General features: G+C 44.1%; 1 protein-coding gene across 1 annotated transcript; it reads right to left on the bottom strand.

Annotated features, from left to right (window-relative positions):
• Nucleotides 1–37,442: 37,442 nt before the first annotated feature.
• On the bottom strand, nt 37,443–115,756 carry atrx (ATRX chromatin remodeler). Its single transcript, XM_039012013.1, has 34 exons — nt 115,600–115,756; nt 109,896–110,041; nt 109,520–109,667; nt 108,578–108,670; nt 107,821–107,930; nt 101,895–101,962; nt 101,101–101,601; nt 100,284–100,992; nt 98,753–99,707; nt 96,028–96,091; nt 93,832–93,959; nt 93,520–93,699; nt 92,986–93,242; nt 92,607–92,792; nt 89,108–89,249; nt 82,837–82,946; nt 81,875–82,021; nt 81,530–81,707; nt 80,354–80,491; nt 77,347–77,522; nt 75,749–75,866; nt 71,608–71,738; nt 67,415–67,509; nt 65,829–65,965; nt 62,217–62,364; nt 59,710–59,810; nt 54,958–55,066; nt 53,927–54,104; nt 50,746–50,937; nt 47,442–47,591; nt 44,637–44,756; nt 41,420–41,515; nt 40,774–40,902; nt 37,443–40,586 (listed from the first exon to the last, which is right to left on the bottom strand). The coding sequence occupies exons 1-34, from the start codon at nt 115,613–115,615 to the stop codon at nt 40,356–40,358; spliced, it is 6,387 nt and encodes a 2,128-aa protein (XP_038867941.1). The 5' UTR covers nt 115,616–115,756; the 3' UTR covers nt 37,443–40,355.
• Nucleotides 115,757–140,234: the final 24,478 nt, after the last annotated feature.

The raw sequence follows: 140,234 nt of genomic DNA, 5'->3' as shown, positions 1-140,234 counted from the left end.
ATTGTAGACTAGTCTAGGGAGGATCATGTATTGTTGTAGACTAGTCTAGGGAGGATCATTGTGTTGTAGACTAGTCTAGGGAAGGATCATTGTGTTGTAGACTAGTCTAGGGAGGATCATTGTATTGTAGACTAGTCTAGGGAGGATCATTGTATTGTTGTAGACTAGTCTAGGGAGGATCATTGTGTTGTAGACTAGTCTAGGGAGGATCATTGTGTTGTACACTAGTCTAGGAGATCATTGTATTGTAGACTAGTCTAGAGAGGATCATTGTGTTGTAGACTAGTCTAGGAGGATCATTGTGTTGTAGACTAGTCTAGGGAGGATCATTGTATTGTTGTAGACTAGTCTAGGGAGGATCATTGTATTGTTGTAGACTAGTCTAGGGAGGATCATTGTGTTGTAGACTAGTCTAGGGAGGATCATTGTGTTGTAGACTAGTCTAGAGAGGATCATTGTGTTGTAGACTAGTCTAGGGAGGATCATTGTATTGTAGACTAGTCTAGAGAGGATCATTGTATTGTTGTAGACTAGTCTAGGGAGGATCATTGTGTTGTAGACTAGTCTAGGGAGGATCATTGTATTGTTGTAGACTAGTCTAGGGAGGATCATTGTATTGTAGACTAGTCTAGGGAGGATCATTGTGTTGTAGACTAGTCTAGAGAGGATCATTGTGTTGTAGACTAGTCTAGAGAATATCATTGTGTTGTAGACTAGTCTAGAGAGGATCATTGTATTGTAGACTAGTCTAGAGAGGATCATTGTGTTGTAGACTAGTCTAGAGAGGATCATTGTGGTGTAGACTAGTCTAGAGAGGATCATTGTGTTGTAGACTAGTCTAGGGAGGATCATTGTGGTGTAGACTAGTCTAGAGAGGATCATTGTGTTGTAGACTAGTCTAGAGAGGATCATTGTGGTGTAGACTAGTCTAGAGAGGATCATTGTGTTGTAGACTAGTCTAGAGAGGATCATTGTGTTGTAGACTAGTCTAGAGAGGATCATTGTGTTGTAGACTAGTCTAGAGAGGATCATTGTGTTGTAGACTAGTCTAGAGAATATCATTGTATTGTAGACTAGTCTAGAGAATATCATTGTATTGTAGACTAGTCTAGAGAGGATCATTGTGTTGTAGACTAGTCTAGAGAGGATCATTGTATTGTAGACTAGTCTAGAGAGGATCATTGTGTTGTAGACTAGTCTAGAGATGATCATTGTGGTGTAGACTAGTCTAGGGAGGATCATTGTGTTGTAGACTAGTCTAGGGAGGATCATTGTGTTGTAGACTAGTCTAGGGAGGATCATTGTGTTGTAGACTAGTCTAGAGAGGATCATTGTGTTGTAGACTAGTCTAGGGAGGATCATTGTATTGTTGTAGACTAGTCTAGGGAGGATCATTGTGTTGTAGACTAGTCTAGGGAGGATCATTGTGTTGTAGACTAGTCTAGGGAGGATCATTGTATTGTTGTAGACTAGTCTAGAGAGGATCATTGTGTTGTAGACTAGTCTAGGGAGGATCATTGTATTGTAGACTAGTCTAGAGAGGATCATTGTGTTGTAGACTAGTCTAGGGAGGATCATTGTGTTGTAGACTAGTCTAGGGAGGATCATTGTATTGTTGTAGACTAGTCTAGGGAGGATCATTGTGTTGTTGTAGACTAGTCTAGGGAGGATCATTGTATTGTTGTAGACTAGTCTAGGGAGGATCATTGTGTTGTAGACTAGTCTAGAGAGGATCATTGTGTTGTAGACTAGTCTAGAGAGGATCATTGTGTTGTAGACTAGTCTAGAGAGGATCATTGTAGTGTAGACTAGTCTAGGGAGGATCATTGTGTTGTAGACTAGTCTAGAGAGGATCATTGTGTTGTAGACTAGTCTAGGGAGGATCATTGTGTTGTAGACTAGTCATGGGAGGATTATTGTGTTGTAGACTAGTCTAGAGAGGATCATTGTATTGTAGACTAGTCTAGAGAGGATCATTGTGTTGTAGACTAGTCTAGAGAGGATCATTGTATTGTAGACTAGTCTAGAGAGGATCATTGTGTTGTAGACTAGTCTAGAGAGGATCATTGTGTTGTTGACTAGTCTAGAGAGGATCATGTATTGTTGTAGACTAGTCTAGAGAGGATCATGTATTGTTGTAGACTAGTCTAGGGAGGATCATGTATTGTAGACTAGTCTAGAGATGATCATTGTGTTGTAGACTAGTCTAGGGAGGATCATTGTATTGTAGACTAGTCTAGGGAGGATTATTGTGTTGTAGACTAGTCTAGGGAGGATCATTGTGTTGTAGACTAGTCTAGGGAGGATCATTGTGTTGTAGACTAGTCTAGGGAGGATCATTGTGTTGTAGACTAGTCTAGGGAGGATCATTGTATTGTTGTAGACTAGTCTAGGGAGGATCATTGTGTTGTAGACTAGTCTAGAGAGGATCATTGTGTTGTAGACTAGTCTAGAGAGGATCATTGTGTTGTAGACTAGTCTAGGGAGGATCATTGTGTTGTAGACTAGTCTAGGGAGGATCATTGTGTTGTTGTAGACTAGTCTAGAGAGGATCATTGTGTTGTAGACTAGTCTAGAGAGGATCATTGTATTGTTGTAGACTAGTCTAGAGAGGATCATTGTGTTGTAGACTAGTCTAGGGAGGATCATTGTATTGTAGACTAGTCTAGGGAGGATCATTGTGTTGTAGACTAGTCTAGGGAGGATCATTGTGTTGTAGACTAGTCTAGAGAGGATCATTGTATTGTAGACTAGTCTAGAGAGGATCATTGTATTGTTGTAGACTAGTCTAGGGAGGATCATTGTGTTGTAGACTAGTCTAGAGAGGATCATTGTATTGTTGTAGACTAGTCTAGAGAGGATCATTGTGTTGTAGACTAGTCTAGAGAGGATCATTGTGTTATAGACTAGTCTAGGGAGGATCATTGTGTTGTAGACTAGTCTAGAGAGGATCATTGTATTGTAGACTAGTCTAGAGAGGATCATTGTATTGTTGTAGACTAGTCTAGAGAGGATCATTGTGTTGTAGACTAGTCTAGGGAGGATCATTGTGTTGTAGACTAGTCTAGAGAGGATCATTGTGTTGTAGACTAGTCTAGGGAGGATCATTGTGTTGTAGACTAGTCTAGAGAGGATCATTGTGTTGTAGACTAGTCTAGGGAGGATCATTGTGGTGTAGACTAGTCTAGGGAGGATCATTGTGTTGTAGACTAGTCTAGAGAGGATCATTGTGTTGTAGACTAGTCTAGAGAGGATCATTGTGTTGTAGACTAGTCTAGAGAGGATCATTGTGTTGTATACTAGTCTAGGGAGGATCATTGTGTTGTAGACTAGTCTAGGGAGGATCATTGTATTGTAGACTAGTCTAGGGAGGATCATTGTATTGTTGTAGACTAGTCTAGAGAGGATCATTGTGTTGTAGACTAGTCTAGGGAGGATCATTGTGTTGTAGACTAGTCTAGGGAGGATCATTGTATTGTTGTAGACTAGTCTAGGGAGGATCATTGTGTTGTAGACTAGTCTAGGGAGGATCATTGTGTTGTAGACTAGTCTAGGGAGGATCATTGTGTTGTAGACTAGTCTAGAGAGGATCATTGTGTTGTAGACTAGTCTAGAGAGGATCATTGTGTTGTAGACTAGTCTAGAGAGGATCATTGTGTTGTAGACTAGTCTAGGGAGGATCATTGTATTGTAGACTAGTCTAGGGAGGATCATTGTGTTGTAGACTAGTCTAGGGAGGATCATTGTATTGTTGTAGACTAGTCTAGAGAGGATCATTGTATTGTTGTAGACTAGTCTAGGGAGGATCATTGTGTTGTAGACTAGTCTAGGGAGGATCATTGTGTTGTAGACTAGTCTAGGGAGGATCATTGTGTTGTAGACTAGTCTAGGGAGGATCATTGTGTTGTAGACTAGTCTAGAGAGGATCATTGTGTTGTAGACTAGTCTAGAGAGGATAATTGTGTTGTAGACTAGTCTAGAGAGGATCATTGTGTTGTAGACTAGTCTAGAGAGGATCATTGTGTTGTAGACTAGTCTAGAGAGGATCATTGTGTTGTTGTAGACTAGTCTAGGGAGGATCATTGTGTTGTAGACTAGTCTAGAGAGGATCATTGTGTTGTAGACTAGTCTAGAGAGGATCATTGTATTGTTGTAGACTAGTCTAGGGAGGATCATTGTGTTGTTGTAGACTAGTCTAGGGAGGATCATTGTGTTGTAGACTAGTCTAGGGAGGATCATTGTATTGTAGACTAGTCTAGGGAGGATCATTGTATTGTTGTAGACTAGTCTAGGGAGGATCATTGTGTTGTAGACTAGTCTAGGGAGGATCATTGTATTGTTGTAGACTAGTCTAGGGAGGATCATTGTGTTGTAGACTAGTCTAGGGAGGATCATTGTGTTGTAGACTAGTCTAGAGAGGATCATTGTGTTGTAGACTAGTCTAGGGAGGATCATTGTGTTGTAGACTAGTCTAGAGAGGATCATTGTGTTGTAGACTAGTCTAGGGAGGATCATTGTGTTGTAGACTAGTCTAGAGAGGATCATTGTATTGTTGTAGACTAGTCTAGGGAGGATCATTGTGTTGTAGACTAGTCTAGGGAGGATCATTGTGTTGTAGACTAGTCTAGAGAGGATCATTGTATTGTTGTAGACTAGTCTAGGGAGGATCATTGTATTGTTGTAGACTAGTCTAGGGAGGATCATTGTGTTGTAGACTAGTCTAGAGAGGATCATTGTGTTGTAGACTAGTCTAGAGAGGATCATTGTGTTGTAGACTAGTCTAGGGAGGATCATTGTATTGTAGACTAGTCTAGAGAGGATCATTGTGTTGTAGACTAGTCTAGGGAGGATCATTGTGTTGTTGTAGACTAGTCTAGAGAGGATCATTGTGTTGTAGACTAGTCTAGAGAGGATCATTGTGTTGTAGACTAGTCTAGAGAGGATCATTGTATTGTTGTAGACTAGTCTAGAGAGGATCATTGTGTTGTAGACTAGTCTAGAGAGGATCATTGTGTTGTAGACTAGTCTAGGGAGGATCATTGTATTGTTATATACTAGTCTAGGGAGGATAATTGTGTTATAGACTCGTCTAGAGAGGATCATTGTGTTGTAGACTAGTCTAGGGAGGATCATTGTATTGTTGTAGACTAGTCTAGGGAGGATCATTGTGTTGTAGACTAGTCTAGGGAGGATCATTGTGTTGTAGACTAGTCTAGAGAGGATCATTGTGTTGTAGACTAGTCTAGGGAGGATCATTGTGTTGTAGACTAGTCTAGGGAGGATCATTGTGTTGTAGACTAGTCTAGAGAGGATCATTGTGTTGTAGACTAGTCTAGGGAGGATCATTGTGTTGTAGACTAGTCTAGGGAGGATCATTGTGTTGTAGACTAGTCTAGAGAGGATCATTGTGTTGTAGACTAGTCTAGGGAGGATCATTGTATTGTTGTAGACTAGTCTAGAGAGGATCATTGTGTTGTAGACTAGTCTAGGGAGGATCATTGTGTTGTAGACTAGTCTAGGGAGGATCATTGTGTTGTAGACTAGTCTAGGGAGGATCATTGTATTGTAGACTAGTCTAGGGAGGATCATTGTGTTGTAGACTAGTCTAGAGAGGATCATTGTATTGTAGACTAGTCTAGGGAGGATCATTGTATTGTTGTAGACTAGTCTAGAGAGGATCATTGTGTTGTAGACTAGTCTAGGGAGGATCATTGTGTTGTAGACTAGTCTAGGGAGGATCATTGTGTTGTAGACTAGTCTAGGGAGGATCATTGTGTTGTAGACTAGTCTAGAGAGGATCATTGTGTTGTAGACTAGTCTAGGGAGGATCATTGTATTGTTGTAGACTAGTCTAGAGAGGATCATTGTATTGTAGACTAGTCTAGGGAGGATCATTGTATTGTTGTAGACTAGTCTAGAGAGGATCATTGTATTGTAGACTAGTCTAGAGAGGATCATTGTGTTGTAGACTAGTCTAGGGAGGATCATTGTATTGTTGTAGACTAGTCTAGAGAGGATCATTGTGTTGTTGTAGACTAGTCTAGAGAGGATCATTGTATTGTAGACTAGTCTAGGGAGGATCATTGTGTTGTAGACTAGTCTAGGGAGGATCATTGTATTGTTGTAGACTAGTCTAGAGAGGATCATTGTGTTGTAGACTAGTCTAGAGAGGATCATTGTATTGTAGACTAGTCTAGAGAGGATCATTGTGTTGTTGTAGACTAGTCTAGGGAGGATCATTGTGTTGTAGACTAGTCTAGGGAGGATCATTGTGTTGTAGACTAGTCTAGAGAGGATCATTGTGTTGTTGTAGACTAGTCTAGAGAGGATCATTGTGTTGTAGACTAGTCTAGAGAGGATCATTGTATTGTTGTAGACTAGTCTAGGGAGGATCATTGTATTGTTGTAGACTAGTCTAGAGAGGATCATTGTGTTGTAGACTAGTCTAGGGAGGATCATTGTGTTGTAGACTAGTCTAGAGAGGATAATTGTGTTGTAGACTAGTCTAGGGAGGATCATTGTGTTGTAGACTAGTCTAGGGAGGATCATTGTGTTGTAGACTAGTCTAGGGAGGATCATTGTGTTGTAGACTAGTCTAGGGAGGATCATTGTGTTGTAGACTAGTCTAGGGAGGATCATTGTATTGTTGTAGACTAGTCTAGAGAGGATCATTGTATTGTTGTAGACTAGTCTAGAGAGGATAATTGTGTTGTAGACTAGTCTAGAGAGGATCATTGTGTTGTAGACTAGTCTAGGGAGGATCATTGTGTTGTAGACTAGTCTAGGGAGGATCATTGTATTGTAGACTAGTCTAGGGAGGATCATTGTGTTGTAGACTAGTCTAGAGAGGATCATTGTGTTGTAGACTAGTCTAGGGAGGATCATTGTATTGTAGACTAGTCTAGGGAGGATCATTGTATTGTAGACTAGTCTAGAGAGGATCATTGTATTGTTGTAGACTAGTCTAGGGAGGATCATTGTATTGTTGTAGACTAGTCTAGAGAGGATCATTGTGTTGTAGACTAGTCTAGAGAGGATAATTGTGTTGTAGACTAGTCTAGGGAGGATCATTGTGTTGTAGACTAGTCTAGAGAGGATCATTGTATTGTAGACTAGTCTAGGGAGGATCATTGTGTTGTAGACTAGTCTAGGGAGGATCATTGTGTTGTAGACTAGTCTAGGGAGGATCATTGTATTGTTGTAGACTAGTCTAGAGAGGATCATTGTATTGTAGACTAGTCTAGGGAGGATCATTGTGTTGTAGACTAGTCTAGAGAGGATCATTGTGTTGTAGACTAGTCTAGGGAGGATCATTGTGTTGTAGACTAGTCTAGAGAGGATCATTGTATTGTTGTAGACTAGTCTAGAGAGGATCATTGTGTTGTAGACTAGTCTAGGGAGGATCATTGTATTGTTGTAGACTAGTCTAGGGAGGATCATTGTGTTGTAGACTAGTCTAGGGAGGATCATTGTATTGTTGTAGACTAGTCTAGAGAGGATCATTGTGTTGTAGACTAGTCTAGGGAGGATCATTGTGTTGTAGACTAGTCTAGGGAGGATCATTGTGGTGTAGACTAGTCTAGGGAGGATCATTGTGTTGTAGACTAGTCTAGAGAGGATCATTGTATTGTTGTAGACTAGTCTAGAGAGGATCATTGTGTTGTAGACTAGTCTAGGGAGGATCATTGTGTTGTAGACTAGTCTAGAGAGGATCATTGTATTGTTGTAGACTAGTCTAGAGAGGATCATTGTGTTGTAGACTAGTCTAGAGAGGATCATTGTATTGTTGTAGACTAGTCTAGGGAGGATCATTGTGTTGTAGACTAGTCTAGGGAGGATCATTGTGGTGTAGACTAGTCTAGGGAGGATCATTGTGTTGTAGACTAGTCTAGGGAGGATCATTGTGTTGTAGACTAGTCTAGGGAGGATCATTGTGTTGTAGACTAGTCTAGGGAGGATCATTGTGTTGTAGACTAGTCTAGGGAGGATCATTGTATTGTAGACTAGTCTAGAGAGGATCATTGTGTTGTAGACTAGTCTAGAGAGGATCATTGTGTTGTAGACTAGTCTAGGGAGGATCATTGTGTTGTAGACTAGTCTAGAGAGGATCATTGTATTGTAGACTAGTCTAGAGATGATCATTGTGTTGTTGTAGACTAGTCTAGGGAGGATCATTGTATTGTAGACTAGTCTAGAGATGATCATTGTGTTGTTATAGACTAGTCTAGGGAGGATCATTGTGTTGTAGACTAGTCTAGAGAGGATCATTGTGTTGTAGACTAGTCTAGAGAGGATCATTGTATAATAACAACACACTACCCTCCCCTGTGACCAATAACACTACCCTTCCCTGTGACCAATAACACTACCCTCCCCTGTGACCAATAACAACACACTACCCTCCCCTGTGACCAATAACAACACACTACCCTCCCCTGTGACCAATAACAACACACTACCCTCCCCTGTGACCAATAACACTACCCTCCCCTGTGACCAATAACAACACACTACCCTCCCCTGTGACCAATAACAACACACTACCCTCCCCTGTGACCAATAACAACACACTACCCTCCCCTGTGACCAATAACACACTACCCTCCCCTGTGACCAATAACAACACACTACCCTCCCCTGTGACCAATAACACTACCCTCCCCTGTGACCAATAACACTACCCTCCCCTGTGACCAATAACAACACACTACCCTCCCCTGTGACCAATAACAACACACTACCCTCCCCTGTGACCAATAACACTACCCTCCCCTGTGACCAATAACAACACACTACCCTCCCCTGTGACCAATAACACTACCCTCCCCTGTGACCAATAACACTACCCTCCCCTGTGACCAATAACAACACACTACCCTCCCCTGTGACCAATAGAAACACACTACCCTCCCCAAAGCAAAGAAAAAGGGATGCAGCCTGATCTGTCATAAGCAGCACCTGCCTCACAGAGCCTGGAACACTTTCCATTGGTTCAGTTCAGCTGATGGTAGACCTAGGAACCGTACCGCAAGACTACAGGCTCTCTCCCTTAGTCCCACCTTTCTTACCTTCTCTCTCCCCCTCAGCAGGCTTTCTCTCCCTTAATCCCCCCGTCTTACCTTCTCTCTCCCTTAGTCCCCCCGTCTTACCTTCTCTCTCCCTTAGTCCCCCCGTCTTACCTTCTCTCTCCCTTAGTCCCCCCGTCTTACCTTCTCTCTCCCTTAGTCCCCCCGTCTTACCTTCTCTCTCCCTTAATCCCCCCGTCTTACCTTCTCTCTCCCTTAGTCCCCCCTTCTTACCTTCTCTCTCCCTTAGTCCCCCCGTCTTACCTTCTCTCTCCCTTAGTCCCCCCGTCTTACCTTCTCTCTCCCTTAGTCCCCCCGTCTTACCTTCTCTCTCCCTTAGTCCCCCCGTCTTACCTTCTCTCTCCCTTAGTCCCCCCTTCTTACCTTCTCTCTCCCTTAGTCCCCCCGTCTTACCTTCTCTCTCCCTTAGTCCCCCCGTCTTACCTTCTCTCTCCCTTAGTCCCCCCGTCTTACCTTCTCTCTCCCTTAGTCCCCCCTTCTTACCTTCTCTCTCCCTTAGTCCCCCGTCTTACCTTCTCTCTCCCTTAATCCCCCCGTCTTACCTTCTCTCTCCCTTAGTCCCCCCGTCTTACCTTCTCTCTCCCTTAATCCCCCCGTCTTACCTTCTCTCTCCCTTAGTCCCCCCGTCTTACCTTCTCTCTCCCTTAGTCCCCCCTTCTTACGTTCTCTCTCCCTTAATCCCCCCTTCTTACCTTCTCTCTCCCTTAATCCCCCCGTCTTACCTTCTCTCTCCCTTAGTCCCCCCGTCTTACCTTCTCTCTCCCTTAGTCCCCCCGTCTTACCTTCTCTCTCCCTTAGTCCCCCCGTCTTACCTTCTCTCTCCCTTAGTCCCCCCGTCTTACCTTCTCTCTCCCTTAGTCCCCCCGTCTTACCTTCTCTCTCCCTTAGTCCCCCCGTCTTACCTTCTCTCTCCCTTAGTCCCCCCGTCTTACCTTCTCTCTCCCTTAGTCCCCCCGTCTTACCTTCTCTCTCCCTTAATCCCCCCGTCTTACCTTCTCTCTCCCTTAATCCCCCCTTCTTACCTTCTCTCTCCCTTAATCCCCCCGTCTTACCTTCTCTCTCCCTTAGTCCCCCCGTCTTACCTTCTCTCTCCCTTAATCCCCCCTTCTTACCTTCTCTCTCCCTTAGTACCCCCGTCTTACCTTCTTTGTTGTTGATTATTGTGTTGTAAATTTGTTGCTGTGAAGTTTGCTCCTCAAACTGTTGGCAAAATGTGAATTAAATATAAATGAACTAATCCATGAATTATATCCTAATTAAGCTGCTGTATGGACACCACACTCAACCATCTCTCCCTCTCTTCCGCAGAAGAAGTTAACAGCAGAGTGTGTGTTCAGAGAGCAGTTTGAGGAGAATTGGTACAACACATACGCCTCTACGCTCTACAAACACACCGACACCGGGCGCTTCTACTACGTAGCGCTCAACAAGGACGGCTCGCCACGGGAGGGGGGGAGGACTAAGAAACACCAGAAACTAACGCACTTCCTGCCTCGGCCTGTGGAGATAGAGAAGATCCCCCAGGCTTACAGAGATCTGTTCCAATACAGGTGACCAGGGTTGAGCCTGGGAGAGAGGGATGAGGAGGAGGAAAGGGAGGAGAGAGGGATGAGGAGGAGGAAAGGGAGGTGAGAGGGATGAGGAGGAGGAAAGGGATGAGGATGTGGATGTTTGGCACTAAGGACAGGACTCAGTACTCCCACTGACCTCGCTCCCCTGAGGAGGTGGATGTTTGGCACTAAGGACAGGACTCAGTACTCCCACTGACCTCGCTCCCCTGAGGAGGTGGATGTTTGGCACTAAGGACAGGACTCAGTACTCCCACTGACCTCGCTCCCCTGAGGAGGTGGATGTTTGGCACTAAGGACAGTACTCCCACTGACCTCGCTCCCCTGAGGAGGTGGATGTTTGGCACTAAGGACAGGACTCAGTACTCCCACTGACCTCGCTCCCCTGAGGAGGTGGATGTTTGGCACTAAGGACAGGACTCAGTACTCCCACTGACCTCGCTCCCCTGAGGAGGTGGATGTTTGGCACTAAGGACAGTACTCCCACTGACCTCGCTCCCCTGTCTCCAGCCCCGACCCCCTACAAAGGTGTTTATGTATTGTCCTTCCAGCCCCCCCCAAAAAAACTCCCGTTCCTCCGAGGACCAACGACCAGAGAGATAAACATAGCTTGTGTTGCTGGACATTAACTCTCTGAAAGGGCTGTTTGACCTCAGAGGGGTCAGAGCAGTGGAGATGCTCTTCTCTCTAGCCACTGAGGAGAGAGGGGGGGGGGGGTCCTACTACAGGGAGGTGTCATTGGGCCCATAAGACCTCACTCTGGAGGAGAGCACAGAGTCGAGCGGAGGAGATAATCTCTTCACTAAACGGATAGGAGAGAGAGATGAAGGGAGAAAGACTGGACTGGCGTCAGGCCTGTATGACTGCCTAACCCACCCTGGGATAACCGCAGGTTAAAACCACCTGAACCACTAACCACCTGAAGAAGACAAAGACTTTTCCTGATGAGAACCACTTTTATACATAATAAGATACTTAACCAGCATTCACTGCAAATATAAAAAGGGTTTGGGGTTAGTCCTCATCAGTTGGAGTAGGGGGTCTGAGGACTAGTCATGAACAAGTAATGGAAAGTTGATCAGACTAACTGAGATGACCAGTGGACACTACTCTAGCCAAGCCATTCACCACAGCAACCAGAGAACTCCAGGGAGCGAGGGAGGGATTGACCAATGGAAGTTGAGAGAATGTCAGAGTGTTCTAAAGCAACGTGTAGAGAGAACTCATCTTCTGACTAGTCATTGTGATGTCAGAGTGTTCTAAAGCAATGTGTAGAGAACTCATCTTCTGACTAGTCATTGTGATGTCAGAGTGTTCTAAATCAACGTGTAGAGAACTCATCTTCTGACTAGTCATTGTGATGTCAGAGTGTTCTAAATCAACGTGTAGAGAACTCATCTTCTGACTAGTCATTGTGATGTCAGAGTGTTCTAAATCAACGTGTAGAGAACTCATCTTCTGACTAGTCATTGTGATGTCAGAGTGTTCTAAATCAACGTGTAGAGAACTCATCTTCTGACTAGTCATTGTGATGTCAGGGCTGAGCTGGAGAGAGAGAGAGAGTACACTACTACCTAGTATGTATATGTGATGGAGACAGATTGGCCATGAGGGAGTATCCAGGTGAAACAGGGTTGGCAGAACTTGGCACATAAGTTATATGATCAATGTAAAGAGATGTGACAAGCTGAGATACATGTAAAACTTATTGCCTATGTGATAAATGTAAAACATTAATACAATAGGACAGTCAAGGACATGGATGGTGCAGCTAGACTGCATTTCAATGAAATACCTATGACAATGAATGAGAAATCATGAAAAGAATAGGCTTGTATTGAGACAAACTAAAGATAGTTCCTAACTTTTAGGAACAGGCAAAGAGAAAAAATCTGACAATGTAAGACATAGGAAGATGAAAGAGCACTTACTATTTGCCTCTACAGGGTCAAATTGACTGCCCCCCTAGCAGGCCAACCAAACAGCCTTCTCCTCTCTGATACAGATTACCCTCACACTCATAATAGTAGCAGAAGTTGGGGCATCTAGAAAGACTAGAAGATGCTGTATGTAGACTACAGTGAGGTTACACTACTAGACTACAGTGAGATTACACTACCAGACTACAGTGAGATTACACTACCAGACTACAGTGAGGTTACACTACCAGACTACAGTGAGGTTACACTACCAGACTACAGTGAGGTTACACTACCAGACGACAGTGAGGTTACACTACCAGACGACAGTGAGGTTACACTACCAGACGACAGTGAGGTTACACTACCAGACGACAGTGAGGTTACACTACCAGACGACAGTGAGGTTACACTACCAGACGACAGTGAGGTTACACTACCAGACGACAGTGAGGTTACACTACCAGACTACAGTGAGGTTACACTACCAGACTACAGTGAGGTTACACTACCAGACTACAGTGAGGTTACACTACCAGACTACAGTGAGGTTACACTACCAGATTACAGTGAGGTTACACTACCAGATTACAGTGAGGTTACACTACCAGACCACAGTGAGGTTACACTACCAGACCACAGTGAGGTTACACTACCAGACCACAGTGAGGTTACACTACCAGACCACAGTGAGGTTACACTACCAGACCACAGTGAGGTTACTCTACCAGACCACAGTGAGGTTACACTACCAGACCACAGTGAGGTTACACTACCAGACCACAGTGAGGTTACACTACCAGACCACAGTGAGGTTACACTACCAGACTACAGTGAGGTTACACTACCAGACTACAGTGAGGTTACACTACCAGACTACAGTGAGGTTACACTACCAGACTACAGTGAGGTTACACTACTAGACTACAGTGAGGTTACACTACCAGACTACAGTGAGGTTACACTACCAGACTACAGTGAGGTTACACTACCAGACTACAGTGAGGTTACACTACCAGACTACAGTGAGGTTACACTACCAGACTACAGTGAGGTTACACTACCAGACTACAGTGAGGTTACACTACCAGACTACAGTGAGGTTACACTACCAGACTACAGTGAGGTTACACTACCAGACTACAGTGAGGTTACACTACCAGACTACAGTGAGGTTACACTACCAGACTACAGTGAGGTTACACTACCAGACTACAGTGAGGTTACACTACCAGACTACAGTGAGGTTACACTACCAGACTACAGTGAGGTTACACTACCAGACTACAGTGAGGTTACACTACCAGACTACAGTGAGGTTACACTACCAGACTACAGTGAGGTTACACTACCAGACGACAGTGAGGTTACACTACCAGACGACAGTGAGGTTACACTACCAGACGACAGTGAGGTTACACTACCAGACGACAGTGAGGTTACACTACCAGACGACAGTGAGGTTACACTACCAGACGACAGTGAGGTTACACTACCAGACGACAGTGAGGTTACACTACCAGACGACAGTGAGGTTACACTACCAGACGACAGTGAGGTTACACTACCAGACGACAGTGAGGTTACACTACCAGACTACAGTGAGGTTACACTACCAGACTACAGTGAGGTTACACTACCAGACTACAGTGAGGTTACACTACCAGACTACAGTGAGGTTACACTACCAGACTACAGTGAGGTTACACTACCAGACTACAGTGAGGTTACACTACCAGACTACAGTGAGGTTACACTACCAGACTACAGTGAGGTTACACTACTAGACTACAGTGAGGTTACACTACCAGACTACAGTGAGGTTACACTACCAGACTACAGTGAGGTTACACTACCAGACTACAGTGAGGTTACACTACCAGACTACAGTGAGGTTACACTACCAGACTACAGTGAGGTTACACTACCAGACTAGTGAGGTTACACTACCAGACTACAGTGAGGTTACACTACTAGACTACAGTGAGGTTACACTACCAGACTACAGTGAGGTTACACTACTAGACTACAGTGAGGTTACACTACCAGACTACAGTGAGGTTACACTACCAGACTACAGTGAGGTTACACTACTAGACTACAGTGAGGTTACACTACTAGACTACAGTGAGGTTACACTACCAGACTACAGTGAGGTTACACTACCAGACTACAGTGAGGTTACACTACCAGACGACAGTGAGGTTACACTACCAGACGACAGTGAGGTTACACTACCAGACGACAGTGAGGTTACACTACCAGACTACAGTGAGGTTACACTACAGTGAGGTTACACTACCAGACTACAGTGAGGTTACACTACCAGACTACAGTGAGGTTACACTACCAGACTACAGTGAGGTTACACTACCAGACTACAGTGAGGTTACACTACTAACCTCACAGCTTTAGAATAGAGGGAGAGCTTTAGAACAGAGGGAGAGCTGTAGAACAGAGGGAGAGCTTTAGAACAGAGTGAGAGCTTTAGAACAGAGGGAGAGGTTTAGAATATAGGGAGAGCTCTAGAACAGAGGGAGAGCTGTAGAACAGAGGGAGAGCTGTAGAACAGAGGGAGAGCTTTAGAACAGAGGGAGAGCTTTAGAATAGAGGGAGAGCTTTAGAACAGAGGGAGAGCTTTAGAATAGAGGGAGAGCTTTAGAATAGAGGGAGAGCTTTAGAACAGAGGGAGAGCTTTAGAACAGAGTGAGAGCTTTAGAACAGAGGGAGAGCTTTAGAATAGAGGGAGAGCTTTAGAACAGAGGGAGAGCTTTAGAACAGAGGGAGAGCTTTAGAACAGAGGGAGAGCTTTAGAACAGAGGGAGAGCTTTAGAACAGAGTGAGAGCTTTAGAATAGAGGGAGAGCTGTAGAACAGAGAATAGAACAGAGGGAGAGCTTTGGAACGGAGGGAGAGCTTTAGAACAGAGGGAGAGCTTTGGAACGGAGGGAGAGCTTTAGAACAGAGGGAGAGCTGTAGAACGGAGGGAGAGCTTTGGAACGGACAGACGGGGAGAGACAGAGTGACTTGTAATGTTCAGCCTGTACTAAGGAACATTATTAAAATACAACCAGCTGAGATGGACATATGAATGATCCTATTTATGAGATGTACTATATATTTATTTTATTACATATAAAGTATAAATATAAATCTATATTCTATTTATTTATTGCAAAGACTCTATTTTGTAATGAACTTGAAGTTATCACAACTGTAGATTCTACTGAAAACTGTTATTAAATGAATTTGGCAATAAAATTGTCCTGCTGTTGAGTGTTCACTGTGAGAGCTTGGATACAGATGTTCTGTCCTGATTTAAATCAGATATTTCCAATCCATGAGAGTCTATCGATGAGTTCTTAAATAACTTCCTCCATTGTTATGCATATCTTATTTTTTCATATCACACCAAGAGAGACACAGCACTACATAGAGAGAGACCTAAGACAACATAGCAAAGCAGCAACACATGACAACACAGCATGGTAGCAACACAACATGTCAACAACATGGTAGCAAAACAACATGTCAACAACATGGTAGCAACGCAACATGTCAACAACATGGTAGCAACACAACATGGTAGCAGCACAAAACATGGTACAAACATTATTGGGTACAGAAAACAGCACAAAGGGCAAGAAAGTAGAGACAACAATACATCACACAAAGCAGCCACAACTGTCAGTAAGAGTGTCCATGGTTGAGTCTTTGAATGAAGAGATGGAGATGCTTGTTGCAGCTCGTTCCAGTCGCTAGCTGCAGCGAACTGAAAAGAGGAGCGACCCAGGGATGTGTGTGCTTTGGGGACCTTTAACAGAATGTAACTGGCAGAACGGGTGTTGTATGTGGAGGATGAGGGCTGCGGTAGATATCTCAGATAGAGGGGAGTGAGGCCTAAGAGGGTTTTATAAATAAGCATCAACCAGTGGGTCTTGCGACAGGTTTACAGAGATGACCAGTTTACAGAGGAGTATAGAGTACAGTGATGTGTCCAAAAATGAGAATTGTTGGCAAATCTGATGGCCGGATGGTAAAGAACATCTAGCCGCTCGAGAGCACCCTTACCTGCCGAACTATAAATTATGTCTCCGTAATCTAGCATGGGTAGGATGGTCATCTGAATCAGGGTTAGTTTGGCAGCTGGGGTGAAAGAGGAGTGATTACGATAGAGGAAACCAAGTCTAGATTTAACTTTAGCCTGCAGCTTTGATATGTGCTGAGAGAAGGACAGTGCACCGTCTAGCCATACTCCCAAGTACTTGTATGAGGTGACTACCTCAAACTCTAAACCCTCAGAGGTAGTAATCACACCTGTTGGGAGAGGGGCGTTCTTCTTACCAAACCACATGACCTTTGTTTTGGAGGTGTTCAGAACAAGGTTAAGGGCAGAGAAAAGCTTATTGGACACTAAGAAAGCTTTGTTGTAGAGCATTTAACACAAAATCCTGGGAAGGGGCAGCTGAGTATAAGACTATCATCTGCATATAAATGGATGAGAGTGCTTCCTACTGCCTGAGCTATGTTGTTGATGTAAATTGAGATGAGCGTGGGGCCTAGGATTGAGCCTTGTGGTACTCCCTTGGTGACAGGCAGTGGCTGAAACAGCAGATTTTCTGACTTTATACACTGACCTCTGTGAGAGAGGTAGTTAGCAAACCAGGCCAAAGACCCCTCAGAGACATCAATACTCCTTAACCGGCCCACAAGAATGGAATGGTCTAGCGTATCAAAAGCTTTGGCCAAGTCAATAAAAATAGCAGCACAACATTGCTTAGAATCAAGGTCAATGGTGACATCATTGAGGACCTTTAAGGTTGCAGTGACACGTCCATAACCTGAGCAGAAACCAGATTGCATACCAGAGAGAATACTACAGACATCAAGAAAGCCAGTCAGTTGATTATTGACAAGTTTTTCCAACACTTTTGATGACAGGATAAACAGAAATTGGGGCTAGCAAGAGTAGATGGGCCAGGGTGTGCATGCACATTTCCAGATATCATCAGCAGTAATACAACCAAGGCACGGCAGAGGACAGGGAGAGCTCTGCAGTGCTGATTAATGACATCGGAATGTGCACCAGATGGCAACAGATCATATTGTACAGCAATTTCATCAGGTAACATGAAAACAAAGCCAGCGAGAGGTGGTTAGAATAGGATGGGAGGCCAAAAGTCCGTGTAACCAATAGAGAGTCAGAGTCCCGAGTGTGGGAACAAACATAGTCTGTAAAGAAAGTTTGTAGTCAACAAAGTATATAGGAGTCATGAAGCAAATAGCAAAATGCACAATCATTAAAAAATATATATAACGACTTGGGGCTAGCCATTGTAAGTTCAGAGTCACTCACCCCAACAGTGTCTGAGTGCTGGAGGGGAGCGAATGCTCGGGAGAGAGGGGTGAGTGTGGTGGGTGTACCTGTACCAGACAGGGGGAGACCGGCCAGGACAGACAGTGAACAGAGAGGGGCGAGTGTGGTGGGGGTACCTGTACCAGACAGGGGGAGACGGGCCAGGGCAGACGGTGAACAGAGAGGGGGGAGTGTGGTGGGGGTACCTGTACCAGACAGGGGGAGACGGGCCAGGGCAGACGGAGAACAGAGAGGGGGGAGTGTGGTGGGGGTACCTGTACCAGACAGGGGGAGACGGGCCAGGGCAGACGGAGAACAGATCGCCAGGTGGAATGCAAGCAGCAGTGCAGCAGGCAACAAGAGGAGGTGTCACACACACACATGGAAGAAGCTTTTATTTCTGGAGTCAGATTTCTTGTAGAAAATGCCGGTGATGGTCTTTGAACAGCAGGAGGGGGCTTCAGAGGACGCTTCAAAGACTCCTTTGTACTTTATGGGATGTTAACCAGGTCCTGTATGTCTCAGAGCCCTGGAGTGCTGGTCTAGGATCAGGTTGTCCATAATGGTCTGAGGTGTGTCTCTCCACTCCTGTGAGGTGTGTCTCTCCACTCCTGTGAGGTGTGTCTCTCCACTCCTGTGAGGTGTGTCTCTCCACTCCTGTGAGGTGTGTCTCTCCACTCCTGTGAGGTGTGTCTCTCCACTCCTGTGAGGTGTGTCTCTCCACTCCTGTGAGGTGTGTCTCTCCACTCCTGTGAGGTGTGTCTCTCCACTCCTGTGAGGTGTGTCTCTCCACTCCTGTGAGGTGTGTCTCTCTACTCCTGTGAGGTGTGTCTCTCTACTCCTGTGAGGTGTGTCTCTCTACTCCTGTGAGGTGTGTCTCTCTACTCCTGTGAGGTGTGTCTCTCTACTCCTGTGAGGTGTGTCTCTCTACTCCTGTGAGGTGTGTCTCTCTACTCCTGTGAGGTGTGTCTCTCTACTCCTGTGAGGTGTGTCTCTCTACTCCTGTGAGGTGTCTCTCTACTCCTGTGAGGTGTCTCTCTACTCCTGTGAGGTGTCTCTCCACTCCTGTGAGGTGTCTCTCTACTCCTGTGAGGTGTGTCTCTCCACTCCTGTGAGGTGTGTCTCTCTACTCCTGTGAGGTGTCTCTCTACTCCTGTGAGGTGTCTCTCTACTCCTGTGAGGTGTCTCTCTACTCCTGTGAGGTGTCTCTCCACTCCTGTGAGGTGTCTCTCCACTCCTGTGAGGTGTCTCTCCACTCCTGTGAGGTGTGTCTCTCTACTCCTGTGAGGTGTCTCTCTACTCCTGTGAGGTGTGTCTCTCTACTCCTGTGAGGTGTGTCTCTCTACTCCTGTGAGGTGTGTCTCTCTACTCCTGTGAGGTGTGTCTCTACTCCTGTGAGGTGTGTCTCTCTACTCCTGTGAGGTGTGTCTCTCTACTCCTGTGAGGTGTGTCTCTCTACTCCTGTGAGGTGTGTCTCTCTACTCCTGTGAGGTGTGTCTCTCTACTCCTGTGAGGTGTGTCTCTCTACTCCTGTGAGGTGTGTCTCTCTACTCCTGTGAGGTGTGTCTCTCTACTCCTGTGAGGTGTGTCTCTCTACTCCTGTGAGGTGTGTCTCTCTACTCCTGTGAGGTGTGTCTCTCTACTCCTGTGAGGTGTGTCTCTCTACTCCTGTGAGGTGTGTCTCTCTACTCCTGTGAGGTGTGTCTCTCTACTCCTGTGAGGTGTCTCTCCACTCCTGTGAGGTGTCTCTCCACTCCTGTGAGGTGTCTCTCTACTCCTGTGAGGTGTCTCTCTACTCCTGTGAGGTGTCTCTCTACTCCTGTGAGGTGTCTCTCTACTCCTGTGAGGTGTCTCTCTACTCCTGTGAGGTGTCTCTCTACTCCTGTGAGGTGTGTCTCTCCACTCCTGTGAGGTGTGTCTCTCCACTCCTGTGAGGTGTGTCTCTCCACTCCTGTGAGGTGTGTCTCTCCACTCCTGTGAGGTGTGTCTCTCCACTCCTGTGAGGTGTGTCTCTCTACTCCTGTGAGGTGTGTCTCTCTACTCCTGTGAGGTGTGTCTCTCTACTCCTGTGAGGTGTGTCTCTCTACTCCTGTGAGGTGTGTCTCTCTACTCCTGTGAGGTGTCTCTCCACTCCTGTGAGGTGTCTCTCCACTCCTGTGAGGTGCAAAACGGCAAACCCCACCCATCTGACATTCCAGGAAGGCTTTTTAAAAATGTATTTTTTACTTTTATTTATTCAGGGGAGGCCAATGGAGATCAGGGTCTCACATAAAAGAAAAAAGAACTACAAGATACAAGATGGAATAACAAGATGGAATGACAAGTACATTCCATAGAACATCACAGCCTTCATCAATCTGTCCAGTGTCTGTGTTCTTTTGCCCATCTTAATCTTTTATTTTTATTTTCAAGTCTGAGATATGGCTTTTTCTTTTCAACTCTGCCTAGAAGGCCAGCATCCCGGAGTCGCCTCTTCACTGTTGACGTTGAGAGTAGTGTTTTGAGGGTACTATTTAATGAAGCTGCCAGTTGAGAACTTGTGAGGCGTCTGTTTCTCAAACTAGACACTCTAGTGTACTTGTCCTCTTGCTCGGTTGTGCACCGGGGCCTCCCACTCCTTTTTCTATTCTGGTTAGAGCTGTTCTGTGAAGGGAGTAGTACATAGCGTTGTACGAGATCTTCAGTTTCTTGGCAATTTCTCGCATGGAATAGCCATCATTTCTCAGAACAAGAACAGACTGACGAGTTTAAGAAGAAAGTTCTTTGTTTCTGGCCATTTTGAGCCTGTAATCGAACCCACAAATGATGATGTTCCAGATACTCAACTAGTCTAAAGGAGGCCAGTTTTATTGCTTCTTTCATCAAAACAACAGTTTTCAGCTATGCTAACAGCCCTCAGTCCCGCTCCAAATGCCTTGGATAGCTCTTTTGTCCCACCCCACACAGATGCAGAGAACTCACCTGGCTTAACTCGTGCCTCCAGAGACGAAACCTCTCTCATTGTCACTCTATGTTTTACCTCCACTGTACTCACATCCTACCATACCATTGTCTGTACATTATTCACTGAACCTATTAAACCACGCCCAGAAATCTGCTGCTTTTATTCTCTGTCCCCAACGCACTAGACAACCAGTTCTTTTAGCCTTTAGCCGTACCCTACTCCTCCTCTGTTCCTTTGGTGATGTAGAGGTTAACCCAGGCCCTGTAGCCCCCAGTTCCACTCCTATTCCCCAGGCGCCATCATTTGTTGACTTCTGTAACAGTAAAAGCCGTGGTTTCATGCATGTTAACATCAGAAGCCTCCTCCCTAAGTTTGTTCTATTCACTGCCTTAGCACACTCCGCCAACGCTGATGTCCTAGCCATGTCTGAATCCTGGCTTAGGAAGGCCACCAAAAATTCTGAAATTTCCACCCCTAACTATAACATTTTCCGCCAAGATAGAACTGCCAACGGGGGTGGAGTTGCAATCTACTGCAGAGATAGCCTGCAGAGTTCTGTCTTGCTATCCAGGTCTGTGCCCAAACAGTTCAAGCTTCTACTTTTAAAAATCCACCTTTCCAGAAATAAGTCTCTCACTGTTACCGCTTGTTATAGACCCCCCCTCAGCCCCCAGCTGTGCCCTGGACACCATAAGTGAATTAATTGCCCACCATTTATCTTCAGAGTTCGTACTGTTAGGTGACCTAAACTGGGATATGCTTAACACCCCAGCCGCCCTACAATCGAAGCCAGATGCCCTCAATCTCACACAAATTATCAAGGAACCTACCAGGTACAACCCTAAATCCGTAAACACGGACACCCTCATCCTGACCAACCTGCCCTCTAAATTCACCTCTGCTGTCTTCAACCAGGATCTCAGCGATCACTGCCTCATTGCCTGCGTCCGTAATGAGTCCGCGGTCAAACGACCACCCCTCATCACAGTCAAACGCTCCCTAAAACACTTCAGCGAGCAGGCCTTTCTAATCGACCTGGCCCGGGTATCCTGGAAGGATATTGATCTCATTCCGTCAGTAGAGGATGCCAGGTTATTCTTTAAAAGTGCTTTCCTCACCATCTTAAATAAGCATGCCCCATTCAAAAAAATTGAACTAAGAACAGATATAGCCCTTGGTTCACTCCAGACTTGACTGCCGTTGACCAGCACAAAAACATCCTGTGGCCTAATGCATTAGCATCGAATAGTCCCCGCGATATGCAACTTTTCAGGGATGTTAGGAACCAATATAAACAGGCAGTTAGGAAAGCAAAGGCTAGCTTTTTCAGACAGAAATTTGCATCCTGTAGCACAAACTCCAAAAAGTTCTGGGACACTGTAAAGTCCATGGAGAATAAGAGCACCTCTTCCCAGCTGCCCACTGCACTGAGGCTAGGTAACACTGTCACCACCGATAAATCTACGATAATCGAGAATTTCAAAAAGCTTTTTCTACAGCTGGCCATGCTTTCCACCTGGCTACCCCTACCCCGGTCAACAGCTCTGCACCTCCCCACAGCAACTTGCCCAAGCCTCCCCCACTTCTCCTTCACCCAAATCCAGATAGCTGATGTTCTGAAAGAGCTGCAAAATCTGGACCCCTACAAATCAGCTGGGCTAGACAATCTGGACCCTCTCTTTCTAAAAATTATCCACCGAAATTGTTGCAATCCCTATTACTAGCCTGTTCAATCTCTCTTTCTTATTGTCTGAGATCCCTAAAGATTGGAAAGCTGCCGCGGTCATCTCCCTCTTCAAAAGGGGGATGAGGGAGAAGGTACGAATCCCATCGTACCTTCTCCTCTATGCAATCTGGTTTCCGAGCTGGTCATGGGTGCACCTCAGCCACGCTCAAGGTCCTAAACAATATCATAACCGCCATCGATAAAAGACAATACTGTGCAGCCGTCTTCATCGACCTGGCCAAGGCTTTCGACTCTGTCAATCACCGCATTCTTATTGGCAGACTCAACAGCCTTGGTTTCTCAAATGACTGCCTCGCCTGGTTCACCAACTACTTCTCAGATAGAGCTCAGTGTGTCAAACCGGAGGGCCTGTTGTCCGGACCTCTGGCAGTCTCTATGGGGGTGCCACAGGGTTCAATTCTCTGGCCGACTCTTTTCTCTGTATTCATCATTGATGTCACACTTGCTGCTGGTGATTCTCTGATCCACCTCTACGCAGAAAACACCATTCTGTGTACTTCTGGCCCTTCTTTGGACACTGTGTTAACAAACCCCCAGACGAGCTTCAATGCCATACAACACTCTTTCCGTGGCCCCCCACTGCTCTTGAATGCAAGTAAAACAAAAAGCATGCTCTTTAACCGATCGCTGCCCGCACCCGTCCGCCCGTCTAGAATCACTACTCTGGACGGTTCTGACTTAGAATATGTGGACAACTACAAATACCTAGTTGTCCAATCCAAAATGAAATCTAGAATCGGCTTCCTATTTTATAACAAAGCATCCTTCACTCATACTGTCAAACATACCCTCGTAAAACTGACCCTCCTACCGATCCTTGACATCGGCGATGTCATTTACAAAATAGCCTCCAACACTCTACTCAACAAATTGAATGTAGTCTATCCCAGTCCCATCCGTTTTGTCACCAAATACTACCCACCACTGCGACCTGTATGCTCTCGTTGGCTGGGCCTCGCTTCAAATTCGTCGCTAAACCCACTGGCTCCAGGTCATCTATAAGTCTTTGCTAGGTAAAGCCCCACCTTATCTCAGCTCATTGGTCACCATAGCAGCACCCACCCGTAGCACTCGCTTCAGCAGCTATATTTCAATGGTTATCCCCAAAGCCAACTCCTCCTTTGGCCGCCTTTCTGTCCAGTTCTCTGCTGCCAATGACTGGAACGAATTGCAAAAATCACTGAAGCTGGAGTCTTATATCTCCCTCGCTAACATTAAGCATCAGCTGTCAGAGCAGCTTACCGATCATTGCACCTGTTCACAGCCCATCTGTAAATAGCCCACCCAACTACCTCACTACCTCTAAGTGACCCCAATATAGTCTAGTGAGTGTGTATATATAGTCTAGTGAGTGAATATATAGTGTGTGTATAGTCTAGTGAGTGTATATATAGTGTGTGTATAGTCTAGTGAGTGTATATATAGTCTAGTGAGTGTATATATAGTCTAGTCAGTGTGTATATAGTGTGTGTATAGTCTAGTGAGTGTATATATAGTCTAGTGAGTGTGTATATAGTCTGTGTAAAGTCTAATGAGTGTGTATATATAGTCTAGTGAGTGAATATATAGTCTAGTGAGTGTGTATATAGTGTGTATATAGTCTAGTGAGTGTATATATAGTCTAGTCAGTGTGTATATAGTGTGTGTATAGACTAGTGAGTGTATATATAGTCTAGTGAGTGTGTATATAGTGTGTAAATAGTCTAGTGAGTGTCTATATAGTCCAGTGAGTGTGTATAAAGTCTAGTGAGTGTGTATATAGTGCGTATATATAGTCTAGTGAGTGTGTATATAGTCTAGTGAGTGTTTATATAGTCTAGTGAGTGTATATATAGTTTTGTGAGTGTGTATATAGTGTGTATATACAGTCTAGTGAGTGTATATATAGTGTGTTTATAGTCTAGTGGGTATATATAGTATGTATATAGTCTTGTGAGTGTGTATATAGTGTGTGTATAGTCTAATGAGTGTATATATAGTCTAGTGAGTGAATATATAGTCTAGTGAGTGAATATATAGTCTAGTGAGTGAATATATAGTCTAGTGAGTGAATATATAGTCTAGTGAGTGTATATATAGTCTAGTGAGTGAATATATAGTCTAGTGAGTGAATATATAGTCTAGTGAGTGTATATATAGTCTAGTGAGTGTATATATAGTCTAGAGAGTGTATATATAGTGTGTGTAGAGTCTAGTGAGTGAATATATAGTCTAGTGAGTGTATATTTAGTCTAGTGAGTGAATATATAGTCTAGAGAGTGTGTATATAGTCTAGTGAGTGAATATATAGTCTAGTGAGTGAATATATAGTCTAGTGAGTGAATATATAGTCTAGTGAGTGAATATATAGTCTAGTGAGTGCATATATAGTCTAGTGAGTGTATATATAGTCTAGAGAGTGTATATATAGTGTGTGTAGAGTCTAGTGAGTGAATATATAATCTAGTGAGTGTATATTTAGTCTAGTGAGTGTATATATAGTCTAGTGAGTGAATATATAGTCTAGTGAGTGAATATAGTCTAGTGAGTGAATATATAGTCTAGTGAGTGAATATATAGTCTAGTGAGTGTATATATAGTCTAGTGAGTGTATATAGTGTGTATATAGTCTAGAGAGTGTGTATATAGTCTAGTGAGTGAATATATAGTCTAGTGAGTGAATATATAGTCTAGTGAGTGCATATATAGTCTAGTGAGTGTATATATAGTCTAGAGAGTGTATATATAGTGTGTGTAGAGTCTAGTGAGTGAATATATAGTCTAGTGAGTGTATATTTAGTCTAGTGAGTGTATATATAGTCTAGTGAGTGTATATATAGTCTAGTGAGTGAATATATAGTCTAGTGAGTGAATATATAGTCTAGTGAGTGTATATATAGTCTAGTGAGTGTATATATAGTCTAGAGAGTGTATATATAGTGTGTGTAGAGTCTAGTGAGTGAATATATAGTCTAGTGAGTGTATATTTAGTCTAGTGAGTGTATATATAGTCTAGTGAGTGTATATATAGTGTGTGTATAGTCTAGTGAGTGAATATGTAGTGTGTGTATAGTCTAGTGAGTGTATATATAGTCTAGTGAGTGTATATATAGTCTAGTGAGTGTATATATAGTCTAATGAGTGTATATATAGTCTAATGAGTGTATATATAGTCTAGTGAGTGTATATATAGTCTATTGAGTGTATATATAGTGTGTGTATAGTCTAGTGAGTGTATATATAGTCTAGTGAGTGTATATTTAGTCTAGTGAGTGTATATTTAGTCTAGTGAGTGTATATAGTCTAGTGAGTGTATATAGTATGTATATAGTCTTGTGAGTGTGTATATAGTGTGTAAATAGTCTAGTGAGTGTATATATAGTGTGTATATAGTCTAGTAAGTGTATATATAGTCTAGTGAGTGTGTATATAGTGTATATATAGTCTAGTGAGTGTATATATAGTGTGTATATAGTCTAGTAAGTGTATATATAGTCTAGTGAATATATATAGTATGTATATAGTCTTGTGAGTGTGTATATAGTGTGTAAATAGTCTAGTGAGTGTATATATAGTGTGTATATAGTCTAGTAAGTGTATATATAGTCTCGTGAGTGTATGTATAGTGTGTATATAGTCTAGTGAGTGTGTATGTAGTGTGTAAATAGTCTAGTGAGTGTATATATAGTGTGTATATAGTCTAGTAAGTGTATATATAGTCTAGTGAGTATATATAGTATGTATATAGTCTTGTGAGTGTGTAAATAGTCTAGTGAGTGTATATATAGTGTGTATATAGTCTAGTAAGTGTATATATAGTCTAGTGAGTGTATGTATAGTGTGTATATAGTCTAGTGAGTGTGTGTATATAGTCTAGTGAGTGTATATATAGTCTAGTGAGTGTGTATATAGTGTGTATATATACATTTACATTTAAGTCATTTAGCAGACGCTCTTATCCAGAGCGACTTACAAGTACATACATTCATACTTTTTTGTACTGGCCCCCCGTGGGAATCGAACCCACAACCCTGGCGTTGCAAGCGCCGTGCTCTACCAACTGAGCCACACTCTAGTGAGTGTATATATAGTCTAGTGAGTGTGTATATAGTCTAGCGAGTGTGTATATAGTCTAGTGAGTGAATATATAGTCTAGTGAGTGAGTATATAGTCTAGTGAGTGAGTATATAGTCTAGTGAGTGTATATATGGTCTAGTGAGTGTACATATAGTGTATATATAGTCTAGTGAGTGTGTATATAGTCTATTGAGTGTATATATAGTGTGTATATATAGTCTAGTGAGTGAATATATAGTCTAGTGAGTGTATATATAGTCTAGTGAGTGAATATATAGTCTAGTGAGTGAATATATAGTCTAGTGAGTGAATATATAGTCTAGTGAGTGAATATATAGTCTAGTGAGTGTATATATAGTCTAGTGAGTGTATATATAGTCTAGTGAGTGTATATAGTGTGTATATAGTCTAGAGAGTGTGTATATAGTCTAGTGAGTGAATATATAGTCTAGTGAGTGAATATATAGTCTAGTGAGTGAATATATAGTCTAGTGAGTGCATATATAGTCTAGTGAGTGTATATATAGTCTAGAGAGTGTATATATAGTGTGTGTAGAGTCTAGTGAGTGAATATATAGTCTAGTGAGTGTATATTTAGTCTAGTGAGTGTATATTTAGTCTAGTGAGTGTATATATAGTCTAGTGAGTGAATATATAGTCTAGTGAGTGAATATATAGTCTAGTGAGTGTATATATAGTGTGTGTAGAGTCTAGTGAGTGAATATATAATCTAGTGAGTGTATATTTAGTCTAGTGAGTGTATATATAGTCTAGTCAGTGTGTATATAGTGTGTGTATAGTCTAGTGAGTGTATATATAGTCTAGTCAGTGTGTATATAGTGTGTGTATAGTCTAGTGAGTGTATATATAGTCTAGTGAGTGTGTATATAGTGTGTGTATATAGTCTAGTGAGTGTATATATAGTCTAGTGAGTGTATATATAGTCTAGTGAGTGTATATATAGTCTAGTGAGTGAATATATAGTCTAGTGAGTGAATATATAGTCTAGTGAGTGTATATATAGTCTAGTGAGTGTGTATATAGTGTGTATATAGTCTAGTGAGTGTATATATAGTCTAGTGAGTGTATATATAGTCTAGTGAGGGTATATATAGTCTAGTGAGTGAATATATAGTCTAGTGAGTGAATATATAGTCTAGTGAGTGTATATATAGTCTAGTGAGTGTATATATAGTCTAGTGAGTGTATATATAGTCTAGTGAGTGTATATATAGTCTAGTGAGTGTATATATAGTCTAGTGAGTGTATATATAGTCTAGTGAGTGAATATATAGTCTAGTGAGTGTATATATAGTCTAGTGAGTGTATATATAGTCTAGTGAGTGTTTATATAGTCTAGTGAATATATATAGTATGTATATAGTCTTGTGAGTGTGTATATAGTGTGTAAATAGTCTAGTGAGTGTCTATATAGTCCAGTGAGTGTGTATAAAGTCTAGTGAGTGTGTATATAGTGCGTATATATAGTCTAGTGAGTGTGTATATAGTCTAGTGAGTGTTTATATAGTCTAGTGAGTGTATATATAGTTTTGTGAGTGTGTATATAGTGTGTATATACAGTCTAGTGAGTGTATATATAGTGTGTTTATAGTCTAATGGGTATATATAGTATGTATATAGTCTTGTGAGTGTGTATATAGTGTGTGTATAGTCTAATGAGTGTATATATAGTCTAGTGAGTGAATATATAGTCTAGTGAGTGAATATATAGTCTAGTGAGTGAATATATAGTCTAGTGAGTGAATATATAGTCTAGTGAGTGTATATATAGTCTAGTGAGTGAATATATAGTCTAGTGAGTGAATATATAGTCTAGTGAGTGTATATATAGTCTAGTGAGTGTATATATAGTCTAGAGAGTGTATATATAGTGTGTGTAGAGTCTAGTGAGTGAATATATAGTCTAGTGAGTGTATATTTAGTCTAGTGAGTGAATATATAGTCTAGAGAGTGTGTATATAGTCTAGTGAGTGAATATATAGTCTAGTGAGTGAATATATAGTCTAGTGAGTGAATATATAGTCTAGTGAGTGAATATATAGTCTAGTGAGTGCATATATAGTCTAGTGAGTGTATATATAGTCTAGAGAGTGTATATATAGTGTGTGTAGAGTCTAGTGAGTGAATATATAATCTAGTGAGTGTATATTTAGTCTAGTGAGTGTATATATAGTCTAGTGAGTGAATATATAGTCTAGTGAGTGAATATAGTCTAGTGAGTGAATATATAGTCTAGTGAGTGAATATATAGTCTAGTGAGTGTATATATAGTCTAGTGAGTGTATATAGTGTGTATATAGTCTAGAGAGTGTGTATATAGTCTAGTGAGTGAATATATAGTCTAGTGAGTGAATATATAGTCTAGTGAGTGCATATATAGTCTAGTGAGTGTATATATAGTCTAGAGAGTGTATATATAGTGTGTGTAGAGTCTAGTGAGTGAATATATAGTCTAGTGAGTGTATATTTAGTCTAGTGAGTGTATATATAGTCTAGTGAGTGTATATATAGTCTAGTGAGTGAATATATAGTCTAGTGAGTGAATATATAGTCTAGTGAGTGTATATATAGTCTAGTGAGTGTATATATAGTCTAGAGAGTGTATATATAGTGTGTGTAGAGTCTAGTGAGTGAATATATAGTCTAGTGAGTGTATATTTAGTCTAGTGAGTGTATATATAGTCTAGTGAGTGTATATATAGTGTGTGTATAGTCTAGTGAGTGAATATGTAGTGTGTGTATAGTCTAGTGAGTGTATATATAGTCTAGTGAGTGTATATATAGTCTAGTGAGTGTATATATAGTCTAATGAGTGTATATATAGTCTAATGAGTGTATATATAGTCTAGTGAGTGTATATATAGTCTATTGAGTGTATATATAGTGTGTGTATAGTCTAGTGAGTGTATATATAGTCTAGTGAGTGTATATTTAGTCTAGTGAGTGTATATTTAGTCTAGTGAGTGTATATAGTCTAGTGAGTGTATATAGTATGTATATAGTCTTGTGAGTGTGTATATAGTGTGTAAATAGTCTAGTGAGTGTATATATAGTGTGTATATAGTCTAGTAAGTGTATATATAGTCTAGTGAGTGTGTATATAGTGTATATATAGTCTAGTGAGTGTATATATAGTGTGTATATAGTCTAGTAAGTGTATATATAGTCTAGTGAATATATATAGTATGTATATAGTCTTGTGAGTGTGTATATAGTGTGTAAATAGTCTAGTGAGTGTATATATAGTGTGTATATAGTCTAGTAAGTGTATATATAGTCTCGTGAGTGTATGTATAGTGTGTATATAGTCTAGTGAGTGTGTATGTAGTGTGTAAATAGTCTAGTGAGTGTATATATAGTGTGTATATAGTCTAGTAAGTGTATATATAGTCTAGTGAGTATATATAGTATGTATATAGTCTTGTGAGTGTGTAAATAGTCTAGTGAGTGTATATATAGTGTGTATATAGTCTAGTAAGTGTATATATAGTCTAGTGAGTGTATGTATAGTGTGTATATAGTCTAGTGAGTGTGTGTATATAGTCTAGTGAGTGTATATATAGTCTAGTGAGTGTGTATATAGTGTGTATATATACATTTACATTTAAGTCATTTAGCAGACGCTCTTATCCAGAGCGACTTACAAGTACATACATTCATACTTTTTTGTACTGGCCCCCCGTGGGAATCGAACCCACAACCCTGGCGTTGCAAGCGCCGTGCTCTACCAACTGAGCCACACTCTAGTGAGTGTATATATAGTCTAGTGAGTGTGTATATAGTCTAGCGAGTGTGTATATAGTCTAGTGAGTGAATATATAGTCTAGTGAGTGAGTATATAGTCTAGTGAGTGAGTATATAGTCTAGTGAGTGTATATATAGTCTAGTGAGTGTGTATATAGTCTAGTGAGTGAATATATAGTCTAGTGAGTGTGTATATAGTCTAGCGAGTGTGTATATAGTCTAGCGAGTGTATATATAGTCTAGCGAGTGTATATATAGTCTAGTGAGTGTGTATATAGTCTATTGAGTGTATATATAGTGTGTATATATAGTCTAGTGAGTGAATATATAGTCTAGTGAGTGAATATATAGTCTAGTGAGTGTGTATATAGTCTAGTGAGTGAATATATAGTCTAATGGGTGAATATATAGTCTAGTGAGTGTGTATATAGTCTAGTGAGTGAATATATAGTCTAGTGAGTGTGTATATATAGTGTGTATATATAGTCTAGTGAGTGTGTATATATAGTGTGTATATATAGTCTAGTGAGAGTATATATAGTCTAGTGAGTGAATATATAGTCTAGTGAGTGAATATATAGTCTAGTGAGTTTGTATATATAGTGTGTATATATAGTCTAGTGAGTGAATATATAGTCTAGTGAGTGTATATATAGTCTAGTGAGTGTGTATATAGTCTATTGAGTGTATATATAGTGTGTATATATAGTCTAGTGAGTGAATATATAGTCTAGTGAGTGTGTATATATAGTGTGTATATATAGTCTAGCGAGTGTATATATGGTCTAGTGAGTGAGTATATAGTCTAGTGAGTGAATATAGGGTCTAGTGAGTGTATATATGGTCTAGTGAGTGAGTATATAGTCTAGTGAGTGAATATATGGTCTAGTGAGTGTATATCTGGTCTAGTGAGTGTATATATAGTGTGTATAAATTCTAGTGAGTGTGTATATAGTGTGTATATATAGTCTAGTGAGAGTATATATAGTCTAGTGAGTGAGTATATAGTCTAGTGAGTGAGTATATAGTCTAGTGAGTGTATATATGGTCTAGTGAGTGTATATATAGTGTGTATATAGTCTAGTGAGTGTGTATATATAGTGTGTATATATAGTCTAGTGAGTGTATATATAGTCTAGTGAGTGTGTATATAGTGTGTATATAGTCTAGTGAGTGAATATATAGTCTAGTGAGTGAATATATAGTCTAGTGAGTGAATATATAGTCTAGTGAGTGAATATATAGTCTAGTGAGTGAATATATAGTCTAGTGAGTGAATATATAGTCTAGTGAGTGTATATATAGTCTAGTGAGTGTATATATAGTTTAGTGAGTGAATATATAGTCTAGTGAGTGTGTATATATAGTGTGTATATATAGTCTAGTGAGAGTATATATATATAGTCTAGTGAGTGAGTATATAGTCTAGTGAGTGAATATATAGTCTAGTGAGTGAATATATAGTCTAGTGAGTGAATATATAGTCTAGTGAGTGTATATATAGTCTAGTGAGTGAATATATAGTCTAGTGAGTGTGTATATATAGTGTGTATATATAGTCTAGTGAGAGTATATATATAGTCTAGTGAGTGAGTATATAGTCTAGTGAGTGAATATATGGTCTAGTGAGTGTATATATGGTCTAGTGAGTGTATATATAGTGTGTATATAGTCTAGTGAGTGTATATATGGTCTAGTGAGAGTATATATAGTCTAGTGAGTGATTATATAGTCTAGTGAGTGAATATATAGTCTAGTGAGTGTATATATAGTCTAGTGAGTGTATATATAGTCTAGTGAGTGTATATATAGTCTAGTGAGTGAATATATGGTCTAGTGAGTGAATATATGGTCTAGTGAGTGAATATATAGTCTAGTGAGTGAATATATAGTCTAGTGAGTGAATATATGGTCTAGTGAGTGTATATATGGTCTAGTGAGTGTATATATAGTGTGTATATAGTCTAGTGAGTGTATATATGTTCTAGTGAGAGTATATATAGTCTAGTGAGTGAATATAGTCTAGTGAGTGATTATATAGTCTAGTGAGTGAATATATAGTCTAGTGAGTGAATATATAGTCTAGTGAGTGTATATATAGTCTAGTGAGTGAATATATAGTCTAGTGAGTGTGTATATATAGTGTGTATATAGTCTAGTGAGTGTATATATAGTCTAGTGAGTGTATATATGGTCTAGTGAGTGTATATATAGTCTAGTGAGTGTATATATAGTCTAGTGAGTGAATATATAGTCTAGTGAGTGTATATATAGTCTAGTGAGCGTATATATAGTCTAGTGAGAGTATATTTAGTCTAGTGAGTGTGTATATAGTCTAGCGAGTGTATATATAGTGTATATATAGTCTAATGAATGTATATATAGTCTAGTGAGTGTATATATAGTCTAGTGAGTGAATATATAGTCTAGTGAGTGAATATATAGTCTAGTGAGTGAATATATAGTCTAGTGAGTGTATATATAGTCTAGTGAGTGTATATATAGTCTAGTGAGTGAATATATAGTCTAGTGAGTGTGTATATATATAGTGTGTATATATAGTCTAGTGAGAGTATATATATAGCCTAGTGAGTGAGTATATAGTCTAGTGAGTGAATATATGGTCTAGTGAGTGTATATATGGTCTAGTGAGTGTATATATGTGTGTATATAGTCTAGTGAGTGTATATATAGTCTAGTGAGTGAATATATAGTCTAGTGAGTGTATATATAGTCTAGTGAGTGAATATATAGTCTAGTGAGTGAATATATAGTCTAGTGAGTGAATATAGTCTAGTGAGTGAATATATAGTCTAGTGAGTGTATATATAGTGTGTATATAGTCTAGTGAGTGTATATATGGTCTAGTGAGAGTATATATAGTCTAGTGAGTGAATATAGTCTAGTGAGTGATTATATAGTCTAGTGAGTGAATATATAGTCTAGTGAGTGAATATATAGTCTAGTGAGTGTATATATAGTCTAGTGAGTGAATATATGGTCTAGTGAGTGTATATATGGTCTAGTGAGTGTATATATAGTGTGTATATAGTCTAGTGAGTGTATATATGTTCTAGTGAGAGTATATATAGTCTAGTGAGTGAATATAGTCTAGTGAGTGATTATATAGTCTAGTGAGTGAATATATAGTCTAGTGAGTGAATATATAGTCTAGTGAGTGTATATATAGTCTAGTGAGTGAATATATAGTCTAGTGAGTGTGTATATATAGTGTGTATATATAGTCTAGTGAGTGAGTATATAGTCTAGTGAGTGTATATATGGTCTAGTGTGTGTATATATAGTGTATATATAGTCTAGTGAGTGTATATATAGTCTAGTGAGTGAATATATAGTCTAGTGAGTGTATATATAGTCTAGTGAGCGTATATATAGTCTAGTGAGAGTATATTTAGTCTAGTGAGTGTGTATATAGTCTAGCGAGTGTATATATAGTCTAATGAGTGTATATATAGTCTAGTGAGTGTATATATAGTCTAGTGAGTGAATATATAGTCTAGTGAGTGAATATATAGTCTAGTGAGTGAATATATAGTCTAGTGAGTGTATATATAGTCTAGTGAGTGTATATATAGTCTAGTGAGTGAATATATAGTCTAGTGAGTGTGTATATATAGTGTGTATATATAGTCTAGTGAGAGTATATATATAGTCTAGTGAGTGAGTATATAGTCTAGTGAGTGAATATATGGTCTAGTGAGTGTATATATGGTCTAGTGAGTGTATATATAGTGTGTATATAGTCTAGTGAGTGTATATATGGTCTAGTGAGAGTATATATAGTCTAGTGAGTGAATATATGGTCTAGTGAGTGTATATATGGTCTAGTGAGTGTATATATGGTCTAGTGAGTGTATATATAGTGTGTATATAGTCTAGTGAGTGTATATATAGTCCAGTGAGTGAATATATAGTCTAGTGAGTGTGTATATAGTCTAGTGAGTGAATATATAGTCTAGTGAGTGAATATATAGTCTAGTGAGTGAATATATAGTCTAGTGAGTGAATATATAGTCTAGTGAGTGAATATATAGTCTAGTGAGTGTATATATAGTCTAGTGAGTGTATATTTAGTCTAGTGAGTGTATATTTAGTCTAGTGAGTGTATATATAGTCTAGTGAGTGAATATATAGTCTAGTGAGTGAATATATAGTCTAGTGAGTTAATATAGTCTAGTGAGTGAATATATAGTCTAGTGAGTGAATATATAGTCTAGTGAGTGTATATATAGTCTAGTGAGTGTATATTTAGTCTAGTGAGTGTATATATAGTCTAGTGAGTGAATATATAGTCTAGTGAGTGAATATATAGTCTAGTGAGTGAATATATAGTCTAGTGAGTTAATATAGTCTAGTGAGTGTATATATAGTGTGTATATAGTCTAGTGAGTGTATATATGGTCTAGTGAGAGTATATATAGTCTAGTGAGTGAATATAGTCTAGTGAGTGATTATATAGTCTAGTGAGTGAATATATAGTCTAGTGAGTGAATATATAGTCTAGTGAGTGTATATATAGTCTAGTGAGTGAATATATAGTCTAGTGAGTGTGTATATATAGTGTGTATATATAGTCTAGTGAGTGAGTATATAGTCTAGTGAGTGTATATATGGTCTAGTGAGTGTATATATAGTCTAGTGAGTGTATATATAGTCTAGTGAGTGAATATATAGTCTAGTGAGTGTATATATAGTCTAGTGAGTGAATATATAGTCTAGTGAGTGAATATATAGTCTAGTGAGTGAATATATAGTCTAGTGAGTGAATATAGTCTAGTGAGTGAATATATAGTCTAGTGAGTGTATATATAGTGTATATATAGTCTAGTGAGTGTGTATATAGTCTAGTGAGTGTGTGTATATATAGTCTAGTGAGTGTGTAAATAGTCTAGTGAGTGTATATATAGTGTATATATAGTCTAGTGAGCGTATATATAGTCTAGTGAGAGTATATTTAGTCTAGTGAGTGTGTATATAGTCTAGTGAGTGTATATATAGTGTATATAGTCTAATGAGTGTATATATAGTCTAGTGAGTGTATATATAGTCTAGTGAGTGAATGTATAGTCTAGTGAGTGAATATATAGTCTAGTGAGTGTATATATAGTCTAGTGAGTGTATATATAGTCTAGTGAGTGTACATATAGTCTAGTGAGTGAATATATAGTCTAGTGAGTGTGTATATATAGTGTGAATATATAGTCTAGTGAGTGTATATATAGTCTAGTGAGTGTGTATATATAGTGTGAATATATAGTCTAGTGAGTGTGTATATAGTCTAGTGAGTGAATATATAGTCTAGTGAGTGAATATATAGTCTAGTGAGTGTATATATAGTCTGGTGAGTGAATATATAGTCTAGTGAGTGAATATATAGTCTAGTGAGTGTATATATAGTGGGTACAGCAGCGGAGCGGTCACCTGGGTACAGCAGCGGAGCGGTCACCTGGGTACAGCAGTGGAGCGGTCACCTGGGTACAGCAGCGGAGCGGTCATCTGGGTATAGTAGCGGAGCGGTCACCTGGGTACTGTAGCGGTCATCTGGGTGTAGTAGCGGAGCGGTCACCTGGGTATAGTAGCGGAGCGGTCACCTGGGTATAGCAGCGGAGCGGTCACCTGGGTACAGCAGCGGAGCGGTCACCTGGGTATATCAGCGGAGCGGTCACCTGGGTATATCAGCGGAGCGGTCACCTGGGTATAGTAGCGGAGCGGTCACCTGGGTATAGTAGCGGAGCGGTCACCTGGGTATAGTAGCGGAGCGGTCACCTGGGTATATCAGCGGAGCGGTCACCTGGGTATAGTAGCGGAGCGGTCACCTGGGTATAGTAGCGGAGCGGTCACCTGGGTATAGTAGCGGAGCGGTCACCTGGGTATAGTAGCGGAGCGGTCACCTGGGTATATCAGCGGAGCGGTCACCTGGGTACAGTAGCGGAGCGGTCACCTGGGTACAGCAGCGGAGCGGTCACCTGGGTACAGCAGCGGAGCGGTCACCTGGGTACAGCAGCGGAGCGGTCAGCTGGGTATAGTAGCGGAGCGGTCACCTGGGTACAGCAGCGGAGCGGTCACCTGGGTACAGCGGTGTAGTCAGTACTCCCTGCGGTGTAGTCAGTACTCCCTGCGGTGTAGTCAGTACTCCCTGTGGTGTAGTCAGTATTCCCTGCGGTGTAGTCAGTACTCCCTGCGGTGTAGTCAGTATTCCCTGCGGTGTAGTCAGTATTCCCTGCGGTGTAGTCAGTATTCCCTGCGGTGTAGTCAGTACTCCCTGCGGTGTAGTCAGTACTCCCTGCGGTGTAGTCAGTACTCCCTGCGGTGTAGTCAGTATTCCCTGCGGTGTAGTCAGTACTCCCTGCGGTGTAGTCAGTATTCCCTGCAGTGTAGTCAGTACTCCCTGCGGTGTAGTCAGTATTCCCTGCAGTGTAGTCAGTACTCCCTGCGGTGTAGTCAGTATTCCCTGCAGTGTAGTCAGTACTCCCTGCGGTGTAGTCAGTATTCCCTGCGGTGTAGTCAGTACTCCCTGCGGTGTAGTCAGTATTCCCTGCGGTGTAGTCAGTATTCCCTGCAGTGTAGTCAGTATTCCCTGCAGTGTAGTCAGTATTCCCTGCAGTGTAGTCAGTACTCCCTGCGGTGTAGTCAGTATTCCCTGCAGTGTAGTCAGTACTCCCTGCAGTGTAGTCAGTATTCCCTGCAGTGTAGTCAGTACTCCCTGCGGTGTAGTCAGTATTCCCTGCAGTGCAGTCAGTATTCCCTGCGGTGTAGTCAGTATTCCCTGCGGTGTAGTCAGTACTCCCTGTGGTGTAGTCAGTATTCCCTGCAGTGTAGTCAGTATTCCCTGCAGTGTAGTCAGTACTCCCTGCGGTGTAGTCAGTATTCCCTGCAGTGTAGTCAGTACTCCCTGCGGTGTAGTCAGTACTCCCTGCGGTGTAGTCAGTATTCCCTGCGGTGTAGTCAATGAAAGAAAAACCACAGAAACAAAAGAGGTGGTCACCCTTTTGGTCACTTTATTAAATGTTATTTTAAATACTTTTCAAGATAGTAGCTGATTAATCAATGAATGGCAACAAAAACAAGTTGGGGGTATTTGCTAAACATGAGAAGAACATTCTTGGTAGAGTAGAGTGGGAGGGCGACAGGCTACATTTCAGAAATACACCTTATTGTGCAAACGGGGGAACTCCGTCTCCGGTAGATCAGGTCAGACAGTCATCACTTCCTCCTCGTAACATCGACAACACTGACTTTTATTAGTGAGAGTAACAGGTAGCCTGGGTGTCGACTATAGTAGAGAACAGGTAGCCTGGGTGTCTACTATAGTAGAGGACAGGTAGCCTGGGTGTCTACTATAGTAGAGAACAGGTAGCCTGGGTGTCTACTATAGTAGAGGACAGGTAGCCTGGGTGTCTACTATAGTAGAGGACAGGTAGCCTGGGTGTCTACTATAGTAGAGAACAGGTAGCCTGGGTGTCTACTATAGTAGAGAACAGGTAGCCTGGGTGTCTACTATAGTAGAGGACAGGTAGCCTGGGTGTCTACTATAGTAGAGGACAGGTAGCCTGGGTGTCTACTATAGTAGAGAACAGGTAGCCTGGGTGTTGACTATAGTAGAGAACAGGTAGCCTGGGTGTCTACTATAGTAGAGAACAGGTAGCCTGGGTGTCTACTATAGTAGAGAACAGGTAGCCTGGGTGTCTACTATAGTAGAGGACAGGTAGCCTGGGTGTCTACTATAGTAGAGAACAGGTAGCCTGGGTGTCTACTATAGTAGAGAACAGGTAGCCTGTGTGTAAATCCCAGCCAGCTAACCCAGGTCTGGTGCCGCTAGCCCAGCTAACCCAGGTCTGGTGCCGCTAGCCCAGCTAACCCAGGTCTGGTGCCGCTAGCCAGCTAACCCAGGTCTGGTGCCGCTAGCCAGCTAACCCAGGTCTGGTGCCGCTAGCCAGCTAACCCAGGTCTGGAGCCGCTAGCCAGCTAACCCAGGTCTGGTGCCGCTAGCCAGCTAACCCAGGTCTGGAGCTGCTAGCCAAGCTAACCCAGGTCTGGTGCTGCTAGCCAGCTAACCCAGGTCTGGTGCTGCTAGCCAGCTAACCCAGGTCTGGTGCTGCTAGCCAAGCTAACCCAGGTCTGGTGCTGCTAGCCAAGCTAACCCAAGTCTGGTGCCGCTAGCCAGCTAACCCAGGTCTGGATAAGGAATGGCTCACTGGAATCTCAATTAGAAGGTCCAAAACATTTTGAAAGGTTCGGGTGCTGATTTAAAAGCTACACGTGTCAAACGTCAGTCCTTTGTGGCTCAGTTGATCCTGGCACTTGCAACGTCAAGATGGCGAGTTTGATTCCCGCTGGGCCCACCCATAATGAAAAAAAAAGAGCTGGACATGACCTTGCTTGGTGAACCACGCCAACCTTCCTCTACCCAGTCCTTCACCAGGGATGGATTAAGATGCGACAAGCGGAACAGAAAGAAAACGATGAAGAGCACCCTGGGATATGGAGCTACGCGAGGCAACAACGTGACAACAAGAGCATGAGCTTTACAAAGAGAGAGAGAGTCCCGGGGAAGTGAGTGAGGGGCGAGCGAGAGAGGGGAGACAGTTTGTTTTAAACGACACAAGAGCATTCCATATTACTATTATAATAACCGTGATCAGAGATAAACAGTGGAAATATTAAGAGCTACAAGCAGATAGAAAATCATTCTCAAATCTCATTTACACAAAACTTTAGGAAATGGAAGGCTAGCTGCCTGCTAGCCTGCGTGTCTGCTAGCTTGCTAGCCTGCGTGTCTGCTAGCCCGCGGGTCTGCTAGCCTGCGTGTCTGCTAGCTTGCTAGCCTGCGTGTCTGCTAGCTTGCTAGCCTGCGTGTCTGCTAGCTTGCTAGCCTGCGTGTCTGCTAGCCCGCGTGTCTGCTAGCCCGCGTGTCTGCTAGCCCGCGTGTCTGCTAGCCTGCGTGTCTGCTAGCTTGCTAGCCTGCGTGTCTGCTAGCTTGCTAGCCCGCGTGTCTGCTAGCCCGCGGGTCTGCTAGCCTGCGTGTCTGCTAGCTTGCTAGCCCGCGTGTCTGCTAGCCCGTGGGTCTGCTAGCCCGCGGGTCTGCTAGCCCGCGTGTCTGCTAGCCCGCGTGTCTGCTAGCCTGCGTGTCTGCTAGCTTGCTAGCCCGCGTGTCTGCTAGCCCGCGGGTCTCGGTGGAGGGAGGGTTCTATAGGGGGATCCAATCTTGTAGCTGTTTAATATCCTAAAATAGTCCTGTCACCCGTTAGTCAGCACTATGGTCACCCTCTGGGGGTTATTTAGATAGGCATTCATTAAAACTGTATAAAAAACACAACTTACAGAATAATCAATTACTTAAACAAACCCTCCTTTTAAGTGGAAAGAATAACGCAATGTTTTACGTTTTTCCTTTAAATACACGTGAACTATAGAAGAAACATGGAATAACATTAAGGCGGTATATACAGAATTTAAATTGCTAAAACCCCTTCATATACAAGTCATTTCATTCCCTGCTCTCCTCCTTCAGGAGACAGGAAAGAGTGGTGAGGGGCTCCGAGACCCTTCTCTCTGGTGTCGTCTCTCCCCAGTGAAGAAGGGTTGTAAAGTAGGCAGCGGCTACGTTCCCAGATCACACCCTTATATCCCCTACGTAGTGCACTACTTCTAACCAAAAACCCTAGGGCTCCGGGCTCCATCTAGTGCACTACGTAGGAGACGGAGCAGCATTAGGGAGCAGCCTACTGAGACGTCGAGGGGGCAGTCTGGGTCACAAATGGAACCATATTCGCTACATTGGTCTAACGTTGCGCACTCAGCCAATATGGATAGTGGATAGTGCACTATGTAGGGGAAAGTGCACTATGTAGGGGATAGTGCACTATTTAGGGCACGCCCTGGGTCCACCTCCCCTTACAGGTTGCCCTTGGAGGGGCCGGGGTTCTTGCCGCCCATGGAGGGGTGGGTGGGATGACCCTGTAGCGCCCCCAGCTGTTGGTACAACCCCAAGAGTTCCATCTGGCTCATCCCTCCAGCTCCCAGCATGCCGTTCATCTGGCTCATCAGCTGGGCCTGGTTGGCCATGGCGATCTGCTGCTCTCTCACCTTCCTGTTGGTGATCACCTTCTGAACGTACATCATCAGCTGTGGAGGGGATGAGAGAGAGAGGGGTTAGGACTTCTGAAGTTCCATCAGAGAGACAGATGAAGGGAGGGTAGAGCGGCTTAGGTGGTGATCAGCCTGAACACTAGAAAAAGAAGCAGGAGAGATTAAGATGGCAGGTGGAAAGAAAAGGTTTAAAGTTGTGTCGCGTCAGAAGTTGTGATCTTACAGTCTGTTGCTTATTGAGGACGTCTCTGTAGACAGCTTCTCTATGTTTGAGCTCCATCTCTACACTGGCCTGTCTCCCCAGAGCCATGGCGTGGACCTGGGACTCCGTTAGGGCTGGGTTCTCCCTCCACTGGAGAAGAGAGGAGACTGGTCACAGCACGGACAACACACAGTCCTAACAAACCATTAAACATCTTCAACACAGGAAGTCTTCAACACAGGTTCTTAGGGGGAGAATAGACAGCTGAAGTGATAGTGAGTAGGACTCCAGCAGTGATACAAAATATGACATTCCCTCCCTCCCTCCCTCCCTCTCTCTCTCTCCATCCCTCTCCCTCCCTCCCTCCATCCCTCCCTCCCTCCCTCCCTCCCTCTCTCTCCATCCATCCATCCCTCCCTCTCCCTCATCCCTCCCTCCCTCCCTCCCTCTCCCTCCCTCTCTCTCCATCCCTCTCCCTCCCTCTCTCTCTCCATCCATCCCTCCCTCTCCCCTCTCCCTCCCTCCCTCCCTCCATCCATCCCTCCATCCATCCATCCCTCCATCCATCCCTCCATCCATCCCTCCATCCATCCCTCCCTCCCTCTCCCTCCCTCTCCCTCCCTCCCTCCCTCCCTCCCTCTCCCTCCCTCTCCCTCCCTCCACTCACCACTCTCCCGATGGTGTCCTCTAGAGATTCTCTGGGGAGGAACTTGAGAGCGTTGGTGGCCTCCATCACCTTTTGACGGCCCTGGTTGATCAACTCCTACAGACATAGGAAAGGGTGGACACGTAACATTTCTACCCCAGCCTATCTCAAGGGATGCTGGGAAATCCCAATTAAAACCAGATCCAATGTAAACATCAAAACACACATTCCAGTGGTCCGGCCCTATTTAACCCTCTAAATACATAGAACCCCTACTTAGAGGACTGGGTTAACTACATAGAACCACTACTTAGAGGACTGGGTTAACTACATAGAACCACTACTTAGAGGACTGGGTTAACTATATAGAACCACTACTTAGAGGACTGGGTTAACTACATAGAACCCCTACTTAGAGGACTGGGTTAACTACATAGAACCACTACTTAGAGGACTGGGTTAACTACATAGAACCACTACTTAGAGGACTGGGTTAACTACATAGAACCACTACTTAGAGGACTGGGTTAACTATATAGAACCCCTACTTAGAGGACTGTGTTAACTACATAGAACCACTACTTAGAGGACTGGGTTAACTACATAGAACCACTACTTAGAGGACTGGGTTAACTATATAGAACCACTACTTAGAGGACTGGGTTAACTACATAGAACCCCTACTTAGAGGACTGGGTTAACTACATAGAACCACTACTTAGAGGACTGGGTTAACTACATAGAACCACTACTTAGAGGACTGGGTTAACTATATAGATGGGTTAACTACATAGAACCACTACTTAGAGGACTGGGTTAAATATATAGATGGGTTAACTATATAGAACCACTACATAGAACCACTACTTAGAGGACTGTGTTAACTACATAGAACCACTACTTAGAGGACTGTGTTAACTACATAGAACCCCTACTTAGAGGACTGGGTTAACTACATAGATGGGTTAACTACATAGAACCCCTACTTAGAGGACTGGGTTAACTACATAGAACCACTACTTAGAGGACTGGTTTAACTACATAGAACCACTACTTAGAGGACTGTGTTAACTACATAGAACCCCTACTTAGAGGACTGGGTTAACTACATAGAACCACTACTTAGAGGACTGGGTTAACTATATAGAACCACTACTTAGAGGACTGGGTTAACTACATAGAACCCCTACTTAGAGGACTGGGTTAACTACATAGAACCACTACTTAGAGGACTGGGTTAACTACATAGAACCACTACTTAGAGGACTGGGTTAACTACTTAGAGGACTGGGTTAACTACATAGAACCACTACTTAGAGGACTGGGTTAACTATATAGATGGGTTAACTACATAGAACCACTACTTAGAGGACTGGGTTAACTATATAGATGGGTTAACTATATAGAACCACTACTTAGAGGACTGTGTTAACTACATAGAACCACTACTTAGAGGACTGGGTTAACTACATAGAACCACTACTTAGAGGACTGTGTTAACTACATAGAACCCCTACTTAGAGGACTGGGTTAACTACATAGATGGGTTAACTACATAGAATCCCTACTTAGAGGACTGGGTTAACTACATAGAACCACTACTTAGAGGACTGGGTTAACTATATAGAACCACTACTTAGAGGACTGGGTTAACAATATATAAATGGGTTAACTATATAGAACCACTACTTAAAAGACTGGGTTAACTACATAGAACCACTACTTAGAGGACTGGGTTAACTACTTAGAGGACTGGGTTAACTACATAGAACCACTACTTAGAGGACTGGGTTAACTATATAGATGGGTTAACTACATAGAACCACTACTTAGAGTACTGGGTTAAATCCAGAACCACTACTTAGAGTACTGGGTTAAATCCAGAACCACTACTTAGAGTACTGGGTTAAATCTAGAACCACTACTTAGAGTACTGGGTTAAATATATAGATGGGTTAACTACATAGAACCACTACTTAGAGGACTGGGTTAACTATATAGATGGGTTAACTATATAGAACCACTACTTAGAGGACTGTGTTAACTACATAGAACCACTACTTAGAGGACTGTGTTAACTACATAGAACCACTACTTAGAGGACTGGGTTAACTACATAGATGGGTTAACTACATAGAATCCCTACTTAGAGGACTGGGTTAACTACATAGAACCACTACTTAGAGGACTGTGTTAACTACATAGAACCACTACTTAGAGGACTGTGTTAACTACATAGAACCCCTACTTAGAGGACTGGGTTAACTACATAGATGGGTTAACTACATAGAATCCCTACTTAGAGGACTGGGTTAACTACATAGAACCACTACTTAGAGGACTGGGTTAACTATATAGATGGGTTAACTATATAGAACCCCTACTTAGAGGACTGGGTTAACTACATAGAACCACTACTTAGAGGACTGTGTTAACTACATAGAACCCCTACTTAGAGGACTGGGTTAACTATATAGAACCACTACTTAGAGGACTGGGTTAACTACTTAGAGGACTGGGTTAACTACATAGAACCACTACTTAGAGGACTGGGTTAACTATATAGATGGGTTAACTACATAGAACCACTACTTAGAGGACTGGGTTAACTATATAGAACCACTACTTAGAGGACTGGGTTAACTATATAGAACCCCTACTTAGAGGACTGGGTTAACTACTTAGAGGACTGGGTTAACTATATAGAACCCCTACTTAGAGGACTGGGTTAACTATATAGATGGGTTAACTACATAGAACCACTACTTAGAGGACTGGGTTAACTACATAGAACCCCTACTTAGAGGACTGGGTTAACTATATAGAACCCCTACTTAGAGGACTGGGTTAACTACATAGAACCCCTACTTAGAGGACTGGGTTAACTACATAGAACCCCTACTTAGAGGACTGGGTTAACTACATAGAACCCCTACTTAGAGGACTGGGTTAACTACATAGAACCCCTACTTAGAGGACTGGGTTAACTACATAGAACCCCTACTTAGAGGACTGGGTTAACTATATAGAACCCCTACTTAGAGGACTGGGTTAACTATATAGAACCCCTACTTAGAGGACTGGGTTAACTATATAGAACCCCTACTTAGAGGACTGGGTTAACTACATAGAACCCCTACTTAGAGGACTGGGTTAACTATATAGAACCCCTACTTAGAGGACTGGGTTAACTATATCGTGTGTGACAGGGCAGTGTGTGTGTATGTGTGACAGGTACCTCCAGCTGGGGGTTGGACATAGAGGCCAGTGCGGCAACGTTGAAGGGGAAGAAGCTGTTAGCTCCTCCCATGTCCATCTGTCCTCCGTACGCTCCATGGTTCACACGCATAGACAGACCCTGGGACAGAGACAGAGAGAGTTATAGATACACGCAGAGACAGACCCTGGGACAGAGACAGACCCTGGGACAGAGACAGACCCTGGGACAGAGACAGACCCTGGGACAGAGACAGACCCTGGGACAGAGACAGACCCTGGGACAGAGGCCGACCCTGGGACAGAGGCCGACCCTGGGACAGAGGCCGACCCTGGGACAGAGGCCGACCCTGGGACAGAGGCCGACCCTGGGACAGAGGCCGACCCTGGGACAGAGGCCGACCCTGGGACAGAGGCCGACCCTGGGACAGAGACCGACCCTGGGACAGAGGCCGACCCTGGGACAGAGGCCGACCCTGGGACAGAGGCCGACCCTGGGACAGAGGCCGACCCTGGGACAGAGACCGACCCTGGGACAGAGACCGACCCTGGGACAGAGACCGACCCTGGGACAGAGACCGACCCTGGGACAGAGACCGACCCTGGGACAGAGACCGACCCTGGGACAGAGACCGACCCTGGGACAGAGACCGACCCTGGGACAGAGACCGACAGAGACAGACCCTGGGACAGAGACCGACAGAGACCGACCCTGGGACAGAGACCGACCCTGGGACAGAGACCGACCCTGGGACAGAGACCGACCCTGGGACAGAGACCGACCCTGGGACAGAGACCGACCCTGGGACAGAGACCGACCCTGGGACAGAGACCGACCCTGGGACAGAGACCGACCCTGGGACAGAGACCGACCCTGGGACAGAGACCGACCCTGGGACAGAGACAGACCCTGGGACAGAGACAGACCCTGGGACAGAGACAGACCCTGGGACAGAGACAGACCCTGGGACAGAGACAGACCCTGGGACAGAGACAGTTGCAGAGTGACCGTGTTAAATCAGGAAGTGTATAAGGGATGTTGTTTCCACTGCGACTATTAAAACCCAAACCAGAAACTGTGGAAAGATGGCAGAATTCGCACAAAACTGAAAGGGTGAACCACGGCGTTTAACCCTGGCAAGGTGACTGGTTGTAGAACACAGTGTAGTTGTTCCCTCCGTAATCAAACAGGAGAAACATCAGTACAGAGACAAAACGGAGACGCAATTCAACAGCTCAGACACGAGACGTATTGTGGCAGGGACTTCAGACAATCACGGATTACAAAGGGGAAACCGGCCACGTCGCGGACACCGACATCTTGCTACCGGGCACGCTGGACACCTTCTTCGCCCGCTTTGAGGATAACAAGGTGCCACCGACGTGGCCAGCTCCCGAGGACTGTGGGCTCTCGTCCTCCGTGGCCGACGTGAGTAAGACATTTAAACGTGTTTACCCTCGCAAGGCTGCAGGCCCAGACGGCATTCCCAGCCGTGTCCTCAGAGTATGCGCAGACCAGCTGGCTGGTGTGTTTACGGACATATTCAATCTCTCCCTATCCCAGTCTGCTGTCCCCACATGCTTCAAGATGTCCACCACTGTTCCTGTTCCCAAGAAAGCAAACGTAACTGAATTAAATGACTACCGCCCCGTAGCACTCACTTCTGTCATCATGAAGTGCTTTGAGAGACTAGTCCAGGACCATATCACCTACCTGACACCCTAGACCCACTCCAATTTGCATACCGCCCCAACAGGTCCACAGACGATGCAATCACCACCACACTGCCCTAACCCATCTGGACAAGAGGAATACCTATGTGAGAATGCTGTTCATCGACTACAGCTCAGCATTCAACACCATAGTACCCTCCAAACTCGTCATCAAGCTGGAGGCCCTGGGTCTCAACCCCGCCCTGTGCAACTGGGTCCTGGACTTCCTGACGGGCCGCCCCCCCCAGGTGGTGAAGGTAGGAAACAACACCTCCACTTCACTGATCCTGCGTGCTCAGCCCTCTCCTGTACTCCCTGTTCACCCATGATTGCGTGGCCACTCACCCCTCCAAATCAATCATCAAGTTTGCAGACGACACAACAGTAGTAGGCCTGATTACCAACAATGACGAGAGTCTACAGGGAGGAGGTGAGGAACTTGGCGTGGTGTCAGGAAAATAACCTCCTCCTTCAAAGTCAACAACACAAAAGGAGCTGATCATGGACTCAGGAGACAGCAGAGGGAGCACGCCCCTATCCACATCGACGGGACCGCAGTGGGAGCACGCCCCTATCCACATCGACGGGACCGCAGTGGGAGCACGCCCCTATCCACATCGACGGGACCGCAGAGGGAGCACGCCCCTATCCACATCGACGGGACCGCAGAGGGAGCACGCCCCTATCCACATCGACGGGACCGCAGAGGGAGCACGCCCCTATCCACATCGACGGGACCGCAGAGGGAGCACGCCCCTGTCCACATCGACGGGACCGCAGTGGGAGCACGCCCCTATCCACATCGACGGGACCGCAGTGGGAGCACGCCCCTATCCACATCGACGGGACCGCAGTGGGAGCACGCCCCTATCCACATCGACGGGACCGCAGTGGGAGCACGCCCCTATCCACATCGACGGGACCGCAGAGGGAGCACGCCCCTATCCACATCGACGGGACCGCAGTGGGAGCACGCCCCTATCCACATCGACGGGACCGCAGAGGGAGCACGCCCCTATCCACATCGACGGGACCGCAGTGGGAGCACGCCCCTATCCACATCGACGGGACCGCAGTGGGGGTCAAAAGCTTCAAGGTCTGACTGACTGTGTACCTTTTTCTCCGCCTCGTACTCGGCCCAGGCTGCTTTGCGGTCCTCTTCGCTGAGAGCCTCCTCTTCCTTGTGATCCAGCAGGGAGTCGTGTTCATGATAGCCCACAATCTGCTCCTTATTGCTGTGGAGCAGCTCAGCTAGGAAGGGGTCCTACAGGAGAGAAGTTACAGCACGGTTAGGTTAAGGTCAGGAGGTTAAGGTTAGGGAGTCATGTTCATGATAGCCCACAATCTGAACACACACACACACACACACACACACACACACACACCACAGCCCCAGCCCCAGCTCTTTTTTTTTTACACCAATCAAAACCCTAAAAGTGGGAAAAATAAAATCTGTTAATATAATCAGAGATGACAAATAAAATCCAACAGCTGGTCTGAGTGTTCTCCCGAGTGGAACAGCAGACAGCTGGAGGAGGGGAGGGGCGGCGGGGGGGGGGGTCAGAAGTGGACATGTTCAGGGGCGTTCATGAGACTCTTCGGTTTCCGTGGCAACACTGTTATTGAAAACGACAAGCTCCAGTCTGTAAAAACGACAAGCTCCAGTCACACAGACATGGTTTAAGTCCCCCCCCAGTCACACAGACATGGTTTAAATCTCCCCCCAGTCAGACAAGCTCCAGTCAGACAGACATGGTTTAAATCTCCCCCCAGTCAGACAAGCTCCAGTCAGACAGACATGGTTTAAATCTCCCCCCCAGTCAGACAAGCTCCAGTCAGACAGACATGGTTTAAATCCCCCCCCAGTCAGACAAGCTCCAGTCAGACAGACATGGTTTAAATCTCCCCCCAGTCAGACAAGCTCCAGTCAGACAGACATGGTTTAAATCTCCCCCCAGTCAGACAAGCTCCAGTCAGACAGACATGGTTTAAATCTCCCCCCCAGTCAGACAAGCTCCAGTCAGACAGACATGGTTTAAATCCCCCCCCAGTCAGACAAGCTCCAGTCAGACAGACATGGTTTAAATTCTGATTCATCCATCTCTCCTTCCAACTGATTCATCCATCTCTCCTTCCAACTGATTCATCCATCTCTCCTTCCAACTGATTCATCCATCTCTCTTTCCAACTGATTCATCCATCTATCCTCTCCAACTGATTCATCCATCTCTCCTCTCTCCTTCCAACTGATTCATCCATCTCTCCTCTCCTTCCAACTGATTCATCCATCTCTCCTCTCCAACTGATTCATCCATCTCTCCTCTCCAACTGATTCATCCATCTCTCCTCTCCAACTGATTCATCCATCTCTCCTCTCCAACTGATTCATCCATCTCTCCTTCCAACTGATTCATCCATCTCTCCTTCCAACTGATTCATCCATCTCTCCTTCCAACTGATTCATCCATCTCTCCTTCCAACTGATTCATCCATCTCTCCTTCCAACTGATTCATCCATCTCTCCTTCCAACTGATTCATCCATCTCTCCTCTCCAACTGATTCATCCATCTCTCCTCTCCAACTGATTCATCCATCTCTCCTCTCCAACTGATTCATCCATCTCTCCTCTCCAACTGATTCATCCATCTCTCCTCTCCAACTGATTCATCCATCTCTCCTCTCCAACTGATTCATCCATCTCTCCTCTCCAACTGATTCATCCATCTCTCCTCTCCAACTGATTCATCCATCTTCTCCTTCCAACTGATTCATCCATCTTCTCCTTCCAACTGATTCATCCATCTCTCCTCTCCAACTGATTCATCCATCTCTCCTTCCAACTGATTCATCCATCTCTCCTTCCAACTGATTCATCCATCTCTCCTTCCAACTGATTCATCTATCCTCTCTTTCCAACTGATTCATCCATCTCTCTTTCCAACTGATTCATCCATCTCTCCTTCCAACTGATTCATCCATCTCTCCTTCCAACTGATTCATCCATCTCTCCTTCCAACTGATTCATCCATCTCTCCTTCCAACTGATTCATCCATCTCTCCTTCCAACTGATTCATCCATCTCTCCTTCCAACTGATTCATCTATCCTCTCTTTCCAACTGATTCATCCATCTCTCCTCTCCACTGATTCATCCATCTCTCCTTCCAACTGATTCATCCATCTCTCCTTCCAACTGATTCATCCATCTCTCCTTCCAACTGATTCATCCATCTCTCCTTCCAACTGATTCATCCATCTCTCCTTCCAACTGATTCATCTATCCTCTCTTTCCAACTGATTCATCCATCTCTCCTCTCCACTGATTCATCCATCTCTCCTTCCAACTGATTCATCCATCTCTCCTTCCAACTGATTCATCCATCTCTCCTTCCAACTGATTCATCCATCTCTCCTTCCAACTGATTCATCCATCTCTCCTTCCAACTGATTCATCCATCTCTCCTTCCAACTGATTCATCCATCTCTCCTTCCAACTGATTCATCCATCTCTCCTTCCAACTGATTCATCTATCCTCTCTTTCCAACTGATTCATCCATCTCTCCTCTCCAAATGATTCATCCATCTACTTGGTAAAAGGCAGTAAACAGAGTAATGACGGTGCAGCTGTGTTGTTAGATAGCCCCTCTAAAGGCTGTGCTGAGATCATTAAACGGCATGGGGGGGGGGGGCCTCAGGGGCCAAACCAGCCTGTCACACAGCACCTGCACCCATGGGAGGAAACAATGGAACGAGAGAGAGAGGGAGCTGGAGGGTGGACGCAGGCCGGACAGACCGAGGGAGGGGTAAACAACAGGGTTTATGACAGCTCTAAAGTTCAAAGGCAGCAAACTAACCTGTTATATATACACACACACACACACACACACACACACACACACACACACACACACACACACACACACACACACACACACTAATGTATTCCAGCGTTCATATGCACGGAGGGAGCAGGTTAACAGAGAGCATCTTGGCATTTAAAGGTTATTTGGTTCATCGTTGTTCCAGTGAAGGATATTGCAGTGTGTCTATAATGAGAGGGTTTAAACACAGTAACGAGGGTTGGACCTGTTCCTCCGCAGGGGCTCAGTGAGCAGGGGGCCAGCATGGGGGCCAGCATGGGGGCCAGCATGGGGCCCAGCAGGGGGCCAGCATGGGGGCCAGCAGGGCCGCATGTTCCCTCCACTATACGGTTTCTGAGAGCGTGCACACACAAAATCATGATTTGTCCAAATAACCAGTGACAATTGTTCCTCGTTATTAGTCACATCCCATCGTTATTAGTCACATCCCATAGTCCTGGGACAGAAGTTACATACATCTATGTTACCGACGCCTGTCCAAGAGAGATTATACCCCCCCAGCCATCCCATCCAGCCATCCCATCCAGCCTCGGTACCTTTGGCAGCATAGGAGTGGTCCTCTTGCTCTTCTTGCCAGTGGGATCATCCAGAAGGTCAGGTTCAAAGGCGTAGAGCTCTGTCAGCTCATTCATGGTGAAATGTCTCTCGATCTGCTGTTGATCCACCACTCGGAAGGACAGAGACTGTTTAGCCACCTGGCGGTCATAGATCTTCTCTTCCATAGTACCCTGAGAGGAGAAGAGGACAGGTTTATATCTATAGTACCCTGAGAGGAGAAGAGGACAGAGGACAGGTTTATATCTATAGTACCCTGAGAGGGGAAGAGGTCAGGTTTATATCTATAGTACCCTGAGAGGAGAAGAGGTCAGGTTTATATCTATAGTACCCTGAGAGGAGAAGAGGACAGGTTTATATCTATAGTACCCTGAGAGGAGAAGAGGACAGGTTTATATCTATAGTACCCTGAGAGGAGAAGAGGACAGGTTTATATCTACAGTACCCTGAGAGGAGAAGAGGTCAGGTTTATATCTATAGTACCCTGAGAGGACAGAGGACAGGTTTATATCTATAGTACCCTGAGAGGGGAAGAGGACAGGTTTATATCTACAGTACCCTGAGAGGAGAAGAGGACAGGTTTATATCTATAGTACCCTGAGAGGGGAAGAGGACAGGTTTATATCTATAGTACCCTGAGAGGAGAAGAGGACAGGTTTATATCTATAGTACCCTGAGAGGGGAAGAGGACAGGTTTATATCTACAGTACCCTGAGAGGAGAAGAGGACAGGTTTATATCTATAGTACCCTGAGAGGGGAAGAGGACAGGTTTATATCTATAGTACCCTGAGAGGGGAAGAGGACAGGTTTATATCTATAGTACCCTGAGAGGGGAAGAGGACAGGTCAGAGGACAGGTTTATATCTATAGTACCCTGAGAGGGGAAGAGGACAGGTTTATATCTATAGTACCCTGAGAGGAGAAGAGGACAGGTTTATATCTATAGTACCCTGAGAGGGGAAGAGGACAGGTTTATATCTATAGTACCCTGAGAGGAGAAGAGGTCAGGTTTATATCTATAGTACCCTGAGAGGGGAAGAGGACAGGTTTATATCTATAGTACCCTGAGAGGGGAAGAGGACAGGTCAGAGGACAGGTTTATATCTATAGTACCCTGAGAGGGGAAGAGGACAGGTTTATATCTATAGTACCCTGAGAGGAGAAGAGGACAGGTTTATATCTATAGTACCCTGAGAGGAGAAGAGGACAGAGGACAGGTTTATATCTATAGTACCCTGAGAGGAGAAGAGGACAGGTTTATATCTATAGTACCCTGAGAGGAGAAGAGGTCAGGTTTATATCTATAGTACCCTGAGAGGAGAAGAGGACAGGTTTATATCTATAGTACCCTGAGAGGGGAAGAGGACAGGTTTATATCTATAGTACCCTGAGAGGGAAAGAGGACAGGTCAGAGGACAGGTTTATATCTATAGTACCCTGAGAGGAGAAGAGGACAGGTTTATATCTATAGTACCCTGAGAGGAGAAGAGGACAGGTTTATATCTATAGTACCCTGAGAGGAGAAGAGGACAGGTTTATATCTATAGTACCCTGAGAGGGGAAGAGGACAGGTTTATATCTATAGTACCCTGAGAGGGGAAGAGGACAGGTTTATATCTACAGTACCCTGAGAGGAGAAGAGGACAGGTTTATATCTATAGTACCCTGAGAGGAGAAGAGGACAGGTTTATATCTATAGTACCCTGAGAGGAGAAGAGGACAGAGGACAGGTTTATATCTATAGTACCCTGAGAGGAGAAGAGGTCAGGTTTATATCTATAGTACCCTGAGAGGGGAAGAAGACAGGTTTATATCTACAGTACCCTGAGAGGAGAAGAGGTCAGGTTTATATCTATAGTACCCTGAGAGGACAGAGGACAGGTTTATATCTATAGTACCCTGAGAGGAGAAGAGGACAGGTTTATATCTATAGTACCCTGAGAGGAGAAGAGGACAGGTTTATATCTATAGTACCCTGAGAGGAGAAGAGGACAGAGGACAGGTTTATATCTATAGTACCCTGAGAGGAGAAGAGGACAGGTTTATATCTATAGTACCCTGAGAGGAGAAGAGGTCAGGTTTATATCTATAGTACCCTGAGAGGAGAAGAGGACAGGTTTATATCTATAGTACCCTGAGAGGGGAAGAGGACAGGTTTATATCTATAGTACCCTGAGAGGGGAAGAGGACAGGTCAGAGGACAGGTTTATATCTATAGTACCCTGAGAGGAGAAGAGGACAGGTTTATATCTATAGTACCCTGAGAGGAGAAGAGGACAGGTTTATATCTATAGTACCCTGAGAGGAGAAGAGGACAGGTTTATATCTATAGTACCCTGAGAGGGGAAGAGGACAGGTTTATATCTATAGTACCCTGAGAGGGGAAGAGGACAGGTTTATATCTACAGTACCCTGAGAGGAGAAGAGGTCAGGTTTATATCTATAGTACCCTGAGAGGGGAAGAAGACAGGTTTATATCTACAGTACCCTGAGAGGAGAAGAGGTCAGGTTTATATCTATAGTACCCTGAGAGGACAGAGGACAGGTTTATATCTATAGTACCCTGAGAGGAGAAGAGGACAGGTTTATATCTATAGTACCCTGAGAGGAGAAGAGGACAGGTTTATATCTATAGTACCCTGAGAGGGGAAGAGGTCAGGTTTATATCTATAGTACCCTGAGAGGGGAAGAGGACAGGTTTATATCTATAGTACCCTGAGAGGGGAAGAGGACAGGTCAGAGGACAGGTTTATATCTATAGTACCCTGAGAGGGGAAGAGGACAGGTCAGAGGACAGGTTTATATCTATAGTATATCTACTACGCCACTAACTGTCCAGCTAAACACGCCACTACGTCACTAACTGTCCAGCTAAACACGCCACTACGTCACTAACTGTCCAGCTAAACACGCCACTACGTCACTAACTGTCCAGCTACACACGCCACTACGTCACTAACTGTCCAGCTACACACGCCACTACGTCACTACCTGTCCAGCTACAATACACATTTTCATACTATGGAGTTCCTACTTTGTTGTCCTGGATATTGTCTGAACTCTGCTGGGTATTACGTGACTGGCTGACTGGCTGGCTGGCTGACTGGCTGGCTGACTGGCTGGCTGGCTGGCTGACTGAATTGATCACCTGGGCTGGTTACCTGAGCCAGGAATCGGTAGACGTAGCAGGTCTTGAGCTGTCCGAAGCGGTAGAGTCTGAAGATACTCTGGATGTCGTACGACGGGTTCCAGGACGCGTCAAAGATGATGACCCGGTTAGCTCCTATCAGGTTGATGCCCAGAGAACCAGCCCTGGTCGAGATCAGGAACAACCGACCTCTACAAAGGGAGAGTTAGAGGGAGAGTTAGAGTGGCGATGGAACATGTCACAATATCAAGGTACAGGACTACCAAAGTGACGTGATATCAGGGTCTGGGGGGGGGGGGGGGGGGGGGGGGTTTCAATTAAAAACTACTTTGACTGTAAAAGTTTAGTGGAGAGCGGGGCGTAGCAGAGGTGCGGAGAGCGGGGCGTAGCAGAGGTGCGGAGAGCGGGGCGTAGCAGAGGTGCGGAGAGCGGGGCGTAGCAGAGGTGCGGAGAGCGGGGCGTAGCAGAGGTGCGGAGAGCGGGGCGTAGCAGAGGTGTGGAGAGCGGGGCGTAGCAGAGGTGTGGAGAGCGGGGCGTAGCAGAGGTGTGGAGAGCGGGGCGTAGCAGAGGTGTGGAGAGCGGGGCGTAGCAGAGGTGTGGAGAGCGGGGCGTAGCAGAGGTGTGGAGAGCGGGGCGTAGCAGAGGTGTGGAGAGCGGGGCGTAGCAGAGGTGTGGAGAGCGGGGCGTAGCAGAGGTGTGGAGAGCGGGGCGTAGCAGAGGTGTGGAGAGCGGGGCGTAGCAGAGGTGTGGAGAGCGGGGCGTAGCAGAGGTGTGGAGAGCGGGGCGTAGCAGAGGTGTGGAGAGCGGGGCGTAGCAGAAGTGTGGAGAGCGGGGCGTAGCAGAGGTGTGGAGAGCGGGGCGTAGCAGAGGTGTGGAGAGCGGGGCGTAGCAGAGGTGTGGAGAGCGGGGCGTAGCAGAGGTGTGGAGAGCGGGGCGTAGCAGAGGTGTGGAGAGCGGGGCATAGTAGAGGTGTGGAGAGCGGGGCGTAGTAGAGGTGTGGAGAGCGGGGCGTAGCAGAGGTGTGGAGAGCGGGGCGTAGTTTACCGGACGTTGCTGTAGTCATTGAACTCCTCGGCCCACTTCTTCCGGTTCAGGGCGTTGGTGGAGCCGTCCAAACGGTAGTAGTCTATGTTCCGGAACCACTTCCCTTCACCTGCACAGGTAAACACATCGTGTAGTTAGACGACAGTCTTCAAAAAGTAGTCGTCATACATTTTGGCTTTCTTAAATCTTACGAGGCAAGTCAGTTAAGAACAAACTCTTATTTAAAAAGACGACCTACACCGGCCAAACCCTAAGCCGGACGACGCTGAGCCAATTGTGCACCGCCCTATGGGACTCCCAATCACGGCCGGTTGATACAGCCTGGATTGGAACCAGGGTGTCTGTAGTGACGCCTCTAATACCACTGCACCACTCGGGAGACCTTATTCTCCTGTCAGCTTCAGTTTAGGTAGCCAATAGGCAGGCCCAGTTCCAAACCAATCCCTAGACAGGCCCAGTTCCAAACCAATCCCTAGACAGGGCCAGGTCCAAACCAATCCCTAGACAGGCCTAGGTCCAAACCAATCCCTAGACAGGCCCAAACCAATCCCTAGACAGGCCCAGGTCCAAACCAATCCCTAGACAGGCCCAGGTCCAAACCAATCCCTAGACAGGCCCAGGTCCAAACCAATCCCTAGACAGGCCCAGGTCCAAACCAATCCCTAGACAGGCCCAGGTCCAAACCAATCCCTAGACAGGCCCAGGTCCAAACCAATCCCTAGACAGGCCCAGGTCCAAACCAATCCCTAGACAGGCCCAGGTCCAAACCAATCCCTAGACAGGCCCAGGTCCAAACCAATCCCTAGACAGGCCTAGGTCCAAACCAATCCCTAGACAGGCCTAGGTCCAAACCAATCCCTAGACAGGCCTAGGTCCAAACCAATCCCTAGACAGGCCTAGGTCCAAACCAATCCCTAGACAGGCCTAGGTCCAAAACAATCCCTAGACAGGCCTAGGTCCAAAACGAATCACTCAAAATGGCCAGGGGAGAATGACTGCCCCCTCACTGAAGCCACGAAGTTCAAAGGACAACCACGGTACTGCAGGCATTATTTGTAGTAAACAGGATCCCCGTTATAGCGGAAGGGAAACTGGTGATCTTCCTGTAAATAAGACACTTCTATTACACCAGATGTGCTGATGATGTCATGAGCGCCATTTAGTGGCTAATGGGATGCCACCTTTCCAACAAGTCAGGGGTCAAATGTCTTCCCTGCTAGAGCTGCCCCGGTCAACTGTAAGGGCTGGTTACTGTGACGTGAAAACGTCTAGGATCAACAATGGCTCAGACGCAGAGTGGTAGGTCACACAAGCTCACAGAACGGGACCGCCGAGTGCTAAAGCGCGTAAAAATCATCTGTACTCGGTTGCAACACTCACTACTGAGTTCCAAACTTGCCTTTGGAAGCAACGTCAGCACAATAACTGCTCGTCGTGAGCTTCATTAAATGGGTTTCCATGGCAGAGCAGCCACACACAAGCCTAAGATCACCATGTGCAATGCCAAGCGTCAGCTGGAGTTGTGTAAAGCTCGCCGCAATTGGACTCTTGAGCAGTGGAAACGCGTTCTCTCGAGTGATGAATCACGCTTCATTATCTGGCTGTCCGACGGACGAACCTGGGTTTGGCAGATGCCAGGAGAACGCTACCTGCCCCAACTGCCAACTGTAAAGTTTGGTGGAGGAATAATGGTCTGGGGCTGTTTTTCATGGTTCGGGCCCCTTAGTTCCAGTGAAGGGAAATCTTAATGCTACAGCAGACAATGACATTCTAGACAACTCTGTGCTTCCAAGGCTCTTTCCTATTTCAACATGATAATGCCCCCATGCACAAAGCGAGGTCCATACAGAAATGGACAGAGCCTTGACCTCAACCCCATCGTACACTTTTGGGATGAATGGGAACGCCGACTGCGAGCCAGGCCTCACTAACATCAGTGCCCGACCTCACTAATTCTCTCGTGGCTGAATGGAACCAAGTCCCCTGCAGAAATGTTCCAACAACTAGTGGAAAGCCTTCCCAGAAGAGTGGAGGCTGTTATAGCAGCAAAGGTGTAGGAGATGTTGGACGAGCAGTCCACATACTTTTGGTCATGTAGTGTACTCAATGAGAGAAGGCGGCACTGAGAAAATCACTAACATCACTTCCTGGAGTAGATCAAACTGAGCATGACACCATATGGAGATGTCAGTGCTGAGAGAGAAGAGGGAAGAGAGGAGAACGGAGGGGAGAAATGTAAGTTAAAAGTACTGAGAGAGAGAAGACTGTGAGCATAGCGTTGCTATTGAGAAAGGCCGACATAGCCTGTCTTCTCTTGAGAGCCATGTCTGCCTATGTGCACACTGCCCACAAAATGAGGTGGAAACTGAGCTGCACTTCCTAACTTCCTGCCAAATGTATGACCATATTAGAGACACACATTTCCCTCAGATTACACAGATCCACAAAGAATTAGAAAACCAATTAAATGTTGATCAACTCACAGAAGCAAGATTTGACCAATGAAGAACAAACACCATTGTAAATTCCCTTTTGTACTTTAACTATTTGCACATCGTTACAACACGGTATATAGACATAATGACATTTGAAATGTCTTTATTCTTTTGAAACTTTTGTGAGTGTAATGTTTACTGTTCATTTTTCTTGTTTATTTCACTTTTGTTTATTATCTACTTCACTTGCTTTGGCAAATGTTAACATATGTTTTCCCATGCCAATAAAGCCCCTTGAATTGAAATTGATTTGAGAGATGTAAACTAAAGTACTGAGAGAACAGCGGTAGTGGAGGCCAGGCCAAACAAGGCCTCTCAGGCCACAAGTGTTCAGCCTTTTAATATAGCCTGCTAAACACACGCACATAACTCCTGCTTCACAACTAACATTCAGTATGGTTCCAATTACTTCACTGATCTTTTCATTACAAATTGCTAACCCTTAAGCAAACATTTTTTTGTGTAATATATCTTTTTTTTTTTTTTTAAAGAGTCAAGGTCTAATCATTTTCAAAACGTAAGCAAAACCAGATGCCAAGGCTTAATTAAGAAGATGACCTAACGCCAGAGGCTGTGTGTTTGTTGAGAGAGAAATACGGTGTGCATGTACCAGTACACATGTTGCATGTCTTCAGAGTGTGTTGTTTTCTCTCATTACGACCCCACCCCGGTCTCCTCCGGTACCAACACACCCCGGTCTCCTCCGGTACCAACGCACACCCCGGTCTCCTCCTCCACACCGGGGTGTGTGTTGGTACCGGAGGAGACCGGGGCGTGCTGGTACCGGAGGAGACCGGGGTGTGCTGGTACCGGGGCGTGCTGGTACCGGAGGAGACCGGGGCGTGCTGGTACCGGAGGAGACCGGGGCGTGCTGGTACCGGAGGAGACCGGGGTGTGTGTTGGTACGGGAGGAGACCGGGGCGTGCTGGTACCGGAGGAGACCGGGTGTGCTGGTACCGGGGCGTGCTGTACCGGAGGACCGGGGCGTGCTGGTACCGGAGGAGACCGGGGCGTGCTGGTACCGGAGGAGACCGGGGCGTGCTGGTACCGGAGGAGACCGGGGCGTGCTGGTACCGGAGGAGACCGGGGCGTGCTGGTACCGGAGGAGACCGGGGTGTGCTGGTACCGGAGGAGACCGGGGCGTGCTGGTACCGGGGCGTGCTGGTACCGGAGGAGACCGGGGTGTGCTGGTACCGGAGGAGACCGGGGCGTGCTGGTACCGGAGGAGACCGGGGTGTGCTGGTACCGGGGTGTGCTGGTACCGGAGGAGACCGGGGTGTGCTGGTACCGGAGGAGACCGGGGTGTGCTGGTACCGGGGCGTGCTGGTACCGGAGGAGACCGGGGCGTGCTGGTACCGGAGGAGACCGGGGCGTGCTGGTACCGGAGGAGACCGGGGCGTGCTGGTACCGGAGGAGACCGGGGCGTGCTGGTACCGGAGGAGACCGGGGCGTGCTGGTACCGGAGGAGACCGGGGCGTGCTGGTACCGGAGGAGACATCGTCCGCATGTTGATGTTGTCCACCCACACCAGAGGGGATCAGGACATGCCGGTTGAAATATCAAAACGAACTCTGAACCAAACATAATCATTTGGGGACAGGTCGAAAAGCATTAAACATTTATGGAAATGTAGCTAGCTAGCTTGCTGTTGCTAGCTAATTTGTCCAGGGATATAAACATTGGGTTGTTATTTTACCTGAAATGCACAAGGTCCTCTACTCTGACAATGAATCCTCACATAAAAGGGTAAACCAAGTTCATTTCTAGTCATCTCTCCTCCATCAGGCTTCTTCTTTGAACTTTATATGGTGGTTGGCAACCAACTTTAAGGTGCTTTACCACTACCAGCTGGACTCGAGTGTGGACCTCAGTTCATCTTTCAATGCTCCCAAAAACCAAATGAGGAGATGGGAGAGGCGGGATTTGCAGTGCATCAAGCATCACTAAATAGAACCATGTCCTATTTTAGAGACTGGCTACGCAGACAGTCATTGATGTGGGAGATCAGTGTGACGGAATAACATGTATGTGTACATTTATTTTACAACACCCGACACGAGCAGTGTGGTCAGCATGTTATTGTGTATTGGTCCAATGAGCAGGTGGTGTACATAACGGACAAGGTTGGGTAACACTAGGCTAGGGGTTGTTAGTGGACAGTGTGTCCAGGGACTACCTCTGTAATGAGAGGGTTGTCCCTCTCTGCTAGGGGGTAGGGGTTATGTTAGAGGGGTTAGGGTGTAGGGCAGTACAGTACCTTTGTAAGGAGAGGGTTTCTCCTCCTCTTTGGCTCGGCCAGCCAGCTCCAGGAAGTCTTCGATCAGGTCCAGAGAGATCAGAGACTGACTGAACACCAGACTGATGAGGGGATAGAAGACACGTCAACATCACATCATCACTGGACAGTCTGTCATGTTAACAGAACATTTGAAAACATGTTTCATTCAAGCACTTAGCATTGATCCAATTCAGCACTTCTTGTCTCAAAGTGTAGCATGTTCTCAGAGCTTGGCTCCTTACAATTTGTCCTCCACCTCCTCCTTTGTGGTGGGCTCTCTCATGAATTGATATGACGTATTTAGGTGAGCGGACACCTGGAGCGGATGACTTGAGAGTTGTCCTTCGTGTCATTCAGTATTTCTTTGTGACTAAAAACCCCATTCCTGATTGGCAGATTAGAAGCAAATCAAATCTTATTTGTCACATTCAATGCATATAGTCCGGGTGGCAATTTGATTCATTGTTCAGGAGTCTTATGGCTTGGGGGTAGAAGCTGTTAAGAAGCCTTTTGGACCTAGACTTGGTGCTCCGGTACCGCTTGCCGTGCAGTTTCAGAGAGAACAGTCTATGACTGGGGTGACTGGAGTCTTAGACAACTTTTAGGGCCTTCCTCTGACACCGCCTGGTATAGAGGTCCTGGATGGCAGGAAGCTTGGCCTCAGTGATGTACTGGGCCAGTCACACTACCCTCTGTAGTGCCTTGCGGTTGGAGGCTGAGCAGTTGCCATACCAGGCGGTGATGCAACCGGTCAGGATGCTCTTCATGGTGCAGCTGTCGAGCTTTTTGAAGATGTGGGGACCCATGCCAAATCTTTTCAGTCTCCTGAGGGGGAATAGGTTTTGTCGTGCCCTCTTCACGACTGTCTTGGTGTGCTTGGACTATGTTAGTTTGTTGGTGATGTGGACGCCAAGGAACTTTAACATTTTGACCCACTCCACAAAAGCCCTGTCGATGTGAATGGAGGCGTGTTCAGTCCTCCTTTTCCTGTAGTCCACAATCATCTCCTTTGTCTTGATCACATTGAGGGAGAGGTTGTTGTCCTGGCACCACACGGCCAGGTATCTGACCTCCTCCCTATTGGCTGTCTCATCGTTGTTCGTGATCAGGCCTAACCTCGGTGTCGTCAGCAAACTTAATGGTGTTGGAGTCGTGCCTAGCCACACAGTCGTGAGTGAACAGGGAGTACAGGAGGGGACTGAGTACAAACCCCTGGGGGGCCCCAGTGTTGAGGATCAGCATGACAGACGTGATGTTGCCTACCCTCACCACCTGGGGGCGGCCCGTCAGGAAGTCCAGGATCCAGTTGCAGAGGGAGGTGTTTAGTCCCAGGGTCCTTAGCTTAGTGATGAGCTTTGAGGGTACTATGGTGTTGAACGCTGAGCTGTAGTCAATGAACACCATTCTCACATAGGTGTTCCTTTTGTCCAGGTGGGAAAGGGCAGTGTGGAGTGCAATAGAGATTGCGTCATCTGTGGATCTGTCGGGGCGGTATGCAAATAGGAGTGGGTCTCGTGTTTCTGGGATAATGATGTTGATGTGAGCCATGACCAGCCTTTCAAAGCACTTCATGGTTACCAACGTGAGTGCTACGGGCAGTAGTCATTTAGGCAGGTTACCTTCGCATTCTTGGGAACAGGGACAATGGTGGTCTATGAAACTTAAGTATTACAGACTCAGTCAGGAAGAGGCTGAAAATGTCAGTGAAGACACTTTCCAGTTGGTCCGCACATGCTCTGAGTACACGTCCTGGTATTTCGTCTGGCCCCGCGGCTTTGTGAATGTTGACCTGTTTAAACGTCTGGCTCACATCGGCTACGGAGAGCGTGATCACACAGGCGTCCGGAGCAGCTGGTGCTCTCATGCATGCTTCTGTATTGCTTTGCTCAAAGCGAGCAAAAAAGGGCATCTGGTAGGCTCGCGTCACTGGGCAGCTCACGGCAAGTTTCCCTTTGAAGTCCGTAATAGTTTGCAAGCCCTGCCACATCCGATGAGCGTCAGAGCAGGTGTAGTAGGATTCGATCTTAATCCTGTATTGATGCTTTTCCCGTTTGATGGTTCGTCTGAGGGCATAGCGGGATTTCTTACAAGCGTCCAGATTAGTGTCCTGCTCCTTGAAAACGGCAGCTCTAGCCTTTAGCTCGGTGAGGATGTTGCCTGTTAACCATAGCTTCTGGTTGGGATATGTACGTACAGTCACTGTGGAGATGACGTCATCGATAAACTTATTGATGAAGCTGGTGACAGACTAGCACCTGGTGCTCATAGGTTGTTATTTACAAACATTGTTTTGAATTTAAATAAAATTGTACCTACACACTGAAGGCTGTAAAGCCGAAAAATCTGTGTACGTATCCCTGATGCAGTGAAAATAATACAAAACAATGTAATAATGAAGTTTAATGCAACATTTCATCTCTTTGTTTGTCTGAATTGGTGGGTTTCTGGTTCTTCCTCCACCTCAAATGTAGATTATAGTTACTTACACTTTGTCCTCCACCTCCTCGGCCATGCGGAGGATCTCAAACAGCAGCACCATTTTCCCAGAATGCTCCAGGATCTCAGAGTCGGCCTCCGTAACAAACTCTTTGTGCCAGTCAGGACTCCTGGTGCCAGGGCTGGAGGCTGGACGCACTAGGGAGGGCAGAGGGTAAGGGTTAGAGGTCAGGGCTGGACGCTGGACGCACTGGGGAGGGCAGAGGGTAAGAATTTATATTTTTTTATTTGGATCCCCATTAGTGACAGCTAGTCTTACTAGGGTCCGACACATAACGAATTTGACAAAATACTTAATTTACATACATTTTAAATCATTAACATGTAGTGTGTGTGTATCTATCAGTTCCACATACATGTCAGTACAGAAACACAACCAGTAGATCACATGGGGGAGTTGTGTTGTGGGGTGTTGCTTCATCTGCTTTTTTGAAACCAGGTTTGCTGTTCACTATATAAGATGGAAGGGAGTCCCATGCAATCACGGCTCTGTATAATACTGTGCAAAGACCCCTGGTGGCATGTCTGGTGGGGTAACTGTGTGTGTCAGTGCTGTGTGTAAGTTGATTACGCAAACAATTTGGAATTTCCAACCATGTTTATTATAACAAGTAGTGACACAGTCAGTCTTTCTTCAACTCTCAGCCAAGACCCTGACATGCATAGTATTTATATTAACTTTCTAGTTACAATGAAGAGCAAGACGTGCCGCTCTGTTCTGGGCCAGCTGCAGCTTAACTAGGTCTTTCCTTGCAGCACTGGACCACACCACTGGACAATAATCAAGATTAGACAAAACTAGAGCCTGCAGAACTTGCTTTGAAGAGTGTGGCGTCAAGAAAGCAGAGCATCTCTTTATTACAGACAGACCTCTCCCCATCTTTACAAACCATTGAATCTACATGTTTTGACCATGACAGTTTACAATCTAAGGTAACGCCAAGTAATTTAGTCTCAACTTGTTCAACGGCCACACCATTCATTACCAGATTCAGCTGAGGTCTAGAACTTAAGGAATGATTTGTACCAAATACAACGCTCTTAGTTTTAGAGATGTTCAGGACCAGTTTATTACTGGCCACCCACTCCAAAACAGACCTCAACTCTTTGTTAAGGGTTTCAGTGACTTCATTAGCTGTGGTTGCTGATGTGTATATGGTTGAATCATCAGCATACATGGACACACATTGTGTTTAATGCCAGTGGCAGGTCATTTGTTAAAATAGAAAAGAGTAGAGGGCCTAGAGAGCTGCCCTGTGGTACACCACACTTAACGTTTGACATTAGAGAAGCTTCCGTTAAAGAAAACCCACAGTTCTATTAGATAGATCGCTCTGAATCCACAATATGGCAGAGGTTGAATGGCCATAACACATACGTTTATTTTCAACAACAGGTTCTGGTTAATAATATCAAAGGCTGCACTGAAATCTAACAGTACCGCTCCCACAATCTTCTTATTATCAATTCCTTTCAACCAATCATCAGTCATTTGTGCCAGTGCAGGACATGTAGAGTGCCCTTCTCTATAAGCACACTGAAAGTCTGTTAAATTGTTTAGAGAAATAGCATTATATTTGGTCAAAAAAAATGTCCAACAGTTTGCTACGAGTTGGCAGCAAGCCAGGTCGGGTAGAAGAATTACCTTGGCTTCCCTCCAGGACAAAGATTTTGCTCTAGGCTCAGATTAAAGATATGGCAGATAGATGGAAAGCTACTGAGGATGGTAGCTGACTCTATAGCCACTCCTAAATTGACAATGCCAGGAGGTTTGTCATTATTGATCGGTAACAATAGTTTTCCACCTCTCCCACACTAACTTTACAAAATTCTAACTTGTAATGGTTTTCTTTCATTATTAGTTTTTTTAAATGAATGAATACGATGCCTCACTGTTCGTTGTTGGCATTTCCCTGCCTAATGAAGTAATCATTAAAATAACTGGCAACATCAAATGGTTGTGTGATGAATAAGCCATCTGATTGGATGAAAGATGAAGTGTAATTTGTCTTTCTGCCCATAATTTCATTTAAAGTACTCCAAAGTTTTTCATTGATCTTGGCTTCATAACACAGTTTCTTCTTCTTTTTGTTGAGTTTAGTTACATAATTAATCCATATGCAGTAAGTCAGCCAGTCAGATGTGCAGCCAGACTTATTAGCCACTCATTTTGCCCCCATCTCTTTCAACCATACAGTTTTTCAATTCCTCATCAATCCATGGAGCCTCAACAGTTCTATCAGTCAGTTAACAGTTCTACCAGTCAGTTAACAGTTCTACCAGTCAGTTAACAGTTCTACCAGTCAGTTAACAGTTCTACCAGTCAGTTAACAGTTCTATCAGTCAGTTAACAGTTCTATCAGTCAGTTAACAGTTCTATCAGTCAGTTAACAGTTCTATCAGTCAGTTAACAGTTCTATCAGTCAGTTAACAGTTCTATCAGTCAGTTAACAGTTCTATCAGTCAGTTAACAGTTCTATCAGTCAGTTAACAGTTCTAACTGTCAGTTTCTTAACAGGTGAATGTGTATTACTAATTGGATGCAAATTCATGAATTCATCAAGTGCAGCGTCTGGATGTTCCTTATCGCATCAGACCAACAAATATATGTTTAATATCATGCAGCAAAATCTGTTGTATGATCTCTCATACACTATTTTAGTTCCAGCTGTTGGAACTTTGTCTTTCTTGGATATAGCCACTATATTGTGATCACAGCGTCCAATGGGGACGGATACAGCCTCAGAACAAAGTTCTACAGTATTAGTAAAGATGTGATCGATATATTCAGAAAGTATTCAGACCATCACGTTTAAGGTTACAGCCTTTTTCTAAAATGCATTAAATCGTTTTTCTTCCTCATCAATACACAAACAATATCCCATAATGACAAAGACAAAAACAAGTTTATGCATTTTTGCAAATTTATAAAAAAATAAAAAACCTGAAATATCACATTTACCTAAGTATTCAAGCGTGGTGGCTGCATCATGGTATGGGTATGCTTGTAAGTGGCAAACACTGGGGAGTTTTTTTTAGGACAAAAAGGAAACGGGATGGAGCTAAGCACAGGCAAAAACCTAGAGGAAAACCTGCTTCAGTCTGCTTCCACCAGACACATGGGAGATGAATTCACCTTTCAGCATGACAGGCCAATTCTACACGGGAGTTGCTTACCAAGAAGACAGTGACTGTTCCTGAGTGGCATTTTTTACTTACATCTAGTTGAAAATCTATGGCAAGACCTGAAAATGGTTGCCTAGCAATGATCAACAACTAATTTGACAGAGCTTGAAGAATTTTGAAAAGACTAAAAATGGGCAAATACAAAATATTGTACAATCCAGGTGTGCAAAGCTCTTATGAGACTTACCCAAGAAGACTCCCAGCTGAAATCGCTATCAAAGGTGTTTCTAACATGTATTGACTCAGAGAGCTGAATACTTATTTAAATTACTATTTTAGTTATTTAATATGTATTAACCTTTAAAAAATAAAATATATCTATAAAATAAATATATATATATATAACACCGTAACATTATAAATGTACATTTCTAGTCCGGTAACAATCTACAGGCTCTATAATTGTATTTCTATACCTTCCTCCTCTGGCTCCGCCCGGTTACGGCTGGAAGGGTCTCCTCCTCGGGAGCTGGTATTCCATTCCTTTATTACCTCCAGAGCATCACTGTCTGAGTCGCTGTCCTTCTTCCTGGCTTTCCCCCGCTTCTTCTTCCTACAGGGGGGGGGCAGAGCAGTGACAGGTTGTATATTGCAGTATGATAAGACAGTCAACAGTGAAAGGCCGTATACTACATTATGATCGATACCGTAACGTTAAATCAGAGATGCGAAACTGGTGAGGGACCTAAAAAAGGTGACAAATGTCGGACAGAAACGAAAAAAAAAAAAAAAACTAAACTGCTACAAAATGTGCCTATTTTCCAACCAACAAAGTGATGTCAGACCAAGTATCACGATACAGAGTAATATGGTGATACCACGGAGTTGGCCCCGCCCCCACAAGATGCCTGTCCCCATTTCCTGTTGGTTCTGCCCGTGCGCTGCACCCTGATCTTCACACCTCTACTCAATACGACACACTCAACTTCACACTTTACAGTAAAAGACAAAAAGGCTACTGCAGAAAACTGATGCTTTGCTCATATCCAAATGCCTACCTGTGATTGGGCAGGATGAATGTAGTAAGGAATATACACAGTGGACAAAACATTAAGAATACCTTCCTAATATTGAGTTGCACGCCATTTTGCCCTCAGAACAGACTCAATTCGTCGGGGCATGGCGTCTACAGGGTGTTGAAAGCGTTCCACAAGGATGCTGGCTCATGTTGACTCCAATGCTTCCCACAGTTGTGTCAAGTTGGCTGGATGTCCTTTGGGTGGTGGACCGTTCTTGATACACACTGAAAACTGTTGAGCGTGAAAAACCCAGCAGCGTTGCAGTTGTTGACACAAACCGGTGCGCCTGGCACCTGCTACCATACCCCGTTCAAAGGCACTTAAATATTTTGTTGCCCATTCACCCTCCGAATGACACACATACAAAAACCATGTCTCAATTGTCTCCAAGCTTAAAAATCCTTCTTTAACAGTCTGTAACGGATAGAGCAGGCGTTCTTAATGTTTTGTACGCTCAGTAAATGCATAGTGATCTGTATTTTCATTGTGGCAGTACGAGGAAAACAAACCAGGCCTATATGAGACCATTTTAGCCTCTTCACACAACTTTACACACACTCAACTTCCACCGGCTCGTCCGCCCGCCCCGCTCTCCGGGGGCCTCTGTTATAGCTCAATGGGTGATACACTCCGGGCCTCTGTTATAGCTCAATGGGTGATACACTCTGGGCCTCTGTTATAGCTCAATGGGTGATACACTCCGGGCCTCTGTTATAGCTCAATGGGTGATACACTCCGGGCCTCTGTTATAGCTCTATGGGTGATACACTCCGGGCCTCTGTTATAGCTCTATGGGTGATACACTCCGGCCCTCTGTTATAGCTCAATGGGTGATACACTCTGAGCCTCTGTTATAGCTCTATGGGTGATACACTCCGAGCCTCTGTTATAGCTCAATGGGTGATACACTCCGTTATTTTTTATGGATGAACATGATGGCGAAAAGTGACGAGTTTGTGTCACTGTAAATAATGTGGGGTTACTTTTTCTGTTTCTCGTCTTCAGAGGTCATGCTTAAAGAAGATTCCTCGGTCTCCGAAGCGATGAACTCATCCATGCTGTCCTCATCAAAGTACCCCTAAAAACACAAGACACGCAGTCAGAACCCCTAAAACACAGTCAGCCCCCCCCCCCCCCAGACACAGTCACCCCCCCCCCCAGACACAGTCAGCCCCCCCCCCCCCCAAGACACAGTCAGCCCCCCCCCCCCCCAAGACACAGCCCCCCCCCCCCCCCAAGACACAGCCCCCCCCCCCCCCAAGACACAGCCCCCCCCCCCCCAAGACACAGTCACCCCCCCCCCCACACAGTCACCCCCCCCCCCACACAGTCACCCCCCCCCCCACAGTCACCCCCCCCCAGACACAGTCACCCCCCCCCCCCCCAGACACAGTCACCCCCCCCCCCCCAGACACAGTCAGCCCCCCCCCCCCAAGACACAGTCAGCCCCCCCCCCCCAAGACACAGTCAGCCCCCCCCCCCAAGACACAGTCAGCCCCCCCCCCCAAGACACAGTCAGCCCCCCAAGACACAGTCACCCCCCCCCAGACACAGTCACCCCCCCCCCCAGACACAGTCAGCCCCCCCCCCCCCTAAGACACAGTCAGCCCCCCCCCCCCCTAAGACACAGTCAGCCCCCCCCCTAAGACACAGTCAGCCCCCCCCTAAGACACAGTCAGCCCCCCCCCCTAAGACACAGTCAGCCCCCCCCCCCTAAGACACAGTCAGCCCCCCCCCCCTAAGACACAGTCAGACCCCCCCCCCCTAAGACACAGTCAGCCCCCCCCCCCTAAGACACAGTCAGCCCCCCCCCCCTAAGACAGTCAGCCCCCCCCCCTAAGACACAGTCAGCCCCCCCCCCCAAGACACAGTCAGCCCCCCCCCCTAAGACACAGTCAGCCCCCCCCCCCTAAGACAGTCAGCCCCCCCCCCCTAAGACACAGTCAGCCCCCCCCCCCCCTAAGACACAGTCAGCCCCCCCCCCCCTAAGACACAGTCAGCCCCCCCCCCCTAAGACACAGTCAGCCCCCCCCCCTAAGACACAGTCAGCCCCCCCCCCCTAAGACAGTCAGCCCCCCCCCCCCCCCCCCTAAGACACAGTCAGCCCCCCCCCCCCCCTAAGACACAGTCAGCCCCCCCTAAGACAACATGGGTTAATAAAGAGTTAATTTCAGATTATTTTCCAGGACAAAGACAAAGCTACAAGCAACCAATAGGAACTCCTGGGGTTTAGTGAGGCGTGTGTTAGCATGTTCTCCTGGGGTTTAGTGAAGCGTGTGTTAGCATGTTCTCCTGGGGTTCAGTGAAGCGTGTGTTAGCATGTTCTCCTGGGGTTCAGTGAAGCGTGTGTTAGCATGTTCTCCTGGGGTTTAGTGAAGCGTGTGCTAGCATGTTCTCCTGGGGTTTAGTGAAGCGTGTGTTAGCATGTTCTCCTGGGGTTCAGTGAAGCGTGTGTTAGCATGTTCTCCTGGGGTTCAGTGAAGCGTGTGTTAGCATGTTCTCCTGGGGTTTAGTGAAGCGTGTGCTAGCATGTTCTCCTGGGGTTTAGTGAAGCGTGTGTTAGCATGTTCTCCTGGGGTTTAGTGAAGCGTGTGTTAGCATGTTCTCCTGGGGTTTAGTGAGGCGTGTGCTAGCATGTTCTCCTGGGGTTTAGAGTGAAGCGTGTGTTAGCATGTTCTCCTGGGGTTCAGTGAAGCGTGTGTTAGCATGTTCTCCTGGGGTTTAGTGAAGCGTGTGCTAGCATGTTCTCCTGGGGTTTAGTGAAGCGTGTGTTAGCATGTTCTCCTGGGGTTTAGTGAAGCGTGTGTTAGCATGTTCTCCTGGGGTTTAGTGAGGCGTGTGTTAGCATGTTCTCCTGGGGTTTAGTGAAGCGTGTGCTAGCATGTTCTCCTGGGGTTTAGTGAAGCGTGTGTTAGCATGTTCTCCTGGGGTTTAGTGAAGCGTGTGTTAGCATGTTCTCCTGGGGTTTAGTGAGGCGTGTGTTAGCATGTTCTCCTGGGGTTTAGAGTGAAGCGTGTGCTAGCATGTTCTCCTGGGGTTTAGTGAAGCGTGTGTTAGCATGTTCTCCTGGGGTTTAGTGAGGCGTGTGCTAGCATGTTCTCCTGGGGTTTAGAGTGAAGCGTGTGTTAGCATGTTCTCCTGGGGTTCAGTGAAGCGTGTGTTAGCATGTTCTCCTGGGGTTTAGTGAAGCGTGTGCTAGCATGTTCTCCTGGGGTTTAGTGAAGCGTGTGTTAGCATGTTCTGCTGGGGTTTAGTGAAGCGTGTGTTAGCATGTTCTCCTGGGGTTTAGTGAAGCGTGTGTTAGCATGTTCTCCTGGGGTTTCGAGTGAAGCGTGTGTTAGCATGTTCTGCTGGGGTTTAGTGAAGCGTGTGTTAGCATGTTCTCCTGGGGTTTAGTGAAGCGTGTGTTAGCATGTTCTCCTGGGGTTTAGTGAAGCGTGTGTTAGCATGTTCTCCTGGGTTTTAGAGTGAAGCGTGTGTTAGCATGTTCTCCTGGGGTTTAGTGAAGCGTGTGTTAGCATGTTCTCCTGGGGTTTAGTGAAGCGTGTGTTAGCATGTTCTCCTGGGGTTTAGAGTGAAGCGTGTGTTAGCATGTTCTCCTGGGGTTCAGTGAAGCGTGTGTTAGCATGTTCTCCTGGGGTTTAGAGTGAAGCGTGTGTTAGCATGTTCTCCTGGGGTTCAGTGAAGCGTGTGTTAGCATGTTCTCCTGGGGTTCAGTGAAGCGTGTGTTAGCATGTTCTCCTGGGGTTCAGTGAAGCGTGTGTTAGCATGTTCTCCTGGGGTTTAGTGAAGCGTGTGTTAGCATGTTCTCCTGGGGTTTAGAGTGAAGCGTGTGTTAGCATGTTCTCCTGGGGTTCAGTGAAGCGTGTGTTAGCATGTTCTCCTGGGGTTTAGAGTGAAGCGTGTGTTAGCATGATCTCCTGGGGTTCAGTGAAGCGTGTGCTAGCATGTTCTCCTGGGGTTCAGTGAAGCGTGTTAGCATGTTCTCCTGGGGTTTAGTGAAGCGTGTGTTAGCATGTTCTTCTGGGGTTCAGCGAAGCGTGTTAGCATGTTCTTCTGGGGTTCAGTGAAGCGTGTGTTAGCATGTTCTCCTGGGGTTTAGTGAAGCGTGTGTTAGCATGTTCTCCTGGGGTTTAGTGAAGCGTGTGTTAGCATGTTCTCCTGGGGTTTAGAGTGAAGCGTGTGTTAGCATGTTCTCCTGGGGTTTAGTGAAGCGTGTGTTAGCATGTTCTCCTGGGGTTTAGTGAAGCGTGTGTTAGCATGTTCTCCTGGGGTTTAGTGAAGCGTGTGTTAGCATGTTCTCCTGGGGTTTAGTGAAGCGTGTGTTAGCATGTTCTCCTGGGGTTCAGTGAAGCGTGTGTTAGCATGTTCTCCTGGGGTTCAGTGAAGCGTGTGTTAGCATGTTCTCCTGGGGTTCAGTGAAGCGTGTGTTAGCATGTTCTCCTGGGGTTTAGTGAAGCGTGTGTTAGCATGTTCTCCTGGGGTTTAGAGTGAAGCGTGTGTTAGCATGTTCTCCTGGGGTTCAGTGAAGCGTGTGTTAGCATGTTCTCCTGGGGTTCAGTGAAGCGTGTGTTAGCATGTTCTCCTGGGGTTTAGTGAAGCGTGTGTTAGCATGTTCTCCTGGGGTTTAGTGAAGCGTGTGTTAGCATGTTCTCCTGGGGTTCAGTGAAGCGTGTGTTAGCATGTTCTCCTGGGGTTTAGTGAAGCGTGTGTTAGCATGTTCTCCTGGGGTTCAGTGAAGCGTGTGTTAGCATGTTCTCCTGGGGTTTAGTGAAGCGTGTGTTAGCATGTTCTCCTGGGGTTTAGTGAAGCGTGTGTTAGCATGTTCTCCTGGGGTTCAGTGAAGCGTGTGTTAGCATGTTCTCCTGGGGTTTAGTGAAGCGTGTGTTAGCATGTTCTCCTGGGGTTTAGTGAAGCGTGTGTTAGCATGTTCTCCTGGGGTTCAGCGAAGCGTGTGTTAGCATGTTCTCCTGGGGTTCAGTGAAGCGTGTGCTAGCATGTTCTCCTGGGGTTCAGTGAAGCGTGTGTTAGCATGTTCTCCTGGGGTTCAGCGAAGCGTGTGTTAGCATGTTCTCCTGGGGTTTAGTGAAGCGTGTGTGTTGGTGGGGGGGGTGCAGCTGATGCAGACCCGTCTCGTTCCCCTCAGCCTGATGAGTGTGAGTCCGTCTGTGTGTACCTTGTTTTCTTTGCTGATGTAGTCCAGCTGCAGGCACCAGGGATGGGTCCAGATTCTGCTGAGCATCTGGAAGTCCTGGAAGAGTTTGGTCCCGGCTCGACCCCGACCCCCTTCCACCACGTTCCCCGCACCTGCCCCACACACACAGAGAGAGAGAGAGGAGAGAGAGAGAGGAGAGAGAGAGAGAGGAGAAAGAGAGAGGAGAAAGAGAGAGGAGAAAGAGAGAGGAGAAAGAGAGAGGAGAAAGAGGAGAGAAAGAGAGGAGAAAGAGAGGAGAAAGAGAGGAGAAAGAGAGGAGAAAGAGAGGAGAAAGAGAGGAGAAAGAGAGGAGAAAGTGTGTCAAACCCACCACAGCTGAATAAGGTACCACTCCCTCACATCAACACCAGAACAACGTAAGAGACGTAACACCTCAACAACTAAAATATACCGTGCATTCAGAAACCTGGACTTGTAACACATTTTGTTAAACGTTCGTCTTAATCTAAAATGGATGAAATGAAATGTTTTCCTCAATCTACACTAATGACAAAAACAGGTTTAAAATGTTATGCAAATTTCAAATAACAAACAGAAATACCTATCAGGCCTTTATGGTAGAGTGGCCAGACGGAAGCCACGTCTCAGTAAAAGGCACATGACAGCCCTCTTGGAGTTTGCCAAAAGGCACCGAAAGGACTCTCAGAACATGAAAAAGAGGATTCTCTGGTCTGTTGAAACCAAGATCGAGCTCTTTGGCCTGAATGCCAAGCATCACGTCAGGACGAAACCTGGCACCATATCCCTACGGTGAAGCATGGTGGTGGCAGCATCATGCTTTGGGAACATATTGAACTGTTTAGACTAGAGACCAGACCTCTGGGTCATATTGAACTGTTTAGACTAGAGACCAGACATCTGGGTCATATTGAACTGTTTAGACTAGAGACCAGACCTCTGGGTAATATGAGTCATATTGAACCGTTTAGACTAGAGACCAGACCTCTGGTAATATGAGTCATAATGAACCGTTTAGACTAGAGACCAGACCTCTGGTAATATGGGTCATATTGAACCGTTTAGACTAGAGACCAGACCTCTGGTAATATGGGTCATATTGAACCGTTTAGACTAGAGACCAGACCTCTGGGTAATATGGGTCATATTGAACCGTTTAGACTAGAGACCAGACCTCTGGTAATATGGGTCATATTGAACCGTTTAGACTAGAGACCAGACCTCTGGGTAATATGGGTCATATTGAACCGTTTAGACTAGAGCCCAGACCTCTGGGTAATATGGGTCATATTGAACCGTTTAGACTAGAGACCAGACCTCTGGGTAATATGGGTCATATTGAACCGTTTAGACTAGAGACCAGACCTCTGGTAATATGAGTCATATTGAACCGTTTAGACTAGAGACCAGACCTCTGGGTAATATTGAACTGTTTAGACTAGAGACCAGACCTCTGGGTAATATTGAACTGTTTAGACTAGAGACCAGACCTCTGGGTCATATTGAACCGTTTAGACTAGAGACCAGACCTCTGGTAATATGGGTCATATTGAACCGTTTAGACTAGAGACCAGACCTCTGGGTCATATTGAACCGTTTAGACTAGAGACCAGACCTCTGGGTAATATGGGTCATATTGAACCGTTTAGACTAGAGACCAGACCTCTGGGTAATATTGAACTGTTTAGACTAGAGACCAGACCTCTGGGTAATATTGAACTGTTTAGACTAGAGACCAGACCTCTGGGTCATATTGAACCGTTTAGACTAGAGACCAGACCTCTGGTAATATGGGTCATATTGAACCGTTTAGACTAGAGACCAGACCTCTGGTAATATGGGTCATATTGAACCGTTTAGACTAGAGACCTCTGGGTAATATGGGTCATATTGAACCGTTTAGACTAGAGACCAGACCTCTGGGTCATATTGAACTGTTTAGACTAGAGACCAGACCTCTGGTAATATGGGTCATATTGAACCGTTTAGACTAGAGACCAGACCTCTGGTAATATGGGTCATATTGAACCGTTTAGACTAGAGACCAGACCTCTGGGTAATATGGGTCATATTGAACCGTTTAGACTAGAGACCAGACCTCTGGTAATATGAGTCATATTGAACCGTTTAGACTAGAGACCAGACCTCTGGGTAATATTGAACTGTTTAGACTAGAGACCAGACCTCTGGGTAATATTGAACTGTTTAGACTAGAGACCAGACCTCTGGGTCATATTGAACCGTTTAGACTAGAGACCAGACCTCTGGTAATATGGGTCATATTGAACCGTTTAGACTAGAGACCAGACCTCTGGGTCATATTGAACCGTTTAGACTAGAGACCAGACCTCTGGGTAATATGGGTCATATTGAACCGTTTAGACTAGAGACCAGACCTCTGGTAATATGGGTCATATTGAACCGTTTAGACTAGAGACCTCTGGGTAATATGGGTCATATTGAACCGTTTAGACTAGAGACCAGACCTCTGGGTCATATTGAACTGTTTAGACTAGAGACCAGACCTCTGGTAATATGGGTCATATTGAACCGTTTAGACTAGAGACCAGACCTCTGGTAATATGGGTCATATTGAACCGTTTAGACTAGAGACCAGACCTCTGGTAATATGGGTCATATTGAACCGTTTAGACTAGAGACCAGACCTCTGGGTAATATGGGTCATATTGAACCGTTTAGACTAGAGACCTCTGGGTAATATGGGTCATATTGAACCGTTTAGACTAGAGACCTCTGGGTAATATTGGTCATATTGAACTGTTTAGACTAGAGACCAGACCTCTGGGTAATATGAGTCATATTAAACTGTTTAGACTAGAGGCCAGACCTCTGGGTAATATGGGTCATATTGAACCGTTTAGACTAGAGACCAGACCTCTGGTAATATGGGTCATATTGAACCGTTTAGACTAGAGACCAGACCTCTGGGTAATATGGGTCATATTGAACCGTTTAGACTAGAGACCTCTGGGTAATATGGGTCATATTGAACCGTTTAGACTAGAGACCTCTGGGTAATATTGGTCATATTGAACTGTTTAGACTAGAGACCAGACCTCTGGGTAATATGAGTCATATTAAACTGTTTAGACTAGAGACCAGACCTCTGGGTAATATTGAACTGTTTAGACTAGAGACCAGACCTCTGGTAATATGGGCCATATTGAACCGTTTAGACTAGAGACCAGACCTCTGGTAATATGGGTCATATTGAACCGTTTAGACTAGAGACCAGACCTCTGGTAATATGGGTCATATTGAACCGTTTAGACTAGAGGCCAGACCTCTGGGTAATATGGGTCATATTGAACCGTTTAGACTAGAGACCAGACCTCTGGTAATATGGGTCATATTGAACCGTTTAGACTAGAGACCAGACCTCTGGGTAATATGGGTCATATTGAACCGTTTAGACTAGAGACCAGACCTCTGGGTAATATTGAACTGTTTAGACTAGAGACCAGACCTCTGGTAATATGGGTCATATTGAACCGTTTAGACTAGAGACCAGACCTCTGGTAATATGGGTCATATTGAACCGTTTAGACTAGAGACCAGACCTCTGGTAATATGGGTCATATTGAACCGTTTAGACTAGAGACCAGACCTCTGGTAATATGGGTCATATTGAACCGTTTAGACTAGAGACCAGACCTCTGGTAATATGGGTCATATTGAACCGTTTAGACTAGAGACCAGACCTCTGGTAATATGGGTCATATTGAACCGTTTAGACTAGAGACCAGACCTCTGGTAATATGGGTCATATTGAACCGTTTAGACTAGAGACCAGACCTCTGGGTAATATGAGTCATATTAAACTGTTTAGACTAGAGACCAGACCTCTGGGTAATATTGAACTGTTTAGACTAGAGACCAGACCTCTGGTAATATGGGTCATATTGAACCGTTTAGACTAGAGACCAGACCTCTGGTAATATGGGTCATATTGAACCGTTTAGACTAGAGACCAGACCTCTGGTAATATGGGTCATATTGAACCGTTTAGACTAGAGGCCAGACCTCTGGTAACCTCCTCCTCTCTCTCTTGAAACACACAGAAGTACAATGCTCCAGATAGGATCTGTAGTGTACACTAGATAAGGTAGGGGTTAGTGTGTACCTGTTAAGTGCTCCAGGTAGTGTCGGTATAGAGTACACTGGATGGGCGTGACTCTGACAGACACAACGTACTCATGTTTAGGAGGCAGGAACTTGGTCAGGGCAGAGTAGTCTCTTCTCTGGAGAGAGAGCAGAGAGAGAGAGAGAGAGAGAGAGCAGAGCAGAGAGAGAGAGAGAGAGAGAGCAGAGCAGAGAAAGAGCGAGAGCAGAGAGAGAGAGCAGAGAGAGAGCAGAGCAGAGAGAGAGAGAGAGAGAGCAGAGCAGAGAAAGAGCGAGAGCAGAGAGAGAGCAGAGAAAGAGAGGTTAACACAATTGTCGCTTCTCTGTGGAGAGGGACAGTTTAACAGCCAATTTCCTGTAATTCTATCAATTTTGTCACGTAAATACGATATCAGCGTGAGAGCGACTAACAAAATCAAAAATGGGGAGCCCCCTGGGGGTCAGGACCCGCCTAGAAAAGGGAGGCTGTGGGCCGCCAGCTACACATCCATCTCGTAGAGGACGTGAGCCCTCTCCTTCATGAGGCGTACACCACAGTGTTACCTGTACACATCCATCTCGTAGAGGACGTGAGCCCTCTCCTTCATGAGGCGTACACCACAGTGTTACCTGTACACATCCATCTCGTAGAGGACGTGAGCCCTCTCCTTCATGAGGCGTACACCACAGTGTTACCTGTACACATCCATCTCGTAGAGGACGTGAGCCCTCTCCTTCATGAGGCGTACACCACAGTGTTACCTGTACACATCCATCTCGTAGAGGACGTGAGCCCTCTCCTTCATGAGGCGTACACCACAGTGTTACCTGTACACATCCATCTCGTAGAGGATGTGAGCCCTCTTCTTCATGAGGCGTACACCACAGTGTTACCTGTACACATCCATCTCGTAGAGGATGTGAGCCCTCTCCTTCATGAGGCGTACACCACAGTGTTACCTGTACACATCCATCTCGTAGAGGACGTGAGCCCTCTCCTTCATGAGGCGTACACCACAGTGTTACCTGTACACATCCATCTCGTAGAGGACGTGAGCCCTCTCCTTCATGAGGCGTACACCACAGTGTTACCTGTACACATCCATCTCGTAGAGGATGTGAGCCCTCTTCTTCATGAGGCGTACACCACAGTGTTACCTGTACACATCCATCTCGTAGAGGACGTGAGCCCTCTCCTTCATGAGGCGTACACCACAGTGTTACCTGTACACATCCATCTCGTAGAGGACGTGAGCCCTCTCCTTCATGAGGCGTACACCACAGTGTTACCTGTACACATCCATCTCGTAGAGGATGTGAGCCCTCTCCTTCATGAGGCGTACACCACAGTGTTACCTGTACACATCCATCTCGTAGAGGACGTGAGCCCTCTCCTTCATGAGGCGTACACCACAGTGTTACCTGTACACATCCATCTCGTAGAGGACGTGAGCCCTCTCCTTCATGAGGCGTACACCACAGTGTTACCTGTACACATCCATCTCGTAGAGGACGTGAGCCCTCTCCTTCATGAGGCGTACACCACAGTGTTACCTGTACACATCCATCTCGTAGAGGACGTGAGCCCTCTCCTTCATGAGGCGTACACCACAGTGTTACCTGTACACATCCATTGAGCATCTCGTAGAGGATGTGAGCCCTCTTCTTCATGATCCGTACGTCCTGGTCCGTGGAGTCTGCTGCCTGCCCGTTCTGGATGGGGTTGACGAAGCGGTTCCTGAACTCCTTCACTGACCCCAGCAGGTTCTCCTTGATGAAGTTCACCATGCAGTGGTCTGGACAGGGAAAACACACAACATTAGTATTCACACCCCCCACCCAGATTTCTTCACATTTTGTTGTGTTATGAAGTGGGGATTAAAGTTGATTCCACTGTCATTTTTTGTCAACAAATCTTGGTAATGCCAAAGTAGAATTATATCCCTATCATAAAAATAAAAAATGAGAAATGAAACCGTAATATATCTTGATTATATAAGTTTTCACCCGAGTCAATACATGTTAGAATCATATTTGGCAGCGATTCCAGCTGGGAGTCGTCTTGGTTAACTCTCATAAGAGCTTTGCACACCTGGATTGTAAAATACTGTGTTTTCCCATTCGTCTTTTCAAAATTCTCTGCACAAAAAGTCATTGCGCAGAGAATCACTGTACCATCTAAACTGTTGTCAAATATAACCAAATACAACCATAATCAAAATATTGTATTTTTCAGCGGTTTGAAGCTGGTGTAAAAAAAATGTAAGTAAACAGGTAGAAAAAAATCAAACTTAACGAAGGCGTAGAATTATCTCACATAGAACAGATCTGCTTAGACTTGCTTTCAGTGACATATCTAGAACTCAAGATTCTATGTGAATTATAGATGTACAGTCGGAAGTTTACATACGCTGAGGTTGAAGTCATTAAAACTCATTTTTCAACCACTCCACAAATCTCTTGTTAACAAACTATAGTTTTGGCAAGTCGGTTAGGACATCTACTTTGTGCATGACAGAAGTAATTTATCCAACAATTGTTTACAGACGGATTATTTCACTTATAATTCACTGTATCATAATTTCAGCTGGTCAGAAGTTTACATACACTAAGTTAACTGTGCCTTTAAACAGCTTGGAAAATTCCAGAAAATTAAGTAATGGCTTTAGAAGCTTCTGATAGGCTAATTGACATCATTTGAGTCAATTGGAGGTGTACCTGTGGATATATTTCAAGGCCTTCCTTCAAACTCAGTGCCACTTTGCATTACATCATGGGAAAATCAAAATAAATCAGCCAAGACCTCAGAAAAATAATTGTAGACCTCCACAAGTCTGGTTCATCCTTGGGAGCAATTTCCAAACGCCTGAAGGTACCACGTTCATCTGTATAAACAATAGTACGCAAGTATAAACACCACGGGACCACGCAGCCGTCATACCACTCAGGAAGGAGACACGTTCTGTCTCCTAGAGATGAACATACTTCGGTGCGAGAAGTGCAAATCAAACCCAGAACAAGAGCAAAAGGACCTTGTGAAGATGCTGGAGGAAACAGGTACAAAGATATCTATATCCAGAGTAAACAAGTCCTAAATCAACACAACCTGAAAGGCCGCTCAGCAATGAAGAAGCCACTGCTCCAAAACAGCCATAAAAAAGCCAGACTACGGTTTGCAACTGCACATGGGGACAAAGATCGTACTTTTTGGAGAAATGTCCTCTGGTCTGATGAAACACAAATAGAACTGTTTGGCCATAATGATCATTGTTATGTTTGGAGGAAAAAGGGGGAGGCTTGCAAGCCAAAGAACACCATCCCAACCGTGAAGCACGGGGTTGGAAGCATCATGTTGTGGGGGTGCTTTGCTGCAGGAGGGACTGGTGCACTTCACAAAATAGATGGCATCATGAGGACGGAAAATTATTTGGATATATTGACGCAACATCTCAAGACATCAGTCAGGAAGTTCAAGCTTGGTCGCAAATGGGTCTTCCAAATGGACAATGACCCAAAGCATACTTCCAAAGTCGTGGCAAAATGGCTTAAGGACAACAAAGTCAAGGTATTGGAGTGGCCATCACAAAGCCCTGACCTCAATCCTCTAGAAAATTTATGGGGGCAGAACTGAAAAGGCGTGTGTGAGCAAGGAGGCCTACAAACCTGACTCAGTTACACCAGCTCTGTCAGGAGGAATGGGCCAAAATTCACCCAACTTATTGTGGGAAGCTTGTGGAAGGCTACCCGAAACGTTTGACCCAAGTTAAACAATTTAAAGGTAATGCTACCAAATACTAATTGAGTGTATGTAAACTTCTGACCCACTGGGAATGTGATGAAAGAAATAAAAGCTGAAATAAATCATTCTCTTATTATTCTGACATTTCACATTCTTAAAATAAAGTGGTGATCCTAACTGGCCTAAGACAGGAAACTTTTTTACTAGGATTCAATATCAGGAATTGTGAAAAAATGAGTTTAAATGTATTTGGCTAAGGTGTATGTAAACTTCCAGCTTCAACTGTATGTATGGGGGACAGAGGAAGGGGTAGTCATGGAAAAAATTATGTCAACCCCTACTATTTAACACAAGAGTCCATATAACTTACTATATTGAACAAAAACAACATGCAACATTTGACTGAGATACAGTTCATAGAAAGAACATCAATTTAAATAAATTAATAGGGCGCTAATCCATGGATTTCTCTTGGCTGGGCAGGGGCACAGTCATGGGTGGACCTGGGAGGGCTTGGGCCCTCCACCAACCAGAGGATCTGCAGAGAAGAATGGGAGAAACTCCCCAAATACAGGTGTGCCAAGCTTGAAGCGTCATACACAAGACTCGAGGCTGTAATCACTGCCAAAGGTGTTTCAACAAAGTACTGAGTAAAGGGTCTGAATACTAAATGTAAAATTTCAGTTTTGTATTTTTTATGAATTAGCAAAAATGTCTAAACCTGTTTTGGCATTGTCATTATGGGTATTATGTGTAGATTGATGAGGGGGGAATCCATTTGAGTAAGGCTGTAACGTAACAAAATGTGTTAAGAGTGCAGGGGTCAGAATACTTTCCCAATGCCCTGTAGGCTAGCGGTCTGGATATAACAGGAAGTAACGGACATACACTCTATGAGGTTGTTCTGCAGTGGTGTGCCGGTGAGCACCACTCTCCGTCGGGTCTTGATGGAGTTCATGGCTTTAGAGATGGCCGACGCTTCGTTCTTCAAGATGTGGCCCTCATCACAGATCACAAAGTCTGGGCCTGGGGAGGGAGTGAACACAGAGCAGAGAGAGTTAAAACCTCTTAACGCTGGGGGTCAGATTTTTTATTTTTATTGTTTTTTTTAAATAACGTTCCCAAGGTAAACGGACTATTTCTCAGGTCCAGATCGTAGAATATGCATATAATTTACAGATTAGGATAGAAAACACTCCAAAGTTTCCAAAACTGTCAAAATATTGTCTGTGAGTATAACAAAACTGATTCTGCAGGCGGAAACCTGTGTTTCCTGGACCGTCTTTCTCCCATTTAAAGGGGTATCAACCAGATTCCTTTTCCAATGGCTTCCTCAGGCTGTGACCAGGCTTTAGACATAGTTTCAGGCTTTTATTTTGAAAAATGAGCGAGATTTTTCAAAACTAGTCAAGTGTCCTCCGAATAGTTCCTGCACGCGAGAGAGGTAGCTCTCCATTTTCTTTTTCTCTCTTATTGAATAGGTTACGGTCCGGTTGAAATATTATCGATTATGTTTGTTAAAAACAACCTGAGGATTGATTATAAAAAACATTTCACATGTTTCTACGACCATTACGGATACTTTTTGGAATTTGTTCGAGCGGAACGAGGCTTTGGTTTTCTGAACATAATGCGCAACCCAAATGGCGTTTTTTTGTTATAAAAGTAATATTTATCGAACAAAAATAACATTTGTTGTGTAACTGGGAGTCTCGTGAGTGCAAACATCCGAAGATTATCAAAGGTAAGCGATTAATTTTATTGCTTTTCTGACCAAGCTAATATAAGGCTAACTGTTCTAGCATTGATTGATACACTCACAAAAGCTTGGATTGCTTTCGCTGCAAAGCATCTTTTCAAAATCTGACACGATAGGTGGATTAACAACAAGCTAAGCTGTGTTTTGGTATATTTCACTTGTGATTGCATGATTATAAATATTTTTAGTAATATTTTTGAATTTGGCGCCCTGCAATTCAGCGGTTTAGGAAAGTGATCCAGCTAACATAGAGAAGTTAAAAGAAACTGGATACAAGACCGTGTGTGTGTGTGTCCTCTACCTACCTGGGTCAACCAGGGTCTTCTGGAAGGTCTCTTTGAGTTTCTTGCTCTTGATGTTTCTACCCTGTGTGAGGTTACGGTACATCTCATAGCCAATGATCATGATCCCTCCATCCTCCTGCCACTGCTGCAGAGCAGCCGCTCTCTCCTGAGGTCGCTTCACCGTGGCCAGCTCCGTCACCTAGTGACAGACAGCGTAAAGACACACAGACAGCGTAAAGACACACAGACAGCGTAAAGACACACAGACAGCGTAAAGACACACAGACAGCGTAAAGACACACAGACAGCGTAAAGACACACAGACAGCGTAAAGACACAGACAGGTATATAAGAGTAAGTGTGTACCTCTAAACTCTCCTCATCCTTGAAGCCGTACTGCCACTTCTCAAACTCATTGAGCCAGTTGAGAACCGTGTTGAGAGGACAGACGATCAGAGCCGTGGAAAAGTCTAACTTTTCACACAGCAGTAGTGTGTGGAGTAGGGTTACCACCTAGTGATAGAAACAGGGTTAGATACAATATAGATATATACACATAGAGAGAGAAGTCTAACTTGTCACATAGCAGTAGTGTGGAGTAGGGTTACCACCTTGTGGTCAAAGTATGTAATGAGAGGGTCAGATGAGATAAATGGTTAGGAGTGGAGGTAGACATTATGCTCCTCCCACAACCCAGAAACATCCCGTTCTATAGGAAGACAACCGGCCAGAGACCCCGGCAGTCCACCGGCCAGAGACCGCGGCAGTCCAGAGACCGCGGCAGTCCAGAGACCGCGGCAGTCCAGAGACCGCGGCAGTCCAGAGACCGCGGCAGTCCACCGGCCAGAGACCGCGGCAGTCCAGAGACCGCGGCAGTCCAGAGACCGCGGCAGTCCAGAGACCGCGGCAGTCCAGAGACCGCGGCAGTCCAGAGACCGCGGCAGTCCAGAGACCGCGGCAGTCCAGAGACCGCGGCAGTCCACCGGCCAGAGACCGCGGCAGTCCACCGGCCAGAGACCGCGGCAGTCCACCGGCCAGAGACCGCGGCAGTCCACCGGCCAGAGACCCCGGCAGTCCACCGGCCAGAGACCCCGGCAGTCCACCGGCCAGAGACCCCAGCAGTCCACCGGCCAGAGACCCCAGCAGTCCACCGGCCAGAGACCCCAGCAGTCCACCGGCCAGAGACCCCAGCAGTCCACCGGCCAGAGACCCCAGCAGTCCACCGGCCAGAGACCCCAGCAGTCCACCGGCCAGAAACCCCAGCAGTCTACCGGCCAGAGACCAGTCTACCAGCCAGAGAAATAGGTAAAGGAATGAGTGGTACAGACCTGCAGTGTTTTTCCCAGGCCCATACAGTGAGCCAGGATACATCCAGAACCAGAGTTCTTGCTGGTTTTCTTCACCGACTCACAACAGCAGTCCCACATGAACTGGACCCCTAGAGAGACAGACATCTCACTCATCACCCAAAGCTCAGACCACAGAAATCCTGCCATTGTTGGCAGCACTGAACCCATGAAGCATCATTGACTTGATAAGTGAGTAAAAGACGGACACCCTCGTTTTCACCATAAACAATCAACATGATTAAAGACAAACATTGATACTGCTACTACTAGTAGTACTGTTACTACTACTACTACCACAACTACTACTAGTAGTAGTACTGTTACTACTACCACTACTACTACTACTAGTAGTAGTACTGTTACTACTACTACTGTTACTACTGCTGCTACTACTCCTGCTACTCCTATTACTGCTACTATTGCTGCTACTACTACTACTGTTACTACTATTACTACTACTACTGCTAATGTTACTACTACTGTTGCTGTTACTACTACTGATGCTGCTGCTCCTACTACTAGTGTTACTACTGCTGCTACTACTGTTACTACTACTACTACTGCTACTAATACTGCTACTACCACTACTACTACTGCTGCTACTACTACTGCTGCTGCTACTAATATTACTACTGCTACTACTGTTACTTCTACTACTACTAAGAGTGCTACTACTGTTACTACTACTGATGCTACTGTTGCTACTACTACTACTACTACTGTTGCTACTACTACTACTACTACTACTACTACTGCTACTACTAAGAGTGCTACTACTGTTACTACTACTGATGCTACTGTTGCTACTACTACTACTACTGTTGCTACTACTACTACTGTTGCTACTACTACTACTACTACTACTACTGCCACTACTGTTACTACTACTACTACTACTGCTACTAATACTGCTGCTACTACTGCTGCTACTACTACCGCTACTACTACTGCTGCTGCTACTAATATTACTACTGCTACTACTGTTACTTCTACTACTACTGTTGCTACTACTACTACTACTGTTGCTACTACTACTGCTACTACTACTACTGCTACTACTGCTGCTGCTGCTACTACTACTGTTACTACTACAACTACTACTACTGCTGCTACTACTACTGCTGCTGCTAATACTGCTGCTACTAATACTACTACCGTTACTACTACTACTAGTACCGTTACTACTACTACTACTACTACTGTTGCTGTTACTGCTACTGCTGCTACTACTACTGCTGCTGCTACTACTACTGCTGCTGCTAATACTGCTGCTACTAATACTACTACCGTTACTACTACTACTAGTACCGTTACTACTACTACTACTGCTGCTGCTACTACTACTACTGCTGCTGCTACTACTACTGCTGCTGCTACTACTACTGATGCTGCTACTACTGATGCTGCTACTACTACTACTGTTGCTACTACTACTACTACTGTTGCTACAACTACTACTACTGTTGCTACAACTACTACTGTTGCTGCTACTACTGTTGCTACTACTACTACTGCTGCTACTACTACTACTACTGTTGCTACAACTACTACTACTGTTGCTACAACTACTACTGTTGCTACTACTACTGCCGCTACTGTTACTACTACTGCTGCTGCTGATACTAATACTACTGTTACTACTACTACTGTTACTGTTACTACCACTACTACTGTTACTACTACTACTGCTGCTGATACTAATACTACTGTTACTACTACTACTGTTACTAACACTACTACTACTACCGTTACTACTAGTACTACTACTACCGGTACTACTACTACTGTTACTACAACTACTACTACTGTTACTACTACTACTGTTGCTGTTACTACTACTGCTGCTACTGCTCCTACTACTGTTACTACTACTAAGAGTGCTACTACTGTTACTACTACTGATGCTACTGTTGCTACTACTACTACTACTACTGTTGCTACTACTACTACTACTACTACTACTACTGCTACTACTAAGAGTGCTACTACTGTTACTACTACTGATGCTACTGTTGCTACTACTACTACTACTGTTGCTACTACTACTACTGTTGCTACTACTACTACTACTACTACTACTGCCACTACTGTTACTACTACTACTACTACTGCTACTAATACTGCTGCTACTACTGCTGCTACTACTACCGCTACTACTACTGCTGCTGCTACTAATATTACTACTGCTACTACTGTTACTTCTACTACTACTGTTGCTACTACTACTACTACTGTTGCTACTACTACTACTACTACTACTACTGCTACTACTGCTGCTGCTGCTACTACTACTGTTACTACTACAACTACTACTACTGCTGCTACTACTACTGCTGCTGCTAATACTGCTGCTACTAATACTACTACCGTTACTACTACTACTAGTACCGTTACTACTACTACTACTACTACTGTTGCTGTTACTGCTACTGCTGCTACTACTACTGCTGCTGCTACTACTACTGCTGCTGCTAATACTGCTGCTACTAATACTACTACCGTTACTACTACTACTAGTACCGTTACTACTACTACTACTACTACTGCTGCTGCTGCTACTACTACTACTGCTGCTGCTACTACTACTGCTGCTGCTACTACTACTGATGCTGCTACTACTGATGCTGCTACTACTACTACTGTTGCTACTACTACTACTACTGTTGCTACAACTACTACTACTGTTGCTACAACTACTACTGTTGCTGCTACTACTGTTGCTACTACTACTACTGCTGCTACTACTACTACTACTGTTGCTACAACTACTACTACTGTTGCTACAACTACTACTGTTGCTACTACTACTGCCGCTACTGTTACTACTACTGCTGCTGCTGATACTAATACTACTGTTACTACTACTACTGTTACTGTTACTACCACTACTACTGTTACTACTACTACTGCTGCTGATACTAATACTACTGTTACTACTACTACTGTTACTAACACTACTACTACTACCGTTACTACTAGTACTACTACTACCGGTACTACTACTACTGTTACTACAACTACTACTACTGTTACTACTACTACTGTTGCTGTTACTACTACTGCTGCTACTGCTCCTACTACTGTTACTACTACTACTGTTACTACTGCTTCTAATGTTACTACTGCTACTACTGCTACTACTGATGCTACTGCTGTAACTACTACTGCTACTACTACTGTTACTACTACTGCTGCTGCTACTAATATTACTACTACTGTTACTACTACTACTACTACTACTTTACTACTACTGCTACTACCACTACCACTACTACTGCTGCTACTAATATTACTACTGCTACTTATACTACTACTACTAGTGCTACTACTGTTACTACTACTACTACTGATGCTACTGTTACTACTACTGATGCTACTGTTACTACTACTACTGTTGCTACTGTTACTACTGTTGCTACTGTTGCTATTACTACTACTGTTGCTACTACTACTACTGTTGCTACTACTACTACTGTTGCTACTACTACTACTACTACTGTTGCTACTACTACTACTACTACTGTTGCTACTACTACTACTACTACTGTTGCTACTACTACTACTACTACTGTTGCTACTACTACTACTGTTGCTACTACTACTACTGTTGCTACTACTACTACTACTACTGTTGCTACTACTACTGTTGCTACTACTACTACTACTACTGTTGCTACTACTACTACTGTTGCTACTACTACTGCCACTACTGTTGCTACTACTACTACTACTACTGCTGCTGCTAATACTGCTGATACTACTACTACTACTGTTACTACTACTACTGTTACCAACACTACTACTACTACCGTTACTACTACTACTACTGTTACTACTACTACTGTTACTACTACTACTGTTGCTGTTACTACTACTACTGTTGCTGTTACTACTACTACTACTGTTGCTGTTACTACTACTACTACTGTTACTACTACTACTACTGTTACTACTACTACTAATGTTACTACTGCTACTACTACTACTACTAATACTACTACTGCTACTGCTACTAATATTACTACTGCTACTACTACTACTGTTACTACTACTGCTAATACTGCTACTACTACTACTGTTACTACTACTGCTACTACTACTTATGCTAATACTACTTATGCTACTGTTGCTACTACTGATGCTACTGCTGTAACTACTACTGCTACTACTACTGTTACTACTACTACTGCTGCTGATACTAATACTACTGTTACTACTACTACTGTTACTAACACTACTACTACTACCGTTACTACTAGTACTACTACTACCGGTACTACTACTACTGTTACTACAACTACTACTACTGTTACTACTACTACTGTTGCTGTTACTACTACTGCTGCTACTGCTCCTACTACTGTTACTACTACTAATGTTACTAATGCTTCAAATGTTACTACTGCTACTACTGATGCTACTACTGCTACTACTGATGCTACTACTACTACTGTTACTACTACTACTACTGTTACTACTACTGCTGCTGCTACTACTGATACTACTGTTACTACTACTGCTGCTACTACTGCTGTTACTACTAATATTACTACCACTACCACTAATACTGCTACTAATATTACTACTACTGTTACTACTACTGTTACTACTACTGTTACTACTACCACTACCACTACCACTACTACTGCTGCTACTAATATTACTACTACTGTTACTACTACTGTTACTACTACCACTACCACTACCACTACTGCTACTAATATTACTACTACTACTACTACTACTGCTACTTATACTACTACTACTAGTGCTACTACTGTTACTACTACTGCTGCTGCTACTAATATTACTACTACTGCTGCTGCTACTAATATTACTACTACTGTTACTACTACTGTTACTACTACTACTACTTATACTACTACTACTACTGTTACTACTACTGTTACTACTACTGTTACTACTACTACTACTTATACTACTACTACTAGTGCTACTACTGTTACTACTACTACTACTGATGCTACTGTTACTACTACTGATGCTACTGTTACTACTACTACTGATGCTACTGTTACTACTACTACTGTTGCTACTACTACTACTGTTGCTACTACTACTACTGTTGCTACTACTACTACTACTGTTGCTACTACTACTACTACTACTGTTGCTACTACTACTACTACTACTACTGTTGCTACTACTACTACTACTACTACTACTGTTGCTACTACTACTACTACTACTACTGTTGCTACTACTACTACTACTACTACTGTTGCTACTACTACTACTACTGTTGCTACTACTACTGTTGCTACTAATACTGCCACTACTGTTTCTACTACTACTACTACTACTGTTACTACTACTACTACTACTACTGCTGCTGCTAATACTGCTGATACTACTACTACTACTGTTACTACTACTACTGTTACCAACACTACTACTACTACCGTTACTACTACTACTGTTACTACTACTACTGTTACTGTTACTACTACTACTACTGTTACTGTTACTACTACTACTACTACTACTACTGTTACTGTTACTACTACTACTACTGTTACTACTACTACTACTGTTACTACTACTACTACTGCTACTACTGCTACTACTACTGCTAATACTACTACTGCTACTACTGCCACTGTTACTACTGCTACTGCTACTAATATTACTACTGCTACTACTACTACTGTTACTACTACTGCTAATACTACTGCTACTACTACTACTGCTACTACTACTACTGCTACTACTACTACTGCTAATACTACTACTGCTAATACTACTACTGCTAATACTGCTAATACTACTACTGCTAATACTACTTATGCTAATACTACTTATGCTAATACTACTTATGCTACTGTTACTACTGTTACTACTACTACTACTGCTACTACTACTACTACTACTGCTAATACTACTACTGCTACTACTGCCACTGTTACTACTGCTACTGCTACTAATACTACTACTGCTACTAATATTACTACTGCTACTACTACTACTGTTACTACTACTGCTAATACTGCTACTACTACTGCTACTACTACTACTGCTAATACTACTACTGCTAATACTACTACTGCTAATACTACTACTGCTAATACTACTTATGCTAATACTACTTATGCTAATACTACTTATGCTACTGTTACTACTACTGATGCTACTGTTACTACTACTGATGCTACTACTACTGCTACTGATGCTACTGCTGCTGCTGCTACTACTACTGCTCCTACTGTTGCTAACAACATGTGTCTCTCACCGTCGACCTGGTGTGGTTTGAGTTTAGTGACCAGATTGCGGTGGACCTGCACCATGGGCTCCTTGGTCTCCTCGTCTACATCCAGCACCAGCTTGGTTGTGATTGGACAAGCCACGGCAGACGCCTCCTCCACCACGAGTACCTGGTCGGGAGGGACATATAGAGTCTAGTCTAAAAGCATTACAGTCTGTACATACAAATACATTTATTCTGCTGGTTGGGACAGGTTATGTTCCTAGGAGTATAGGGCAGCTGGGAGACTGTTCTGCTGGTTGGGACAGGTTATGTTCCTAGGAGTATAGGACAGCTGGGAGACTGTTCTGCTGGTTGGGACAGGTTATGTTCCTAGGAGTACAGGGCGGTTGGGACAGGTTATGTTCCTAGGAGTACAGGGCAGCTGGGAGACTGTTCTGCTGGTTGGGACAGGTTATGTTCCTAGGAGTATAGGGCAGCAGGGAGACTGTTCTGCTGGTTGGGACAGGTTATGTTCCTAGGAGTACAGGGCAGCTGGGAGACTGTTCTGCTGGTTGGGACAGGTTATGTTCCTAGGAGTATAGGGCAGCAGGGAGACTGTTCTGCTGGTTGGGACAGGTTATGTTCCTACGAGTATAGGGCAGCCGGGAGACTGTTCTACTGGTTGGGACAGGTTATGTTCCTAGGAGTACAGGGCAGCCGGGAGACTGTTCTGCTGGTTGGGACAGGTTATGTTCCTAGGAGTACAGGGCAGCTGGGAGACTGTTCTGCTGGTTGGGACAGGTTATGTTCCTAGGAGTATAGGGCAGCAGGGAGACTGTTCTGCTGGTAGGGACAGGTTATGTTCCTAGGAGTATAGGGCAGCTATGAGACTGTTCTGCTGGTAGGGACAGGTTATGTTCCTAGGAGTACAGGACAGCTGGGAGACTGTTCTGCTGGTTGGGACAGGTTAGTGTCCTAGGAGTATAGGGCAGCCGGGAGACTGTTCTGCTGGTTGGGACAGGTTATGTTCCTAGGAGTATAGGACAGCTGGGAGACTGTTCTGCTGGTAGGGACAGGTTATGTTCCTAGGAGTATAGGGCAGCTATGAGACTGTTCTGCTGGTTGGGACAGGTTATGTTCCTAGGAGTATAGGGCAGCAGGGAGACTGTTGTGCTGGTTGGGACAGGTTATGTTCCTAGGAGTATAGGGCAGCAGGGAGACTGTTCTGCTGGTTGGGACAGGTTATGTTCCTAGGAGTACAGGGCAGCTGGGAGACTGTTCTGCTGGTTGGGACAGGTTATGTTCCTAGGAGTACAGGGCAGCTGGGAGACTGTTCTGCTGGTTGGGACAGGTTATGTTCCTAGGAGTATAGGGCAGCCGGGAGACTGTTCTGCTGGTTGGGACAGGTTATGTTCCTAGGAGTATAGGGCAGCCGGGAGACTGTTCTGCTGGTTGGGACAGGTTATGTTCCTAGGAGTATAGGGCAGCCAGGAGACTGTTCTGCTGGTTGGGACAGGTTATGTTACTAGGAGTACAGGGCAGCCGGGAGACTGTTCTGCTGGTTGGGACAGGTTATGTTCCTAGGAGTACAGGGCAGCCGGGAGACTGTTCTGCTGGTTGGGACAGGTTATGTTCCTAGGAGTACAGGGCAGCTGGGAGACTGTTCTGCTGGTTGGGACAGGTTATGTTCCTAGGAGTATAGGGCAGCTGGGAGACTGTTCTGCTGGTTGGGACAGGTTATGTTCCTAGGAGTATAGGGCAGCCGGGAGACTGTTCTGCTGGTTGGGACAGGTTATGTTACTAGGAGTATAGGGTAGCCGGGAGACTGTTCTGCTGGTTGGGACAGGTTATGTTCCTAGGAGTACAGGGCAGCTGGGAGACTGTTCTGCTGGTTGGGACAGGTTATGTTCCTAGGAGTATAGGGCAGCAGGGAGACCGTTCTGCTGGTTGGGACAGGTTATGTTCCTAGGAGTATAGGGTAGCTGGGAGACTGTTCTGCTGGTTGGGACAGGTTATGTTCCTAGGAGTATAGGGCAGCAGGGAGACTGTTCTGCTGGTTGGGACAGGTTATGTTCCTAGGAGTACAGGGCAGCCGGGAGACTGTTCTGCTGGTTGGGACAGGTTATGTTCCTAGGAGTACAGGGCAGCTGGGAGACTGTTCTGCTGGTTGGGACAGGTTATGTTCCTAGGAGTATAGGGCAGCTGGGAGACTGTTCTGCTGGTTGGGACAGGTTATGTTCCTAGGAGTATAGGGCAGCCGGGAGACTGTTCTGCTGGTTGGGACAGGTTATGTTACTAGGAGTATAGGGTAGCCGGGAGACTGTTCTGCTGGTTGGGACAGGTTATGTTCCTAGGAGTACAGGGCAGCTGGGAGACTGTTCTGCTGGTTGGGACAGGTTATGTTCCTAGGAGTATAGGGCAGCAGGGAGACCGTTCTGCTGGTTGGGACAGGTTATGTTCCTAGGAGTATAGGGTAGCTGGGAGACTGTTCTGCTGGTTGGGACAGGTTATGTTCCTAGGAGTATAGGGCAGCAGGGAGACTGTTCTGCTGGTTGGGACAGGTTATGTTCCTAGGAGTATAGGGCAGCCGGGAGACTGTTCTGCTGGTTGGGACAGGTTATGATCCTAGGAGTATAGGGCAGCAGGGAGACTGTTCTGCTGGTTGGGACAGGTTATGTTCCTAGGAGTATAGGGCAGCTGGGAGACTGTTCTGCTGGTTGGGACAGGTTATGTTCCTAGGAGTATAGGGTAGCTGGGAGACTGTTCTGCTGGTTGGGACAGGTTAGTTCCTAGGAGTATAGGGCAGCTGGGAGACTGTTCTGCTGGTTGGGACAGGTTATGTTCCTAGGAGTATAGGGCAGCTGGGAGACTGTTCTGCTGGTTGGGACAGGTTATGTTCCTAGGAGTATAGGGCAGCTGGGAGACTGTTCTGCTGGTTGGGACAGGTTATGTTCCTAGGAGTATAGGGCAGCAGGGAGACTGTTCTGCTGGTTGGGACAGGTTATGTTCCTAGGAGTATAGGGCAGCTGGGAGACTGTTCTGCTGGTTGGGACAGGTTATGTTCCTAGGAGTATAGGGCAGCTGGGAGACTGTTCTGCTGGTTGGGACAGGTTATGTTCCTAGGAGTATAGGGCAGCTGGGAGACTGTTCTGCTGGTTGGGACAGGTTATGTTCCTAGGAGTATAGGGCAGCCGGGAGACTGTTCTGCTGGTTGGGACAGGTTATGTTCCTAGGAGTATAGGGCAGCTGGGAGACTGTTCTGCTGGTTGGGACAGGTTATGTTCCTAGGAGTATAGGGCAGCAGGGAGACTGTTCTGCTGGTTGGGACAGGTTCTTCCACTCTATTCAAAGAGTGCATTCAGTACATTTAAAACTCACTGTGGAAACATGGCTGCTACCATGCTCTTATCTGAACCACAATGCACCACACATCTATCTGGCTCCTTAGCGTACCATCGGGCAGAAGGAGTAGTTGACTCATTGATAGACTGAGTCTATCTTCATTTCGATGCCATGACAACAGCTCACACAGTTGACTTTTTACCTCTCTGAGTTTCTCCCTGAGCTGCTCCCTCTCCGAGATGCGTCTCCTCCTCTCCTCCTCCTCCTTCAGGGCATCCCTCGTTTCCATCCTCAGCTTGTCGTCCTTGAGGATTTTTCTGATCTTCTTCCTCTGTCCTTTAGGAGTGTCTCCATCCTCCTTCCCCGAGCCGTCCTCTCCTGACCCGCTCTGGAGGAGAGAATGAGGGTTAACCTCTGACCTTTCAACTTCAACCCCCAGGGGTCAACTGACCAATCTAAATCACACATTGTGACCTATGATGTTTTAACAATCAAACATTGACCAATCAATGAATTCCAGACCAAATTCACAAATATAGAATTGTTTAGGAGTAAGGAGAAAGTCCTCTCCTTCCCCATACCTTCTCGTCAGATGAAGAATCCTGGACCTTGATGCGGCGCCGTTTCTTCTTCTGGGCGTAGCTCCTCTCCTCCTTCTTCTTCTTCTTCTTCTTCTTCTTGGAGGAGCGAGTGGTCCTCCTGTGGCTACTGCCTTCCTTCTCAGACTCCGACTCCTCCTCTGACGACGATTCCTTCTCACTGATCTCCTCACTAACTCCTGACTCACTGCTGCTCGCTGCCTCCTTAAAGTCTGAGTCTGCTGAGTCATCACTACCCACTGGAGAGGGGGAGGGAGGAAGAGAGAAGAGGGGAGGAGAAGAGAAGACAGGGAGAGGTTAAGGGGAGTGAGAGAAAGAATGAGAGAGGAGAGGGAGAAAGAGGGGGATAGAGAGAGAGGCGGGAGGTAGAGTTGATTGAAAACAGTCATCAGTTTGCAGAGTAGGACTTTCATTCTGTTCCATAGGTGTTAATACACCGGCCTAGACAGACCGGGCCAGCTAGAGAAACCAGGCCAGCCAGCCAGACCGTGCCAAACAGCCAGACAGCCCTCGTACCTTTCCGTCTGTTCCTCTTGGTCTCCTTCTTCCCCTTGCTGGCTGGTTTCTCCTTCTCTCCCGACTCCACTTCGTGCAGCGTCAGTTTGTGGCGGAGCAGCCGGTGGCGACGCCCCACACTTTTCTTCACGTCCACGTCAGAGCCAGAACCCCCTTCATCATCATCATCATCGTCTTCTTCTGTTGAGTGGAACAAGCAGTTATTTATGGTTTCTACATCTAGTCTAGTGACATAAACCATTAGTGGTGGAAAGAGGCACTGCAGAATCACTGTATCAACGAGTATGAAATTTAGAAGTGAATGTAGCTCACCCTCCTCCTGCTCCTCTCCTCCCTTCCCCTTCTTCTGTTCCTTCTCTTCTCCGTCCTCGTCAGAGCTCTCCTCCGCTCCTGAAGAGTAGTTAGCCTTGATCTGGGCCAGCAGCATCTTCTTGGCAATTCTATTAAGGAGGAAGACATTTAAATCAATGTTATTTGTCACATTCTCCGAATACAACAGGTGTAGTAGACCTTAGTGAAATGCTTACTTACAAGCCCTTAAACAATGCAATTCAAGAAATAGAGTTATAATATTCACAAAAAAACAATTACAACGAGGCTATATACAGGGGGTGCCGGTACCGAGTCAATATGCAGGGGTACAGGTTAGTTGATGTAATTTGTACCAGAAGGTAGGGGTAAAGTGTATATGCATAGATAATAAACAGCGTGTAGCAGCAGTGTAGATACAGCCTTTCAAAACACTTCATGGCTACTGACGTGAGTGCTATGGGGCGGTAGTCATTTAGGCAGGTTACCTTCGCTGTCTTGGACACAGGGACTATGGTGGTCTGCTTGAAACATGTAGGTATTACAGACTTGGTCAGGGAGAAGTTGAAAATGTCAGTGAAGACACTTGGCAGTTGGTCCGCGTGTGCTCTGAGTACACGTCGTGGAAATCCGTCTGGCCCAGCGGCCTTGTGAATTTTTGACCCATTTAAAGGTCTTGCTCACATCGGCTACGGAGAGCGTGATCACAGTCGTCCGGAACAGCTGGTGCTCTCATGCATGCTTCAGTGTTGCTTGCCTCGAAGCGAGCAAAAAAGGCATTAAGCCCGTCTGGTAGGCTCGTGTCACTGGGCAGATCGCGGCTGGGATCCCCATTGTAGTTGTAATTGTTTGCAAGCCCTGCAACATCCGACGAGCATCAGAGCAGGTGTAGTTGGATTCAATCTTAGTCCTTAGTTAGTGTATTGAAGCTTTACTTGTTTGATGGTTCGTCTGAGGGCATAGTGAGATTTCTTATAGGCGTCCTTGAAAGCGGAAGCTCTAGCCTTTAGCTCAGTGCGGATGTTGCCTGTAATCCATGGCTTCTGGTTGGGATATGTACGTACGGTCACTGTGGGGACGACGTCGTCGATGCACTTATTGATGAAGCCGATGACTGAGTTGGTGTACTCATCAATGCCATTGGAGGAATCCCAGAACATATTCCAGTCTGTGCTAGCAAAACAGTTGTAGCATAGCATTCGCGTCATCTGACAACTTCGGTATTGAGCGAGTCACTGGTACTTCCTGCTTTAGTTTTTGCTTGTAAGTAGGAATCAGGAGGATAGAATTATGGTCAGATTTGCCAAATGGAGGGCGGGGGAGAGCTTTGTATGTGGAGTAAAGGTGGTCTAGAGTTTAAAGTACCCAGCCACCAGGAGAGCATTTTCTTGTTTGCTTATACAACTTGTTGAGTGCAGTCTTAGTGCCAGCATTTGTTTGTGGTGGTAAATAGACGGCTACGAAAAATATAAATGAAAACTCTCTTGGTAGATAGTGTGGTCTACAGCTTATCATGAGGTACTCTACCTCAGGCGAGCAATACCTCGAGACTTCTTTAATATTAGACATCTCGCACCAGCTGTTGACAAATACACACCACCCTCGTCTTGCCGGACTTAGCTTCTCTGTCCTGCCAATGCACGGAAAACCCAGCCAACTGTATATTATCCGTCTCTTCGTTGAGCCACGACTAGGATAGTCTTGAACGGAGCTCATCCAGTTTATTCTCCAGTGATTACACGTTGGCCAATAGAACAGATGGTAGAGGCGGATTACCCACTCGCAGACTAATTCTCACAAGGCACCCAGATCTCCACCCCTTGTACCTCCATCTTCTCTTAACACGAATTACGAGGATTTGGACCTGTTCTCGGAGAAGCAGTACATCCTTTGCGTCGGACTCATTAAAAAGTCTTTGTCCAGTCGAGCAATGTAATCGCTGTTCTGATATCCAGAAGCTCTTTTCGATCATAAGAGAAAGTAGCAGCAACATTATGTACAAAATAAGTTACAATGTGAAAAAACACAAAATAACACAACTGGTTAGGAGCCTGTAAAACAGCAGCCACCCCGTAAGTCAAGGAAATAAGAAAAGGAAAGGAAATAAGAAAAAAGATTGAAGGATGTTCGTCAGCTGGTAGAGAAGCATGCAGTTCAGGACATATTTGCTTTGTCTTGAATGAAAATACTTTTTAATACCTGTTCTCTGGATCATCGTCCTCCTCATCAGCCATCTGAGAAGCGTCATGTTTACCTTCATCTCCTTCAGACACACAGAAAAGGGTCAGGGGTTAGAGACAGTGTTTTTCCATAAGAGACGGACGTCAGTTAATCAGCTACATTTTCCACTTCAGATAAACTAGGATACTTTTAATTTAAAAGTCTTAGTTTGCCAGTCTGTCGGATCGTCTCCTGCTATAATGAATAATATGCATCTACTAGCCATCTATTGATAGGATAGTCCTGTCCGTCACAAAGCGAGAGATGACAGGGTAACGCATTCTGCCATATGTCCCGCCCCCCGGTACAATTTCTGCACACTGTGGTTGCAGTTTAATTTCCTTACAGAGCATGCTGGTGAATTAGAATGTAACGTAAATGGTAATGACGAGTGAAAATCCACTTGGCCTAATTGTTTTCTGGCACATGTATTTTCTTTGGCCTGTTTCACATAGCAAGCCACGCGGAGTCACGGCAGGCTATTTACTGTGCTTTGACAACTGAACAGCAAGTGTTGACTATTTTATAAAAGGTGTAGAACTGAATAAAGTTGATCTCCTGTACACCTTTGCTGTTTATAAATCATACAACGTGGTTATATGTCCATGGTATTGCAACGGGACAAGTACACCAAAGGATTTCCTAGGTTTCCTTTCCTAGGATGTCAGGGCTGGCCAGACGGTGATGCTAAAGTGAGTTTATGGTGCTAGGCTCGCCGCCAAACAGGCTCTCGCCGGGCTCGCCGCCAAACAGGCTCTTGCCAGATTCACCATAAACAGGCTCTTGCCAGATTCACCATAAACAGGCTCTTGCCAGATTCACCATAAACAGCCTCTTGCCAGATTCACCATAAACAGCCTCTTGCCAGATTCACCATAAACAGCCTCTTGCCAGATTCACCATAAACAGCCTCTTGCCAGATTCACCATAAACAGCCTCTTGCCAGTTTCACCATAAACAGCCTCTTGCCAGTTTCACCATAAACAGCCTCTTGCCAGTTTCACCATAAACAGCCTCTTGCCAGTTTCACCATAAACAGCCTCTTGCCAGATTCACCATAAACAGCCTCTTGCCAGATTCACCATAAACAGCCTCTTGCCAGATTCACCATAAACAGCCTCTTGCCAGTTTCACCATAAACAGCCTCTTGCCAGTTTCACCATAAACAGCCTCTTGCCAGATTCACCATAAACAGCCTCTTGCCAGATTCACCATAAACAGCCTCTTGCCAGTTTCACCATAAACAGCCTCTTGCCAGATTCACCATAAACAGCCTCTTGCCAGATTCACCATAAACAGCCTCTTGCTAGATTCACCATAAACAGCCTCTTGCCAGTTTCACCATAAACAGCCTCTTGCTAGATTCACCATAAACAGCCTCTTGCCAGTTTCACCATAAACAGCCTCTTGCCAGTTTCACCATAAACAGCCTCTTGCCAGTTTCACCATAAACAGCCTCTTGCCAGATTCACCATAAACAGCCTCTTGCCAGATTCACCATAAACAGCCTCTTGCCAGTTTCACCATAAACAGCCTCTTGCCAGATTCACCATAAACAGCCTCTTGCTAGATTCACCATAAACAGCCTCTTGCCAGATTCACCATAAACAGCCTCTTGCCAGGCGCACCATTGAATTAAAGGCCAACTACACCCAAACATTTTAATTGATCAGGTTTTTCCCAGATATCAAAGCGGTCTCCTGATGAGGTTTAAGCAATGTTGTGGACTTAGAACATCCAATTAGTTGTTCTAGTATTTTAAAAAGTGTGATTTCGATATAAAAAAACAGAAACCTGTAAAAACTAAGAGAAAACGGAATTTGGGAAAGAAAATGTAATCAGACAAAATAAACAAATTTTATAGGGTCCTAACTAATGATAATTTCACATTAATTAGGATATGTAAAATCAGAATGATAATACTGAAAACCTTGTAAATTGTTCAATGCAACCTTAATTTAATGAAGTGGGCTACTTAATTCATTTTTAATATAATACATAATTTAAAGAACAAACATCATTGGGCTAACTCATATCTTGTAGTAAAACTTTAAAGACACCTAAACTCAAGAGAAGACAGGTTGAAATGTTGTCTCATTTAGAAAATAATCCTGATCATATCGGCCCAGATCATATTCAAAACAACAATACAATGTCATTTAAATTGTAAAGTCTTTCTTTACCAGAGCTCTCTATCTCTGTTCCTGGAGAGCTACAGACCTGTAGGTTCACACTCAAACCCTAATCTAGCGCACCTGACTAATAATTAGCTGGTTGATAAACTGAATCATGTTCGGTTACAACTGAGGTTCGAGTTACGACCTACAGGAGGGTATCTCTCCAGGAATCAAGGTTGGAGAGCCCTGTTCTACACAAAACCACAACTAATTCTTCCAATCTGGGAGGTAAACTAGAAAAAGTGTAAAATAATTTCACTGTCTATTTCGGATTGAATCTGGTACATTCTAGAGTTCCTTTGGCCAAAAATGCCAACCCTGGGTGTCCAGCCTCAGACCCCGGGGCGCCTGGCTGGCTACTTTTTCCATTTGGATGGCTACTCTATGTACTTGTGGAAAACACTGCAGAGGTCAGGTGTCAATTCAGTGGAGTTTAGGTCAAGTTGTATTGACAACACAGTGTACCATCTGCCTTGTAGAAACGGAGAGTCCAATATACAGCTTTCAGAAACAACAGCTCTACTCACCTGAGGACTGGTGGAAGGTTCCCCTCCCTGCTACCACCGTCTCCTCCACGATGGGTTTAATCTTCTGCTGGTCTCCACTCTCCTCTCCCGACCCTCCTTCTCCTCCCTCCTCCTCCACGTCATCAGACGATGAATCTTGTTGCTTGGCTCCTCTACCTCTGGCTTTGCGTTTCAGTTCGTACGACCGCCTCCGATCCCCGCCCTTGTTCTCCTTCTCCTCTCTTTCTTTCTTCACGCGGCTGCTCCTCCGTTTCCCCGGCCCCAGTTTGCTGAGTCCCTTCATCTCCTTCTCCAGGTCAGAGTCGGAGTTAGAGGAGCCGTCCGAGTTCTTCTTCTTGGATGTCTTTTTGGCAGAAGCCGTGGAGGACTTCTTCTTCTTCTTCTTCGCGTCTTCGTCTGAGTCGGACTCTGAGTTGTCTGAATCGTCGACTTTCAGTTTGCGTTTGGCCGCCAGCTTCTTCTCAGTCTTCACCTTGTCATTCTCCTCCTCCTCTCCGTCTTTCTTGCTGAGTTTGAACTGGCATCTTTTGAAGCTCCTGTTACCCTCGTTACCATCGGCGTCCTGCTGTGCATCCTCGTCCGAGCTTTGTTCCGCCTCTGCAGTCTGGAGCAGGATGTCCGGAACCTCGTCAGAGTCAGAGTCCACTTCTTGTTTAGAAGGGTCAGCGGTCACCTTGGAGGAGGCATTGCTCTGCTCCTCCTCCTCCTCACGTTCCTTCTCCGAGCTGCCTTTGGTTCTACTCTTCAGCCTGCTGGGAGTCTCTGAGTCGCTGTTCTCCTGAGAGGATTCGGCCATCTTGTTCTTCCCGTCCGGTGACTTCCTGAGGGGTGTGGTCTTTGTGCGGCTGGAGCGACGGCTGTCCTCCTCAGAGCCCGCACCTTCCTCCACCTCACTCTCCTCCTTCCCTCCATCCTTACTCCTCTCCTTCTCCTTCCCTCCAACCTTACTCCTCTCCTTCCCTCCATCCTTACTCCTCTCCTTCCCTCCATCCTTACTCCTCTCCTCCTTCCCTCCATCCTTACTACTCACCTTCCCTCCATCCGTACTCCTCACCTTCTCCTTCCCTCCATCCTTAATCCTCTCCTTCTCCTTCCCTCCATCCTTAATCCTCTCCTTCTCCTTCCCTCCATCCTTAATCCTCTCCTTCTCCTTCCCTCCATCCTTACTCTCCTTCTCCTTCCCTCCATCCTTACTCCTCTCCTTCTCCTTCCCTCCATCCTTACTCCTCTCCTTCTCCTTCCCTCCATCCTTACTCCTCTCCCTCTCCTTCCCTCCATCCTTACTCTTCTCCTTCCCTCCATCCTTACTCTTCTCCTTCCCTCCATCCTTACTCTTCTCCTTCCCTCCATCCTTACTCTTCTCCTTCCCTCCATCCTTACTCTTCTCCTTCCCTCCATCCTTACTCTTCTCCTTCCCTCCATCCTTACTCCTCTCCTTCCCTCCATCCTTACTCCTCTCCTTCCCTCCATCCTTACCCCTCTCCTTCCCTCCATCCTTACCCCTCTCCTTCCCTCCATCCTTACTCCTCTCCTTCCCTCCATCCTTACTCCTCTCCTTCCCTCCATCCTTACTCCTCTCCTTCCCTCCATCCTTACTCTTAGACCTGGAGGTGCGTGTGGTAACCACGGGAACGGGTGTCAGCTTCACGATCAGGTTCTTCACCTTGGGCATGGCCTTCTCCTTATGGGTTTCAAGTGACTTCCTGTTTGAGCCGGCGGCGGGGCTCTCGGATTGGCTAGCAGCTGTGGGTTCCATGGCGTCGTTGCCGGGCGTTAACCCTGCGGAGTCCGCCAGACTCTCTACCATTTGGAAGAGCTCGTCAGGGACGGACGGCCCGACGGACACAATGTCTTTATCCCGGTCATCCTCCTCTCCATCCTCCTCCTCCTCCTCCTCCTCCTCTTCTTCTTCTTCTTCCTCCTCCACTTTCACTGCTGTCTGGTCTTTGGCCTGGCTGTCTGTCTCTGTGTCCGAGTGGTCCTGAGGCGCAGGGCTCCCCTCCATCTCTGCGTCCTCTGACAAGCCCCCATCCTCCTCTAGCTCCTCCCCATCCTCAGTGTCGGCCATTTTATCCTCTTCTGCCTCCTGTCCATCCTCAACCATGTTGTCAATCTGGTCGTGGCCGTCGGTGTTGGAGACAGCATCCCCGTTCTGCAGCCCCTGGTCCGGGGAAATGAACTGTGACTCCAAGTCCTCCTCTAGGGCAGCATGGGCCTTCTTCAGGTCAGCCAAAACAGACCTAGAGAGAGATAGATAGATGGATAAATGGACAGATTAGCCAGAAGAAGAGAATTGGGCTGCCTCACTTACTTTGTAGCAGTCATAATATTAACATGTGTTAGGATACCTGAAGGCCTTGAGGTGTCTGGTCCCGCTGCCACCTCCTCCTGCTCCCTGCTCCTCCTCAGCCTGCTGGATGAAATGGATGAAGGTGTTGTTGAGCCCTGTGGTCGTCTCAATCAGCTTCTTGGTCCTCTTCACCAGCTCCTTGGGGACTTTCAGGGTCTTATAGGAGAAGGTGAGGGTCCCTGACCCGTCTGAATGCTCCTTACCGTTCACCACAGCTTTACCATGGTGGTGGTGACCTTTAGCCTTACTGTGCCCTTTCACCTCCCTCTCTTTCTTGCGTCCCGTACGCCAGAAGCTCTCCAGCTTGGTCATGATGTTGGAGCAGTTGGAGGCGATGTCTGAGAGGGGCTGAGGGCTGCAGATATAGCAGGACCATTTACTGTCGTCGTCGGTGATCATGGACAGCTCCTTGCGCCCCAGGTTACGCAGGACGCACTTCTTACAGAAGGCGTTGTGGCAGTAGTCACAGCAGATCAGGTTACCGCCTTCAGCACACCACCTTGGGGCGGAGTTAAGATAGCGAGGAAAGTCAACTTCAAAACGTGACGTATCTTAAATTGGGATTTGCAGCTGTTGTTGGGAAGTAATGAATCCTTCTAAAAATGACAAGTAGTGCACTATATAGGGGATAGGGTACCAGTTGGGACGTAGCCCTTGGTGTGGACTAAAATGGGTTCCGGGACTCTTCGAATGTAGGTACTCCTAATTTTGTACAAGAGGTGGCGACACTCAAGCAGTAGAACAGGGACCTTATGGCAGCTAGAACAACGGAGACCGTTTGAGGTGACCTACCTGCACTGTTCGTCCATGCCGTCCTCGTCTTTATTGATGTCATCGCTGGTGTAATACTTATAGCACGACTAGAGGAAAATAAGACAACCAGGGAGGAACATAGTGATGCACAGATGTTACATTTTGGGCTGATACCGATATTGTCCTTGCCTAAATAAAACGATACCGATAACCGATATTTACAATTTTAGCCTTTTTAGCATTCTAGTACAGTTAAATAGTTTGGATGCAGCGGTCTAAGGCACTGCAAGAGGCGTCACTACAGTCCCTGGTTTGAATCCAGGCTGTATCACATCCGGTCGTGATTGGGAGTCCCATAGGGCGGCGCACAATTGGCCCAGCGTCGTCCGGGGTTGGCCGGGGTAGGCCGTCTTTGTAGATAATAATTTGTGCTTAACTGACTTGCCTAGTTAAATAAAGGTTACACACACACACACCAAAAAGTTATTTTGTTGGCATTTACGTATGTCCCCATTACCAGTAAAACAATCAAAACCTTTTTCTTTCACTTACTTGCTGTTTCATTGTTCAGTCGTTTCATTTTCTATGGAACGCCGTTTGGGTCTTTGCGTGTCAAAAAATATACACTAATTGACGTGTTAAATAAGCTGACCAATCGGGATCTGAATATGACTCCGTCACATAATAATTTAACCGGTGCATAAAAAAAAAATTACGTAGTTACTACACATTGAATATCACTCATATTTCATGTCTCACAACGATTCATCGATACGTATGCTATGATGCTGGTAAAGTTGTCTCGCGCACCTACAGTGCTGGTCATAAAAAAAGCTAGCTAGCTCATGGATGCAAACAATGTTCTCCCCCAAAAACATAGTAACACGACAATCTAGGCGTCATCTAAAATAACCCAAATGTATTTTGATTAATGGTGGTCGGACTATATAGCTAGGTGACTATTTAGCTAGGTGACTATTTACCTTGCTAACTATATAGCTAGGTGACTATTTAGCTAGGTGACTATTTAGCTAGGTGACTATTTACCTTGCTATCTATATAGCTAGCTGACTATATAGCTAGGTGACTATATAGCTAGGTGACTATATAGCTAGGTGACTATTTAGCTAGGTGACTATTTAGCTAGGTGACTATTTAGCTAGGTGACTATTTAGCTAGGTAACTATATAGCTAGGTGACTATATAGCTAGGTGACTATATAGCTAGGTGACTATATAGCTAGGTGACTATTTACCTTGCTATCTATATAGCTAGCTAACTATATAGCTAGGTGATTATATAGCTAGGTGACTATTTAGCTAGGTGACTATTTAGCTAGGTGACTATATAGCTAGGTGACTATATAGCTAGGTGACTATATAGCTAGGTGACTATATAGCTAGGTGACTATTTACCTTGCTATCTATATAGCCAGGTGACTATTTAGCTAGGTGACTATATAGCTAGGTGACTATTTAGCTAGGTGACTATTTACCTTGCTATCTATATAGCTAGGTGACTATTTAGCTAGGTGACTATTTACCTTGCTATCTATATAGCCAGGTGACTATTTAGCTAGGTGACTATTTACCTTGCTATCTATATAGCTAGGTGACTATTTAGCTAGGTGACTATTTACCTTGCTATCTATTTAGCTAGCTAACTATATAGCTAGGTGACATCATCTCAAATAACCCTAATGTATACGGCAGTTCTTATTTGATTAATGGTGGTCGGACTATATAGCCAGGTGACTATTTAGCTAGGTGACTATTTACCTTGCTATCTATTTAGCTAGGTGACTATTTACCTTGCTATCTATATAGCTAGGTGACTATTTAGCTAGGTGACTATTTAGCTAGGTGACTATTTAGCTAGGTGACTATATAGCTAGGTGACTATATAGCTAGGTGACTATTTAGCTAGGTGACTATTTAGCTAGGTGACTATTTACCTTGCTATCTATATAGCTAGGTGACTATTTAGCTAGGTGACTATATAGCTAGGTGACTATTTAGCTAGGTGACTATATAGCTAGGTGACTATATAGCTAGGTGACTATATAGCTAGGTGACTATATAGCTAGGTGACTATATAGCTAGGTGACTATATAGCTAGGTGACTATTTAGCTAGGTGACTATTTACCTTGCTATCTATATAGCTAGGTGACTATTTAGCTAGGTGACTATTTACCTTGCTATCTATATAGCTAGGTGACTATTTAGCTAGGTGACTATTTACCTTGCTATCTATATAGCTAGGTGACTATTTAGCTAGGTGACTATTTACCTTGCTATCTATATAGCTAGGTGACTATTTAGCTAGGTGACTATTTACCTTGCTATCTATATAGCTAGCTAACTATATAGCTAGGTGTCATCATCTCAAATAACCCTAATGTATACGGCAGTTCTTATTTGATTAATGGTGGTCGGACTATATAGCCAGGTGACTATATAGCTAGCTAACTATATAGCCAGGTGACTATTTAGCTAGGTGACTATTTACCTTGCTATCTATATAGCTAGCTATCTATATAGCTAGGTGTCATCATCTCAAATAACCCCAATTTATACGGCAGTTCTTATTTGATTAATGGTGGGCGGACCCATCTATGTGAAGCTAGCCACAATAAGGAATAAGGAGAAAACAAGTGGAATTTGCGGTTAGCCTTCAAAATAAAAGGCATAATTCTACAATTTGTATTCATCTGCATCATTGTCAATTACATACTTTTATTTTGAAGGCAAACCACAGATTCCACTATTGTGCCTAATCCTTATTGTGGCTAGCTTCACAACACATAAGCCGGTCCGGTCAAGCCTCACTAGCCAGATGAAGCTAGCTTTGGGCAACAGGGTTAAGTAGCTGGCTAGCGATATATTTTCACAAACTGAAGTTCAATTTCAATAGGCGAACAACAATACTTACTTACAAGGATTCCTAAATCATTGCAAAGAATAATGAAAATGACTACAGTTTCTACTGTCATTGTTTTCAGGCTGGTTGTATTGGCGCTAGCTAGGTACCAAGCTGAAGCTAGCTAGCTACCCCAGAAGTTGCGGTCAAACAAATGATGCTTTATTAACAATAACAGTATTGTATTAACACATAGCTGTTTTGTTTGTTTGCAGACTTTTGTTGTACAGCTTTAACACAGTGCTACTGTATATTTTTTGACACGCAAAGACCCAAACGCCGTTCCATAGTATGTCGTGAAGCTAACAGCAGTGACGCTATTACTGTGTAACTCCGGTAGGGAAACATCTGAAAAATAGCGCACTAGTGTGTACCGGTGATCAACCAGTCGGCGAAAGCCAACATCACCCACGACAGAGAAGGGTTGATTGTCATGGGCAATGAATTCCATTATCTTAGCTTTAATGGATTTCGCATTTGAGTTGTTACTCTTTCAAATGACTGCTCGACATGTTGACGGCTTGATCCACACAGCAGACATTGTGGGCTAGTTCAGGAATGCTGTGTTGCACATATAGAGCAACATTTTACGTGGTGTCATTACGTCATGTACCTACGTTATATAGGTACGCACGTCAGCTTTGACATCGGTTTTGCACATCGGCGCTAAAACTAGACATAGATTCCGATATGTTCACTAGACATCGGTCAGATACCGATGTTGGCATTTTTAGCTACTACAGGTCTACCTCTATGGACAGTGTTGCAGGACAATGTTACAGGTGGATCTAAACTACTACAGGTCTACCTCTATGGACAGTGTTGCAGGACAGTGTTGCAGGACAGTGTTGCAGGTGGATCTAAACTACTACAGGGACCTAAACTACTACAGGTCTAGCTCTATGGACAGTGTTGCTGCTTGTAGCGTCATACCCAAGAAGACTCAAGGCTGCAATCGCTTCAACAATATACTGAGTAAAGGGTCTGAATACTTATGTAAATGTGATATTTCCGTTTATAGACCTATGTCATGCAATAAAATGCAAATGAATTACTTAATCATACAATGCGATTTTCTGGATTTTTGTTTTAGATTCCGTCTCTCACAGTTGAAGTGTACCTATGATAAAAATTACAGACCTCAACATGCTTTGTAAGTAGGAAAACCTGCAAAATCGGCAGTGTATCAAATACTTGTTCTCCCCACTGTATATATACACTGCTCAAAAAAATAAAGGGAACACTAAAATAACACATCCTAGATCTGAATGAATGAAATATTCTTATTAAATACTTTTTTCTTTACATAGTTGAATGTGCTGACAAAATCACACAAAAATTATCAATGGAAATCAAATTTATCAACCCATGGAGGTCTGGATTTGGAGTCACACTCAAAATTAAAGTGGAAAACCACACTACAGGCTGATCCAACTTTGATGTAATGTCCTTAAAACAAGTCAAAATGAGGCTCAGTAGTGTGTGTGGCCTCCACGTGCCTGTATGACCTCCCTACAATGCCTGGGCATGCTCTTGATGAGGTGGCGGATGGTCTCCTGAGGGATCTCCTCCCAGACCTGGACTAAAGCATCCGCCAACTCCTGGACAGTCTGTGGTGGATGGAGCGAGACATGATGTCCCAGGTGTGCTCAATTGGATTGAGGTCTGGGGAACGGGCGGGCCAGTCCATAGCATCAATGCCTTCCTCTTGCAGGAACTGCTGACACACTCCAGCCACATGAGGTCTAGCATTGTCTTGCATTAGGAGGAACCCAGGGCCAACCGCACCAGCATATGGTCTCACAAGGGGTCTGAGGATCTCATCTCGGTACCTAATGGCAGTCAGGCTACCTCTGGCGAGCACATGGAGGGCTGTGCGGCCCCCCAAAGAAATGCCACCCCACACCATGACTGACCCACCGCCAAACCGGTCATGCTGGAGGATGTTGCAGGCAGCAGAACGTTCTCCACGGCGTCTCCAGACTCTGTCACGTCTGTCACATGTGCTCATGTGCTCAGTGTGAACCTGCTTTCATCTGTGAAGAGCACAGGGCGCCAGTGGCGAATTTGCCAATCTTGGTGTTCTCTGGCAAATGCCAAACGTCCTGCACGGTGTTGGGCTGTAAGCACAACCCCCACCTGTGGACGTCGGGTCCTCGTACCACCCTCATGGAGTCTGTTTCTGACCGTTTGAGCAGACACATGCACATTTGTGGCCTGCTGGAGGTCATTTTGCAGGGCTCTGGCAGTGCTCCACCTGCTCCTCCTTGCACAAAGGCGGAGGTAGCGGTCCTGCTGCTGGGTTGTTGCCCTCCTACGGCCTCCTCCACGTCTCCTGATGTACTGGCCTGTCTCCTGGTAGCGCCTCCATGCTCTGGACACTACGCTGACAGACACAGCAAACCTTCTTGCCACAGCTCGCATTGATGTGCCATCCTGGATGAACTGCACTACCTGAGCCACTTGTGTGGGTTGTAGACTCAAAGCACCGGCAGCATTCAAAAGTGACCAAAACATCAGCCAGGAAGCATAGGAACTGAGAAGTGGTCTGTGGTCACCACCTGCAGAACCACTCCTTTATTGGGGGTGTCTTGCTAATTGCCTATAATTTCCACCTTTTGTCTATTCCATTTGCACAACAGCATGTGAAATTTATTGTCAATCAGTGTTGCTTCCTAAGTGGACAGTTTGATTTCATAGAAGTGTGATTGACTTGGAGTTACATTGTGTTGTTTAAGTGTTCCCTTTATTTTTTTGAGCAGTGTATATATGGCCCAACCCTAAAGGAGCATGGTGGTGCTCAGACAGAGAGAAAGACAGACAGGCAGAGAGAAAGACAGGCAGACAGACAGAGAGAAAGACAGGCAGGCAGAGACAATCATCCCACAATCACAGACTAAAAGAGAGGAAAGGATATGTGAGAAAGACAGACACAGACAGATAGACAGAATTTTGATAGAGACAGACAGATAGATGGAAAGATGTCTAACCCGATAGGAGAGACAGATGACAGACAGACAGACAGGGTGTTGCAGGTGTATCTACCTTGCAGAGGAGCACATGGAGCATGGGGTGCTCAAACACTGAGTGGCGCTGGAAGTGGTTAACCTGCTGTCCACAGGCGGTGCAGTCTATTCTCTCCTGCAGAGTGGTATCTGGATAAACACCGAGGAAGACCGGGAGACAAACATGTTTCGTTTACATCCAATATCAATCCCAAACTGATTGATTTCATTAAACTGGCAACAGTTCTGGATATTAGGCTGTAGGAAGACCCATTCCTTGTCAAAACCTGTTTAAGAAAACGATGGGAGCATTCAAACAGACAGACAGATGAAACAGTTTGCATGTGTTTATCTGACTATGGCACCCTGTTCCCTATATAGTGCACTACTTTTGACCAGGGCCCTATGGCACCCTATTCCCTACATAGTGCACTACTTTTGACCAGGGCCCTATGGCACCCTATTCCCTATATAGTGCACTACTTTTGACCAGGTCAAACAGTTTGCAGGTGTTTATCATCCACTGGTTAGTAGTAGTGTGATATACACAGTGAGGAGACCAACCTGTGTTTTTGACTGAGGGGCCCCCCCTGGAGGGGGTCCCCACCCTGGGCTTGTGTCTGTGTGGGCCATATCTGAGTACTTGTAATTGCGTTCCAAATAGTAGGTATTTTGGGTATGCTTAACAAGTTTTATAGTATGTGAAATGTATAAATTGAGTATGCTTTTAAAAATTCCATTTAAGTACAAAGTAGGTAAGCCGGATTTTAGACATGGCCTGTGTGTGAGAGACGAACCTGTCTTTCTCCTTGAGAGTTCCACTCGGAGCTTCATGGCTCCTCTGCTCTCCTTGTTGTCAGTCCCAGCGGGAGGCCGTACCACCAACATGCCTGAAGTAGAGGACAAGCACTTAATGTGCATCCCAAATGGAACCCTATTCCCTATATAGTGCACTACTTTTGACCAAGGCCCTATGACACCCTATATAGTGCACTACTTTTGACCAGGGCCCTATGGCACCCTATATAGTGCACTACGTTTGACCAGGGCCCTATGGCACCCTATATAGTGCACTACTTTTGACCAGGGCCCTATGGCACCCTATATAGTGCACTACGTTTGACCAGGGCCCTATGGCACCCTATATAGTGCACTACTTTTTTCACCACCACTTAAACCTTGAATATGAACTCAGAATAGACCAGCAAAAACATTATTATCCACCTTGAACATCAACTCAGAATAGACCAGCAAAAACAATATTATCCACCTTGAACATCAACTCAGAATAGACCAGCAAAAACAATATTATCCACCTTGAACATCAACTCAGAATAGACCAGCAAAAACAATATTATCCACCTTGAACATCAACTCAGAATAGACCAGCAAAAACATTATTATCCACCTTGAACATCAACTCAGAATAGACCAGCAAAAACAGTATTATCCACCTTGAACATCAACTCAGAATAGACCAGCAAAAACAGTATTATCCACCTTGAACATCAACTCAGAATAGAACATCAACTCAGAATAGACCAGCAAAAACAATATTATCCACCTTGAACATCAACTCAGAATAGACCAGCAAAAACATTATTATCCACCTTGAACATCAACTCAGAATAGACCAGCAAAAACATTATCCACAAAGTGTGTAAATGCACCTTCTGGCTCCACAATGATATGAAGAGGCATTAAAACACATGCTGGCCCCAGGTCGTGGTAGACCTTACCATCTGAGGGGTTGTCAGAGGCCCCATCTTCCTGTCCACTCTCGTCCGAGGCGTCAGACTTATTCCCTCCAGTGTGCTTGGCTGCGACAGCAGGCTTCCTCTTGGTGTGAGAAGAGGAGGGTCTCTCAGTCTCTGCTGAGCTCCCAGGCTGAGGAGTAAACAGTCAACATGAGTCTAATGAAAAACCTCAGAATAGACCCTGAGTGATCGTCCTGTTATCTGCTACAGAAGCTACAGGCCGGCTGTGTACCAAATGGCACCCTATCTAGTGCACTACTTTTAACCAGCTCTGGTAAGACATTAATGGTTTGTTCTCAGGTGGATACATTTGAAAAAGTGAGCAGGTAAATAGACAGACAATCTGATGTTGACCTACTTCCTCCTCCTCCTCCATCATCTGGTCTGTAATCGGATGTTGATCTACTTCCTCCTCCTCCATCATCTGGTCTGTAATCGGAGGCTGACCTACTTCCTCCTCCATCATTTGGTCTGTAGATTCAGCTGAGGCCTTACTCATTTTACCTGCCAACAACAAGAAATCCCACTATTAGGTCGGAAATTATACAATTAAAAAGGACGGGGGGATGAAGAGCGGACTAAATTACCATCAGGTTATAGGCTCTTTCCTTTTTGTAAGTAAAAGTTAAATCAGAAGCAAAACAGCCTGATCTTAACTTTTTAGGGATAGGGGGCAGCATTTTCACTTTGGATGAATAGCGTGCCCAGAGTGAACTGCCTCCTACTCTGTCCCAGATGCTAATATACGCATATTATTATTACTATTGGATAGAAAACACTCTGAAGTTTCTAAAACTGTTTGAATTATGTCTGTGAGTATAACAGAACTCATATGGCAGGCAAACTTCCAAACAGGAAGTGGAAATTCTGAGGCTGGTGTTTTTTCTACTCATCGCCTATTCAAATCCCAGTAAGATATGGATCTGTTTGCACTTCCTACGCCTTCCACTAGATGTCAACAGTCTGTAGAACGTTGAATGAAGTTTATACTATGATGTGCGACCGGATGGGAGGTGTTTCAGTCAGTGGTCTGGCAGATTGCCAGTTCCTGGTCACGCGCATTCCTCATGATATTGCCTTGCGTTCCATAACTTTTACAGACACGAAGGAATGCTCCGGTTGGAACGTTATTGGATATATATGATAACAACATCCTGAAGATTGATTATCTACTTAGTTTGACAAGTTTATTCGACCTGTGATATAACTTTTTGAAGTTTTCCGACGTTATGCGTGACTTGCACGAGCGTTTGGATATGTGTACTAAACGCGCTAGCAAAAGTAGCTATTTGGACATAAATAATTGACATTATCGAACAAAACAACAATTTATTGTCGAACTAGGATTCCTGGGAATGCATTCTGATGAAGATAATCAAAGGTAAGGGAATATTTATGATGTAATTTCGTATTTCTGTTGACTCCAACATGGCGGAGAAATGTTATTTATATTTGAGCCCCGTCTCAGATTATTGCATGGTTTGCTTTTTCCGTAAAGTTTTTTAAAAATCTGACACAGCGGTTGCATTAAGAACAAGTGTATCTTTAATTCTATGTAAAACATGTATCTTTCATCAAAGTGTATGATGAGTATTCCTGTTATTAGATGTGGCTCTCTGCAATTTCTCCAGATATTTTGGAGGCATTTCTGAACATGGCGCCAATGTAAACCGAGATTTTTGGATATAAATATGCACATTATCGAACAAAAAAATACATGTATTGTGTAACATGAAGTCCTATGAGTGTCATCTGATGAAGATCAAAGGTTAGTGATTAATTTTATCTCTATTTCTGTTTTTGTGACTCCTATCTTTGGCTGGGAAAATGGCTGTGTTTTTTGAACTTGGTGGTGATCTAACATAATCATATGTTGTGTTTTCGCTGTAAAGCATTTATTTATTTTTTTAAATCGGACACGATGGGTAGATTAACAAGATGTTTATCTTTCATTTGCTGTATTGGACTTGTTAATGTGTGAAAGTTACATATTTAAAAAAAATATTTTGGGATTTCCCGCGCTGCCTTTTCAGCGGAATGTTGTGGGGGGGTTCCGCTAGCGGAACGGGTGTCCTAGAAAGGTTCATCAAGATCTAGGGCTTTGTCCCAAATGGCACCTTGTTCCCTATGGGCCCTGGCCAAATGTAGTGCACTATTTAGGGAATAGGGTGCGAATTCAGATGCAACACTAGATATAATGTTGGCTGTTAGAAACTAAGTTCACTAACAGCAAGGCTAGAATCTAAACTATAACTACTGTAACTGTATTCAGTACTGTACTCAACAAGCAGCCCAGCAGCACCAATGGGGCAGCCCGGCAGCACCAATGGAGGAGCCCAGCAGCACCAATGGGGCAGCCCAGCAGCACCAATGGGGCAGCCCAGCAGCACCAATGGGGCAGCCCAGCAGCACCAATGGGGCAGCCCAGCAGCACCAATGGGGCAGCCCAGCAGCACCAATGGGGCAGCCCAGCAGCACCAATGGGGCAGCCCAGCAGCACCAATGGAGGAGCCCAGCAGCACCAATGGGAGTTTGAGTGGAACTTTGGCTCTATTAAAATTGGACCTAAATAAGCCAGATTAGCTAAGCCCACTGTAAAAAACAACATATAAATAAAAATCGGCATTCCGCCATTGTTTTTATGAACATGCGGAATTAGCAACAATATCCAGTAACTAGATAGTTCAAATCAAATGTTATTTGTCACTAGAACAACAGGTGTAGACTAACAGTGAAATGCTTGGTAAACAACAGGTGTAGACTAACAGTGAAATGCTTCCTAAACAACAGGTGTAGACTAACAGTGAAATGCTTGGTAAACAACAGGTGTAGACTAACAGTGAAATGCTTCCTAAACAACAGGTGTAGACTAACAGTGAAATGCTTCCTAAACAACAGGTGTAGACTAACAGTGAAATGCTTGGTGAACAACAGGTGTAGACTAACAGTGAAATGCTTCCTAAACAACAGGTGTAGACTAACAGTGAAATGCTTCCTAAACAACAGGCGTAGACTAACAGTGAAATGCTTCCTAAACAACAGGTGTAGACTAACAGTGAAATGCTTGGTAAACAACAGGTGTAGACTAACAGTGAAATGCTTCCTAAACAACAGGTGTAGACTAACAGTGAAATGCTTCCTAAACAACAGGTGTAGACTAACAGTGAAATGCTTCCTAAACAACAGGTGTAGACTAACAGTGAAATGCTTCCTAAACAACAGGTGTAGACTAACAGTGAAATGCTTGGTAAACAACAGGTGTAGACTAACAGTGAAATGCTTGGTAAACAACAGGTGTAGACTAACAGTGAAATGCTTCCTAAACAACAGGTGTAGACTAACAGTGAAATGCTTGGTAAACAACAGGTGTAGACTAACAGTGAAATGCTTGGTAAACAACAGGTGTAGACTAACAGTGAAATGCTTGGTAAACAACAGGTGTAGACTAACAGTGAAATGCTGACTGACGGCCCTTCCCAACAATACAGAGAGAAAGAAAATAGAGAAATAATAGAAAAGTAAAACACGTAATAATAAAAGTTATAATAAATACACAATGAGTAACCTGACTAAATACACAGAGTACCAGTACTGAGTCAATGAGTAAACTGGATATATACAGAGTACCAGTACTGAGTCAATGAGTAACCTGACTATATACACAGAGTACCAGTACTGAGTCAATGAGTAACCTGACTATATACACAGAGTACCAGTACTGAGTCAATGAGTAACCTGACTATATACACAGAGTACCAGTACTGAGTCAATGAGTAACCTGACTATATACACAGAGTACCAGTACTGAGTCAATGAGTAACCTGACTAAATACACAGAGTACCAGTACTGAGTCAATGAGTAACCTGACTATATACACAGAGTACCAGTACTGAGTCAATGAGTATCAGGTAATTGAGATTTATATATTGTACCTTTAACTAGACAAGTCAGTTAAGAACAAATTCTTATTTTCAATGACGGCCTAACCCGGACGACGCTGTGCTAATTGTGCGCCGCCCTATGGGACTCCTGATCACAGCCCGGGATCGAACATGGGTCTGTAGTGACGCCTCTAGCGCTGCGCTGCCTTATATGCTGACCATGCGACGCGAGTAGTGCAAAATATATTTACATGTTATTCAATCATTGCACCCACACTACTCGTGGTTAGGCGCTGAAATAGAACCAAGTTCTGTTTGTGAAGCATGACGTGCTGCAAATCCCACCTCTCCCATCTCCTCATTGGTTTTTGGGAGCATTGAAAGATGAACTGAGGTCCACACTCCAGTCCAGCTGGTAGTGGTAAAGCACCTTAAAGTTGGTTGCCAACCACCATATAAAAGTTCAAAGAAGAAGCCTGCTGGAGGAGAGATGACTAGAAATGAACTTGGTTTACCCTTTTATGTGAGGATTCATTGTCAGAGTAGAGGACCTTGTGCATTTCAGGTAAAATAACAACCCGATGTTTATATCCCAGGACAAATTAGCTAGCAACAGCAAGCTAGCTAATTTCCATAAATGTTTAATGCTTTTCGACCTGTCCCCAAATGATTATGTTTGGTTCAGAGTTCGTTTTGATATTTCAACCTGCATGTCCTGATCCCCTCTGGTGTGGGTGGACAACATCAACATGCGGACGATGTCTCATGCGGAAGCGCATGTTAGACCGCTGCACCACTCAGGATCCCAAAACATAACAATAAAGTGACTGATGAACAGTAGCCTACGTGATTTTTTAAACTATTCGTATTATTACTAAAGCCAACTAATGTCAGGTCACTATTTGAGCTAAAAATGCAGTTACAACAGCTCGTCGTAAAGAAAAAAGCCCCGTGTGTGAGCTACCTAAAGGTTTAACTCCAGCCATTATCTAGCAATGTTTATTGACATTCTGCGTCATCATAGGCGCGATGTGATTCTGTTGAGCATCCCCAGAATGCATCGGTTTCCTGTCTGGCGCGAATAAACTAACTAACATGGACCGTGTCTGCTACAATGGATGTTTTCTGACATGCACAGAGTACACAGAAATCAGGCGAGCTGGAAGAAAAACGTAATACAAAAACAGGGCCTCATCCCATCAAAGGCGAACTAACGTGTTGTCTGTGCACTAAGTCAGCCTGACAGCTATCAAAACCACATTTTATTTGTCACATGCGCCGAATTACAACGGTTTAGACCCTTACCGCAAAATGCTTACTTACGAACCCTTAACCAACAATAACGTTTTAAGAAAATAAGAGTTAAGAAAATATTTACAAAATAAACCACCCCAAAAAGTTAAACAATGAAACAACAAGAACGCGGCGTACCGGTATCGAACAAGGTGTACCGGTATCGAGTCAATGTGCGGGGTATAGGTTAGTCGACGTCAACAAACATGATTTATTTCACCTTTATTTAACCAGGTAGGCTAGTTGAAAACATATTCTCATTTACAACTGCGACCTGGCCAAGATAAAACTAAGCAGTGCGACACAAACAACAACAGAGTTACACATGGAATAAACAAGCATACAAGTCAATAACACAATATTAAACAGTGTGATCAAACTGTATATACAAAAATCCAACATCACTGCAGTATGTCAATATTTCAGACATCAGATTTCCGGGCAACCCTGCAATACCGTTTCATGCATGGTCCAGTGCATTCAGAGGCATGCAACGAAATGCATGCATCAGTTTATCCCCCTCGCCAGAATAAATGTCAGATCTCACATTAGTTAGCATGCTAGGTAGCTGCAGCTAGTTTATACATTCCCGGGCAAAACACAGGTGGAATTCGACCGCACACGCTGAAATGATTTGTGCTACAACGTTTACCATTTCAAAAAGACTCACTTAGTAATAGTGGTTGAGTTAGCTAGCTAGGTTATAAATCCTCCATTATAACAGCAGTAGCCTTTTTCATACTGTAGCTAGCTACGTTGGTACCATGGGAAACTGTGCCGGCTCCGCTACGTAACACCGGTACATAGCTAGCTAACTAGCCTAGCCCAGAGCATCAATGCAAAGCTGCTAACGTTAGGCACTGTTTTGAGGAAAAGCTAATACCTACTGTACTCTTTTGTCATTTCTTGAATGACTGAGACACGTGTAGTTCTTGGCACGTCGTCCCGGAGATGCAAAACTGATAATTCTCAGTACTTTGTATTTTAGAAAAATGTTAGAATATTGAAGCAACCCTTTCAGTGGAGACAAAGCAAAGGCGCCATTTTACCGGATGGCTTGAGACGCACTAAAATGGCGCATCTAGCCCAAATCCTATCTGTTATCCTATTGGTTGTTGAGTCAGGGAATTATGGCTTTCTGATTGGCCAAATCGTTTTGAGCATTCCCATAGGTTTAGAATTTAGTGTTTTTGTGTTCCACCTCTTTGCTCTGGTTTTTATTTTTGATTCATTCACATTCTACAATGGAAATGCCACATGGAAATGCCAATATTTTCTCTGATAATCTGAGCCTTCCATAGAGGCAGGTTGCATTCTGTTCTGTCTTGCTTTCTAAACTTTATTGTGCTAGACTCTTAACTTTAGTCTATTGCGCTGCCAAACATATTCCCCACTCAGAGCCTGTCCTGTCCCCTCAGGTAGGCCTACGTATTCCCCACTCAGAGCCTGGCCTGTCCCCTCAGGTAGGCCTACGTATTCCCCACTCAGAGCCTGGCCTGTCCCCTCAGGTAGGCCTACGTATTCCCCACTCAGAGCCTGGCCTGTCCCCTCAGGTAGGCCTACGTATTCCCCACTCAGAGCCTGGCCTGTCCCCTCAGGTAGGCCTACGTATTCCCCACTCAGAGCCTGGCCTGTCCCCTCAGGTAGGCCTACGTATTCCCCACTCAGAGCCTGGCCTGTCCCCTCAGGTAGGACCTACGTATTCCCCACATAGAGCCTGTCCTGTCCCCTCAGGTAGGCCTACGTATTCCCCACTCAGAGCCTGTCCTGTCCCCTCAGGTAGGCCTACGTATTCCCCACTCAGAGCCTGTCCTGTCCCCTCAGGTAGGCCTACGTATTCCCCACTCAGAGCCTGGCCTGTCCCCTCAGGTAGGACCTACGTATTCCCCACTCAGAGCCTGTCCTGTCCCCTCAGGTAGGCCTACGTATTCCCCACTCAGAGCCTGTCCTGTCCCCTCAGGTAGGCCTACGTATTCCCCACTCAGAGCCTGGCCTGTCCCCTCAGGTAGGCCTACGTATTCCCCACTCAGAGCCTGTCCTGTCCCCTCAGGTAGGCCTACGTATTCCCCACTCAGAGCCTATCCTGTCCCCTCAGGTAGGCCTACGTATTCCCCACTCAGAGCCTGTCCTGTCCCCTCAGGTAGGCCTACGTATTCCCCACTCAGAGCCTGGCCTGTCCCCCCAGGTAGGCCTACGTATTCCCCACTCAGAGCCTATCCTGTCCCCTCAGGTAGGCCTACGTATTCCCCACTCAGAGCCTGGCCTGTCCCCTCAGGTAGGCCTACGTATTCCCCACTCAGAGCCTGGCCTGTCCCCTCAGGTAGGCCTACGTATTCCCCACTCAGAGCCTGGCCTGTCCCCTCAGGTAGGCCTACGTATTCCCCACTCAGAGCCTATCCTGTCCCCTCAGGTAGGCCTACGTATTCCCCACTCAGAGCCTGGCCTGTCCCCTCAGGTAGGCCTACGTATTCCCCACTCAGAGCCTGGCCTGTCCCCTCAGGTAGGCCTACGTATTCCCCACTCAGAGCCTGGCCTGTCCCCTCAGGTAGTCCTACTAAAAGTATGTTATAAAACCAGGACACACTATTATGAGGGATGCTTGGAAAGCCTAAAAACCTACTCTGGATTAGCAACCAACCACACTGAGCTCAATGTCCATTCAAAATAAAATGCATTGAGTTTGCAGAGTCTGAACTATTTTTATTGCAGATTTGAGATTCTGGCCTCCAGAGTAGTGCAGTGGTCTAAGGCACTGCATTGCAGAGCTAGAGGCGTCACTACAGACCCGGGTTCAATCACAGGCTGTGTCGCAGCCGGCCGCAACTGGGAGATCCATGAAGCAGCGCCAAATGGCCCAGCGTCGTCCGGGTTATGGGAGGGTTTGGCCGGTTGGGATGACCTTGTCCCATCGCTCTCTAGCGAGTCATTGTGGCGGACCGGGCGCATGCACGCTGACTTCGGTTGCCAGCTGTACGGTGTTTGGTGCGGCTGGCTTCCGGGTTAAGCGAGCAGTGTGTCAAGAAGCAGTGCGGCTTGGCGGGGTCGTGTTTTCGGAGGACGCATAGCTCTCGACCTTTGCCTCTCCCGAGTTTGTACAGGAGTTGCAGCGATGGGACTGTAACTACCAATTGGATATCACGAAATTGGGGAGAAAAAGGGGTAAAACGTACCAACAATGTTTATAAACATTAAACCAGATAGAGGGAAATAACAAATATATAAAAATGAGAGTCTGGACTTTAGTAAGGAGTTGTGTGAACTGTTATCTTTATCACAAGGTGAAGCTGATTTGGTTATAGAGGAAGCAGATGTTGACAGGCTATTAAAACTAATATCAGTCAACAAAGTCATTGGCCCAGATAACATCAACAACAATGTTCTGAAAAATCCTGTGGGTGTGTTCTGTGAGCTGTCGCTCACTGAGGGAGAACACTGTACCAGCTCAGTGGAAATCATCCATCGTATTCCCAGTGCCCAATCAGAGCCGTCCTGCTGTCCTCAGTTATTACAGCCCTGTTGCATTAACACCTGTCATAATGAATAGTTTGAGTGCCTGGTTCTCTCCCACATGTAATGGTGATTCTTTTCTTCTCTCTCACTCTGACTGTGAGCCATCATTACAGAGGAGTGTGCTGTGGTGAACCTTTATCTTTAATAAACCTGTCTGAAGATATCTTGGACTTGTTCTTGCCGGACAGACCTGTGGTGGCTGAACCCTATCCACTGGCACCTATATCTCTCTACTAGTGTTCTACATGGTTCTCCCAGATCAGCCTTTAGTTTTTTCCCCAATAATAATTAGATGGATGCTTATATTTGTCCTATTTCACACATGTACCCGTGTGTATTATAATCATGTGTGAATTGGAAATTTGTTTTTCCCCCCCCCCCCAACTCTCCCATAAGACACCCGTGGAGGCTCCTAAGTCCCTCACGGACGTATAGCAGATGCACCATTGAGAACAACCTCAGGGCTCTCCAGAGGGTGTTCCGGTCAACCCAATGCATCATCGGGGTCAAGAAGATCACCAAGGACCTCAGCCACTCGAGCCACAGGGTAAGAAGATCATCAAGGACCTCAGCCACTCGAGCCACGTGGCAAGAACATCATCAAGGACCTCAGCCACTCGAGCCACTGGGTAAGAAGATCATCAAGGACCTCAGCCACTCGAGCCACGGGGTAAGAAGATCATCAAGGACCTCAGCCACTCGAGCCACGGGGTAAGAAGATCATCAAGGACCTCAGCCACTCGAGTCACGGGGCAAGAAGATCATCAAGGACCTCAGCCACTCGAGCCACAGGGCAAGAAGATCATCAAGGACCTCAGCCACTCGAGCCACGGGGTAAGAAGTACATCAAGGACCTCAGCCACTCGAGCCACGGGGCAATAAGATCATCAAGGACCTCAGCCACTCGAGCCACGGGGTAAGAAGATCATCAAGGACCTCAGCCATTCGAGCCACGGGGTAAGAAGATCATCAAGGACCTCAGCCACTCGAGCCACGGGGTAAGAAGATCATCAAGGACCTCAGCCACTCGAGCCACGGGGCAAGAAGATCATCAAGGACCTCAGCCACTCGAGCCACGGGGTAAGAAGATCATCAAGGACCTCAGCCACTCGAGCGTCGGCCCAGTACCCTGCCCTGAACATAGTGCATCAAAGCTGGGACCGAGAGACTGAGAAACAGCTGGCCTCGGACCAGTACCCTGCCCTGAACATAGTGCATCAAAGCTGGGACCGAGAGACTGAGAAACAGCTGGCCTCGGACCAGTACCCTGCCCTGAACATAGTCACTGTTAGTCATAGTCACGTCCACCGGGCATGTGCTGACCAACTGGCAGATGTGTTCACTGACATTTTCAACATGTCCCTGATTGAGTCTGTAATACCAACATGTTTCAAGCAGACCACCATAGTCCCTTTGCCCAAGAACACTAAGGCAACCTGCCTAAATGACTACAGACCCATAGCACTCACATTCATAGCCATGAAGTGCTTTGAAAGGCTTGTAATGGCTCACATTAACACCATTATCCCAGAAACACTAGACCCACTCCAATCTGCATACCGCCCCAACAGATCCACAGATGACGCAATCTCAATCGCACTCCACACTGCCCTTTCCCACCTGGACAAAAGGAACACCTACGTGAGAATGCTATTCATTGACTACAGCTCTGCTTTCAACACCATAGTGCCCACAAAGCTCATCACTAAGCTAAGGACCCAGGGACTAAACACCTCCCTCTGCAACTGGATCCTGGTCTTCCTGACGGGCCGCCCCCAGGTGGTGAGGGTAGGGAACAACACATCCGCCACGCTGATCCTCAACACGGGGGCCCCTCAGGGGTGTGTGCTCAGTCCCCTGCTGTACTCCCTGTTCACCCACGACTGCATGGCCAGGCACAATTCCAACACCATCGTCAAGTTTGCCGATGACACAACAGTGGTAGGCCTGATCACCAACAACGACGAGACAGCCTATAGGGAGGAGGTCAGAGACCTGGTCTTGTGGTGCCAGGACAACAACCTCTCCCTCAACGTGATCAAGACAAAGGAGATGGTTGTGGACTACAGGAAAAGGAGGACCGAGCACGCCCCTATTCTCATCGACGGGGCTGTAGTGGAGCAGGTTGAGAGCTTCAACTTCCTTGGTGTCCACATCACCAACAAACTAACATGGTTCAAGCACACCAAGACAGTCGTGAAGAGGGCACAACAAAACCTATTTCCCCTTAGGAGACTGAAAAGATTTGGCGTGGATCCCCAGATCCTCAAAAGGTTCTATAGCTGCACCATCGAGAGCATCCTGACTGGTTGCATCACTGGCTGGTATGGCAACTGCTCGGCCTCCGACCGCAAAGCACTACAGAGGGTAGTGCGTATGGCCCAGTACATCACTGGGGCCAAGCTTCCTGCCATCCAGGACCTCTATACCAGGTGGTGTCAAAGGAAGGCCCCAAAAATTTTCAAAGACTCCAGTCACCGAAGTCATAGACTGTTCTATCTGCTACCACACAGCAAGCTGTACAGGAGCACCAAGTCTAGGTCCAAAAGGCTCCTTAACAGCTTCTACCACCAAGCCATAAGACTGCTGAACAATTAATCAAATGAACACCAGGACCATTTACATTGACCCCCCCCCCCCCCCCCCCCCCCCTTTGTTTTTACACTTCTGCTACTCGCTGTTCGGTAACCTCGTTATTGTTATGTAATTGTACTCTGTTATGTAATTCTTTTCGTCTTTAGAAAAAGTCTGTAATGTAATAAAATGTGGGAAACGTCAAGGGGTCTGAATACTTTTCCATATGCACTATATATATATACAGTTGAAGTCGGAAGTTTACATACACTTAGGTTGGAGTCAATAAAACTTGTTTTTCAACAACTCCACAAATCTCTTGTAAACAAACTATAGTTTTGGCAAGTCGGTTAGGACATCTACTTTGTGCATGACACGTCATTTTTCCAACAATTGTTTACAGACAGATTATTTCACTTATAATTCACTGTATCACAATTTCAGTGGGTCAGAAGTTTAAATACACTAAGTTGACTGTGCCTTTAAACAGCTTGGAAAATTCCAAAAATGTCATGGCTTTAGAAGCTTCTGATAGGCTAATTGACATCATTTGAGTCAATTGGAGGTGTACCTGTGGATGTATTTCAAGGCCTACCTTCCAACTCAGTGCCTCTTTGCATTACATCAGGGGAAAATCTAAAGAAATCAGCCAAGACCTCAGAAAAATAATTGTAGACCTCCACAAGTCTGGTTCATCCTTGGGAGCAATTTCCAAACGCCTGAAGGTACCACGTTCATCTGTACAAACAATAGTATGCAAATATAAACACCATGGGACCACGCAGCCGTCATACCGCTCAGGAAGGAGACCCATTCTGTCTCCTAGAGATGAATGTACTTTGGTGCAAAAAGTGCAAATCAATCCCAGAACAGCAGCAAAGGACCTTGTGAAGATGCTGGAGGAAACAGGTACAAAAGTATCTATATCCACAGTAAAACAAGTCCTATATCGACATAACCTGAAAGGATGCTCAACAAGGAAGAAGCCACTGCTCCAAAACAGCCATAAAAAAGCCAGACTACGGTTTGCAATGCACATGGGGACAAATATCGTACTTTTTAGAGAAATGTCATCTGGTCTGATGAAACAAAAATTTAACTGTTTGGCCATAATGACCATGGTTATGTTTGGAGGGAAAAGGGGGAGGCTTGCAAGCCGAAGAACACCATCCCAACCGTGAATCACGGGTTGGGACACATCATGTTGTGGGGGTGCTTTGCTGCAGGAGGGACTGGTGCACTTCACAAAATAGATGGCATCATGAGGTAGGAAAATTATGTGGATATATTGAAGCAACATCTCAAGACATCAGTCAGGAAGTTAAAGCTTGGTTGCAAATGGACAATGACCCCAAGCATACTTCCAAAGTTGTGGCAAAATGGCTTAAGGACAACAAAGTCAAGGTATTGGAGTGGCCATCACAAAGCCCTCAATCCTATAGAAAATTTGTGGGCAGAACTGAAGAAGTGTGTGCGAGCAAGGAGGCCTACAAACCTGACTCAGTTACACCAGCTCTGTCAGGAGGAATGGGCCAAAATTCACCCAATTTATTGAAGGAAGCTTGTGGAAGGCTACCCAAAACGCCGAGAACATTGGCCGAGAACATTGTGGACATTTTTAAGGCCGTTGTTGTGTCTATGAACACCCCCAACATTCATACCCTCTGCACTCCTCCACTGGAAGAGAATACAGATTACCACATTCATACCCTCTGCACTCCACCACTGGAAGAGAATACAGATTACCACATTCATACCCTCTGCACTCCACCACTGGAAGATAATACAGATTACCACATTCATACCCTCTGCACTCCTCCACTGGAAGAGAATACAGATTACCACATTCATACCCTCTGCACTCCTCCACTGGAAGAGAATACAGATTACCACATTCATACCCTCTGCACTCCTCCACTGGAAGAGAATACAGATTACCACATTCATACCCTCTGCACTCCTCCACTGGAAGAGAATACAGATTACCACATTCATACCCTCTGTACTCCTCCACTGGAAGAGAATACAGATTACCACATTCATACCCTCTGCACTCCTCCACTGGAAGAGAATACAGATTACCACATTCATACCCTCTGCACTCCTCCACTGGAAGAGAATACAGATTACCATTCATACCCTCTGCACTCCTCCACTGGAAGAGAATACAGATTACCATTCATACCCTCTGCACTCCTCCACTGGAAGAGAATACAGATTACCACATTCATACCCTCTGCACTCCTCCACTGGAAGATAATACAGATTACCACATTCATACCCTCTGCACTCCTCCACTGGAAGAGAATACAGATTACCACATTCATACCCTCTGCACTCCTCCACTGGAAGAGAATACAGATTACCACATTCATACCCTCTGCACTCCTCCACTGGAAGAGAATACAGATTACCACATTCATACCCTCTGCACTCCTCCACTGGAAGAGAATACAGATTACCATTCATACCCTCTGCACTCCTCCACTGGAAGAGAATACAGATTACCATTCATACCCTCTGCACTCCTCCACTGGAAGAGAATACAGATTACCACATTCATACCCTCTGCACTCCACCACTGGAAGATAATACAGATTACCACATTCATACCCTCTGCACTCCACCACTGGAAGAGAATACAGATTACCACATTCATACCCTCTGCACTCCTCCACTGGAAGAGAATACAGATTACCACATTCATACCCTCTGCACTCCACCACTGGAAGATAATACAGATTATTGCCAATCCTTTGTTGATGACTGGGTTCTTTCTTGTATGAAGTTGCTGTTCAATTGCTCTGCCATTATTATTGTATGAGGTTTTCTTTGCTGTGATGTGGGTTTTATAGGGTGTGTATTCTCTCTTCTCTCCGCTGGCTATCTGGTAAACAGGCTACACTCTAGACAGTCTCTTCTGCTGATGTGTGTATTCTCTCCACTGGCTATCTGGTCAACAGGCTACACTCTAGGCAGTCTCTTCTGCTGATGTGTGTATTCTCTTCTCTCCACTGGCTATCTGGTAAACAGGCTACACTCTAGGCAGTCTCTTCTGCTGATGTGTGTATTCTCTCCACTGGCTATCTGGTCAACAGGCTACACTCTAGGCAGTCTCTTCTGCTGATGTGTGTATTCTCTCCGCTGGCTATCTGGTAAACAGGCTACACTCTAGGCAGTCTCTTCTGCTGATGTGTGTATTCTCTCTTCTCTCCGCTGGCTATCTGGTAAACAGGCTACACTCTAGGCAGTCTCTTCTGCTGATGTGTGTATTCTCTCTTCTCTCCACTGGCTATCTGGTAAACAGGCTACACTCTAGACAGTCTCTTCTGCTGATGTGTGTATTCTCTCCGCTGGCTATCTGGTAAACAGGCTACACTCTAGGCAGTCTCTTCTGCTGATGTGTGTATTCTCTCCGCTGGCTATCTGGTAAACAGGCTACACTCTAGGCAGTCTCTTCTGCTGATGTGTGTATTCTCTTCTCTCCACTGGCTATCTGGTCAACAGGCTCCAGTCTAGGCAGTCTCTTCTGCTGATGTGTGTATTCTCTCTTCTCTCCACTGGCTATCTGGTCAACAGGCTACACTCTAGACAGTCTCTTCTGCTGATGTGTGTATTCTCTCCGCTAGCTATCTGGTCAACAGGCTACACTCTAGGCAATCTCTTCTGCTGATGTGTGTATTCTCTCCGCTGGCTATCTGGTCAACAGGCTACACTCTAGACAGTCTCTTCTGCTGATGTGTGTATTCTCTCTTCTCTCCACTGGCTATCTGGTCAACAGGCTACACTCTAGGCAGTCTCTTCTGCTGATGTGTGTGGGTCTGGTAGTGGTACTCTCTCTATTCTACTCTTTTCCTTTCGGCATGGTTAATACCTGCCTGGCACCCGAACAAAATCTTTCTTTACCCCTCTCTAATAAATACCGCTACAAGTGTATGTAAACTTCTGACCCACTGGGAATGTGATGAAAGAAATAAAAGCTGAAATAAATCATTCTCTATACTATTATTCTGACATTTCACATTCTTAAAATAAAGTGGTGATCCTAACTGACCGAAGACAGGGAACTTTTACTAGGATCAAATCAAAATCAAATGTTATTTTTTCATAAAGCCCTTCTTAGATCAACTGATATCTCAAAATGCTGTACAGAAACCCAGCCTAAAACCCCAAACAACAAGCAATGCAGGTGTAGAAGCACGATGGCTAGGAAAAACTCCCTAGAAAGGCCAAAACCTAGGAAGAAACCTAGAGAGGAACCAGGCTATGAGGGGTGGCCAGTCCTCTTCTGGCTGTGCCAGAGATTATAACAGAACATGGCCAAGATGTTCATAAATGACCAGCAGGGTCAAATAATAATAATCACAGTAGTTATCGAGGGTGTAGCAGGTCAGCACCTATACCGCTCCTGCTGTCTCTAGAGAGTTGAAAACAGCAGGTCTGGGCCAGGTAGCATGTCCGGTGTACAGGTCAAGGTTCACCGGACGTGTCAGGAATTGTAAAAAAAAAAAAAAAATCTATTTGGCTAAGGTGTATGTAAACTTCCGACTTCAACTGTGTGTATATATATCTCTATATTCATATTCCGGACTCTGACAATTTTCTTTCTTTTTACTTTTTCGATTATGTGTGTATTGCAAGGTATTGTTACTGCGCTGTTGGGGTTAGAAACAAGCATTTCATCTGCAAATCTGTGTATGTGAACAATAAAGTTAGATTTGATTTTGAGATCACAGCCAGGGCCTGCCATTATCAACGGCCATCTTGGAGCAGTTTGGGTTAAGTGCTCATGGGCACATCGGCTGATTTTTCACCTTGTCGGCTCGGGGATTCAAACGAGTGACTTTTCTGTTACTAGCCCAACACTCTAGTCTAACCGCTAGGCTATATGTGTAACTGATGTGAAATGGCTAGCTAGTTATTAGGGTGCGCGCTAATAGCGTTTCAATCGGTGATGTCACTCGCTCTGAGACCTTGAAGTAGTTGTTCTCCTTGCTCTGCAAGGGCCGCGGCTTTTGTGGAGTGATGGGTAACGATGCTTCGAGGGTGGCTGTTGTCGATGTGTGCAGAGGGTCCCTGGTTCGAGCCCAGGTAGGGGCGAGGAAAGGGATGAAAGGAGTACTGTTACATATGCCTATGCCTTTTCTGTTACCAGCCCAACACTCTAGTCTAACCGCTAGGCTAAATGCCTATGCCTTTTCTGTTACTAGCCCAACACTCTAGTCTAACCGCTAGGCTAAATGCCTATGACCAGGTTGATCCTAACTGGACAACTAAAAATGAATAGTTGGTCCCCCATGTTGAGTACGGTCAGGGCTATACAGAGTTATATTATTTACAGAAGAGGGAAGTGAAGTATTTTGGAGTGATCAGATAGAGCTTCCTGTATGAAAATAATGCACAAACAATGCACATGGCATTAGTTGCAGGAAAGCCCATTGTCCAGCAGATGTCGCTAATGTTCTGTAGATACTAGAGCCAGACATGTTCCTTTAACTTTAGTGTTTGCCTTTCTAGGATCAGTTCACTCTCAACAACGCCAAACATTAACCCTTGGTGGGAAAAATGCCAAACTGATCACAGATCAGCGTCTGTCTCGGGCTGGTGGCAGCTTCCTTCATGCACCATGTGGGCGGAGTCACTGGGGGCGGGGCTAGGGGGTACAATATCACATTACACAATGTCACGATCGTCGTCAGGGTGGAAATGACAGGACCAAGGTGCAGCGTAGTGAGCGTACATTTCTTTCAATGTTATAAATGTCGCCAACAGAACAAGAAATACCAAAACCGAACGTGAAGCTGACTAGGGCTATACAGGCCACTAACACAGACACCTACCCACAAACACCAAAGGAAAACAGGCTGCCTAAGTATGATTCCCAATCAGAGACAATGATAGACAGCTGTCCCTGATTGAGAATCATACCCGGCCAAAACATAGAAACAGAAAACATAGAAATAAAGAAACTAGAATGCCCACCCTAGTCACACCCTGGCCTAACCAACATAGAGAATAAAAGCCTCTCTATGGCCAGGGCGTGACACACAAGGACCTTAAGGGACATACAGACACTTATCATTCGAACAGCTTTTTTGTTAATAGAGTATTTAATTGTCTTAAAATACAGTTCAATTTCTTTTTGTAAGGTAAGAGCACATCTCTCCACAATAGTGTAAGATCTTCATACATTTATTCCATTATAAATCTACTGATGTCTTGCCACAGTTTTCTTACATGAATACAATGCCAAAAAAGATGCAACACTGTTTCTGGGTGGTCATTACAAAAGGAGCAATTTGAGTTGATGTTTTCCTTAAACTTCTTCATATAGTGGTTGGCAGGATAATATTTATTAATAATTTTAAAGGAAACTTCCTTAATTTTGTAAACAAGTAGGTATGTGTGTGTGGCAACATCCAAACTTTTTTCCAACAGATATTATCAATAAATCTGTTCCAATAAGGTGTCTTTGGCTATGCCGGATTAAGTGATATGACATGCTATTCTATAAAATCCTTTCTCTGTAATTAATATTACCTGATTGAGCTAATCATGTAAATGTAATTAACTCGGGGCACCACGAAAGAGTGTTTATAGAGCTGTTATCTTCCGAATAAACTCTGAAAGACCTAGTAATATTTTACATCAATAGCAGTCAATATTAATCGTCACCTTATTTCAGTATCATTTGAAAGTTGTAAATTCTTGGTTATCTTCACGAACCCTGGCTAACAAGTTGAATCAGCAATACAAAATTGGGTTTAATTATTTATTTACTAAATACCTAACTAATCACACAGAATTACATATACACAGAATGCAAATTATGTCATACAGAAAACGTCCCGGACGGAGCCGACAATTTCTGGTTACACAAAGGAGAGGGGGTTGGGTTTGAGTGAAAGAGCGGGAAGACTGAGGAACAAAGGGAGAAGCCACGCTATCGTAAATACAGTATCTTATGCATTCTAAATTACCGCCCATTTGGAAAATGCAATAAATATTTACTCTGAGCTGCGCTTCGGTAGGTTGGTCGTAGATGCTGGCCGTGTTGCCCAACAGAGATCTTCCTGTCCTCGGAAGAATGTCTCTGGTGGTAAATTGGATACGTCGTTGTATCGTCGTTGTGTGTTACACTGGATACGTCGTCCGTCCTTTCCTAGCCCACGTTTACAGCTGCCGCTGCTAACTCAACGGCTAGGATGTCTCACTTCTTTAGTGAATAAGAGTTCAAAGTTCATACCATTCACAACCAAAACTCATGCTTTTCAGGTTGGCTTAGTTCTGTAGTTGACATGTTAGTCCTTTTCAACGTATGGATCGTCGTCCTATCGTCCTCGGAACATAAGGTTACATTCTCGTCAAGGGCTTATATAGTGGAGGGAGAGAAGGGTGTGTTTCATAGTGTATAACCCATGTCTCTTCACAGGGTTAAACACTGATTGAGCAGAGCTCTAACCTTATGAAAACCCAATTCTCTCATTTAGAAGCTAAAATTACATTTCATCTTTTCACAAATAGTTTCATATTCAAACATTTAAATTGCACAACAATTCCATGTGAATCTGATAACTAGGATGTGTAGACTTCCCAGATACAGTTTGTCATCCTGTCATCAGTCATAATGTCTCAGATGACAACCGAACTGACATCATATTCATTAAGTACCAACGCATATTTTCAACTGGTTCTTTTACCGAAATATGGTTCCTTTCCCTCCACTTGTTTGATTTTCCCAGACTCTCTATGTTTAACAAAGGCTATTCAAGAGTCACTCTGTAGAGTCGAGAGAGGGAAGGGAGAAAGGTATTTATGGGGGGGGGGGTTGGGTCATAAAGGTCATAAACCCTACCCACAGGCCAACGTCATAATTAAAGGCACAATTCATTCAAATCCAGACGGAAAATATTTACACAAGAAGCAACCTAATATCACACAGTCAAACTCTTCAGTCATTTAGTAAGTTCACCATTCTGCGATTTCTCACCGTTAAACCTCATCCAAAATATACAGAAAAATATAAATGCAACATGTAAAGTGTTGGTCCCAAGTTTGATGAGCAACGTCCTGCTGAAACAAGGCTCCTACAGCTCTATTGTTGTTGAATGGACCAAAAGAGAAACAAATCATTCCTACTGATGAGTCAACAGGGTTAATGGAAGGTAGGCTCTGAGGGTCTTGACACGTTCCTGAATAATAAAGCAACACCTGAGGGAATGGCATCTAAGACAATTGCAAAATCTTTAGGCATTACGGGGACTTTGTAAAGTGATAAGAATTCCTTATAACTGAGTAAAAGACCCTCTGCATTTACCAGTTGGCTCACCAATAGGATATTATTTCGGAACCAATATTCTAAAAACAAAGAAGTATTTTTATACAATATGCCCCAATTATTCCATATATAATATCTGTGTGGAGAAAAATTATGTTTATAAATTAAGGACCATGACAAGAAAACCTGCCGATGAAAAGCAGAAAGTTTCACTGGAACTTGGTCAATATATAATAACCAACATGAAGTTAAGGCCACCGAAAGTAGAGAAGACATGATGAGGAATAAAATCCCAGATAGAAGTGGGTCTGATTAGGAATTGTTTTATCCAATTGATCTTAAAAGTATTTTCTGAGGTAGTAAAGTCCAGAAAATTCAGCCCACCATTCTCATAAGTGTCCATTACAACAGTTTTCCTAATGGGTACGGTTTCTCCACCGAAAGTTGAAAAGCATCTGGTCTATCTCCTTGCTTATTTTACCGTCAAGATATATAGATAGAGCGCCATACGTTAGTCTAGAGATACCTTCAGTCTTGGTTATTAGGACTCTTCCTTTTAAAGATAAGTCCCTCTGTGGCCATTGATTTAGCCTCTTCTGGGGTTTTTTAATAAGAGGGTTAAAATGTAGTAAGCCTCTAGACTTCTGATCCTTTGTAATGGTTATGCTTAAATATGTACGTTCTTCTTTCACTAATATGAATGTGTCACACAATCTTTGACAGCTATGAGTTCACATTTATTAATGTTTAGATACAGACCAGAGGCTTTGGAACAGGATTGTATCACATTGATCGATATGGGAAGTTGGTTTGCGTCTTTCAGAAGAAGTGTAGTATCGTCAGCCAGCTGGTTTATAATCATTTCTTTACCAGCTATGGAAATACCTTGTACAGGACTATTATTTAAAGAATTTGTAAGAAGTTGGATGATTAATAAAAACAGGTACGGAGAGATGGGACAACCTTGCCTAATTCCTCTCTTTCCTCTCTTCAAAAAATGCGAGGATGGAAGCAAATGTAAGTGATTATAACGTCATAACGAATCATGCAAAACATGTACAGTTGACAGGAATTTGTTGGGTTAATGTATTTTTTTAAATCATAAAGTTCATTTACAAAAATCGCTATTTTGCAAGCTAGCTGGCTAGCTTTATGGGTGTTGTGACATGAGTATGAAATTGTAATTCTGGTTGTTTAATGTTTTAGGGACTCCTGAAACAACCAGAAAACCAGGCTGTCATCTTGTGGATGTAAAGAATCTAGCTAGCTAAAGCATTTACTGCAAATTTAATGTACAATTTTGTAAGCTTGTCTTGCTGATATTTGCCATGCAATGCATAGATGAAATAACGTAACTATTGAAATAAAGTAACTATCTTTGGTCTTGCTTATTGTGCAGTGGAGGATACAAATCCCTGTATGCCTATGGATGTGTAGCTAGCTATCTAGCCGATCTGTGTATGGACCCAAACGTTTGGTAAACATATTAGTTCAGAACCTCAGCTATCATAGCCAGTTGTATCAACTTCAAAACAGTCTGAATGACATTAATGAAGCCTATGGATTGAGTAGAATATAATATAACTTTGTGCCAAGGATGCAAATCATATATACATGTAGTTATTACCATGCATTGTGGCCTGTACATTTAATGTATTCACTGATCATGTGATCTACCTTGGCAAATAAAGGTGCAGTTCAGGTATGAATGTCTGTGAGATTATTGTTCAGTCATATCCAATACCAGGAGTATCACATTCCAGTCTTTGAATGATGATGTGTCTGCGTGTATCACAATTATACACTTCAACAGTGTTGACCAATCCTGCTCCTGGGACATCAATGGTAACTAATTGTAACTAATAGGTAACTAATTGTAACTAATAGGTAACTAATTGTAACTAATAGGCTAGAAACAGGATTCAACTAGTTAAAGGCTGATTTGTAATTCATATATACAGAAAAACAGTACACTGCACTTCCTATGCATTATGTAAATACTCTAAAACCGGTTCATCTCAATATCTAATGGCCTTGATCTGCATTGATCTGATAAACACAGGACAGGTGGAGTATTTCATCAAATGAGAGACTTTATTTCAACCAGTGGAGAATGTGAAACGCTTTATTGAAAGAAGTTCATTATCCAAGTGTTATAAATACATATTATAAACATTATAATTATTATAAATAAGTTCAATCTGTTGTTCATTATGAAAACAGGAAGAGAGGTGAAGAAGACAGAACAGAGATGATTAATGAATCACAGATATTCTCTCAGTTCATCACAATTACATAATAGTGTCCAGTCGGGCCTGAATGTTATCTTAAGAGCGAATGAGGTGGCAATGACGGAACTGGCATCCTCTCTCACATCAAAACCTGCAGACGAGAGACAGATGGATAGAGAGAGAGCATGTTTAAGCCTTGTTTTTTTTATTATTCTAACACGGTCATCATAATCATCAGGAGGTGAAATGCAAAACTGACCTTGGGTCATTAACTCTGGGACTACTACATCTCTGTCTGTATTTCAATGTAAAGCATCTCTTTAATAATACTTCCTGTATAATATAAACTGACCTTGGATCATTAACTCTGGGACTACTACATCTCTGTCTGTATTTCAATGTAAAGCATCTCTTTAATAATACTTCCTGTTGACCTGACCAAGTGACCTCTCACGTCTGATCATGCTGTGCCCTCCATGTAGCTAGTTCAGATGCGGGAGGGGTTCACTGACACAGCTGATATAACCTAGAGGATTTAGGGAGAAGAGGAGAGAGGGATGAAGTGAAGGAGAGAGACTGTTATTGAGAAAATAAGGTAGTTAAAGAGACAAGTGTTCAACAGGAATCTGTGTGTTGCCTCACCTGGTGTCCACCACACTAAGTGGCTGCAGAGTACTTTATGCTGAAAAACATGGACACACAGGGACAAACAATACAGCATAGTTATAGAAATAATGAAGTGTCTAACTATTCTCCATGGTTGGCCCTCTTGCCCATTCTTTGAAGGTGGAGGAAGCCACAGTTATACACCTGAGCCTGCTTACTGCACAACACAATCCATCAATCAGATTGATACATGAGTGTGTAGGTGTGGGTTATAGGGTGTCTAATTGTTCTAAACTTTTTCAATATGGGTGATTTAAAATAACCTGTTTTGTTTTTGTACAGTCATCACACCCTTACCTAAACAGCACCCTCACCTGAGAAGTAGATATCAAAGGGAGAGAAACTGAATTGAATAACTGCAGTTATCCAAAGAGACTTTGGTTGTGTGTAGTCTATGGTGTTGCCAGGGAACAGCACCCTCTTTGAAGAAGTAGGAGGTGAAGATCTCCTGCACACGGATTGCCTCTCTTGTTGCGTTGTTGGACCCCATCCTTGAAACATCCTGCAGAGCAGCAGACTTCTCCTCTGGGACACGGCGGCGAGCTGCAGATCCCCTCCTGGTCCTCGAGTCCATCCTCATGAAGTTACGCAGGACACAGCTGGGTTCACACACCTGAATTCCTCCAGGCGACAGTCCCAGATGGCCCTGGTCACCCAACCTTGCCGTGCCCTACACGGTAACTGTAGGCAATTGTTTTGAAGGAATCTCCAGTTAAAAGGTATCTGTAGGAATATGGAAGACAATGTAATTATTAGACTTTTACATCACCAGGTCATTGTGGATTACTAAAGTATAATATCCCTGATAACAAATCATGATAACATTGGCTTGATAGATGCATGTGCACACGCATGTGCATGTGACAATAACAGGATCATATCAAGGATAGCATCACAAATGAATACATAAATACCACTTGAAGCTTGATGATGAGTTGATCATTTGAATCAGGCTGGTTGAACTTTAAACATCTGAACTATTCTCTACTGAACTTATATCTACTGAACTATTCTCTACTGAACTATTCTCTACTGAACTATTCTCTACTGAACTATTCTCTACTGAACTATTCTCTACTGAACTATTCTCTACTGAACTATTCTCTACTGAACTATTCTCTACTGAACTATTCTCTACTGAACTATTCTCTACTGAACTATTCTCTACTGAACTATTCTCTACTGAACTATTCTCTACTGAACTATTATCTACTGAACTATTCTCTACTGAACTATTCTCTACTGAACTATTCTCTACTGAACTATTCTCTACTGAACTGAACTATTCTCTACTGAACTATTCTCTACTGAACTATTCTCTACTGAACTATTATCTACTGAACTATTCTCTACTGAACTGAACTATTCTCTACTGAACTATTCTCTACTGAACTATTATCTACTGAACTATTATCTACTGAACTATTCTCTACTGAACTATTATCTACTGTACTGAACTATTCTCTACTGAACTATTCTCTACTGAACTATTCTCTACTGAACTATTCTCTACTGAACTATTCTCTACTGTACTGAACTATTCTCTACTGAACTATTCTCTACTGAACTATTCTCTACTGAACTATTCTCTACTGAACTATTCTCTACTGTACTGAACTATTCTCTACTGAACTATTATCTACTGAACTATTCTCTACTGAACTATTCTCTACTGAACTATTCTCTACTGAACTATTCTCTACTGTACTGAACTATTCTCTACTGAACTATTCTCTACTGAACTATTCTCTACTGAACTATTCTCTACTGTACTGAACTATTCTCTACTGAACTATTCTCTACTGAACTATTATCTACTGCACTATTCTCTACTGAACTATTCTCTACTGAACTATTCTCTACTGAACTATTCTCTACTGAACTATTCTCTACTGTACTGAACTATTCTCTACTGAACTATTCTCTACTGAACTATTCTCTACTGAACTATTCTCTACTGAACTGAACTATTCTCTACTGAACTATTCTCTACTGAACTATTATCTACTGAACTGAACTATTCTCTACTGAACTATTCTCTACTGAACTGAACTATTCTCTACTGAACTGAACTATTCTCTACTGAACTATTCTCTACTGAACTATTATCTACTGAACTATTCTCTACTGAACTATTCTCTACTGAACTATTATCTACTGAACTGAACTATTCTCTACTGAACTATTATCTACTGAACTATTATCTACTGAACTATTCTCTACTGAACTATTCTCTACTGAACTGAACTATTCTCTACTGAACTATTCTCTACTGAACTATTATCTACTGAACTATTCTCTACTCTACTGAACTATTCTCTACTGAACTGAACTATTCTCTACTGAACTATTCTCTACTGAACTATTCTCTACTGAACTGAACTATTCTCTACTGAACTATTCTCTACTGAACTATTCTCTACTGAACTATTCTCTACTGAACTATTCTCTACTGAACTATTATCTACTGAACTATTCTCTACTGAACTATTCTCTACTGAACTATTCTCTACTGAACTATTCTCTACTGAACTATTCTCTACTGAACTTTTCTGTACTGAACTATTCTCTACTGAACTATTCTCTACTGAACTATTCTCTACTGAACTATTCTCTACTGAACTGAACTATTCTCTACTGAACTATTCTCTACTCTACTGAACTATTCTCTACTGAACTGAACTATTCTCTACTGAACTATTCTCTACTGAACTGAACTATTCTCTACTGAACTATTCTCTACTGAACTATTCTCTACTGAACTATTATCTACTGAACTATTATCTACTGAACTATTCTCTACTGAACTATTCTCTACTGAACTATTCTCTACTGAACTATTCTGTACTGAACTATTATCTACTGAACTATTCTCTACTGAACTATTATCTACTGAACTGAACTATTATCTACTGAACTATTATCTACTGAACTGAACTATTCTCTACTGAACTATTCTCTACTGAACTATTATCTACTGAACTATTCTCTACTGAACTATTCTCTACTGAACTATTATCTACTGAACTATTCTCTACTGAACTATTCTCTACTGAACTATTCTCTACTGAACTATTCTCTACTCTACTGAACTATTCTCTACTGAACTGAACTATTCTCTACTGAACTATTCTCTACTGAACTATTCTCTACTGAACTGAACTATTCTCTACTGAACTATTCTCTACTGAACTATTCTGTACTGAACTATTATCTACTGAACTATTCTCTACTGAACTATTCTCTACTGAACTATTCTGTACTGAACTATTATCTACTGAACTGAACTATTCTGTACTGAACTATTCTCTACTGAACTATTCTCTACTGAACTTTTCTGTACTGAACTATTCTCTACTGAACTATTCTCTACTGAACTATTCTCTACTGAACTATTCTCTACTGAACTGAACTATTCTGTACTGAACTATTCTCTACTCTACTGAACTATTCTCTACTGAACTGAACTATTCTCTACTGAACTATTATCTACTGAACTGAACTATTCTCTACTGAACTATTCTCTACTGAACTATTCTCTACTGAACTATTATCTACTGAACTATTATCTACTGAACTATTCTCTACTGAACTATTCTCTACTGAACTATTCTCTACTGAACTATTCTCTACTGAACTATTCTGTACTGAACTATTATCTACTGAACTATTCTCTACTGAACTATTATCTACTGAACTGAACTATTATCTACTGAACTATTATCTACTGAACTGAACTATTCTCTACTGAACTATTCTCTACTGAACTATTCTCTACTGAACTATTCTCTACTGAACTATTATCTACTGAACTATTCTCTACTGAACTATTATCTACTGTACTGAACTATTCTCTACTGAACTATTCTCTACTGAACTATTATCTACTGAACTATTATCTACTGAACTATTCTGTACTGTACTGAACTATTCTCTACTGAACTATTCTCTACTGAACTATTCTCTACTGAACTATTCTCTACTGAACTGAACTATTCTCTACTGAACTATTCTCTACGGAACTATTCTCTACTGAACTATTCTCTACTGAACTATTATCTACTGAACTGAACTATTCTCTACTGAACTATTCTCTACTGAACTGAACTATTCTCTACTGAACTGAACTTTTCTCTACTGAACTATTCTCTACTGAACTATTATCTACTGAACTATTCTCTACTGAACTATTCTCTACTGAACTATTATCTACTGAACTGAACTATTCTCTACTGAACTATTCTCTACTGAACTATTATCTACTGAACTATTCTCTACTGAACTATTCTCTACTGAACTGAACTATTCTCTACTGAACTATTCTCTACTGAACTATTATCTACTGAACTATTCTCTACTCTACTGAACAATTCTCTACTGAACTGAACTATTCTCTACTGAACTATTCTCTACTGAACTATTCTCTACTGAACTGAACTATTCTCTACTGAACTATTATCTACTGAACTATTCTCTACTGAACTATTCTCTACTGAACTATTCTCTACTGAACTATTCTCTACTGAACTATTCTCTACTGAACTATTATCTACTGAACTATTCTCTACTGAACTATTCTCTACTGAACTATTCTGTACTGAACTATTCTCTACTGAACTATTCTCTACTGAACTTTTCTGTACTGAACTATTCTCTACTGAACTATTCTCTACTGAACTATTCTCTACTGAACTATTCTCTACTGAACTGAACTATTCTGTACTGAACTATTCTCTACTCTACTGAACTATTCTCTACTGAACTGAACTATTCTCTACTGAACTATTCTCTACTGAACTGAACTATTCTCTACTGAACTATTCTATACTGAACTATTATCTACTGAACTATTATCTACTGAACTATTCTCTACTGAACTATTCTCTACTGAACTGAACTATTCTCTACTGAACTATTCTCTACTGAACTATTCTCTACTGAACTATTCTGTACTGAACTATTATCTACTGAACTATTCTCTACTGAACTATTATCTACTGAACTGAACTATTATCTACTGAACTATTATCTACTGAACTGAACTATTCTCTACTGAACTATTCTCTACTGAACTATTATCTACTGAACTATTCTCTACTGAACTATTCTCTACTGAACTATTATCTACTGAACTATTATCTACTGAACTATTCTCTACTGAACTATTCTCTACTGAACTATTCTCTACTGAACTATTCTCTACTGTACTGAACTATTCTCTACTGAACTATTCTCTACTGAACTATTATCTACTGAACTATTATCTACTGAACTATTCTGTACTGTACTGAACTATTCTCTACTGAACTATTCTCTACTGAACTATTCTCTACTGAACTATTCTCTACTGAACTATTCTCTACTGAACTATTCTCTACTGAACTATTCTCTACTGAACTGAACTATTCTCTACTGAACTATTCTCTACTGAACTGAACTATTCTCTACTGAACTGAACTATTCTCTACTGAACTATTCTCTACTGAACTATTCTCTACTGAACTATTCTCTACTGAACTATTCTCTACTGAACTATTCTCTACTGAACTGAACTATTCTCTACTGAACTGAACTATTCTCTACTGAACTATTCTCTACTGAACTATTCTCTACTGAACTATTCTCTACTGAACTATTCTCTACTGAACTATTCTCTACTGAACTATTCTCTACTGAACTGAACTATTCTCTACTGAACTATTCTCTACTGAACTGAACTATTCTCTACTGAACTGAACTATTCTCTACTGAACTATTATCTACTGAACTATTCTCTACTGAACTATTATCTACTGAACTATTCTCTACTGAACTATTCTCTACTGAACTGAACTATTCTCTACTGAACTATTCTCTACTGAACTATTATCTACTGAACTATTCTCTACTGAACTATTCTCTACTGAACTGAACTATTCTCTACTGAACTATTCTCTACTGAACTATTATCTACTGAACTATTCTCTACTCTACTGAACAATTCTCTACTGAACTGAACTATTCTCTACTGAACTATTCTCTACTGAACTATTCTCTACTGAACTGAACTATTCTCTACTGAACTATTCTCTACTGAACTATTATCTACTGAACTATTCTCTACTGAACTATTCTCTACTGAACTATTCTCTACTGAACTATTATCTACTGAACTATTCTCTACTGAACTATTCTCTACTGAACTATTCTCTACTGAACTATTCTCTACTGAACTATTCTCTACTGAACTTTTCTGTACTGAACTATTCTCTACTGAACTATTCTCTACTGAACTATTCTCTACTGAACTATTCTCTACTGAACTGAACTATTCTGTACTGAACTATTCTCTACTCTACTGAACTATTCTCTACTGAACTGAACTATTCTCTACTGAACTATTCTCTACTGAACTGAACTATTCTCTACTGAACTATTCTCTACTGAACTATTCTCTACTGAACTATTCTCTACTGAACTATTCTCTACTGAACTATTATCTACTGAACTGAACTATTCTCTACTGAACTATTCTCTACTGAACTATTCTCTACTGAACTATTCTCTACTGAACTATTATCTACTGAACTATTCTCTACTGAACTATTATCTACTGAACTGAACTATTATCTACTGAACTATTATCTACTGAACTGAACTATTCTCTACTGAACTATTCTCTACTGAACTATTCTCTACTGAACTATTCTCTACTGAACTATTCTCTACTGAACTATTCTCTACTGAACTATTCTCTACTGTACTGAACTATTCTCTACTGAACTATTCTCTACTGAACTATTATCTACTGAACTATTATCTACTGAACTATTCTGTACTGTACTGAACTATTCTCTACTGAACTATTCTCTACTGAACTATTCTCTACTGAACTATTCTCTACTGAACTGAACTATTCTCTACTGAACTATTCTCTACTGAACTATTCTCTACTGAACTATTCTCTACTGAACTGAACTATTCTCTACTGAACTGAACTATTCTCTACTGAACTATTCTCTACTGAACTATTCTCTACTGAACTATTCTCTACTGAACTATTATCTACTGTACTGAACTATTCTCTACTGAACTATTATCTACTGAACTATTATCTACTGAACTATTCTCTACTGAACTATTCTCTACTGAACTGAACTATTCTCTACTGAACTATTCTCTACTGAACTATTATCTACTGAACTATTCTCTACTCTACTGAACTATTCTCTACTGAACTGAACTATTCTCTACTGAACTATTCTCTACTGAACTATTCTCTACTGAACTGAACTATTCTCTACTGAACTATTATCTACTGAACTATTCTGTACTGAACTATTCTCTACTGAACTATTCTCTACTGAACTATTCTGTACTGAACTATTATCTACTGAACTATTCTCTACTGAACTATTCTCTACTGAACTATTCTGTACTGAAACTATTCTCTACTGAACTATTCTCTACTGAACTTTTCTGTACTGAACTATTCTATACTGAACTATTCTCTACTGAACTATTCTCTACTGAAACTATTCTCTACTGAACTGAACTATTCTGTACTGAACTATTCTCTACTCTACTGAACTCTCTACTGAACTGAACTATTCTTACTGAACTATTCTCTACTGAACTGAACTATTCTCTACTGAACTATTCTCTACTGAACTATTCTCTACTGAACTATTATCTACTGAACTATTATCTACTGAACTATTCTCTACTGAACTATTCTCTACTGAACTGAACTATTCTCTACTGAACTGAACAATTCTCTACTGAACTGAACTATTCTCTACTGAACTGAACTATTCTCTACTGAACTGAACTATTCTCTACTGAACTATTCTCTACTGAACTATTCTCTACTGAACTATTCTCTACTGAACTATTCTCTACTGAACTATTATCTACTGAACTATTCTCTACTGAACTATTATTACTGACTGAACTATTATCTACTGAACTATTATCTATGAACTGAACTATTCTCTACTGAACTATTCTCTACTGAACTATTCTCTACTGAACTATTCTCTACTGAACTATTCTCTACGAACTATTCTCTACTGAACTATTCTCTACTGAACATTCTCTACTGAACTATTCTTACTGTACTGAACTATTCTCTACTGAACTATTCTCTACTGAACTATTATCTACTGAACTATTATCTACTGAACTATTCTCTACTGTACTGAACTATTCTCTACTGAACTATTCTTACTGAACTATTCTCACATGACTATCTCTACTGAAACTGAACTGTATCTACTGAACT

This window comes from Salvelinus namaycush, chromosome 17 (genome assembly GCF_016432855.1).
Source record: "Salvelinus namaycush isolate Seneca chromosome 17, SaNama_1.0, whole genome shotgun sequence".
In the NCBI taxonomy this organism is placed as follows: Eukaryota; Metazoa; Chordata; class Actinopteri; order Salmoniformes; family Salmonidae; genus Salvelinus; species Salvelinus namaycush.
Note: the sequence above shows the minus strand (reverse complement) of the source record. Positions and strands in the feature narration are given on the sequence as shown.

Excerpts from the sequence above, each read along its gene's own strand:
- atrx (XM_039012013.1), bottom strand. Across the intron at positions 81,708-81,874 it reads AGGATGAGGAGAGTTTAGAG|GTGACGGAGCTGGCCACGGT; the intron begins GTACACACTTAC and ends GTCTGTCACTAG. Across the intron at positions 62,365-65,828 it reads GGCGGAGCCAGAGGAGGAAG|TGCGTCCAGCCTCCAGCCCT; the intron begins GTATAGAAATAC and ends TGCCCTCCCTAG.